This window comes from Pogona vitticeps, chromosome 1 (assembly GCF_051106095.1).
Source record: "Pogona vitticeps strain Pit_001003342236 chromosome 1, PviZW2.1, whole genome shotgun sequence".
Lineage (NCBI taxonomy): Eukaryota > Metazoa > Chordata > Lepidosauria > Squamata > Agamidae > Pogona > Pogona vitticeps.
In genome coordinates, this window is record NC_135783.1 from 313,074,641 (window position 1) to 313,201,816 (window position 127,176).

At 41.0% G+C, this 127,176-nt stretch overlaps 2 protein-coding genes across 4 annotated transcripts; both read right to left on the bottom strand.

Annotated features, from left to right (window-relative positions):
* Positions 1-3,387: 3,387 nt before the first annotated feature.
* Positions 3,388-100,486, bottom strand: HEATR5A (HEAT repeat containing 5A). Of its 2 annotated transcripts, XM_072986343.2 has the most exons (37): positions 100,324-100,486; positions 85,250-85,478; positions 84,723-84,934; positions 81,901-82,009; positions 80,896-81,045; positions 75,310-75,481; positions 73,052-73,212; positions 70,435-70,690; positions 69,462-69,617; positions 66,934-67,184; positions 63,927-64,038; positions 63,589-63,741; positions 62,122-62,221; positions 60,265-60,374; positions 57,415-57,578; positions 57,147-57,322; positions 56,660-56,765; positions 54,635-54,825; positions 53,877-54,036; positions 52,465-52,654; positions 50,799-50,968; positions 48,475-48,501; positions 45,479-45,617; positions 43,856-44,035; positions 42,359-42,598; positions 39,254-39,435; positions 38,586-38,654; positions 35,139-35,318; positions 26,604-26,835; positions 26,080-26,328; positions 24,357-24,484; positions 16,419-16,566; positions 12,479-12,751; positions 10,454-10,678; positions 8,268-8,419; positions 7,246-7,459; positions 3,388-5,596 (listed from the first exon to the last, which is right to left on the bottom strand). In XM_072986343.2, exons 2-37 carry the CDS (start codon positions 85,373-85,375, stop codon positions 5,292-5,294), a joined length of 6,168 nt encoding a protein of 2,055 aa, XP_072842444.2. In that variant the 5' UTR covers positions 85,376-85,478; positions 100,324-100,486; the 3' UTR covers positions 3,388-5,291. The 2 variants fall into 2 exon arrangements, with proteins under 2 accessions (XP_072842444.2, XP_072842445.2); XM_072986344.2 differs by lacking the exon at positions 48,475-48,501.
* Positions 100,487-111,513: 11,027 nt separating this feature from the next.
* DTD2 (D-aminoacyl-tRNA deacylase 2) lies at positions 111,514-115,552 on the bottom strand. Of its 2 annotated transcripts, none has more exons than XM_020788408.3 (3): positions 114,990-115,552; positions 113,488-113,557; positions 111,514-111,980 (listed from the first exon to the last, which is right to left on the bottom strand). In XM_020788408.3, the coding sequence occupies exons 1-3, from the start codon at positions 115,281-115,283 to the stop codon at positions 111,655-111,657; spliced, it is 690 nt and encodes a 229-aa protein (XP_020644067.3). In that variant the 5' UTR covers positions 115,284-115,552; the 3' UTR covers positions 111,514-111,654. The 2 variants fall into 2 exon arrangements, with proteins under 2 accessions (XP_020644067.3, XP_020644066.3); XM_020788407.3 differs by having other exon boundaries at positions 114,948-115,552.
* Positions 115,553-127,176: the final 11,624 nt, after the last annotated feature.

Sequence of the window (127,176 nt, forward strand, 5' to 3'; positions counted from 1 at the left end):
CATTGGGTTTTCCAGAGTCCCTGGGTTTAAGGTGGTGATTTATTGAATTCCATATAATTATCTGTTATGTATATCCATCAACAAGATTATCCATCTATATTTATTGCCTTATTTTATAGCTTAGGTTAATTTATAAAACATTAAAATATTTTTTAAAAGGTAAGTGTTACAATATATATTAACTTTGGTTCAGAGAACACCTCAACTTTTTTTGTTATGACAATTTGTCTGATTACTGGTCAACTTATGAGCATAAACTAGAATGCTATGATTTGTATATTACATGGGATGCAGCTAATTAATTACAGTGGTGCCTCGCTTAACAATGTTAATTGGTTCCATAAAAAAAAATCGTTATGTGAAAACATCGTTAAGTAAAACACCATTTCCCATAGGAATGCATTGAAAACCGGTTAATTCATTCCAATTGGAACAGATTAATGCTTGCAATCATTAGCCCACCTCCTGAAACCTACGCAAACTTAATTTGGCGTTGTTCTGAGTCGTCGTTAATTTTTGGTGATTTTTTTCCTCTCTCATTGAAAAGCATTGGACCGTCCGTCCAATGCTTTTCAATGAGAGAGAGAAAAAATCACCAAAAATTAACGAAGACTCAGAACAACGCCAAATTAAGTTTGCGTAGGTTTCAGGAGGTGGGCTAACGATTGCAAGCATTTAAAACAGGCTTCAAACAGTTTAAGACACTTTTACAGGAGCGAGAAAGGGACATCGTTAAGTGAAATTCCCCCATATAGAACATCGTTAAACGATGGGGGAAATTCCTCAAAGAAACCCATCGCTGTGTGAATTCATCGTTGTATGAAGCAATCGTTGTGCGAGGCACCACTGTATGTTCATTATAGTGGTGGCTCGCTTTATGATTGCACAGTTTAACGACGAAACCGCATTACGATGAAGTTTTTGCGATCGCAAAATAATGTTTCCTATGGGGGAATTTCGCTTTGTGATGATCGGTTCCCTGCTTCGGGAACCGATTCTTCGCAAAACAACAATTTTCCAACAGCTGATCGGCTGTTTCAAAATGGCCACTGGGTAAACAAAATGCCCCCCTGCTGTTTTCTGGGACGGATTCCTCACAAGACAGCCACCGAAAATGGCTGCCCTATGGAGGATCTTCGCTGGACGGTGAGTTTACAGCCCTTTGGAACGCATTAAATGGGTTTTAATCCGTTTCAATGGGTTTTTTCTTTTCGCATTACGTTTTCGTTCTACAGCGGTTTCGCTGGAACGAATTAACGTCGTAATGCGAGGCACCACTGTAATTCTTTTGCATGAATTCTTTTGCATGTATTCAGAATATATCATACAGAAAGCCAAATTAGATTCAGATGAAAAAGGAGTCAAAATTGGGAAGAAACATACTGTAAATAATTTAAGATATGCAGATGACACAAAGAAAGCAGCAATGGCTTGAAATGGCTTTTAGTGAAACTGAAAGTATCAAAGTAGACTTCAGCTGAACATTAAAAAGACAAAACTCATGACTACAGAAGAACTAATTTTAACACTGAAAATGAAGAAATTGAAATAGTTAAAAGAGATTTGTATACCTTGATTCAACCATCAATACAAACAGAGTGCAGTCAAGAAGACTAAGACTCAGAGGGGCAGCAATGAGGGAACCAAATTAAGGATGTGTCACTGGAGACGAAGACCATCCACACTATTTTATTTCCAGTCATCATGTATGGCTTTGAAAGCTGCATGGTCAAGAAAGCTGACAGGAAAAAAATGAATTCATTTGAAATGTGGTGCTGGAGGAGAGCTTTCTGAATACCATGGACTTCCAGAAAGATGAATAGGTGGGTTTTAGATCAGATCAAGCCTGAACCATCCGTGGAAGCAAAAATGATGAAACTGATGCTGTCCTACTTTGAGCATGAGGTAAGACAGGTTTCTCCGGAAAATACCATAATTCTGGAAAAGGTTGAAGGCTGCAGGAGAAGAATATTAAATATGAGATGGATTGACACCCTAAAAGAAGCCCTGGGAGTTTGCAAATTCTGAGCAGGGCTATTGAGGACAGGACATTCTGGAAGACTTTCATTCATAGGGTCAGTATAAGTCAGAAGAGACTTGACAGCACAAAATATCAAAATTCTTTTGCAAAGAAATTGTCCTATGCGTAGTGCAAAGGAGCAGTGATCGAAAAGGATGGCGTAGATCAGTGGTTCTTAACGTGGGTGATAATGCCCCCCAGGGGGCGATTTCATTTTTCAGGGGGGCGGTGTGGGGGCGGTGGAACAGAAGGAGGGCGGTAGGGGGGCGCTGCAGCAAGCCAAACCTGTGAAGATGGCTGCAGCCTTTTTACAATGTGCATGAATATATATTTTCCTCCAATCTTAATTTAGTTTCAGAGTTTTCGTCTTGAAATTTTTAGTTCCTGCATTGCGGTTTGTTTTATATATTTCTTTTTGCATCTTAAAATTCGCTTGCAACTAAATCATTAAATGTTACTTTTGGGGGGCATTTCATTTTCTTGGAATTGAATTTTGTTTTCAGGGGTCATTGGATTTAAGTGTCTTAAATAAATAAATAAATAAATAAATAAATAAATAAATAAATAAATAAATAAATAAATAAATAAATAAATAAATAAATAAATAAATAAATAAATAAAAAGATCTCATCACCGTGGGGAGGGGGGCGCTAATAACTTCCTCAATGGCTCAAGGGGGCGTTTCTTTCAAAAAGGTTAAGAACCACTGGCGTAGATCACATTAGCAGCGGAACAAATAAACAGTCCCTAATGTTGTGTGTGGCATAGTTGGGGCCTGTAATTGTGTTGCCAGAGTAGATGTGGAGACAGAGCTGATTATCTGTGTTTCTAGCATGATGTAGTCTGGGAGGCAGGTGGCTGTGGTCAGTAAATAGTTCCTCTTTATGCTGTTGGGATACTTCTTCCTCATGTGCTAGAGAGTGACACAGCTTGTATGTTGTTGTCCTGGCTGTTGTCAAATTGTGGAAGTAATCTTTGAGTCATCATCTGCAGAAAAAAGCCTCCAGGTCACCACAGAGCTGTATCATCTGTGCAGGTTTGCTGGGAGAAAAGGACATGCCCCATGACAGGACAGAGACGTCTGCTTGGTTCATCGTGTGGCTGGATAGATCTTTGTCGTTATTGTGTAAGCTGAGATATATTACAGATATGGGACTCATTGTCAAGCAGTTGCGAAAGGCTACCAACAGTTATAGTAAACTTAGCAAGACAGAATATGTCATAACTAACTCAAAGAATGTTTCATTAACAGTGTTTTCAATTACAGCTACAACAGTAGAAAGCGAATGCAAGTTGAATGCAATATAGGAAAGAGAAGTAATGCTTAGGATGACTAGGCAGTGAAATAAATGTACTTAACAGAAGGGTTGCAGTTTAGAAAAAAATTGCAAGTTTTATTAATAAAATAGCAAGCACACAGATTTAAGTGAAGAAAATTAGATTTATGTAAATTAGAAAAATGACTTGTTAGAATTTTGCTCTGGTGGCTAATTCTGTACAATTTACAACAGTATGTACAAAATTTATAATAAAATACAATACCCTCTTCCTGAGAATCAGTTCTATATATTTTTTAATTTTTCAGCTAATTGTTAGATAGCAATACTATAATTGTCTGAGCACTTGCTTCAGGTAATACTGCCATTTAAAAGGTTTGTTGAAATATTAAAGTAGGAGTTGAAGCAATCAAAAGCTACTGTACATTTCTATATATTACAACATGATTCACTGCTTAGAATGTACCCTTTTGTTCCATATGATTCAACAACTGAAGATAATCCAAGCCCAGTTCAGTAACTCTTGCCTTGCCCTTGGATCAGGATATATATTGTACATTGTCTATGCATCCATCAGTTTCCAAGTCAATCTCATGAAATGGATCAGGATACAAAATGAGATACTTTATGTAGAGGCACAGTGTGTCAAAACAGTCCATATATTCTGAGCAAGAGATGTAAGCTTCAATAAAAACTGATATGTAAGCTTTAATTGTTTACTTGGCAATGAAAGATTTATTTACTGACTATGTGGAGTTTTGCAAGGAGCATAAGGCCTCAATATTGTAAATCAGTCACAATATGTGCTTCATTTGGTAAATACAGATCCTCCAAACAGTTTCCTGAGTGGAGTTGTATCATAAAGCTGTTAATAGCTTTATGTTTTTATGAATTCTAAGGATATCAGTTGTATCTTAAAGGTAGATTCAAGATACTCAGTAATAATTACACTATGGACTGCAAAAACATCTATTATTTTTACTGTATGATCTCACTTGCTATACTAGCAGTTAGAACATTACTGAGTTATAAGAAATTCATGGATTAAAATTACAATTAAGTTGTGATGGCATTACAATGTTTTTAACAACGACTCACAGCTTAATGTGAAATCTAAATGGCATCCCACATTTATGTATTCATGCCTAGATTCCCATTTTACATTCCAGCCTGCAACTGTAGTACATCCACTGAATGAATGCCCGACCACATTTGTTACCACAATGAACTAGTCATCCATTTTGTGCCATTAACTCTAGCAAATGAGAGAATTTGCCCTCCTAAGATTCACCGTACTCCATGGGAGCCACACATGAGAACGTACTGAGTGATTTTTAAGGTTTTTCTTCTGAAGCAGCTCACAATACTTAATTTGCAAACAACTTGGAGCATTCAAAGTTGTACAGTATTTTAAAACATTTGATTGTGCAACACTGTGAGGTTGCTGCACCAGAACAAACAAACATAAATACAGGTGCATAGATACATCTGGCATGTGTGCATTGAAAAATTGGGCATTAGTTCATTCTCATGTATTTGTGCTCATAGCAGAATGTGAAACAACTATGTGGAAACATTAATGGAAGCATATGAAGATTCAAACATACGTTATGAAATCAGTATGTTTTACTTAGAATGCTGCTATGCGTTTAGAAAGAAACAATGCAAATAGTAACACTACTTAAAAAATTATAAAGTAAGCACTCAAATTGAGCAAAAGGGTGTCCCTTCTGAAATGGGAATTGTATATGCAAATAGATACAACATACTGTACTAGGTTCCTGTTTCACACCCAGAAGCCAAGGCTTTCCTGCTACAGTCTTACTGGTAAAGAGGTATATGCATGCTAGCCTCTGGAAGTGGGTTTTAATGTGCTTTCAAAGTTCCACAAAAACTAAACTGATAATAAACACCCTTTATCATGATGAAAACTACTAGAAGGAAACAAAACTTTCTGCAGTATCATCAAAGTGCTTAAGATTTCAAATATAATTTCACAGAAAATTGGTCTTTAGTTGAATACTTGAGCTTTTCCCTGGGTTCTTTGAATGCCTAGGTGTTGTTTTGTCCTTGATACTTTCCTGATTGCCCTTCACAGCTGATTCAAGCCTTGCTTTCATAGATGGAGATGAAGCCATTAGTTTTTTAAAGACTGAGGAATACTGAGGACCAATCTGCATCAGATATTGCAAAGCAAACTCATGTAGACACTTTGCGGAACTTGTAGCTGATCCTAGGGCATTCTCATCCAAAAGAAAAGAAATGAGGATGGGTAGGAAGGAAGCCACTAGCTGAGTTCCTGTAAAGTAAAGAACAACCACCAAGTTTCTCAATACATACAAATACTAGTAATTCCACAAAAAAACTTCAACCTTGAATGCACTTACTAGAGGGTAAGTCCCACTGATTTATTTGCTTCTGAGTAAATACACACAAGACTGCGCTATCACATTCCTCTCTATTAGTTATTCAGACGATTATTACACTGCTGTTTCTTTCCAGGGCCAGCCTTGTTATGAGTCTGTACAGAAATCTTGAATCTCAACTCTATGAGAACTCCCCACCCTCAGAGAGATTGCTGTTCCCCAAATTAGCAAAGTTATTGGTGGCATCACTCTGCTTGGAGGAGCCTCATGGCACAGTGGTTAAAAACTGCTAAACTGCAGCCTAACTCTGCTCACAATCTGGGGTTCAATCTCACGTAGCCAGCTCAAGGGTCACTTAGCCTTCCATCCTTCTGAGGTTTGTAACAGGAGTACTCAGCTTGCGGGGGGGGGGCTGAATTGTAGCCTGCATAATTAATTTATAAACCGCCCAGAGGGTGATTTAGGCAATATGGGACGGTATATAAGCAGCACCCTTTGCAGTCTGCAGCCTACTTAGCCTGATATACAATATCTAAGTGATCTCTCTGATTTCACTGGAACCAAACTAATTAGAACTGATACAACATGAGCAGAACAAACTCTTGCACCTCAAATTAAAATTCTGCATTGAGATTTATAACCCATGTTGCTTACAGTTCAAAGCCTGAATGGATTGATTGTTAAATAGATGGTTAAATCCAGGTCCTGCAAGGTTTCTTTCTCTGAAAAACTACTTCTTCCATACATTTTTTTTCTTCCAGGAAGGCTGCCATGTTAATCTGTTTCAGCATATATAACCAAAACAAAAGCAAAAGAATTGTAGCACCAAGCTGACAATGAAATAAACCTGTCCTGTACACAGTGTCAGTGCGCGTGAATGAGGCATGCCTATGCAAAACAAGACAGGCTCCACAAGAGCAGAAATGGCATCCTCCTCATACTCAAATCAAAAAGCTGTCACTGCAGCTTTTAAACAACCTTGCTCCCTCGGCTGTGGTGGGGAGCTTGGCAGCTGAGGAGCCTTCCTAGTAGATGGTGAATAACTTCTGATTCTCAAAATGGAGACAACATAAAACTCATAGTCCAGGCCAGAAGCTATGGACGCAGCGGTGCGCTTCGCTAGTAGCTAGATATGTTTTCTCCCTCCTATATGGCATACTATCTAGAAGCGTGATCATGTGTAAAAGCCTACAACTGCCTTTGCTAGACTAAGTAATCTGTTAAATTAATCAAAACATAAATCTTTTTATTCAGGTAAACTTCTGGAACTGAACTGGCAGCTTTTAACAGACTGGTGTTGCACTTATTAAACAATGTGTTTTTGCAGTGATTTTTTTAAAACTATAGGGTTTTAATATTGTAAAAATTCATAAGTAAATCAAATATGCAAGTAATTAAATGTTAAGTGCTGTTCCTCAATTTTCAAACAAATGAAAAGCATTAACTGCAAAAATGTCACAGAATATCATTTGTGATCTACACTTATACTGTCAGAATCGAAGGTGCAATATTGCATTTCCATTGCAATCTGTAATTCTTTTTTGTTCATTAAATTTCTTGGGCTTAAAAAAAGGGCACTTACGATGTTCTTCCTCAGAAAGGGCTATAACAGCAGCCACAACCTTTATCCCTTCCTGAATAACTTGAAGTTCAGCTGAATTTTCAGGCTTAGCTTTCTCTGTTGCCTGCAGTTTGCCGACAACTGATGGGGCTAATGAATTAATATAAGGATATGACACCACACGGTTTGGATACTGAAAAATAGTAAGCAGCAGCTGGTAGCATTTAAGTTGCACCTAGATGAGAATTAAGAAAATTCAAAGTTAAAAACTAAACATTAATATTAGACTCACACAATAACCTGCATCTGTGAAGCGGTCATGTGTCCTACTACAATTACAAGAAACGAAGGACTGCCCCAAAGTCAGTAAAATGACCTAATCTGGGACCCAGAAGGAGAGCAGAAAATGCAAGAGAAGGAACAAGGAAAATTAATAGAAATATTGAAATTAATATGTGCTACTGTTGAATTCAAGATTTTTTTGACTAAATCACCAGGTGTGATGGCACTGACTTCAGTGTACATGTGGAATTCAATTACAAATGGCTGATCTAGTGCTTGTCACAAACAGAGGATGTAGGATGAATGAAATGAAACCAGTGAAATAAAACCTTTCACTTTTCCTAGTGGCAATGTAAAATGCATTAAAAAATCTGGAAATAGCTAACAAATAACAAATTTCTACACAGGATGTTCTTAATATCACACAACTGGCTCCTAATTCTTGCCACCTTTTTAGAACTTCAAAATGTAAAAGATTTGATGTAAAATAACCATTTAAATTCAGTAATTATTTTACATACTTCCATACTGTTCTTCAATTCATATTTTCAAGGGCACAAAAGAATCACGATAGGGAAATAGATCTTTAGATAAAAAAACTGGAAAGGTGAGATTACACCACACAATGCACCACAGTTCAGAAGCCTTTTCCCTCTATATTAACCTGCCTATTTCAGATGGAAGGAATACCCACTGTTCAGTACGATATGTAACAAGGATAGCAGATTTTTTAAAGAAGTTAAGCAGTATGCATGACTTACAATAGGATCTTTAGATTCCATTGCTGATTTAAACTTCTCAATGCAACTCGACTGAAGGTATTCCATGGTGGTAACTTCGGGACTTGTAGACAAAATAAATACTGTGATTGCACCCAGAAGACTTCCTTCATCTAACTCTTGGTGAGCACCATCTATCAATGATAAAACATGAAAGTTATGTATTCTGAAACCAGATTTATTTATTTTTAAATTGAACCTATATAAAGCTGCTAAGATCAAATCTACAATGTGAATATGATGTTGGGTCAGAGTAAAAGTTAATATATATAGCTTTTCAGGGAGGCATTCAGAAACATCCCCTCCCTATGATTTATCTCACTGTCCCATATGAATGTATTTATATTAGTTTGTCATTAGTTTGCCTTTGAGGGTTTCTTTTCCCCCCCCCAATCTTTTATGAATTGGGTGTTTCCTGTTGTTAGGTGGGTGCATAGGTGTTATTAGCCACACACAGCGGCTTGCCATTAGATGGGCTGGATAAAAATGAATGAATGAATGAATGAATGAATATTTAAGGTTCTTCTATTACAATGTACTTCCCATAAACTGCTACTGGGGAGAATTTGATGCTTCCTATAGAGTAACACTTTTGAATCTGCATAGACTTGTTAGTAGTACCCTTCACAAAAATACCATAAGGACAAAGTTAGGGAGGAAACAGCAAGACAGAGAATGTGGAGGGACAAAAAACAGCTCACTGAAGGTGAGGTTCAACAGAAATGGAAGAACAGCAATGAAAGATTCCTCCAAGAGAGAATGAAACTGATGGAACAGGGACCTGTCCTACATAGACAAGAATGAAACTGGGAGTGCATGATACATATGAAAGATCATAGCCCCATGATCCCTGTTTTTCTGAATAATGAAGAAGACAGCCCATCCTTCCAGATGTACCAATAATGTGATAATTAGCACCAAAATTATTGTTCTTGTATGGGTCACTTTATTGGTTACCCCTGATATTTCCTGCTTCCAGCTTAAAGACAAATATTTTTTGTTAAAAATATGTTTGCTCAAACTGTGGGCTGTCCCTTTGTGAAGCAAACTACATTCATGCAGACACACACAAAGGAAATATTAAAAAACTCTTGCCGGTTTATCAAATACAGTAGTCTCAAAGAAACCACTTAATGCTTTTAATTTTTAGATGTATGTGCAACAAGTCAGCGACTATTGCAATTCAGGTATGCAATCTGCACAATTTGAATGATTTTTTCAAAAAAGGATTCTTCCAAATGTGAAAACAAGTACCCGTATTTTTCGCACCATAAGACGCACCTTTCCATAAGACGCACCAATTTTTAAGAGAAGAAAACAGGAAAATATAATCTGTTTTCTTCGCTCCATAAGACACACAGACTTTCCACCCCCCCTGTTTTGTGGGAAAAAAGTGCGTCTTATGGTGCAAAAAATACGGTATCTTACTGACTCAAAGGCAAGACAATGATTTCCACCCCTATCTAGCACAGAACGGAAACCACTTACGTTCACCTTATATTGAAACTCAAACAGGGAAGAAAGCAGAAATATTTTTAAACAGATGGACAAGGAAACTATCTGGAAACTAAATGAAGACCGGAACAAATGCAAAACCTCATGGGACAAGGGAAAAGGATTCTTGTAAATATAAATATATTCTAATTCCCTTACCTTGCAACCTCAGGTTCACAGACTAGCAGGATATCAGATTAACTTTGTCCATCATGTCACTGACTAAAATAATGTTTGTTTGTTTGTTTAAATCACCTCAATTAGTGACTCCCACTACTCTGAGCAATTTACAAATAGAACTCTCACCATCATCACATTACAAATCCAAACAATACAGCCATGATGACTAACTTAAAAAAATATCCCCCTAAATTAAAACATTAAAAATCCACAATAGCAGGGGATATGTTTTCAAAGGCCACTTTATAAAGTTCTGTCTTCAGTAATTTCCTAAAAGTCATGAGGGACAGAGCCTGGTGCATCTCAGATGGCAAACAGTAAAAAAAAGGCGAAAGGATAAGAAACTCCGGTCTAAACAATTTCTTGTTGGACTGTATTACACATTATTTTTGAAGCATCATTAGTTTGGTATAGTGTATATATATCCAATTGCCAGAGAACCATCTTTTCCTTATATTGAGTTACATTCAAACACATTCTTCAACTTCATGTACCTTGATCCCAAAAATTAAGAATAGTGACCAAAGCACTACGAAGCAATTCGTTCCAAGCAGTTCGGCTCTTCTCTGCCCGAGCCATGGGAGAAGATAGCACTCCTTTAAGAGCTTGTAAGGATGCAGCAGCAGTCAAAGGTAGTTGGCCAGTAGGTAGTTTGACAGCAGTTTCTCGGAGGACTCCAATAATCAGATACAAGATAGTGGGAAGAACAGCAATGCTTCCTGCAGGAGAAAGTTGTGGCATAAATGCCATTCTTAATTTAATAAAATAAAATACACATGGTGCACATTGGGGGATATCCAGTGTGGTGTAGATTGGCTAGGACTCAGTGGAGGCCAAGGTTTGAATTCCTGCTCAGCCATGGAAGTTTACTAGGGGTGTGGAACTGGTAAGACTACTTAAACATCTCATTTAATTTGAAAGAACTATTGGGCCTGCTATAAGTCAGTTCAGACTTGATGGCATATAATGTAAGTGCACATTGAACCAATGAAAGATTCTATTATGCATTCACTGAACCAACACAATCCAGACTCAACATTCTACTTAGCAGGACTACATATGAAGAACAATGATCATATTTTACATCCATTTACTACTGACAATTATCTCATGACAAAATAATCTAGGGAAAATGCCACAACATTAATGAGATGGCCAGACCCACATTGCTATTAAATTAATGCTTGTTCATCTACTGATCAGTGAGGATTTTTTGTAGCTAGTCTGTGGTACAGAAGTAGGTGCAGTTTCCTGCTACTGGCAAGGAGCTTTCTTCTACCTTTCTATCACAAAAGCAATGTGTAACACCTTTCTGGGATTGGTGGAGTATTGCTTCACACAGATACTCACTACACCACAAACCTGAGAGACCTGGTCCCCATCAGATGTACAAAGGCTTTTTCTTGTATAATACTTTAATTTTTATTCCACTGAAAAACAGCTTAGGTCTTTGGCCTTTGCTCTTACTGCTAGGTTTTAATGCTATCTCACACCAGAAATGCTATCAAACATGTAGCCTTCCAAGCATGGCATGGTCATCATGAGAGAGAATATTTCTAATCAGTTTATGTGCATGTGAATTAGTTATCAGTGCCTAGAAATTGGAAAAGGTGAGGCATTGCATCTAATTGAGTGATAGACCCTGGAACCCATGAAAAATTACTGGTGTGTGACACACACCAAATTCTTGACTAGAGGTTATTGAAATTTACACCACTGGACGTAATGCTGGAGGGTGCAATCAATAAGATTCTGGCCACTGCTTAATCATTGTATTACAAAAAACATGACAAAAGAAATCTATTGTTTACTATATGAATAGATGAATTCCAGATACAGAAATATTTATAATAAAATACATATAGTATTGCATTTTTTCTGTATTATACAACATTTATTGTACTGTATGGTGACTACAGCTTAAAATTTTTATAGCTATACAGAAATGCTACAAGAACATAATTCTGTCCAAATGCTTACAATCTAACAAGCACAATCAGAAACAGAAGATAGAAAGAAATAAACGGAAATACTGATTTTAATTAATACTGGCTCTGACAATATGCTACCAAATAACCTGTCTGGAAAAAGAAATTCACTGGGTTATTTACACCAGTAGATTACAGAAGAGCTGTGACCTCTTTGCACCACTTCTACAAGTAGATTGTTCAAGGGTTGTGTTGTTTTAAAGCATGTTGTTTCAAAGCATGTCTGCTTGCATATTTTCTAAACTGTTAATCTTCTCTTGGATCAATTATTCATTCATTCATTTATACACTGCTGACTTCGTGTACAACACTTCTCTTTATGTACACATAAAAGCAATAACCGAAAACATCAACACATATAATAACTAAATAATTATGTTCAAGCCCTCAGTAAGTCAAATTACAGATTTTTTCTTGGTGTAGATCTTGTATCGAAATATGGTCTAAAAGTATCACAAGAGACACTTCTTTCTTCAGATTGCCTATTTATTTCTCTCGACAATAAAATAGTATCTGGGGAGTTCATCCTACCTTCTGGTGAACAGACTGCTGGAACATCAGAGAGGATTCCTAATGCTGCTGATACCAGGCTACTTCCATTCTCTGATAACAGCTGAGGTTTTCTAGCTGTAATACCAGGGCTACATGTTATCTTTGGGTTCAGCTGAGGCAACTGCCTTACAAGGATACACATACACATCTCTAGTGTTGCAAAGACCAAGGACTTCCCAGGTATGAGTCCTCCTGTATCTTTGCCTTCCCCAAATTCAGGTAATGTTTCCTTTTCTTCAGCCCCATCATCAACTAAAATGAAAAAAAAGGAGATACATAAATGGTCAAACTCCTGTTGTTGTTTTTTTGGGGGGGGAGGAGCTCCTTGAAGCTTTATAAACAACAAATGATTTCACTGTTTTAATTTCAGTTTATACATGAACCGAATGAAACCGATTGTAATCTCCAATGTGTGAAGAGAAATTCATACACAGAAAATGGACTTTGGTGGAAACATTTCCTTTCCCATAAATAGCAAAAAGAGGATAATGCCTTTAATCTAGCACACAGGACCCGTTTGTTTGTTTGTTTGTTTGTTTGTTTGTTTGTTTGTATGTATGTATGTATGTATGTATGTATGTATGTATGTATGTATGTATGTATGTATGTATGTATGTATGTATGTATGTATGTATATGTACTGCCCAACTTAGTACAAAGTACTACTCAGGGCAGTTAACAACTATATCAAAACTCACATCCACATTCCCAACAGTAAGATATATTAAAGGGAAAAAACCCTGACAAAAATAAAATTATAAGACATGACATTTCTGTATTAGTGGAGTGTTATTGGAGAAGTACTATGCACTGTCTGAACTAAGAGCAATGATAATAATATTCATAGACAAATTCAGAGGAAATTGAACTGTTGTTGTATGTACACTTCCTATATATAGGATATATAGGGTGGTGGCCGATCAGCTCCAGGCCTACCTGGACGAAACAGATGCCCTGGATCTGTTTCAGTCGGGCTTCAGGCCGCGCCATGGTACAGAAACGGCATTGGTCGCCCTGTGTGATGACCTATTGAGGGAGGCCGGCAGGGGGAAAGTGTCCCTGCTGGTCCTCCTCGATATCTCAGCGGCCTTTGATACCATTGACCACGGTATCATCCTGGGGAGGCTCTCTGAGTTGGGAATAGGCGGCCTGGCTTTGGCCTGGCTCCGTTCCTTCTTGGAGGACCGCCCCCAGAGAGTACAGCTTGGGGAGAGTTTCTCGGCCCCGTGTAGTCTCAATTGTGAGGTTCCACAGGGGTCGATTATCTCCCCAATGCTGTTTAACATCTACATGAGGCCGCTGGGAGGGGTCATCCGGGGGTGTGGAGCTCGATGTCATCAGTATGCTGATGATACTCAGCTCTACATCTCCTTTCCACCTTCTGCAGGAGATGCCGTCCTGTCCCTCCAGCGCTGCCTGGCGACTGTACTGGAATGGATGCAGGAGAACGGGCTGAGGCTGAACCCGGACAAGACGGAGGTGCTGAGGGTGGGTGTCCCCACACCGGGGGGTTTGGGAAACTCCCTCTCTTTTGTGGGGGGGTGACCCTTCCTGCCAAGGATGGGGTACGCAGTTTGGGGATCCATCTGGACCCGGCACTCACTATGGAATCCCAGGTGGCGTCCGTGGTCCGATCCGCCTTTTTCCACCTTAGGGGGGATAGCCCAGCTGCGTCCCTATCTTGACGTGGGGGCCCTCACTACCTTGGTGCATGCGCTCGTAATCTCAAGATTAGACTACTGCAATGCGCTCTACGTGGGGCTGCCTTTGAGGCTGCTGCGGAAACTACAGGTGGTGCAGAATGCTGCGGCCAGACTTCTCAGTGGTGTGAAAAAATATCAACATATTTCACCCACTCTGGCTGCACTGCATTGACTGCCCATCCGATTCCGCATCGACTTCAAAGTGTTAATGCTTACGTACAAAGCCCTAAACGGCTTGGGGCCTCGTTACTTGGCGGAACGCCTACTTCCACCTAGTTCTACCCGTGTCACTCGCGCGAGTCGGGAGGTGAGGCTGAGGAGCCTAACGCCGAGGGAGGCCCGGAAGGAAAAGACAAGAAATAGCGCCTTCTTGGCAGTGGCTCCTCGCCTCTGGAATAACCTTCCCCCTGACATTCGCGCGGCTCCCTCACTGGGTACTTTTAAAAATCAATTAAAAACACTGATGTTCCGGCAGGCCTTCCCCTCAGCCAATCCCTGACCTTTCCTATTGTGTTGTTGTTGTTTTTTGTTTTTTTCCCTCTCCTTATTTTCGTTTCACTTTTTCTAAGTTTTTCCCTTTACTTAAAATTGTTTTAATTATATTGTATTATCCTTGCTGTAAGCTGCCTAGAGTGGCCTTAAGTGGCTAGATAGGTGGGATATAAATAAATAAATAAATAAATAAATAAATAAATAAATAAATAAATAAATAAATAAATAAATAAATAAATAAATTTATTTATTTATTTATTTATTTATTTATTTATTTATTTATATCCCACCTATCTAGCCACTTAAGGCCACTCTAGGCAGCTTACAGCAAGGATAATACAATATAATTAAAACAATTTTATTTATTTTATTATTTATTTTATTATTTATTATATTTATTTTATTTATAAATTTATTGATAAATTTATTTATTTATTAGATTTCTATCTTGCACATGTAGACCAAGGGTCTACTCTGAGTGATTAACACACCTGTCTATGCAGGATAGAACTCTGAAGCTTTTTTTTTTTTTAACAAAAAGGAAGATTATTTATTTATTTATTTATTTATTTATTTTATTTATATCCCGCCTATCTAATCAACCAAGATTACTCTAGGCGGCTTACAACAATAAACAACAACAATACGGTTAAATAAATCATACAAAGGAAAAATTACAACAAGATGAGAGGAAGCTAAGGAAGAAAAGGAAGGGTAATCAGGAATTAATATTATTCAAGCAAGCCATATCCATGTCATAACTATAGATTTAGTAATATAATAGACTGGACAGGAATAGATTAGGAACTATTAAATAGCATTGTTTGGGAGGCTTAAATCCAAATGTTAATCCTAGCTACAGTAGAGCTGTTCCAAACCTTGCATAAGGTACCATATTTTTCTGTGTATAAGACACCCCCATTATAAGATCCCCCCTTTTCTAACCCCAAATTTCTTTCTTCACAAGACAGTGGAGGGGGAAGGCAGAAATCATCAAAGCGCTTTGATAATTCCTGTTTTCCTCCTCTACTTTTTGTGAAGAAAGTGGATGGGAAAAGCACTTTCCTCGCAAGAAAGTGGAGGGGAAAATCAGGAATCAAAGCACTTTAATGATTCCTGCTTTCCCCCTCCACTTTCTTCCGAAATCCTGTTGCATAATTCCATCCACATAATCGGAATAATGTCACTGTCAGCAGCAGATTGCTACCGACTAAAAACTTCTATAAATATCTTGGAATGTGCATTTTTCACAACCAATTAGATGAAGTTCCGAGTATCTGGAAACTCAAAAAGAAAGAAAGAAATCAGGGCAATAATCTGCTGCAGCTACGAAGTCATTTCTGTTGCACAGGCAGAAATCACCTATCAGGATTTTGGCCATATTATTCAGAGAAAGAAAATAAGTGCACTACATATATATTGATTTTATCAGGCATGTACTATATTTGATGGAGATGCTGATCATGAAAAAGAAGAATAATTTAAATTAAAACTAACTAAGGGACGTTCCATATTGACCCACACTATGAGGAAAAACACCTCAAAGCATTTTTCAATACAGCACAAATGTTCAATTGAATCAAGAATGCAGATTCAAAGTATATTGCATGTAAGTTGAATGAATGAATAAAATATTGTTAATATAGTGCCACTAATGAGGAGAAACCCAGCATTTTTTTCACTAACAATGGAATTGTGACCTTAGCACACTTGACCAAGTCTACCTTCTGCACTCCTTCGTTTTTCCTTGACGTGCTCCTGTGCTGCAAAAAGAATCTGTCGTACAACTCCCAGAGCAGCAAGCTGAATGTCAGGAGATTCCCGAGTTAGTATAAGTCGATGTAAAACATTCAGCAGCTCTACACTCAGTTCCTGTACATAAAGAGAAATAGAACAAGACCTTTTAAACTGTTAACATATCATGATTGATCCTTAGAGTAATTTTAACAATAGATTGGTGGTGTTTCTTATAGGAACAATGCAAAATGAAATTGCCCAGTCCTGGAAATATGCTCAAGATCTCTCCTTGCAAAGAAAACTGAACAGAATACGGGCAGTTACGCTGATGAAATAAATTGACCAATCAGGTTAGACTATGGGGTTTCTGATACAGAAACAAAAAACAGAGTAAGCAAAATGCACAATGGGCTGGACTGCTGGTTAGTTTAAGTGATGTAAGCCAGGTATAGAAATTCGATAATAAGCCGTGGAAGATACTGAGGCAGATAAGGAGATAATGTTAATACTGTACATACAGATATGAATGTATGATGTTGTTTAGTCACTAAGTTGTGTCCGACTCTTTGTGACCCCATGGACCACAGCACGCCAGGCCCTCCTATCTTCCACTGCCTCCCAGAGTTGGGTCAAATTCATGCTGGTAGTTTCAGTGACAATGTCCAACCATCTCATCCTCTGTCATCCCCTTTTCCTCTTGCCTTCACACTTTCCCAACATCAGGGTCTTTTTCAGGGAGTTTTCTCTTCTCATGAAATGGCCAAAGTATTGGAGCCTCAGCTTCAAGATCTGTCCTTCCAGTGAGCACTCAGGGTTGATTTCCTTTAGAATGGATAGGTTTGTTCTTCTTGCAGTCCAGGGGAGTCTCAAGTATCCTCCAGCATCACAATTCAAAAGCATCAGTTATGAATATATAAGAGTCTACAAATGATGCTTACTATGATTGTATTATAATTCATATAGTTCTGTTATTTTGAATGGATTGTCAAAGTTTTTTTAAATTCTTGTTTAGAATAATTTTCTGCTGTTGATTGCAGTGCCCACTCATGTGTCTTGCTCTTAGGTAAATGTGATGCAAGATGCACCACTTCCGAAGTTCCATGATCAAAAATAGAAGAAACATTAAATGTGTTCCTTCCTTCTTCTTCAAGTAGTACATTGCTGTTGTATCTTGCAACTTGGAAAACAATATCAACAGAATTAGAAATGCTTTCAGTGCCTTGAATATAATGGAAGCTCTAAGTAATTTATGTGTCTTTTCTTCTTTGAAGGGAGCAAAAAGCTTTAGCAGTGCTGCCTAAGCTATGAGCCCCCTGATCCATTATACTTGTATATGTCATAACTAATGTTGTGGGTTGTAACTGCTTGAGTGGAATTGAGAATAGGGTGTGGACAACCATCTTTTTGGTATTGTAAAATAAAAGGAATTATAGCTATTTTGAATGTGCCTGAGATACAGGTTCATAGAATCACAGAATCATAGAAAAATGAAGTTGTAAGGGGCCTACAAGGCCATCAAGTCCAACCCCCTGCTCAGTGTAGGAATACAATTAAAGCATATCTGACAGGTGATTATCTAAGTTTTTCTTGAATGCCTCCAGTGTTGGAGCACGCACCAAGGTAACTGGTTCCACTGTCGTACTGCTCTAACAGTTAAGAAGTTCTTCCTGATATTCAACTAAAATCTGGCTTCCTTTAACTTGAGCCCATTGTTGTGTGTCCTACACTCTAGGATGATCGAGAACAGATCCTGCCCTTACACTGTATGACAGTCTTTCAAATATTTGAAAAGTGCTATCATATCACCCCTCAGTCTTCTTTTCTCAAGGCTAAACATGCCCAGTTCTTTCAGTCTTTACTCATAAGGCTTGAGTTCCAGCCTCCTGATCATCCTTGTTGTCCTCCTCTGAACTTGTTCCAATTTGTTAGCATCCTTCTTGAAGTGTGGTGTCCAGAACTGGACACAATATTCAAGGTGAGGCTTAACCAGTGCTGAATAGAGGGGGACTAGCATCTCACAGGATTTGGACACTATACTTCTATTAATGCAGCCTAAAATACCATTTGCGTTTTTGTAGCCACAGGTTGTATTGTCCCTTTAAATTGTAACTTCTTCCTCTAGGATTTGAGACAAAGCAGTAGTATGAATATGGCTAGTTGGAGGATGTCTTATGAACTCAGTGGTGTGATCATAGATGACTATGGACAGCACCAAGGAATCTGAGGTACAGTAATTATATGCCATATATCAACGTGAGATGCCAGTGGTTTTTTCTGGTGTTGAAAGAAGGGAAATTATAAACAGGAGATGTCTGTTGTATCAATCTCAACATGCAAGGAGTCAAAGATGCTGTTTGTTCTTTTTGTCTGGTTTTTAGATGATGATAAAGACCTGTACTTTGAATATCTAGATTTGTGCCACAGAGTAGGACCCCTGTATCTACAGGATCTGTATCCATAGTTTCACTTATCCAGTTTGCCACAACCCTATATTTATTTATTTATGTATTTATGTATTTATGTATTTATGTATTTATTTATTCCATTTATACCCCGTCTACCTGTTCGTCGCGAACACTCTAGGCAGCTTACAACATAACATATAAAACAAGCATATATATATATATATATAAAACATAATTAGAAAAAAGAAAGAAAGAATTTTTTTTCTCCATGATGGCGAAAAAACAAGATAAATTATAATAGATAAAAAGGGAAGAAAAATTAGGAATTAACTGGAAGGGGGGAAGGCCTGCCTAAACATCCATGTTTTCAGTTGTTTCTTAAAACTACCCAGCGAGGTAGCCGCACGAATCTCAGGAGGTAAGTTGTTCCAGAGGCGAGGAGCCACCGCCAAGAAGGCCCAGTTTCTTTTTTTTCCTTCCGGGCCTCCCTCGGCATCAGGCTCCTCAGCCTCACCACCTGGCTTGCACGTGTGACACGGGTAGAACTGGGTGGGAGTAAGCGTTCCGCCAAGTATCGAGGTCCTAAACCGTTTAGGGCTTTAAACATAAGCATCAAAACTTTGAAATCAATGCAGAACCGAATGGGCAGCCAATGCAACGTGGCCAGGATAGGAGAAATGTGATGGTGTTTTCTCGCTCCACTAAGGAGTCTGGCCGGCATTCTGCACCACTTGGAGTTTCCACGTTAGCCTCAAAGGTAGCCCCACGTAGAGTGTGTTACAGTGGTCTAATCTCGAGATTACGAGCGAAGGTAGTGAGCGCCCCCACATCAAGATAGGGTCGCAGCTGGGCTATCCGCCAAAGATGAAAAAAGGCGGTGCGGACCACCGACGCCACCTGTGTCTCCATGGTGAGCGCTGGGTCCAGATGGATCTCCAGGCTGCGAACCCCACTCTTTGCAGCAAGGGTCACCCCCCCAAACGAGAGGGAGTCACCCAAGCCACCGACAGTGGGGGCACCCACCCAAGCCGCCGACAGTGGGGGCACCGTTTCTGTACCGTGGCGCGGCCTGAAGCCCGACTGAAATGGGTCCAGGGCATCTGTTTCCTCCAAGAGAGCCTGAACCTGGTCAGCCACCACCCTCTCCACCACTTTGCTCATGAAAGAAACATTGGCGACGGGCCTATACTTGCCAATTTTGTCTGCCGCCAAGTTCGGTTTCTTTCTGATGGGCCTAATGAGTGTCTCCTTGAGGGCAGATGGAAACCTGCCCTCAAGGAAAGACCCATTTATTATTGCAGTGGCCCATTCTGTTGTTTTTGGCCTGGCTGCTTTGATTAGCCAGGCCGGGCAAGGGTACAAGGAGCAGGTGGTGGCTCGACAGTGGTCAAGCACCTTGGCCACAGAATCAGGTGTGACAGGCTGAAAGGTGTTGAAAGTTACTGGGCAAGACGGAGCGCTGGACATCTCTGCTCGACTCACTGTGTTCAAAAAAGGAGAGAGGTCCCGGCGGATGGCCTCCACTTTAGATTTAAAAAAAGCTGCAAACTGGTCAGGTGAAAAACTAGGGGGAGGCCTATCACCCGGACCAGTTCCAGATAGGTCGCGCACTATACGGAATAACTCTGCCTGTTGGTTGGATGCTTCGCTTATCCGGTTAGCGAAACAAATTCGACAAGCAGCCTTTACCTTAGACAGGTAAAGACAGGTACATCATATAAAGATGCCACCTTGTCGTCTTTGTTCCATTCCCTTTTATGTTATATATATCAGTGGTCCCCAGTCTTTTTCAGTCCACAGAACGGCTGGGGAAGGTGGGCACCCCCACGCTCACCCGCATGCGCGAACAATATATATCTCTCTCATGCTCGTGCACATGCGCAAATGGCAGCACTCGCATGGGTGTGCTGGAGCGGACACGCAGCCGCAAACGGGCTGTGCAGGGGTGAGTGCAGGGGGGGGCAGGAGGTGTATCTCAGCGGCCCAGTCCAGCTCAGGCCACGGTTGGGGACCCCATATATATATGATTGTCTTGGATATGATGTGCTACCTAGGAGCAAACTTTTTGTTGAAAAGATGCCACCAAACATCTTTTGTTCTCAGGTAGACATGCTGTTAGAAGCTCGAATTTATCCCAAATACATAGATTGTATGCAGCCACAGTGACTTGGTAATTAAAAAGTCTCATGTCTAGTCCTGCTATAGAGTAGATTTTACTACCCAAAGGATCTAATTTGTGGCCCTCTCTTTTAACTGGAGTAGTGCGAGAGCACTCTCTAGCCTTCATTTGTGAAGTCTCTACAATTATAGCATTTTGGAAAGTGTGCTTGAGAAAGAAATTGACCCCTTCTTCTTCCATTCTGAATACATTTTCAACGTGTCTCGCAGTTGGGGCTTTTGAAGAATGCTACTGTCATGACTGGCCAATGAATTCTTCAACATATGGAACATAAGCAAAGGAACACTAGCAGTAGACATCACTCTGTTAAAAACTGGGTCAGAGACTTCTAGTTCTGGCTTCATTAATGGAAGTTCTAAAGAGTTAGCCATCTTCCTCATTAAATCAGAGTAGGTACATATATCCTCCACATCAGATGAGGAGACAAGCAGAGAAGGTGAAGCAGATGATGCCTCATTGTCACCATCCAAATCATTAGAGTCATCATAACCAACAGGTGGAGAAGTGGTCTGCCGTACGGCCTCTATGGATGTTCACCGAGAAACCTATGTGTGTTTCAGTATCTGTGATGGGCAGCCTCATTCATTGTCAGCAAAGAGAAGCTGCTTGGCCGGGGCTGAGCTAATTACAACTTGCTAGGTGGGTTCAAGGGAAGAAAAAAGGAGTTGGAGAGTTTTCAGTTGAGAGAGAGTTAACAGTCAAAGAGGGCTAGAAGGAGGTTGATACATAGTTTGCTATGTGGGTTTCCAAAACAGAATTGCCTATTATAGTTAAGGTAAAGGTTCCCCTTGACATTTAGTCCAGTCGTGTTCGACTCTAGGGCATGATGCTCATCCCCGTCTCCAAGCCATAGAGCCAGTGTTTGTCTGTAGACAGCGTTTGTCCGTAGACAGTTTCCATGGTCAAGTGGCCAGTGCAACCAGACATGGAATGCCATTACCTTCCCACCGAGGTGGTACCTATTTATCTACTCGCATTTACTGTATATGCATTCAAATTGCTAGGTTGGCAGGAGCTGGGACAAGCAATAGGAGCTCAGTCCATCACGTGGATTCGATCTTACGACTGCTGGTCTTCCGACCTTGCAACACAGAGGCTTCTGCGGTTTAACCCGCCACATAACCATTACACTTCATAAAATAAAATATATTATTGTTTATTTTACAAATGAATCCATTCGGCTCTTATATTTCGGGCTCAAGGATAGCTCAGCAAAAAGGACTAGAGAGTTGGAAAAGTGATTAGCCAGGCGGCATGGTCACGGTATCATTGAAATTGAAGCAGAATGTGTCAATTGTAAAACAGCTGGGTTTGCTGGAGGTAGCAAATGAATATCAGAAGACTCAATTACTTTGTGACGTAACTGTTATGTTGTGCCTTGAAGAGCTCAAGCTCAACCTCATTCTGGGAACTGACATTGTAGGCACTGGGCATGGCAGAGAAATCTTGGTTATCTCTGGTATCACAGTTTGAGATGATTCACTCCTTGGCTTCCCTTCAAAAGCAGACCCTGCACCAGTTATATCACCTATATGTCCAATTGTCTGAGCAGAGGCAGGGCAAATCACTACCAATGACATTTGTAGTTTCAAATGGGTCCCACCAACATAAAAAAACATGTGATGCACCATATCCTTAGGTTTTGTAGGTGCTGAAGTCAGGTTTGAAGATTAAGCTGTCATGTCTGAGCCTGATGGAATAGAAATCAAAGCAACAATGGATTGGTCTTGCCTTGAAAGGGTAGATTGAGGTAAGCTAACATCTGTTTAGCGGTTGAAACAGAGTCCATATGTGGTTGAGAGTCCATTGATATAGAATGTACTGCTTTCAGTGAGTTCTCCCAACAGCTTTAGTCAGGACTACAGCTGTCAAGTGCTATTTTTGTAAATCCTTTACAGACAGAACAGGTCTCCACTAAATGATCCTCACCAAGGAAGTAGAGACATTTAGAATGCACATCAGCTTGAGGGATTTTTACTCCATAGTGAAGACACTTTTTCATTAAGTCTGAAACCATAAAAAAGCACTGTGTATGTGGGAAAAAGCACTGAGGAGAATGAAAGGGGGGTTGTTGTTGTTTAGTTGTTAAATCGTGTCCGACTCTTCGTGACCCCATGGACCACAGCACGCCAGGCCCTCCTGTCTTCCACTGCCTCACGGAGTTGGGTCAAATTCATGTTGGTAGCTTCGGTGACACTGTCCAACCATCTCATCCTCTGTCGTCCCCTTCTCCTCCTGCCTTCACACTTTCCCAACATCAGGGTCTTTTCCAGGGAGTTTTCTCTTCTCATGAGATGGCCAAAGTATTGGAGCCTTAGCTTCAGGATCTGTCCTTCCAGTGAGCACTCATGAAAAGGGGGGGGGGGAATTTAAATGACAAAAAAAAACTCTTTTTCTTTTTTGGAAATAAAAGGAGAAAGGGTAAAGAGAAAATAAGTAATGAAGAAACAACTAGAACTAGGTGTAGAATAGTAATTTAGAGCAGACTCTAGGCTGCAAGGTGTTGTTGTCATGGTGGACAGAAACCGACGGGAGGTGATGGGGATGGGCATGCGCACTAGGAATGGGAGAAGGAGAAAGCTTGGGGCTTGCAGGCTGTAGAAGATTCGAATAGTGCAGGTGCGCTAATGCAGGTTTGTGAAGCCTCTTCCTGGAAGAGAAGGTTTCACACCATTTTCATCTCTTATTTACCTGAAAAATACAGTAATCCTTAAAAATAAAGTTCGGATTCGTTTGGATTTCCCATCCAAATCTTATAATGTTCCCAATATATGGTCCTGTTTAGTTCTACAGAATGGGAGAATGTGTGGATTTTGCTGTGAAGAAGAAGACAAAGTCTGACCCTCAAAAAAAAGACAAGGCAAGGAGTTTCTCCGCACACCTTGCTTAGGAAAACTAGCAATTAAGAAGGGGGAGCTATTAAAATAAACAGAACCATCAAATAGTAGAAACATGTAGTATAACACAGTAAAACCACATATATATCCACTGTGTTTCCCAGGAATGAAAACAGATTAAACATGCATAATGGTGCTCTGCAAATAACCTCAGGGGACCTCATATTCTGAGCAAATAAGGGAAATAAACAGTTTCCTAGAACTGCCAGGCAAAAGCAATAATTACAACAACTACTGGTGAATATCCTGTGATGATTTACATGTCCATATGTTCAACTACATATTTCACTATAGTGATCTATCTCTAACTATCAAGGCACCATATAAGGTGTGAACACAACTGCACATCAGGCACGTGCCTGGCTTAGTGGTGGCTTGCTGCAGAAAGTTAATGCAATTTAACTTCTAGCAAATCAAATTCAAAATTTCCAGATTCATTGTTACCTGATCACTACCAATCTTTGACCTTGGCCAAGGAACATCAAGCAGTGAGTGGAGAGCATGTAGACAAGCAGTAATATTCTCCATTGCAGCATCTGACCGTGGAGAACAAAGGAATTCCACACTAATGCCTATGGAAAAAAATGGAAGAACCACCCTTAATTGTGAAAACTAAATTCTATATACAGAACCAAAGTGAAATTAAGCGCTGGATAAAATCCAGTGCTCCTGGTCAATCAAAAGGCAGATCAAGGAATAGGGGTGCAGCCTCTACTGGATGGGGTTACATTCCCCCTGAAAACACAGGTGCACAGCTTGGGGGTGCTCCTGGATTCGTCTCTAAGCCTGGATGCCCATGTTTCAGGGGTAGCCAGGAGTCTATCTGCACCATTAAAACTATTATGCCAGCAAAGTCTGTTTCTGTAAAGATCTGACCTGGTCACTGTCATACACACCCTAGTTACTTTCCTGCTGGATTATTGTAACTCGCTCTATATGGGGCTGCCAATGGAATGTGTCAGGATATTTCAGCAGGTCCAAAATGCACTAGACAGATTGGTAACTGGGACTGGTTACAGGGATCACATACCCCATTACAGCAGTTTCACTGGCTGTCGATCAGTTTCTGGACACAATCCAAACTGATGTTTTTAACCTATAAAGCCCTAAATGGCCAAGCTATCTCAAAGACCATGTCACCCGCTATGAGCTGGCTCAGATGTTAAGATCATCAGGTGAGGCCTTTCTCTTGGTGCCACTACCTTCACAGGTATGTCTGATGGGGACATGGGGAGAAGGCTTTCTCTGTTGCTACTCCCAGACTTTGGAGCTCCCTCCCACAAGAGGCCATGCAGGTCCCATCTTTGCTATCGTTCCACAAGCAGGCAAAGATCTTTCCCTTCAGGCCAGCTTTATCTCAGCTTACATGAGCGACTGTCTACACTGGTGACTACAAAAGTGACTTTTAGATGGATTGTTATACATTATTGCTGTGACTGGGTCTTTAGCACTACTTGTGTTTACCATCTCTAAGAGTGGTGTTTGGTCCTTTTAAGTATTTGCATAGTTATTGTTTTAGCTTTAAATATTATCTTTTAATTATGTAAACAACTGTTGTATATTCATTGTTTTTCAGCTTTAAATATTGTATTTCAAGGATGGAAGCCTCCTTGGGTCCTTCTTAAGGAGAAAGGCAGGGTAAAATATTTTAAATGATAGATAGATAGATAGATAGATAGATAGATAGATAGATAGATAGATAGATAGATAGATAGATAGATAGATAGATAGATAGATAGATAGATAGATAGATAGATAGATAGATAGAGAGATAGAGAGATAGAGAGATAGAGATAGATAGAGAGAGAGAGAGAGAGAGAGAGAGAGAGAGAGACAGACAGACAGACAGACAGACAGACAGACAGACAGACAGATATTATAAAAGCAATTTAAATAACAGCAATGGACCATAAACCCTGGAGAATAGAAGCACTGGGTTTCAGACTATCACTGGGCTTTAAATGTTCTCTACTCAGATGGTCCACTGGCCTAATTCAGAATAATAAAATGATATTCTATACTTATCCTGTACAAAAATGCTGTTTACCATGCATGGTATATTAATCATTGAGACATATACCTAACAACCCAAACTGGCATTTCCAAAGACACTACCCAAAACCAATATTTGACAATAGCAACAAGAAACATCTTAATGCTCACTAACCCAAAACAAGATGAAATCTATCCGTGTTTACATCCTCTGGTGATTTTACAGGACCCCTAGATGTAGAATCTTGACACATAGTAGTTGGAGTGACAGGTCGAGAAAGATTGGTTAAGCCTTCATCTGAATCACCAGCAAGGAAACCTGTGCTAGTAAGCCACAGCGCTGTAGCATGGAGGATCAGAGCCCATGCATTTTGGTAGTGTGGTCTTGCACTTTCAACTGTCTCTGCAGTATAGAAAGCACCACCTGGAAAGAAATACACATTCATACTTCCAAACATATTGTTTCAATTACATTTCTTCCTTGCAAAATTATAAGAATGATCTAGCAAATTATTCTTTTAGAATAATACTATTCATAACATTTCAAACACAACCAAGCTTATTTGGCTTTCTTTTGCAGTCTTACCAGCATCTTATTTCTATATCCACAAAATAGTAGTCCATTTATCTGCTGGCAGAACATTAACATGTCCAAAGAAACTCTTTTTCTTTTCTTTTTTTCCTTATCTGGCCTCCTACCTTCAGCAGGAAGTTGAGAGCTGTATTCCAGGGGCAAAGTTAAGAGAGCAAAATCCTGAAGTGCAGCAAGCCAGAGTTTGCTCAGATTCCCCAAGTCTGGCTGAACTAGCTCCAGAAGTTCATCGGCTGAAGAGGGCTGATCTCTAAAGCTCTCCTCTATTATGTTTATGACAAAAGGTTGTCTACTGATGTTGCTTTGTTTTCTCTGTCTTTGAACTGCAGCTATATAAACCTGTGTAAAACAGCAAGAGTGAATGGACAGTCATGGCCGTAGCTCACTGAATAAGAATTTGGATAAAACATGTCAAACATCAGTTATAGCTCTCAACTTCCCAAAGCCATACAGACATTTAACACCATCATACCATTACTTAAATTTTCAGTACTATTTTTGATGCATGTGGATAATGCCTATTATTTGTGGCATATTAATGGGAATATATTCTACTGTACGAGAAATGGTACATCAGGTTAGTCCTTATGAACAGCAGTCACACTTAAAACTACTTTAAAAGTTGTGTAATAGGACTTGTGGATAATAATAATTTGTGCAGGTGATTAATTAATCCCCCATGCATACTTGTATCAGACAAATCACCTTTTACTTAAATCTGAGTAGCAGCAGCTAATAATATACATAGACTATAGTAATCTTAAACTTTAAGAAGTGGAGCATAATTAATGTGAGTTACTTCACATAACAATTTTTTAATTCTGCTGACCCAAGATATATAAAATGTCTTAAAGTCTTTAAAGAAAAATTAGATAAATTACTAAAGGCAGGTTCATCACTCTTAGCCAGAATGGCTCGTGCTGGACCTCCATGTTGTGAGATAATCTGTTTTTGACTATATTACTAGTAGAATTAGGGGGGAAAGTGGGAGAGAATATTACTTTCAAGTTTCATTTCTGGGTTTCCTTGAGATATCCCCACTTTGGATTAATGTTAAAGCTTTGTTGTTGTTGTTGTTTAGTCGTTTAGTTGTGTCCGACTCTTCGTGACCCCATGGACCAGAGCACGCCAGGCTCTCTTATCTTCCACTGCTTCCCGTAGTTGTGTCAATTTCATGTTGGTTGCTTCACAGACACTGTCCAGCCATCTCATCCTCTGTCGTCCCCTTCTCCTCTTGCCGTCACACTTTCCTAACATCAAGGTCTTTTCCAAGGAGTCTTCTCATGAGATGGCCAAAGTACTGGAGCCTCAGCTTCAGGATCTGTCCTTCCAGTGAGCACTCAGGGTTGATTTCCTTTAGAATGGATAGATCTGTTCTCCTTGCAGTCCAGGGGACTCTCAAGAGCCTCCTCCAGCATCCCAATTCAAAAGCATCAATTCTTTGGCAGTCAGCTTTCTTTATGGTCCAGCTCTCACTTCCATACATCACTACAGGCAAAACCATATCTTTGATAATGCGGACTTTTGTGGGCAAGGTGATGTCTCTGATTTTTAAGATGTTGTTGAGTTTTGTCATCGCTTTCATCCTAAAAAGCAGGCATCACTTAATTTCGTGGCTGCTGCCACCATCTGCAGTGATCATGGAGCCCAAGAAAGTAAAATCTGTCACTGCCTCCATATCTTCCCCTTCTATTTGCCAGGAGCTGATGGGACCAGTGGTCATGATCTTAGTTTTTTTGATGTTGAGTTTCAGACCGTTTTTTGCACTCTCCTCATTAAGAGGTTCTTTAATTCCTCCTCACTTTCTGCCATCAGAGTGTTATCATCTGCATATTGGAGGTTGTTGATATATCTTCCGCCAATCTTAATTCCGGTTTGGGATTCCTCCAGTCCGGACTTTTGCATGATGTATTCCGCATATAAGTTAAATAAGCAGGGGGACAATATACAGCCTTGTCGTACTCCTTTCCCAATTTTGAACCAATCAGTTGTTCCATATGCAGTTCTAACCATTGCTTCCTGTCCCACATATAGGTTTCTCAGGAGATAGATAAGGTCAGGCACTCCCATTTCTTTAAGAACTTGCCATAGTTTACTGTGGTCCACACAGTCAAAGGCTTTTGCATAGTCAATGAAGCAGAAGTAGATGTTTTTCCAGAACTCTCTGGCTTTCTCCATAATCCAGTGCAATTTGGTCTCGAGTTCCTCTGCCCCTTCAAAATCCAGCTTGTATTTTTGGGAGTTCTTGGTCCACAAACTGCTGAAGCCTACATTGGAGGATTTTGAGCATAACCTTGCTAGCGTGTCAAATGAGTGCAATTGTACGGGTAGTTGGAGGATTCTTTGGCACTACCCTTCTTTGGGACTGGGATGTAGACTGTTCTTTTCCAGTCCTCTGGCCACTGTTGAGTTTTTCAAACTTGCTGACATATTGAATATAGCACCTTAACAGTGTCATCTTTTAAGGTTTTAAATAGTTCAACTGGAATGCCATCACCTCCACTGGCCTTGTTAGCCAAGCTTTCTAAGGCCCACCTGATGTCACTCTCCAGGCTGTCTGGCTCAAGGCCAGCAACCACACTATCTGGGTTGTCTGGGATATCCAAATCTTTCTGGTATAATTCCTCTGTGTATTCTTGCCACCTCTTCTTGATGTCTTCTGCCCTGTTAGGTCCCTCCCATTTTTGTCCTTTATCATGTCCATCTTTGCACAAAATGGTCCTTTAATATTTCCAATTCTCCTGAACCGATCTCTGGTTTTTCCTTTTCTATTATTTTTCTCTATTTCTTTGCATTGTTCATTTACGAAGGCCCTCTTGTCTCTCCTTGCTATTCTTTGGAAGTCTGCATTCAATTGTAACTTTCCCTATCTCCCTTGGATATTGTTTCCCTTCTCTTCTCTGCTACAGTGGTGCCTCGCTTAGCGATCGCTCCATTGAGCGACGAAATTGCTTAGCTACGGGGTTTTGGCCATTGCAAAAGTGATCGCTTTGTGATGGTCCCTATGGGGAAAAATCGCTTTGCGATGATTGTGGGGAAGCGATCATGGCAAAGTGACTCTTTTTAAACAGCTGATCGGCGGTTTCAAAATAACCACCGGAAAAACAAAATGGCCACCCGCTGTGTGTCCTTGCTTTAGAGGCACCGAAAATGGCCGCCCCTATGGAGGATCTTCGCATAAGGTTAGTTTTGAAGCCCATAGGGATGCATTAAACACGTTTTAATGCGTTTCTATGGGCTTTTAAAATTCGCTTAGCGATGAAATTGCTTAGGAACGTTTTTCCGGGAGCAGATTAACGTCCCTATGCGAGGAACCACTGTATTTGGAATGCCTCATTGGACAGATACTTTGCTTTCTTGCATTTCTTTTTCTTTGGGATGGTATTTGTTGCTGCCTCCTGGACAATGTTACGAGCCTCTATCCAAAGTTCTTTAGGCACTCTGTCCACCAAATCGAGTTCCTTAAATCTGTTCTTCACTTCCACTGTGTATTCATAAGGAATTTGGTTTAGATTCTACCTGATTAGCCCATTGCTTTTTCCTACTCTCTTCAGTTTAAGCTTGAATTTTGCTATGAGAAGCTGATGATCAGAGCCACAATCAACTCAGGTCTTGTTTCTGCTCACTGTATAGAGCTTCTCCATCTTTGGCTGCATAGAATATAATCAATCTGATTTCGCTATTGCCCATCTGGTGCTGTCCATGTGTAGAGTTGCCTCTTGTGTTGTTGGAAAAGAGTGTTTGTGGTGACCAGCTTGTTCTCTTGACAAAACTCTATTAGCCTTTGCCCTGCTTCATTTTGAATCCCAAGGCCAAACTTACCTGTTGTTCCTTTTATCTCTTGACTCCCTACTTTAGCATTCCAATCCCCTATAATGAAAAGAGCATCTTTCTTTGGTGTCAGTTCTAGAAGGTGTAAGTTTTCATAGAATTGATCAATTTCAGTCTCCTCAGCATTGGTGGTTGGTGCATAAACTTGGATTATTGTGATGCTGAAAGGTCTGCCTTGGATTCATATTGAAATCATTCTATCATTTTTGAGATTACAGTGGTGCCTCGCATAGCGAGGTTAATTGGTTCCAAAAAAAACATCGCTATGGGAAAACATCGTTAAGTGAAACGTGTTTTCCCATAGAGATGCATTGAAAACCGGATAATCCGTTCCAATAGGAATGGATTATCCGGTTTTCTCCCCCACTATCGGGCGCAGCCCTTTGGGAGAAGCCTCGGGGGAGGGGGGGAAGACGGCATCGGCTCCTGCCTTCTCCCCCACCACCTGGCTTCTCCCAAAGGGCTGCCCCGACTGTGCTTGCAGCAGCGGAAGAGGTGCCCGGTGGAGGAGAAGGCAGGAGCCGATCTGTCATTTCTCCTCCACCGGGCACCTGCTGCTGCAAGCACAGTCGGGGCAGTCCTTTGGGAGAAGCCGGGCTGCTCCGAAGAAAGGCAGAAGCCCATCCGATCTCCCCTCGCAACCATCGGGAGCAGCGGGAGAAGCTGCCCGGTGTGGAGGGGGGGGAGATCGGATGGGCTTCTGCCTTTCTTCGGAGCAGCCCGGCTCCTCCCAAAGGGCTGCCCCGAAGTTGCTTGCAGCAGCGGAAGAGGTGCCCGGTGGAGGAGAAGGCAGGAGCCGATCTGTCATTTCTCCTCCACCGGGCACCTCTTCTGCTGCTGCAAGCACAGTCGGGGCAGTCCTTTGGGAGAAGCCGGGCTGCTCCGAAGAAAGGCAGAAGCCCATCCGATCTCCCCTCGCAACCATCGGGAGCAGCGGGAGAAGCTGCCCGGTGTGGAGGGGGGGGAGATCGGATGGGCTTCTGCCTTTCTTCGGAGCAGCCCGGCTCCTCCCAAAGGGCTGCCCCGAAGTTGCTTGCAGCAGCGGAAGAGGTGCCCGGTGGAGGAGAAGGCAGGAGCCGATCTGTCATTTCTCCTCCACCGGGCACCTCTTCTGCTGCTGCAAGCACAGTCGGGGCAGTCCTTTGGGAGAAGCCGGGCTGCTCCGAAGAAAGGCAGAAGCCCATCCGATCTCCCCTCGCAACCATCGGGAGCAGCGGGAGAAGCTGCCCGGTGTGGAGGGGGGGGAGATCGGATGGGCTTCTGCCTTTCTTCGGAGCAGCCCGGCTTCTCCCAAAGGACTGCCCCGACTGTGCTTGCAGCAGCAGAAGAGGTGCCCGGTGGAGGAGAAATGACAGATCGGCTCCTGCCTTCTCCTCCACAGGGCACCTCTTCCGCTGCTGCAAGCACAGTCGGCCATGCCTCCCACCCTTCTCAAGCCGCAGGAGGTGGGTGGTGGGTGGGAGGCATAGCCGGACTCCTCGGCAGGCACCGCGGCTCCGATCCGATCTGAGCCGCGGTGCCTGCCAAGGAGTCCGGCTATGCTTCCCACCCCCACCCCCACCTCCTTCGGCTTGAGAAGGGGGAGGCATGGCCGGACTCCTCGCCAGGCACCGCGGCTCCGATCCGATCGGAGCCGCGGTGCCTGCCAAGGAGTCCGGCTATGCTTCCCACCCCCACCCCCACCTCCTTCGGCTTGAGAAGGGGGAGGCATGGCCGGACTCCTCGCCAGGCACCGCGGCTCCGATCCGATCTGAGCCACGGTGCCTGCCAAGGAGTCCGGCTATGCTTCCCACCCCCAACCCCACCTCCTCCGGCTTGAGAGGGGTGGGAGGCATGGCTGGACTCCTCGATCTGAGCCGCGGTGCCTGGCGAGGAGTCCGGCCATGCCTCCCCCTTCTCAAGCCGAAGGAGGTGGGGGTGGGTGGGAGGCATGGCCGGTCTCCTTGGCAGGCACCGCGGCTCCGATCGGATCGGAGCCGCGGTGCCTGGCGAGGAGTCCGGCCATGCCTCCCCCTTCTCAAGCCGAAGGAGGTGGGGGTGGGGGTGGGAAGCATAGCCGGACTCCTTGGCAGGCACCGCGGCTCCGATCCGATCTGAGCCGCGGTGCCTGGCGAGGAGTCCGGCCATGCCTCCCCCTTCTCAAGCCGAAGGAGGTGGGGGTGGGGGTGGGAAGCATAGCCGGACTCCTTGGCAGGCACCGCGGCTCCGATCCGATCTGAGCCGCGGTGCCTGGCGAGGAGTCCGGCCATGCCTCCCCCTTCTCAAGCCGCAGGAGGTGGGGGTGGGTGGGAGGCATGGCCGGTCTCCTTGGCAGGCACCGCGGCTCAGATCGGATCGGAGCCGCGGTGCCTGGCGAGGAGTCCGGCCATGCCTCCCACCCTTCTCAAGCCGCAGGAGGTGGGGGTGGGGTGGGAAGCATAGCCGGACTCCTTGGCAGGCACCGCGGCTCAGATCGGATCGGAGCCGCGGTGCCTGGCGAGGAGTCCGGCCATGCCTCCCACCCTCCTCAGGCCATGGGGGGAGGGTGGTGGGATCCATCCGGATCCCCCCACCCTCTCCCCGCGGCTTGGATCCCACCCGCGGCAGGCTACCCCATGCATGGTCGGACTCCTGAAAGTCCGACCATGGCCGGGGAAGCCAGCCGCGGGGAAGGGGAATCCCAGCGGTGGCCTCGGAAGGACCCTTTGGAAGGGTCCTTCCGAGGCCACCGCAGGCATTTTCCCCCAGCTGAGCTGCGGGAGCACTCCTTCGGAGGCTCCCGCCGCTCAGCTGGGGGAAAATGGTGCCTATGGGGAAAACATCGCAAAGCGATTTTTCCCCATAGGCAACATCGTTATACGATCGCAAAAGCGATGGCAAAAATGCCATCGCTATGCGAATTCATCGTTAAACGGGGCACTCGTTATACGAGGCACCACTGTATATCCCATTACAGCTTTCCCCACTCTTTTGCTGACTATGAGGGCTACTCCATTCCTTCTACGGGAATCTTACCCACAATAGTAGATATAGTAGTGGTGTTGTCCAGTTCTACCTTGGGGAAGAGCACCTCATTTCGTTGCACCCACTTGTGAGTGCAATGACAAATAAATTTCTTATGTCTTATGTCTTACATCTTATAATAGTCTGAATTGAATTCGCCCATTCCTGTCCATTTTAGTCCACTGATGCCCAGGTTATCAATGTTTATTCTTGCCATCTCCTGTTTGACCACATCCAGCTTACCATGGTTCATAGATCTTACATTCCAGGTTCCTATGCAATATTTTTCTTTGCAGCATCAGACTTTCCTTTCACTTCCAGGCATGTCTGCAGCTGAGCATCCTTTTGGCTTTGGCCCAACCACTTCATTAGCTCTGGAGCTACTTGCACTTGTCCTCCTCTCTTCCTCAGTAGCATGCTGGAGGCCTTCCAACCTGAGGGACTCATCTTCCAGCGTCATATCTTGCAGCCTTTTGTTTCTGTCCATGGAGTTTTCTTGACAAAGATACTGGAGTGGCATTGCCAATTCCTGCTCCAGGTGGATCGTGTTTAGTCAGAACTCTCCACTATGACCTGTCCATCTTGGGTGTCCCTGCACGGCATAGCCCATAACTTCTCTGAGTTACTCAAGCCCCTTCACCACAACAAGGCAGCAATCCATGAAGGGGGCAATCCACAAAGGGGTATGTTAAAGCTGGTATAGCCCAAACAAGAAGCAAATGTTCTAAAAGGTTGCTCCTGAAGAAGGCCACCACTGAAACATACTGAGACTGATTTTTAGATAAGAATAAAATCTGCATTGCCCACATTTTTATACATCTTCAGACTCAGTCACCAGTGGATGTACCAGATCCCTCTGCTTTGCTTCAAACATGAATACCTGAAGGATGAGCCAGGCTTAATATATATTTTAAAGCCATCTGTGCTAGAATTATCAAGTCATGGTTGGATAGTGTATAGTTCTGAGCACTTCTGATAAGTTCTGTAGTAATATGTATTCATGTGTCCAACATGACAACTAATGACGCGGAACTTCAGATCTCAACACATGCACAATAAAAGAGAAGAAAGGGCCAAGGTGGGAAAGGAAGCAAACCTATTTGTCCAGAAAAAGCTATCTAGAACACATACTTAATCTTAGAATTTCAGAAAAACAGAGATGGAATAGACCCTATGGATCATCATGTCCAGAGCCTGTCAAGGAAGCATAGTGGGGAATCAAATCCCCAACTTCTGGCTCCATAGCCAGAGACCAAAACCACTGTGCTATGCAGCAGTAATGAAAGAAAAGTTACTATTCAATATATAGAGGTAATATTTCTAGGAAGAAAGATGTTATGTGCTGTCAAGTTAGAACTGACTTATAGTAACCCTAATAGGGTTTTCAAGGTAAGAGATATTTAAGGAGTGGTTTTACCAGTTCCATTCCCCAGTTACCTTCCATGGCAGAGCTTGGGGATCAAATCCACGTCTCCTGAGTCCTAGTCTATTACTCTATCTACTACATGACAATGAGTATCACATAGGAGAATATCACATACAATTCAAGAAAAAAAATCTCTTGCTAAGATTCTTACTATAAATTGCTCTGTTTAAAAAAATCCTTCTAAACAGCAAAGCTTTCCAGCTTGGATTTGTAGAATGCTTAGACCATCTGATTGAAATAAATTAGATCCTTATTCTTAAAACACCACTACCCAAGAATTTAACAAAATTCTTAAAACATCATACCCTATAAGGTCCTAATTATAAGGACAATAACCTTAATTTTTAAATTCAAATCACTGATCCAGAATAATAATTCAAAAACACAAGTGCAACTGAAGTACCTCTGCCCAAGCTTTTAGCACAGCCAGTATCTCCATAGTTGTTGTGCCTTCATTATAAAGTTGATTTTGCGCTTCTTTTCCAGCCTGTACTTTAGTCAAGGATGTTACAAGCAGCTGATGAACTCTCTGAAGGTCATGAAGGTCACTTACTACACCACTTGCTATCCAGGCACTGCAAACCTAGTATAAGAGTGAAGAGTATATATCTGTGAAGATTCTCAGTCATCCACGTGAGGTTATCTAGAAGTTGAGTCATGGCAAATTGACTTCTTTCTTATTAGGTTGAAACGTTTCACTACTCATCCAAGTAGCTTCTTCAGTCTGATGAGAGTTGGTAGGAGACCCCTGATATATCCTCCACGTTGGTTTCACTTCCCCCTGGTCTGAATACAGTAGACTCGTTAGATTGTCCATCTAATAAGAAAGAAGTCCAGTTGCCATGATTCAATTTCCAGATAAGAGTGAACAATGTGAAAAAAATTTAAATACTGCAAAGGTTTTTCCCAAGAGAAAGACAAACAACTATATTTGCACACAGTGATTTATGCGCTTAAATTAAGTTTTTAGGTTGTCTAACAACAAAAATCCTTTAGGTAGCTACAACAAAAGGAAAAAAAATACAAATCATAGTTGTGAAAAAAAATACAATAAAGGCAACAGATAAAATGCAAGTGAAAATCAAAATCCATGGTTTAAACACAGAGAACCTAGAAGTACAAATGTTGTTATGTGCCATCAAGTCGTTTCTGACTTATGGCATGCCTAACAGGGTCTTCAATATGTGAGGTATTCAAAGAGTAGTTTGCCATTACTACACTGTTTCCACAGCCAAGCCAGGACTACATGTAAGAAAGATCTTGAACATGAACTCAATATGAGCCAACAGTGTGATGAAGCTGCAAAAAAGGATACAGTGGTGCCTCGCTTAACGATTGCTTTGTTAAACAACAAAACAGTTATATGATGACTGTTTTGCGATCGCTTTTGCGATCACAAAACAATGTTTTAATAGGCAAAACCCACTTTGCGACGATTGGTTCCCTGCTTCGGGAACCGATTCTTCGCATTACGACGATTTTAAAACAGCTAATCTGCGGCTTCAAAATGGCCAACCACTGTGTAAAATGGCTCCCCGCTGTGTTTTTGGATGGATTCCTCGCTATACAGGCACCGAAAATGGCCGCCCCTATAGAGGATCTTCGCTGGACAGCGAGTTTTCAGCCCATTGGAACACATTGAACGGGTTTTCAATGCATTTCAATGGGATTTTTAATTTCACCTAACGAGGATTTCGCTCTACAGCGATTTCGCTGGAACGGATTATCCTTGTTAAGCGAGACACCACTGTATTTTAGACTGCATTAACAGAAGTATAGTCTCCAAATTACGTGACGTACTAGTTCCACTCTATTCGGTACTAGTAAGGCCTCATCTTCAGCACACTGTCCAGTTCTGGACACTGAACCTTAAGAAGGACGGCAACAAACTGGAACAAGTGCAGAGTAAGGCAACAAGAATGATTGGGGAACTGGAAACCAACTCCTGTGTGGAAAGACTGAAAGATCTGGGAATATTTCACCTTGAGAAAAGAAAACTGAAAGGAGATTAAGACAGCACTTTTCAAATACTTAAAACGTTCTCATACAGAAGAGGTGCAGGATCCTCTCAGTCATTCCAGAGGGCAAGACACATAATAATGGACTCAAGTTGGAAGCAGATTTTGGCTGAGTATCAGGAAAAAGGTCCTAACTGTTAGAGCAGTATGAAAATGGAACCAATTACCATGAGGGGTGGAGAGCTTTCCAACACTGGAAGCATTTGAGAGAAAACAAGACAGTAATCTGTCAGACAAGATTTAACTTGGATTCTTGCATTGAGCAGGGGGTCAACAAATGCACAGGCCCCTTCTAACACCATTATTCTATGATCCTTTGACTTTGCTTTCTTGAATCTGTCTCTGTCTCAGTGGTTCCCAACCTTGGGTTCCCAGATGTTCTTGGACAACAGCTCCAGCATAGCTGGTAGCGAAGGCTTCTGAGAGTTTTAGTTCAAGAACACCCGAGTACTTGTGGTTTGGAGCCACTGTCTATACCACATAGACTGTCCGTAAATATAAACACCCACCATTAAACTAGCTCAGTACAGAATGGAAGAGAAAAATCCATTGAGCTATACCAATCTCAGAACTAGAATTTAATGGAAAAGACCTGGAAAAATAAACAGGTCTTTGCCTGCCACCAAAGTAATAGTAACACATATGTTAGATGGGCTTTTCATCTTGATACAGGTGAAGACTGGGGGTAAGGGGTATTAATGACTCTTGTTTCTGCTGGATAGCTCAAAGGTTTATGTATCTGGCGGCAGAACCAGAGGTTGGGGATGCTCACTGTGGTTTGTTAAGGTCGAAAGGACCCACCCACAGATCAACAGGGCTTTTACTGAACTGAGATTTCAGGCAATGCAATCTCCTTATCTAGAAGGAAGGTTTACCTAAATGACAAAGAATCTATGCTTATGGTTATAATCAGGTAAGGATATTGGCCTGAACTCCCCATTATATATAGGAACCAAATATTTAATTTCTTTTTTATATTATTGCCCAGTATACTAACAAGTTGCCCAAGAACGAAGGATCACAGTTCTGTGATTTTCAGATCATAAACTATCTCCAGACTTAAGCCCCTAAATTAGCAATTAACATTTAAGCTTTCGTAGAGCAAAAGACATAATCCTTTACAATCAGCAATCAAGATTTAAGGAAGAGAAATCCTGAAGAAACATCTGGGAAGTAGATGATAATGCAAGGTGAATATCCACTCACAGTATTCCTGCAATCTGTCAAGCTAACAGGGGTTCAACAGAAGTGTCACTTGTACCAGTACAAAAATGGCCCAGACACTTTGGGAACATATTACGATTATATTGCTATCCATGAGAAAACCATTCTAATTGCTTTTCCCATGTCTTCAGAGGAGCAAAGTTACTGTCACTATAAATGTCAACAAGAAGTTATCTAAGCACACGATCCATAAGAAATCATTTATAAAGAAATGTTATAAACAAAGATATGAAAGTATATCAAGAACATTCAGGCAGCCTGCTGTTCACATGCTTCACTCAGAGGTGTAGCATTCTCAATATTAATTAGTAAAAGACTGCACAAATATATCAATCTATATTCAGTGTCACATTCAAAGGCCAGAGTGCAAGAACTTACCACCGCTGTCCCACATATCTAAAAACCATATCCAAAATGTGCCCCAGGCTTTCAGAGATTTGGGTTATACACTACGGCTGTAGTAAAAAAGAACCACTCTCCTGCCAGTTCTGCTGGTGGATGGTATTCTATCAATAGAAGTAGCCATCACTGTTTACTTTATCTAGTTTTACCTGTGGTTGGTCAAGATCTGACTGAACGTGAATTCTAGACATTGAAAAACAAATTACCTGACATGCTTTTGCAGTTACATCAGGGGGTGTTTCTGGGGTAAAGGCTGGTCTAAGTGCTGCACCAACCTAAAAGAAAAAAAAATGATAAAGATTATCAAGAAGAGTAACTCCCTAAAGAAAATGATTTGATACATTGCAAACTAAGCCAATATCCTTAATTTACAGTTAATGTATTTTAATCAATGGATATTGTCATTGAGTATGATGCCTTTTGGAACATTCCAATAAAGAGTGGTCGCAAGACCAGATAGGCGGGATATAAGTAGAATAAATAAATATATATATAAATAAAATTAAATATGAATCTCTGCAACAATTGACAGGATACAAGATAATTTCCTAACAATTTTCCAAATTGTTGGATGTCTCGGAGCCATGATACACATTTCAGAAGCCACATATGCCATTTAAAAAAAATACTGAGCATGGTGAGCTGCTAATGTATAGTAGCTTTTCATAAAGAGCATGATTTTTACTATAAAATTATGATGGTAATGGATATTATATTTTACAACTTGTGTAATAAATATATCAGTTTGTACCAATTATTAACTTTTTTAAAACTAAGACTATGCAGGTAAAATACCAATAATGTATTATTTCATAATGTTGCCTTCTAGATAATCATTTCCCCCCAATTATTTTAGAATCAAAAGGTTACTTACATTTGCTTGATACTGCTCCAAAATTAGGTGACCCGGGAACTCTGGTTCTGGTACAGCAGCAAACTTTTGAACAAGAACAAGTAACATCTGGAGGCCAGAAAGACGAAGCTGATCGCTGTGATCAGTGGCAGCCATAAATGCCATGCGGATCAAGTCAGCTAAATGCAGTACTAGGAAATCATCTGAGTAGGACAGACAGGAAAACATACGTTTGTTATAATATTGATAGAAAGATACAGAGATTATAAAAAGAAAGCGAGGAAGCATTTTTAACATTGACTGAAATCTTGTTGCTTTAACTCAGGTTGTGCAAGGCCTAGCTGGGCTCACTTGGGAGTGGGGACTGGGACAGGAGTTTTTAATTTTCAAAAATCTTTGCCAGTGGTTTTAACTATGATGGTCATGTTTCAAAATTAAAAACCTTCCCCATCCCCCAACCTCTTCCCCAGGATGAAAGGGATCCCAAGAAAGCCTTTGGACTTGGGGGGGAGTGCGGGATCAGAAATGTTAATTTTCAAAGAATTGCTATGGTCCTCATCAGTTTTACATGGCATAAGATGTACAACAGGATTTCAGCTATTGATGGTTACCTCAGCAGCTTTGCCTTTTTTTCCTCACCCCTCTTCTTTTCTTTCATTCAAAAATACTTTTATACCCACATTAGAGTTACTTCAAACTGAGGTGACAAACTGTTCTGAATTTATAACTCCCATCAGCACTAATCCGCATAACCAATGCAGAGAGATTATGGGAGGGTCACAGCTGCCCTATCAAGACGTCATAAATAACAACAATGGAGTGGCAGCATTTTGTGTAAAACCAACAACTTCCAGCTTATGTCTTGCATAGTAACATCTTGAAAAGTGTGCCTCAGTTGCATTAATTCCCAGAAAATCAGCCGTGTCAGTCTACGTAAGCATAAGCCAAGAAAAGATTTGATGGAACTTCAAGACCAAGGCCAGAATTCTGTTCCATTCAGAATGTTTGCAGAAGACTGCACAAGTTGAATATTAGCACCACCAGATGGGCATCCATTTATGTACGACCATGCTTTCATATGCAAGTTCAGAAAAGTCCCACTACTTGTCTCAATGAAATGCAGTGCAAGCAGAATGGCCCAACATATTTATTACAGCATAAACTTGAAGGATTACAGTTCAGCAGATGCAAGAAATGTTATGCTCAGTTGTCTGGTGCATGGATGTGTGTATGCATGCACATATACAAACACATGTATGAATGAGTGAGGGACAGAGAAAATAAATGAAAGGATGCGTGTAAACACCGAGAGAGGTCCAGAAGGAAAGTAGGAGGAACCGGACCTTCTTGGCAGTGGCCCCTTGCCTCTGGAACAACCTGCCTGTTGAGATTCGCCTGGCTCCCTCTCTGGGTGTTTTCAGGGGTAAAATTAAGACCTGGCTATTTTGGCAGGCTTTCTATCCTGCTGTATCTTAAATTTTGACATTTTTGCCACCTTGGATTCATAGTATATGTTTATTGGTTTTACTGTTTTAAAAATTTGTAATGCCGCCTAGAGTAGACATTTGATTTAGATGGGTGGGGTAGAAGTTTAATAAATAAATAAAACGAATAATAAACAGTGTATTCAAATAATAATGAAATAGAAATCCCAAGCCAGAGTGCTGCTTAGGAATTGTACTGTCTGATTAAAAAGAGCACCTGTTCAAATTAATGAGGCTTCTGCTTTCACAAAGAGTTACTGGATACCTCTTCACGCTGACTCCTCAGCTTTGTGCAAGCAAAACAATGGAAGCCGATCAGAGACCCATACTGTAGCAATTCAGACTTTAATGTAAGGAGATAAAGGATAGTGGGGGGAACTATCCTTTCTGGATACATCTGGAAACACCCCAGATTTTCTATGTCAGTTAGCACAGATGGGAAACAGGATGGGAAACACAAATTTAGGTGGTTTAAAAATATTATACTTATACATGATGATCATTTGGACCTATGTTAAATTTCAAGTCCCTTTTCCTATGTATTTCATCTATTTTTATATATCTGGCCACTGAGGATAACTGTCCATGCATCCCTTACAAAGGATTAAAGAACGCAAAAGTCATAATAAACAAATAAACAAATGTCTTTATTCCTCAACAGTATTGATTTGTTTCTATTACAAATACACACATCCACCCAAACCTATACAGAGGGTGATGTAAGTGATCTGTACGTGAATGTGTACAAGATTAACATGTGCTACAGTAGTTATTGATGGCATAAAGTGAGGAGGAATTAAAGAACCTTGTAATGAGGGTGAAAGAGGAGAGTGCAAAAAACGGCCTGAAACTCAACATCAAAAAAACTAAGATCATGGCCACTGGTCCCATCACCTCCTGGGAAATTGAAGGGGAAGATATGGAGGCAGTGACAGATTTTACTTTCTTGGGCTCCATGATCACTGCAGATGGAGACAGCAGCCACGGAATTAAAAGACGCCTGCTTCTTGGGAGGAAAGCGATGACAAACCTCGACAGCATCTTAAAAAGCAGCGACATCACCTTGCCAACAAAAGTCTGCATAGTCAAAGCTATGGTTTTTCCTGTTGTGATGTATGGTAGTGAGAGCTGGACCATAAAGAAAGCAGACTGCCGAAGAATTGATGCCTTTGAATTGTGGTGCTGGAGGAGGCTCTTGAGAGTCCCCTGGACTGCAAGGAGAACAAACCTATCACTTCTAAAGGAAATCAACCCTGAGTGCTCACTGGAAGGACAGATCCTGAAGCTGAGGCTCCAGTACTTTGGCCATCTCATGAGAAGACTCCTTGGAAAAGACCTTGATGTTAGGAAAGTGTGACGGCAAGAGGAGAAGGGGACGACAGAGGATGAGATGGCTGGACAGTGTCTGCGAAGCAACCAACATGAAACTGACACAACTACGGGAAGCAGTGGAAGATAGGAGGGCCTGGCGTGCTCTGGTCCATGGGGTCACGAAGAGTCGGACACAACTAAATGACTAAACGACGACAACAGTAGTTATGAAGAGACTCTACTCAATTCTGTTAAGATACTATTTGTCAAAATTAAAATTGGTTGCATTGGAAAAATGTCTTGCTCTCTCGGTGTCAACACCAGCACGTACCTCTTGAATCTCTTTGCTTCATTTCCTGTGCAAGAGCTAGATCAAAGTGAGTGTTGTCTGCATTCTCACATTGATTGATAATTTTACAAACACACTCGGCAGCAAAAACTCTAGTAGACCACCGAGGGTGGGGAAAGGGGTGCAAACTTTCATCATTTTCCAAACCAAATGCCAATTCATCATCTGCTTGAGCACCCTCTTCTTCTTGGGTTGTATCCACGGAAGCCACTGTTAAGATATCTACATTAAGACAAAGATACAAATCATTTTCTGAGTTGTCAACATGGATCACAGTGATGCTGGAAATGTTATCTACCACATTCTCAACATCCCTAAGAGAGCATAAGTGGAAGGAAGTATATGCCAGGGAGGAGTAACTGACAAAGGGACTGAAAGAAAAAGGAGCTGGGTATGAGGTATGAATAACTATTACTTGTATTTTAAACCATCTATCAATATAAATATTATCAGGTCAGCTGGAAATGGTAAATGATGATGATGATAAACAAACAACTTAGAACTGTAGAGCTGGAAGGGACCCTATGGCTCATCAAGTCCAGCCCCTGTCACGGAGGCACAGTGGGGAATCAAACTCCCATCCATAACTAAAAGTCAGCAGAGAGAAAATGGCAGCAATAATAAAAAGAAATCACTTCACCAGCTAAAACCCAGCAATAATAAAAAGAAATCACCAGAAAAAAACATTATCCTGGTGCTTGAAATATAGCGAAATACTAGCACCTTTCAGAAGCCTCCCCATGGCATCACCACTGAGAAGACCCGCTTGCCACTGATGTCACTTGTGACAGGACGGAGGTACATGTGGAGGAGGGCTTGTGATAATGACTAGAGATTAGGTTAGTTGTATTTGTATATGAATATGAATACCCCCTGCACAGATGGACTTAACAAGGGCTCGGCCTACAGGCCCAGATCATCCGCTCATGCGTCCGGCAGCGGCGGCAGCCTTCCAATCGCTCCCGGAGTGCCGCTCTCTTTCCGCTCATCTAGCCAACCCCAGGCAGGGACAGGGAGGACGAGTCTCCCTGCATGGCTGCTGAGTGGCTAGATGAGCGGAAAGAGAGCGGCGCTCCGGGAGTGACTGGAAGGCTGACCAAGGCTGCCACCACCAGCAGACACATGAGTGGACAGTCGGGCCCTAGAGGCCAAACCCTTGTTAAGTCCAGCTGTGTGTGGGGGGTATGCGTATATGAATACCCCCCTCTCTAATAAAGACCTAAGCAGTCTCTCTCTCTCTCTCTCTCTCTCTCTCTCTCTCTCTGTGTGTGTGTGTGTGTGTGAGAGAGAGAGAGAGAGAGAGAGAGAGGGAGGGGGAAAGCCTTTCCTTTAATAAATTTGGTCCCAACCATGAAGGCCTATTTCACCCCCGTTATTTTCAAAAAAACTTAAACCTCCTAATATAATTAGAGGATTCTTCCTTGATAAGACAATATGTACATACGTACAGTCTTCCATGAACATGATCTCAGCACATACCAACAGAGGCAACTAGGACATCCTTGCAGAGTTTCAACCAGAAAGAGAGTTTTTCCACAGCCATTGATAGAAGCATATGGCTCAGGGTCTCTCTGATATCTTGGCACAGTTTTGGATCCAGTTCTTTGTCTAATAAGCTTAACAATGCACCTTCAAGGCCTACTTCTCTTATGTTAATGCCTGTGAAAAACAAAGCAAGTAACACACAACAGGATCTGAGTGTTTTTATGTATGAATTACTGTGTATCATCACACATGAAACTTTCCAATAGCAGCGTACAACAGCAGTGTGCTTTAAGACAAAATGTTAACCCTGAATGTTAAAGGCCTGATTTCACCTCTCTCATATCTATCCAAGATAAAGCCAAACAAATAAATATAGTGACTCCAAAGTTTCCTCAATATTCCAGAAACTTAGGAGATTTTTTTGGGGGGGGGGGACATATGACTTTGCAACATCTTTTCTTTTAAAAACATTCATTTTAGTGCCAAATAATATTCCATACTGATTTATTTTGCATTAGCATTTGATTGTCTCTTTAATCCATTCCTTTTATAAGCTGGTTTTTACATACAGTATATATAAGGACTAAATCAAAAGGAACTTTAACACCACTGATATAATGCATATAGTTCAGAATCACAGTCAAAATAATGGAACACAAGGAATGGATGCAGCTGGTACATCATCAACTATGGCCATTACTGAAGCTTGTGCATACAAGCTCCAAATTGAGTCCATGAGCACACTCAAACTGTGAACCTGACTTTTCAGGTGGACTGTAACCCCACCCTGGAAAAGTTGAATCCCTATCTCTTGATTTACCTTTTAACTGATCAGGAACACCTCTTTCTTATCAGGATTAAGTTTATCAGCCCTCTTCCAGTCTATTACTAACAACAGGCATTGGCCCTAGATACAAAACAGCTTCCTTGGAAAGAGGAATACTTTTATACAACCTCAGAATTTATTCCACATTTGCAGTTTCTTTCCATTTCCCCCCACACTCACACCTTTATTTTTGTTTTTTTATTTCCCTAGCACAAAAGGAAGTAGATATGTTGTTTCAATATAAGAGTTGCATGTCAAGTTAGACTCTGAAACTGCAAATATACTACTTCAAACCACTCTTGAGTTTCAAATTATGCAACAAAATGAAAATATTCTAAACTAGTATATGCCAGAGAAGATTGTGCAGTAAAGTTTGTGAAGCGGCACCAAAGCCTACAGGAAGAGGGAGGGAGGGATTGGCACGCTTCTCACTCCCATGCCAGTTTGTATAAAAACAGAGGTTTTGATGTGGCACATGCTGAGACTGTTTCCAGATGAGGCTTTTGTTGTGCAAACATCATGCTTCAATCCTGATGGATTTTACAAGAGGGGGAGGAGCTAACATTTTAGTTTATAGCTTCTTCTACCTTTTTTCTTTTCAGAAAAAAAAATCTAGTCATAAGGTATCCATTGTGCAACACAAGAGTCTGAAATTCTACATGACTGTGCAATATAGAATTCTGCATTCCAAGGTAAAGCCTCCATATAAGCTAATGTTTCTTTAGGAAGGAAAAACATGACAGCTTTATTAATTTCGCAAAGGTTTGCATTTTAATAAGGCTCAACATTACCTGGAGTAAAGTCTTCCCTACTGTCTTTAGCAAGGGCCACAGCATGTTCAGATACTTCAGCTGCCTCTCTCTGCACAAGCTGATGTAAACAAGCAAGCACTGCTCGCCTCAACAACAGATACGAACTAGAAAGATTCACCTGAAATGCACAGAGAAAGGATATGGACTGGGTTATGGTTTTATAGATGGTAACTTAAAGGTAGGTACCTAAAGCTCTCCAAGCAATACCTCTTAAACAAAATTAAAAGTCAGTTAGAAAAGACGGGGGGGGGGGGGAACCAGACAAAAATTATTTCAGATAAGTATTGGAAATGGTTGTGTACAATATTTCACATGAACAAAATGATCTGAGCTGATTCAACGGCTGAGCCAATCTCTATCATCTTGATTACCAATATGATGTATTTTTCATCTGTTAAATCTTGCTCTTGCCATCTACTTTGAATAAATATAAAAGAAAACTGGAAAACTGATTTTTTAAAAAGAAATAAACAGCAGAAAGATTTCAACTATGTTAATCTGAACTAAGTTAAATCCTTGTAAAATTTCAAAGAATGGGTTGGGATCTAAAGACTAAAGCTTTTTTTTGGTTAAACTGCAGTACTGAAGTCAAAACTCTGCTCATGACCTGCATTCAATCCCAGTAGGTTCAGGTAGCCAGCTCAAAGTGACTCAGCCTTCCCTCCTTCCAAGACCAGTAAATTAAGCATCCAGCTTGCTGGGGATGACGGCAGTATGTTGCCTGCATAATTAAATTGTAAACCACCAAGAAAGTGGTTTATTCGCTAGGGGGAAGTATATAAGCAGTATGCTTTTCTTTTCTTTTTAAGCTAAGGCTCTTGTTGACAGAAGAAATCAGAATTCAGACTCCCTGCTGGAGGAAGGGGATGGCATGACAAAGTTTAGCAATTTCTCCTTCATACAGTAACCCACCCTCACATTGTATATATTATTCTAGAAATTTGAACAACTCAACTAAGCAGTTTTCAGTAGCACAGGGTGACTGCAAGGGGATGGGAGCAGAATTAATGGAAAAAATTTCCACCCTTCTGTCCATGAGAACATTCCAGAGTTCCACACCGACACTAAGGAGCCAGCCCCAGACTTTGGTTTTGGTTAAGCATTCCGCATGATCAAATTATAACTCTATTCACATCACAACCAAATAAGAATAGAATATTAAGAAGATAAGTAAAGAAATATGGTAGAAAAGAACATTCTACACAGAAAGCTTCTGACTTCTATTAAGTTAGACCACTGGTCTGTTTAGTTAAGTACTGTTTAGTCTAACTACCAGTGGTTTTCAATGGTTTCAACTCAAGGCACTTTCAAAACCCTACCTGGAGATGCTGGGGATTACCCAAAATCTGTGCAAGGAAGTGAAGTAAAGGTGATACATTGCTGACAAAGGTGAATAAATTGTTATAATGCAAATGTGAAACTCAAAGAAAATATGTTTTTTACAGTCTGATCACTTAATATTTCAGGGCCTTAAAATTAAAAGACCCATAGAGTTACACTAATAGCTGCTCAAAGCTACTAATGGATGCTTAATACCTGACAAGGTATATTGTGTATGACAGGGGTGGGCAATTAATTTCTATAGGGGGGCCACATGAAAAATCTGAACTGTGTTCAGGGGCCGTCCAAACTTTACTTAAAAATAATATGAAACAGTGGTCTTATGATAGTTTTTATTTTAAACTTGTTAATCTTCAAAAATACTAAAAAGGTTTTTTGCGGTATGTTAAAGATAAGCAACTGATCAACTTTAGACAAAAAGCTATAAATGGTTTTGATGTCTGGTGGGCTGGAAAGGAGCAGCTCGCACTTTGCCCAGGTCTGGTATATGACAAACATCTACTACAGCAAAAAGTATACTGTTCTCTTATACTGGTTTCCAAAACATTGCTATTTCAACATTACTGTTGAAGAATTTGGTAATCTTATTTTACTAATGTCCAAATCAACATTAATAATTTGGTACAATTCACTAACAGTTCCTCCTCATCTCTAATTTTTGGACTATTTCTAGAACAAATCCACAGTAATATGAAACTTGCTACCTTACACAGCAAGTTATGAGAATGTATATTTATATCCTGGGATTGTAAAAATGATAAGAGAAGGAACTACTAAATGAGCAGAAAATTGTACAGAAAGTTAACAAACTTCTGTATAATTTTGTTTTTCGTTATTATTATTTACTTTCTTGTATTCCTAAGAGCCAAACATTAGAAACCTGAAAGATGAGGCAGAGCAGAGTGGCTAGTGCAAAGAAATCATCTACCTCATTTGGCAATGAGAAGTAAGGATGAAAAGGGATAAAAAATGGTACCATGGAATCACAGTTCTAAAACCAGGTCTGTATGCAATATTTTTATATGTTGCTGCATGCACACTAAATTATAGAAATAACTTAATGCATATAAACAGTATGACTTGAACATTTTTAAGAAATCAAAATAAGTTGATGCCCAATTTTTTTTAAAAAAATTAAAGTACAGAAATGTCAACTTTATGCACCCAGGATGATCTCACATTGTCTTGAGATTTAGGCATGCTTACAATTTTTTTCCAGTCCTATTTGTTATATGAAAAAGCCAAAACACACAAGCTTAACAGCAAAGCAAAACAAAATGCACATTTCTGACCTCTGTCAGTCTTCCATATTTTAAAAGGAAGAGGAAAATGGCAGAAATGAACACAGGAAGTGCAAGCAAAACATAAAAACAATACACATCCTAAAAGGTGGTCTCCTTTGTGCACTTAAAATGTTTTACATTAAACTGACGCAAAAAGAAAATATGCATAACCAAATCTGAATGCCAGCGATAAAGATGTTAAAAGACAATTTGGTTAGGCTGAAATAAAACATCACTCAACATGCTAAACATATTTTACTTGACATTAAGGGTTAAATACAAAAAAAGAGAAATTAAAACAAAGACACACACTGAAAATTGCTGAAATTTGAACAATGCACAGAGACCTACCAACACAGAATTTTCCAACAAGATCTCCTGCACAAAAAACAAATGATAATCCAAGTCATGACAAAAGGCAGGAAACAGAACCTGCAGTGATCCTGAATCCAACAATACAAAATAAATTCACTGCATGGTTACATTGCCAAAAGATCGCTTTTACAAATATATGCTTATTACAATTTTGTTGCTTAAAATTAAAATTAGTTGTCCAGTGATGCTCAATGCCACCAATGAATTTTTAATCTAAAATAACATTAAAACAAATACAAATTTAAAGTTATACCAGTGGGTTTATTTCTTTAAACAAAATAAATGTTATGGTTAGTTGACAGTTCATGGAAGCCTGCATTCACAAAATTCAATGCACTACGGGGTGCAACTGGCTTTGAATCTTGACCGTAATGGTTAGGAACAATTCAGAATTACAGCTGTAAAATCAGAAGATGGATTCACCATCATTATGGCTGGCTATTACCGTTTTTTTAGATCCTAGTATTTGCTGACAGAGCAAAGCTAGTCATCATGGAGTGTGATATAAAGCTGTTTGAGCCAGATCTCCAAATGAGAAGTCCCAAAAGTAGTTGTGGAAAGAATTTCTTGGTTTATAACACTACTAAAGTTTATACATTCCCATGGCTCACTCATGCAAAGCCATGTTTTAACATTAAAAATAGATTACAATTTCAGTGTTTTAGAAATGAGCACAGGCAAAAGCAAACACCATTTTTTATGCTGTTTTATCTGTTCAGAGGAAACCATTCAAGGGGTAATTGACTTGCTCATATTCCAGTTCCAACATATCACATAAAAGCCACCGCCTACCAACAATACCCTTTTGCTGTCCACATAAGACAAAGAGGTCAGTGTCTACATGAAAGAACAAACATAAACTGGATATCAAATGCCAATTTCCAGAAACCAGTAAGAGAGATCATTTCAGTCTCCCAGGAGCTCTGTGAGTGAAATGAAGCCCAACATACTTTCAAAAAAAGAAAACATACCAAGGGAGAATCCAGCATGAAATTGATGAATTATTCATGACTACATTTCAAAAGCTGAACCATTTACATGACTGTGAAGAGACTCTTATTTTGCATACATTTGAGTTTTCTACAGCAATAGTTTGTATTTCTTCATCTTCTACCTCTACATTTTTTCTTTACTGGGGGTGTTGCAAAATGCCTTCTTCAGTTTGCAGCCTCTTGTGCAGGGGCTGAATTGGAGGAATTCATGTCACCAAGTTTTTTTGGGGAATGGGGCACAAATGTATGGGTTGTTATAGGAAGACTTTGAAAATGAAGACTTTGAGGGGGTGCTTTAAAATGTAGCATTGGGAAGGAACTCCTTCCTTTTCCCCTTCGTTTCCTGTCTCTGTGTCAGAGCAAGCAAGAACTATGAAGCCAGCCAAAAACCAGATGGTCAGATAATCGGGGAACAGGATCTGCTGCAGGCTGACTACTTGCCAGGTTACTTGATCACCACCGCCAGAAGAGCATCTCTGCTGTACAATAATATAGCTAGAGAACTTGTTGAAAAACGCTTACTTCAGATACCAGGCAATGAGAGTGGAGGTGAGCAGACAAAGAAACAACGAGTCACTCTGCCGTACTTTTCTTCTTACCCCCTAATAATTTGCTAACTCAATCCCCACCCCTACCCTTATCTGTGATTCTTTCTGCGCTTAACCAGGAAACAATCCTTGTGTACATGTACCGTCTCACGTTTGATAAAGTTCTAATATATGAAAAATTATACTACGATAAATCTGTTCATCTCTGAACCAAGCAGTACACTCACTGAGGCATTTCATGTTATTGAAATATAGCAATTCTACACGTCAAAATATTTTATTATATTTGATCCAAAGTCTGATTTTCATCAGATTTTTGAAAGCACCATTCCATACTGTTCTGGTTCCAAAATATACATTTATTTATTTATTTATTTAACTTATATGCTGCCCACTCTACCCAAAGGTCTCTGGGCGGCTTACAACAATTAAATTCAATTAAAATACATTAAAAGATAAAATGATTAAAATACAATCAAAATTGCCATCAGGACCCACAGTTGATGTTATTTCAATTAAAAACCTTCTGGAACAGGAAGGTTTTGACCTGGCGCCGAAATGTCATCAATGTCGGCGCCAGACGAATCTCAGTTGGGAGGGCATTCCATAGTCCGGGGGCAGCTGCCGAAAAGGCCCTTTGTCTACAAACCGTCCCTCTTACCTCCTTGAGGGACAGCTCTTTCAAAAGGGCCCCCTGGCTAGATCTTAACTACCGGGTAGGCTCACATGTATAGAAATATACACACATACAAATACTTACACAAAGGCACCTTACGAGGCTGGATAAGTTCACATGACGTGGAGCAAACATATGAAGCTGCTGAAGGCAAGAGATGGCTTGAGCTTGGACAAGGCAATCAGGATTATCCTGCATCACTGCACAGCCCAGGAGACAAGAAGCCCTTAAGGCTGAGATTGTAGAGCTACTGCCTTAAAAATGGAAGAAAGGAGGGAAAAACATATTTCACCAGTCTCTTTATTAATCTAATAGCACTGAACACATCTGGCACTAAACTACAGCAAAGAACATGTTCATCCTATTATGAAGAAGATGTTAAGGGTCCTAGCTTATGAAAAAAATAATTCATTTCAATAGTAGGGACTTGAAGGGATAACCCACAGCTTCTATGCTTGCTTAAAAATGCATCTGTTTATATGGCCCCTTCAATGCCAGGCAGATTGCTCCCCGTATTTATGCATACAAATCTTGCACAGAGCACAATGCAAATCCCAAAAAGAAAAAGGCACACTCATCTTTTGACTTAATCATACAGAGGATTACTTTAGTTAGATCTTTTAGGTCTGCAGACCAAGAAACAGGCACCTGCATCACATAGACAGATTATTATTTTTTTGGAATACACTTCCCAGAACACCACAGGCAGCATGCCTATTCTAGGAATTATAGTCCAAAAAGAGGTCTCTTTTCCAAGTTCTGCCTCTATTAATTTGGAGGATATAATGCCAGGGGAAAAAACGCTAGGAATTCTGATTAGAGATGGGGGCACAATCTGTGCTTCAGCACTTTGACGTGGTTTGGTGGATCAGGCCCACAGGTGTTACACAGGTGCCCGAGATTCCCCACCTTGCCTTCTCCTGCAGGCATCCACTCAGAGGCAGCAGCCCAGGATTCCCTGCCCCGCCCCTCCTCTGAGTGACAGGGAATCTGGGGCACACATGCAACACCAGTGGGCCTGATCCACAAACAGCGCCAAAGTGTGGATTGTGCTAAGTTCTAATTGATGCCAGGGGAAACAAGCCAATGGTTTCTTTGAACCATTCAGAAAAAGTCATATGCAAATCACCACTCATTTCACCACCCTTTGAAGGTGCAAAACTATCCAAGGCAAGGCTCTGGATGTGTAAATATATAACATTCAAAAATCTGGCCGGAATTATTTTGCTTAATCTGCCTGCACAACACTTCATTTCACACAGCAGCACTCTACCAGAGGTTTTGCACTGATGTGCCCAGCACCCCCTACACAAACATAAGACCTGTGATTTCTGGAGATGGCAGGAACAGGATTTTGGCCTTTTTAGTTAATTCTTTCAGTCCTCTGTTCACATGATGATAGCAAATAGTACCATGCTTCCCTGAAAATAAGACAGGGTCTTATATTAATTTTTGCTCCAAAAAACACATTAGGGCTTATTTTCAGGGGATGATTTATTTTTTTCATGTACAACAATCTACATTTATTCAAATATAGTCATGTCGTCGTCTTCTGGTTGCTGCACAATGGTGGAGGGCGGGGTTTCACTTAACTGGGGCTTCTTTTTGGGGTAAAGCTTATATTACGAGCATCCTGAAAAATCATACTAGGGCTCATTTTCAGATTAGGTCTTATTTTCGGGGAAACATGGTATCTCCAGGATTTCTAGTGTTTCTTTTAAGTCTCACCATGATGCAAATATGTGCATACCTTGCAACTCGGGACCCAAACTGGCGATAAGAGAATTTAAACAGCAACCAAGGCTTTGATGTACTTCAGCATAAGCAGGAGGCACAGTAAGCAACAACATGAGAACAAGAGAAAGGGTAGGTTCCACATGCACATGATACAAAGGGCCAGCAGAATCAATGACCAGGGACAGGGAGTGCAGTGCCCACGTCTGTAAAACACCAAAAAATGTAATGTGGTGTCACTCTCTCACACACATACATATGAACATGAATTAACTTCACAAACTGTGCTCCAAAATAAAATTGCAGTGTAATAGGAATGTACTTTTGGTGGGATGGTGAACAATAATGCAGCAGTGTAATAAGCTGACTGGAAACTGCAAGTTTAACATTAATGCTCTCAAAATGTGCAATTGTTCCTCCTAACCGAACTGTGAAAGAGAAAAGACAATAGCTACAGTTCTGGACACACAGATGCACTTATGGACACACCATGCGATAAAAATGATGGGATTTTTTTAAGAATAAATAGTAGTATAAAACATTTGAAATAAAAAGATCCATGTAATCTTGCTTGCTTTGCTTAACCATAAGAGTGGCTAACTTGCTCACACTTGAAAGGAAGACGAGATGGATGAAAATAATAAAGGAATTAGGTGTAATGTGTGAGCCTCCCCCCAGCTCCGTACATTCAGAGTCAACAGAGTACATCTCTGCCAAAGAACTTGGGGACTGACAAGGAAACTGATCTTGAGTTCTACATTCATTCTCATTTTGCTAACTATAAGTCCAGGAAGGAAACTGTCCACTGCTCCTCTGTGTTCCTGTTTGGGACATGGAGGGGACAGGGTGATAGTAACTAGCAGAACTGTACGTAGGAAGGACGCATGCCTAGAAACAGTTAATATGCATGGCATAATGCAGCTCTTTTCTCTCACCAATAATGATGAGGATATAAACAGCAGCAACAACAAAAATCTCCCCACTGTTAAAAAGCTTGTACTGTAGATTGTTTTTAAAATGGATTGTACTCTAGAGAAAGAAACATACTTTTCTATTATTGTTCTGCAAAATAAATGCACATTAATACTTAAAGAACAACCAGTATCCTGTTGTGCAGCTCCACGTGTGCAAAGAGCAATTACATCAAAATGAGCAGCAGCAGACTGTGATTAATTAAAGAGAACTTTTTATTTTAGGGTGTGCACCACTCTCATACAATGAGATGGGAATCATGTGTAAAATCAAGAAAGGAACTCTTTAATTAGCGGTAATCTGCTTCTGCTTCTGATATCATTCATGTCGTGCAGGCAGAGCTACATAACAAGATACTGACCAACGCATTTTTATTTCTTCATCTTCACAGCTTCTTACTCCCAAAAGATGTCAAGATCACTCATAGAATCAAAAAGGATAACATCCAATACACACCTGGACTTCAGGTGAAGTACTATCCTGAGACAATGTGTAAAGTATTCCAACACATGCATTCAGGTGCTGAGTAGAGCTTATTCCACCCAGGTATCTATACAGAGATCCAAGAGCCAAGGAATGCCCTGTTCTTGATATCACATCTCTAGCAGATTTTAGCCTAAGAATGATTAAAAATATATACTTCAAAATGTACAGGAAAACGATAGAGAAGCAAAGAACAATATTCTCAACTTTCAGTTCTCAAATAAACAAAATGAAAAAGGATGTGCGGAAAGCTGTCACAATACATTTCTAGCACTGACCTCAAATGAATGGCTACAGAAACAATATGATTGCTTCCTCTACAGTTATACCAGTGAGGTTGACTTAATAGTTTTTATTAAGTGGAGAATCCCTTCTGCCTTTATGCCACTAGAATATATTAATCAATTTTATATTTCAGATGCAAAAGTATGTGTTTCGGATGCAAATGTGTGTGTGTGTACTCTGACACACAATACAGAATTTCCATAAAAGCAGCCAACTAAACATGGAGTAAAGAATATGTTACTAGCTGAACTTTTAATCACTTTGCACAGAACATTAAATCCTATACATATTTTACTCAGAAATTAATCCCACGACTCCCTTGTAAATACATCCAGAATTACTGCAGGCATATTCTCCAGGCACAAACTACACAGAAGACATAATGACGATAATGATAGAAATGACAACGGTGTAATGTAATATAAACCACATGAGAAGTAGCTTACTTGTCAAAGCTGATTTGTGCCAATCCAGCAGTGAAGGTGCTGTCTGCAACTACCTGTGCAAGCCTTGCTAGGGAGTCAGCAGCAGAACATCTCAGAAGGGGATTACTGCTTTCCAAGGCACTCAGCACTAAGGTCAGGGCACAGCTTCGGACTTCCTCAGAACCTAAATTTCCCTTGCAGCTAGACAAATGCTAGAATCAATAAAAATACCAATTTTTAAAACAGCCATGATTTTCTTTTACATTACTATATTGGTTGAAGACACAGTATTGTATCACTAAATGAAAATCAAGAAATGTAATGTTTATATTTTATATGGATAAATGTTACCCGTTGTCTCTCTAACAAGGGAAGGTCAAAATATAAAACCATTTTGAGGTGTATTATCCTCATAAGGCTATAGCAGAAGAATGGTTTCTTCAGCCATTATTGGGCACCTGAGATCAAGAGGATTTTGCCCATATGGGATCAAACTGCCTGATGCTTCCAGTTGCATAGGAGGAATTATTATGCTGCCAACATGGGCAGAAACCTACAGCTATAAAAGTGCTACTTTCATCAGACCAGGAATACATAATCTGCAGCGTGGGGGCTGTATACAGCTCCTGGGGAGTCTTAATTGCTCCTCCTTATTGATGTCCAAATTCCTCTTACCACTCAGTACACTGTAATGGCTCTTTATCCCCTCCTTCATTAATCATAACATCAAATTCTTATTCCACTGTCCTCAGTGGTGAAAGAACAGTGATTTGTATCAGGATTGGTGGTGCATGTAGGTGTACCTACATAATGAAGTTTGTGGCCTTTGACCTTTAAACTGACAATGTGGTCCTCAATGCTGAAAAGCCTGTGAATCCCTGGAAAGGGTTAGTAATAGAAATCAGCATCTTACATTACCACAGGTTTTATGTATGTCGGTAAGGCACAATAAGACACATTAAGCCAGGGGTCCCCAACCCCCGGTCTGTGACCCGGTAGCAGTCCACGGCCTAGGCAGGACCAGGCCGAAGACACAGATCTCCTGCCCCCCCAACGAGCAGCCACCCCCTGCGAGCGCCGCTGCACTCATGTGCGCAAGCGCGCTCTGCCCCCTGCGAGCGGGCCACATGCATGCATGCAAGCAGCCCCCACAAGCATGCTCCACTCCCCTGTGGGTGCGCCACATCCCCACAAGCATGCCACGCCCCACAAGCGGTTCACGTTGGGAACCATTGCAACAATGTAGCAGGAAAAACTACATACAGAAATACATGGGCTTGTGCTCCCTATCCCTGATGACTGGGAAGAGATTTTGGAAGCTTTCACTCTCACTCGTGGTCAACCACATTTTATTGTGCCAATGAGTGAAATCAATTTTGTTAGAGCTAACTGGGGATGTTGGCAAGCCTTTGGGTCTGAGTCTCTAGTCCAAGCCAGAGTCCTTGGTACGAAGTCCTGAGTTCCACACCCCAATTAAAAATAAACATTTTTTCTCCAGAAAAAAAAGGGAGGTGAGTGGATTCTGAATTGCAAGTCGAGTCTGAGTCACTGAAAAAACACTCCATCCTGTGTTGACTTAAGTCTGACTTAACAAAGAGTTCTGTGACTCAAGTCCCCATCCCTGGTGCTAATTACAACGAACCTTCACTCCCTCTGTCTTTCCTCCTTCCTTTCCAACACATTTGAAGTATGCTATATTTTTACTGGTTTTGTGTCCCATGCACCAAACTGAATAGAAATTTTGTTGAACTATCACAATGACAGAGTTTGCTTTTTAAATGTTTATGATTCTAACAGAAACCACACAAAGGTTATTAATAAAAATGTTAATTTCATAACATGTCACTACAAATCACAAGTTCTGAAGTTGCTCTGTTGTAATGATTCACAGTGTTAACCACATTTCCTGGTTCAGGCAATACACAACACAATGGTTTCCTACAACAGAAATTTCCAAACGTCTTCTTAAATTGTGCAGGTAGAGGAAACAATCAACATTTGGCCAAAGAACTAAACATTTTAAGAAAAAGAGGGAAAGATTCTCACCTTCAGAACATTAGAAAATGCCAACATAACATTTTGTTGTACAATGTTCTGCCGTGATCCCTTTGTTTGTTTTACAGATGTCAGTAACTGTTCTAATATCTGATGCCTTAAATCAACAAAATAAAGAGGAAAAAATTGGATAAAGTTATCATGTAGTTTATTCCACTAAAGTGTGAGATATGGGGTTAATTACATTAGGCATATTATGCTTTCTATCTCAGCCCAGATTTTACTTCCTAACAACAGTATATATAAAATACTCATCTAACAGTTACAAAGAACATACACATACTATTGCCATACTCTCATATAGTATTCTACCAAGTTTCATGTGCCAATTAAAACAGGCACAACTTTTATTATGCTTCCACAGGTCACATGTCAGAGGTGTGACAGAGAATGTTCAGAGCTGATTATTAATAGGCCACTTTCTATATTGTGTCAGTAATCTGATGAGAACGAATTCTGTGTCATTAATTTTGTTTACCTTTGGGACTCTGCAACATGAGGAAATACTACACCAAAGAGACGGGTTGCTGCACTGATAATGGATAAATTTGGCGGTAAGGGCTTAGGCACTGAATCGCCTTCTGCAGACTTTTCACAAACTGAATATGGATCATACTCTAGACTCCCACCAGCCATACTGTTAACTAAGAGCAACTGCAAAGATAAAAGAAATGCAAATATTAATCAAAGCGCTCTAGCTTTTCTTTTCTGAGTATGTGAGTAGAGACTAAAACATAAGTATATACCTGCTCTTCAATGAATCTGTGTTCTGTCTCCTGCAGTATGGGGCCAAGTAAGGCAAGTTCATTCTGGTGTGGGAAAGATGGAAGATAACCAACAGAGGTTGCTATCTGGCTATCAGGTTGAGTCAAATCAAGCACCAGTTCTTTGAGAACTGCAGAAAAGCTTTCTGTAAATTGTGGGGATAGAAAAATAAGTTTTATACACAATGTGTATCAAAAAATATTTTAGCAAACATTTTAAAAAGCAAACTTATCGTTATTTAATATTGTGACACTAAATTCTCACATGAAAGATTTTCAGCAATGAAAAGATAATATTTTTTAAAAATCCCACAATTTAAAAAGCTTCATAGAATTACAATGGGTGAGTTTAAAGAATGGTACAAGGACAAAAATAAATGCTAAGCTCTCCACTTTACTCTATATCTAAAACATATCAATATGACAAGCTATTGCTGTAAACAGAAAACATAGTTCAGGCACTGCAAAATTTAATGAAGAAGGTTCTTTCTGCTTGTGTATGTTGCTTTGCTACAATATACATTTTATTCTATTAATTACAGAAGTAATTTCAGTTGTCTAATAATCATCATCATCAAGTGCCATCTAGTCAATTCTGGGTTTTCTTTGGGTTTTCTGGGTAGAGAGAGTACTTAGAAGTGGTTTAGCATTCCCTCCTTCTAGGGGCTCCTTGGAATGTACAGCTTGCTCAAGGCTGGCTCAATTCACTGGAGGCCCAGTGGGGGAATCAAACTCCCAATCTCTGGCTCCTCAGCCAGATACCTAATCCACTGACCTAATTATCTATGTGCTGCAAATTTCAAACTAAAATTTCATTAGAATTCAGTTGGGATAACTGCTTTCCAGTGCTGATAATAATAACAACAATAATGACTAATGTACTATAAGCAAATTTGGCCAGACATGAAATTTAAGGTTAGACAAGCGTATGTGACTTATGACTTCAGAAATGATGATGAATAATAATAATGGATGTTTTGTTTCTAAGGCATGTATATGGAAATATCAAATATGTGTGAACTATAAGAGTGATTATGCTGACAAGATTACACATAGAGTTTTCTGTTTATAAGAATGGAGATCATTGAGGAATGAACAGGCCTGTGTGTATATTATGGTGGATAAGTAATTTTAAAGAGGAAATGAGGAATGTTCATGATGAGAGTTAGATGGATGGAAATGCAGATGAGAGAATTTACAAAATTTATTATAAATTTAGGATGTTAGATACTTAATTAGATATACAAAATAGGGATGTGTAATATAACATGTGTAGATGCACACGGATATATTATTTCTGTAGTCAGAATTTATATAATAGATAAGCTGGTATGGGAAATACCTCCCCGCCTGTATGTTTTGTTAGTCTTATATGTTTTGTTAGTTTTATGTGTTATTGTTTTGTAGGTATTTCTTTTTTTATTTTGTAGGTATGTATGTTATAAAAATAATAAAATGTTTAAACAACAACAACAACAACAACAACAACAACAACAACAACAACAAAAGGTGGTAACAATTATAGTTCCTTGTGGTTGCAGCCTTGAAAACAACGTTCCTCTGTCATGTTAAGAGGTGGAAAGGCATGCAATGGAATCCATGGCTATTTTGAAGAGAAAACATCAATCATGAAAAGTCACAAAAATTGTGCCTGCTGAAACAAGGAAGCTGACTGAGAAACCATTTGTTACCCAACTACTCCATTATCTCCTTTACAAGAGTCACTGCTATGGACAAATGATGTGATTCTCCCAGGTTACTAGAAAGTATGCTCTCCTCTTGGACCACTTGAGACCTTCAGAGAGTACTTCTATGCTATGGTGAAAGGTACTACTAATTAAACCTGCAGATGCTTTTACTTTTTAAACTTGCAGATGACTGGAAATCAAGAGTCAGGTGTATCATCAGGATTTCTAGAGCAGTGGTTCCCAACCTTAGGTAACCCAGGTTTTCTTGGACTGCAGCTCCCAGCAATCCCAGCCAGCACAACTGGTGGTGAAGGCTTCTGGGAACTGCAGTTCAAGAACAACTAGGTTACCCAAAGTCGGGAACCACTCATGTAGAGGATTAGTATTCCCTTTTGCCAACTACCTTCCTTGTACGGTCTACAACAGAAAGGCTGGGAATTACAAAACCATACAGAATGGCAACAGTTGTAATTCTGTGGCAAGCCTTTCTGATTTTGCCAGGGAACAAAATCAGGGAGTCTGGCATCTGAATACAGTATTTCCCTAAGCGCCCCATAGAATTGCATAGACCTTGGGGGAATGGACAGAAGCCATGTTCATTGCAGCTGGTATTTGTCCCATAAAGGTTAACCCCATAATGAACCAGAATATTGTGCACCCTATACAATTTGCTGCCTTCTTCTGAATATTTTTTAAAGTTCTTTGACCTATGCAAGGCAGATAAACTGAATATAAAAGAAAATCTTTAATTTTCTTTTTATTGAACAGGCACATGCAAGCAAATATAGATGTATTATACTGTCGTCTATCTATTGACTATCCAAATTTTTTTAACTTTAAACAGAAAACTCAGATTTGAGATATTTAAAGAGTGGTTTTATCAGTTGCACATCCCCAGTGAGTTTCCAGGCTGAGTGGGGACTCAAACCTAGGCCAGTTTGTCACTCTATTTTTGTCATATACACTGAAACAAACTAATATGGCTATCTCTTTGAAAAATGTTTCTGGCAGTTTCATGAACACAAATCAATAATATTTTGTATACATGTAAGATCTGGTAGGCCATCTACCAATAAAATACAATGGGTAAAAAGAAAAAAAATTAGGAGATGTTTAGACAAATAATGCTTGAAGAAATACATACCTTCATATGTCTTTGGAGGTAATAAACTAAGCAACTCATAAAGTCTTTTTCTATATGTCATTGATGCTGATTTTAGAGGATTGCCATAGGTTTTATTTAGTGAAGGAAGCCTTTAAAACATACAAGAATATAACTTGATGTTAAAAAAAATTATATCCAACAAATGTTGGCAAGCATTTTGCTTTGCCCCTTACCAGAAATTTATTATTTGGAAAACTACACCAGATTCAAACCAACACCAAGCAATACAGTGGTGCCCCGCATAGCGACGTTAATCCGTTCCGGATTAATCGTCACTATGCAGAAACATTGTTAAACGGAACGGAAAAAGCCATAGGAATGCATTAAACTTCGTTTAATGCGTTCCTATGGCTCCCAAACTCACCGTTGAGCAAAGTTCCTCCATAGTGCCGCCATTTTCACGCCCTGGTAAGTGAGGGCGGGGTGCAAAAACACTTGCGGCGGCCATTTTAGGCACCCGGTGGCCATTTTGGAACCGCGGCCAGCTGTTTAAAAAAACATCGCAATGCGAAGATTGGTAAGCGAAATGCTTACTGATCATAACAATGCGATGTTTTACCCATTAAAACATCGCAATGCAATCGCACTGCGGATTCGTCGTTAAACGGTGCACTCGTTATGCGAGGCACCACTGTATATATGTACACATATTTTCAAAACTTCACGTGCTCTGGTACTGAACTCAGGTGGTTATCAATGACAGAAATGGAGGTATCTACGTCATCTGGGAACCATCTCCCCAATACAAAACCTCCGCCGAGCGTGGATTGCAAATGGTAGTAAGCCAAAGAATACTGAGTGTTGGTGGCAGAATTTGCAGAAGTTACTTTTCTGGATTATAACTCTCAGATGCTGGTATCTGTAGTCCAAATAGTAACTCTTTCATAATCTATCAAAAAGCAAACCAAACATATTGGCCAAAGTGCTGTCTTTAAACTCTTGACACATCTTATACTGTACCAGAAGAGGGAATGGTTGCCTGGCTGAACTCCAGAACAGAAGCATACTTAGGAGGAAGTGTGTTGATTGTAACATGTTATTGTCCGACCCCCTCTTAAATCAATGTAGAAAAATTGTGACAGAGATTAATCTTCAGAAAAGGAAGAAATATTGTTTGGTTTACAGAGAAGACATCCAGGGCTGTCTGAGGATGTTAGCTGCCATCGTTCCCAAAATGCTACTAGGCAAGGGAGAGGGACAAGAAGGACTTATCCTTCCCTCCTGCATTGCTTTCAGAGACCAGGACTCTCAGGGCACCCTGTGGCTTTAACAGGGGGACACTTTTGAAAGGATATTCCCTGGGGTTAGTGCTGGAAACTCAACCCCCCAGGAAGCTCCCAGAGGATGAAAAGGACAGAGCTCCTCTTTCTGTTGGTTCCTTAGTTGCAATAAAATCTAGTCTTATTCTTTCGCTCAATAGATTATGGAGCGCACTCACTCTCAGTTCTGCAACTATTGTTGTATGAGTGGAATAACCAAATAGTCAGTTTGAAACACAAGTATGTTAAACAGCTCCTATATCAGATATAACCTTGCACTGTCTGAATAATGGTTTCCTAATTTATAAATTCTTCATTTCTCTATGCATAAAATGCCCCTGAAGCATTCTGAAACCCTGCACGGGACAGCTGAAAACCTTCAAGAGGATGTTACTGTTGCTGCTAGAGACATCTGTTGGTGGGAAGGAGCCAAAAATCCTGAAGTCCCTGTAAATGTTATGCTGGATGTCAGCGTATGAAATCGCAGTTCCAAATTTACATTTTAGTTACTTAACTGGGATTAACAGACCTCCCAAGTCAGCAAATCAGATACTTTTAAAAATAGTACTGTACTTACTGTGTCAATAAGTCTACAGCACATGGGACAGGAGGAAGGAGTCTCTGAATAACTTCATCTGTTAGGAGTCCCCCACAATGGAGAATGAAACTTTTGATAGCTAATAATAATAATAATAATAATAATAATAATAATAATAATAATAATAATAATAATAATAATAATAATAATAATAATAATAATAATAATAACAACAACAACGACAACGACAACAACGACAACGACAACAACAACAATAACAATAATAATAAAGTAAGCTGACTATAATAAATAGAGCTCTTCATTTTTTATGTCTGAACAACTGGATTTGGATCCACAGAAGATCACCCCACAAAACGCTTGTTTCTTTAAAGTGGTATTTTGCCCTTGTTTTTTCTTTCTTTTCTCACCTTTAATTTTGCCAGCTTTACTTTTTATTACACTTATAGACTTACAACAAAAAAGCCTTAATAGAATTGTTTTACATATATTAACAATTTTTAACATGATCAGAAGTTTAAAAAAAAATAATAAAGAGCAGAATGCAACTTATTTCTTTCGTGTTTAACTGGTAATATTTAATTCTCAGAAGGCTCAACAGAGTGATCAACCTGCATTGGTAGGTTCATAAGGGCACCCAGACTAATTTCAAAAGCCAGTGTGTAGTCAGTTTCGACCTTTGGCAACTTTATGAGCAGAAAATTGAGTGAAAAATAGAGGAAGGAACGAATAGCAGAGGGGCCACAATCCTGTTGACCATCAACAGACTACAATATTCTGTCCTAATTTCCACCTAACCTCAGTTGTGCAAGCAGAAATTATAGAATGCACCCACACTCAGTTCTGCAACTGCTGTTGCATGAGTGGAATGACAAAAAGTATTCTGCCCCAAGTCCCTGAAAGATTATCCCTGAGGAAATGCAGCCAGTCAGAAAGAAAATTTTCCCCATTCCAATGCTTATGACAGACTTCCCATTGTTTTACTCTAGTATGTTAATACCACATTTCATGTATTTTCTATGTAGATTTATTACATTTAGATATAAGGAAGGAAACAGTGCAGCACATAGAAATCTTCAGTATCTGGCTACTGAATTATATAAAGAGCTCTCTTCTGTATTTATATAGTACCATCAAGGTTTTGGAGCACCACATTATCTCCAGTGTAGATAAATAAATGCATAATAGTTAAATGACTGAAACACATACATTCCATATTGAGAATGAAAGAGAAATCTGGCCAAAAACTGGATGTCAGCATAGATAATTTAAGGTAATTAATCTTAGTCTTATAGGACTTCATCTACTTGTCAAATGTACTGTCATATATAATGTAGCAAGAAACAATATCCTGTACTCACAATCTTGTAAACTATTGGTTTTGCACTGAATACAATACAACATTCACATTTTAGGTTTCAGAATTATGTATGTGGTTTTTTAAAGTTCAAAAAGACGTACAAAATAACAATGACAAATTCTACCTACCACAGAGAGCACCTGCTCGGCTTTCCAACGTCACTTGCCACGTAAATGAATCACCTCGGTTCTTCTCAGTTTCTAAATCTTTAGGTGATATGGGGAATGCACACTTCCAGAGCAGAAGCATTCTTGGAAGATGGTGCTGGACAACTGCAGGACCTATTATTTTTAAGATTGGAAATGTTCTTATATGATTAATATGAACTGGAATCCTCAGGACAGAAGCAAGAAATGTTTAATTTCCAAAGCACAAGGAAGTGTAGTCAATGTCTTTTTATTTAGTATAAATAAACATAGAATGATAAATAGTCTTACCATAAACATAGGATGATAAATAGTCTTACCCAATGTCATTAGGGCAGCTATCAAAAGCCATCCAGATTGCATTCTTTGTACCGAAATGCGACTATTTTGAGAAGCAGTACGTAATAAATCCTCAGCGACTGTCATGATGATCTAAGCAAAGATAAACAATCACTATAAGAACAATTAAAATATAACACAATGGATTGAAAATGAAACATATTATATATATACTCATGTGTGCGTGCACACACACATGCATACATTAAAAGCCTAAATAAAAAAATTCTCATGTAGAAAAGGCATATTACATGATTTTAAAAAGGAATGAGGTATCTGATTTCACCACATAGAATTCTAAGTCTTGTCACTGTGTGTTGGCAAGAAAGTCTTGCAAAATCTTGGAAATGTAACAAAAATCAAATGTATCACAGCACTAAAGCATGGAGGCTAAATTCCACTTTGTAAATTACTACAGATAGGCCACCAGCAGTTGATCATTGTTGTTCTTATATGCCCTCAAGTTGCCCCCAACATATGGTGACCCTATGATCCCCTAAATGTTATATCCTCAACTGCTCTGCTCAACTCTTGCAAACTGAAGCCTGTGGTTCTTTTAGGGCATCAGTACATTTGGTATTCCTCTTTTCCTACTGCCTTCAACCTTTTCCTCTTGTCTTCTTATATGTACTCAAAGTAGGACAGCTTCAGTTTCAACATTTTTGCCTCTAGAGAAAGTTCTGGCTTGATTTAATCTGGGTCCCACTTGTTTGTCTTCCTGGCACTCCAAGGTGTCCATAAAGCTGTCCTCCAGCACCGCATTTCAAACAAATCAATTTTTTTTCTGCCAGCTTTCTTTACTGTCCAGCTTTCACACTCATACATGGTGATCAGAAATACAAGAGTGTGGATGATCTTGGTCTTGGTCTCCAATGACAAATCCTTACACCTGATGATCTTTTCCAGTCCCTTCATTTACGCTCTTCTGAGTCTCTGTCTTCTGATTTGCAGTTGACAAATGCACAATGATTTATATACATTTATTTAAGATAAATATTTATATCACCTATCTATAACTTTACCAATAAACAGATACATAGGTAAATATTGTCTTACAAACTGCTAGCTGATAATTTCTTTGTTAGGCAATAGCATTTTGTTTTATGTATTCATTTTATTTTTACTGTAACTTATTATTTTAGCTTGTTTGTACCTTTTTTTGCACACTATGAACGTCGTGGCGCAGTGGTTAAACCGCTGTACTGCAGCCAAAACTGTGCTCACAACCTGGGGTTCAATTCCAGGTATCCGGCTCAAGGTTGACTCAGCCTTCTATCCTTCCGAGGTCGGTAAAATGAGTACCCAGCTTGCTGGGATGGGGGAATGTGCAGCCTGCATAATTAACTTGTAAACTGCCCAGAGAGCGCTTGAAGCGGTATACTGTATAAGCAGCACGCTTTTTACCTAAAGAATGTCCATTATATGGTAGCTCAAGAAATAGTGAGTCATGTATGTTTGCCTCCCTGTCATTATTTGCCATAAATAAATTGCTGGTTGACAGGCGCAGAATGGTAACCTCAGGGAGAACAGGCTTGGATAGATATTAGGGAATTTGTCACTTAATACTGTATATAATTCCTTTTATCTGTCCATTTAGCTTCAGTGCCTGATTCTGGGTTCTAGTAACACAGGAGAGGGAGAAAAACTTATCTCTGTCCACTTTTCCCTTAACATGTTTGATTTTACTCCTAATCATGTCTGACTCTACTTATTTGTTTAGTTTTACAGCTTACCCTACACTGCAGGCACTGAACACATATTCCCATTTTAGACCTAGTGCAGAGCAGTATCATGTTAGTCCCAGACACATGTGGAATAGTCTATCCTGCATCAGTTTGTCTCTACCCACTACTTCTGTAAGAGGGAATCCACCAATCCCTTACACAAGTGGAAAACACCCTTTACAGCAGTGAGACTATCTATAAAGAGAAACAAATGCAGAACACTCTGACCATAGCTGCAAACATCTGCAAATAGCAGATGGCATCCAAAGAAAGTATCAGGCATGCAAGTTATTCACTCCAGATCTAGGGAGGATGTACTGAAAACACAACAGATTCTGGCCTGAAGGCTCTCTGTTTCCATCGCAGATATGCAGTTGATCTGTGGATGTACTCCTAATTAGGCATTTAAAAAGAAAATCTTTTCCTTGGCAAAGCTAAATAGATTTCACTTCCATTGTCCAGGAACACAGACACAGATTTTTCTCTGCCACTGACAAAGTTGTGATGTCTGTGGGAAAGTTGTGAGCTATGGAAATGGACTAGTTTCAGCTAATAACAAGAATCTTTCAAAAATAATTTGTTGCTTAAAATTTCAGAGTAACTTTATCGGTTCCAAAGCATAAAGAAACACCTGGAGATAAGAATTTTCTCATCACTCGCAATTATGTTTCCATTATTTAAAAACTGGTACTGTTTTTTTTTTCACTTTTCTTTTATGATTTTCTATGAACAACAATGAATATCTATAACTATGGAACCATATACTCTTTACTTCATTATGCCTTTGAGGATATTTGTAACTCAGTTTAGTAATGAACGCACCCTTGCAACAAGAATTTGCCTGGAAATTAATGCACAAAATTCCAAATGTAGTCCATACTATAAACAGGACTGGGCTGCCCTGCTAATTATATATGCAGCTTAGGCTCTGAGCTATATAAATAGTGATACACAAATATAGACAAATGATATACAGAAGGAATAATAAATTTAAAAGAGATATGTTCAGTTAAAAAAACCTAATGGCTGTGTTTCAATGGATCCATGAACTTGTTGACTTAGATGTGGACAAATGTCAGCTGCTCCCTGCAGAACTTGATGGGATATTAAAAAATGAGTCACATAAATATGCAATGAATAAGTAGTTTTCTTGCCAAACCACTAGCAACAGCACTGCATTCAAGTACTCAAGTTCTGTGAAGCAATATCAAGCACAGCTAACAAGCATAGTTTTGATGCAGCAATGAATATGAAAGATAACTACCTTTCCTTTGCAATGTGGAATTCCTAGAGGACATTGTCTGACAGCTCCCAATAAAGCTGCAATAGCAAAGCTATACCCAGTCACTGCTTCAGGGGAGGATTTCAGCGCGGTGAGTCGCTCAATACAGCGATCCAGAAGTGGGGAGAGGAAACAGGGTAACGCTACAGCAATGCAGCGTAAGCACCATGCTGCTGCAAGCTGAACTGCAAGGCTTGGGTGAAGGATGACGGAGATGACTACATCCAAAAGCCCTGGAAAGTTATGGAAATGTTGTATCATGACAAACAATTTTTTCAGGTCAGTTACAGAGAAGTATTCTATCTATACCAAGAAACAGGAACATTAAGTAATGTTAAGAAGTAAGCCACATTAACATTTTATCCTGCCCTTCCTCTTGGGAAAAATAGTATTTCTGCTCTTGTTCAAAATCTTGAAATGCTTCTCATTAATCTTTTCTCTGTATATCCATGGTCTTTCCAGGCTCTCCCATTTTTACAACAACAATATATTTAGAAGCCTTTTCTTTCCACAAACATTTACAAATGGCGTATGTTACATTTTACTAGTCTTCTTTAAGCTCCCGCCCACCTAATTTGTGTGTGTGTGTGTATACGTCCTTGTCCCACGCTTTCACTTTTATCTTCTTTCTCATCTTTCCTCTAAGCTTCTTCTATTTACCTTTAAATTTCTCCACAGTCTATATCTTTTTTCATTATACCATGGCAGGTGTGCATAACACACAGCCCACCTACGGCCTTTGTTTGCATGCTGTGTGCCCTCACCAACTTTCATCTGCAGCCCAGCTGATTTGCTGGTCTACAGGAAAGAAGACCACTGCTGAAATGACCCAGATAAGGGTCCTCTTGGGCAGGGAATGCTTATCTCCAATCAAAGCAGGAATAGAAGTGATTCAAAGGTATTTAAATGGTTTCCTTTTCTTAAAACATCTGTACATTTTAAAAGTATAGTGGTGCCTTGACAAACAAACTTGCGACCAATTTGAGTTACGACCAGCTCCGGTTGCAAAATTTTGCTTTGACTTGTGACCAGCGCTTTGAGATACAACCAGAAAAAGGCCTCTTTTCCCCATTGTTCCCTTCCTCCCCCTCCCTCCTTTCCTGCCCATTTTTTAACCTTAGAGGTAATCTTAGGTTAAAAAAAAGTATCCCCCTAGTGGATGGATTAACCGCTTTTGCATTAGTTCCTTTGGTAACTAATGCTTAGAGATACAACCAGAGCCTTGAGACACGACCAAAAAACGGCCCGAACGGATTAATCACATTTCAGTGTATTCCTATGGGAAATGGTGCTTTGAGTTACAACTAACTTGAGTTAAAACCATCATCCTGGAATGAATTAAGTTTGCAATTCAAGGCACCACTGTATTTGAAGAGCAGAGTGTTTAAATGTATTCGCGAAGGCGAGTGTTTAAATTTCAAATGCAAATAGTTCTGTTTACTATCTCCAAAGCCTAGTGCAGCAGTTCTCAGTTTTGAGTAGGAAAGCATGGATTTAAGCTGTGCTTACTGGAAATATTCAGATTGGCAACAATTACCTTTATACATGTGTCCCGATTCCCAGCCATAATGGCTGTGATCCACAGGTCTACTGGTACTGATCTCCAGATACATGCAATCTGGGTTTATTTACTCAACAGTTATTTTATACCAAAAATCTCTTTCATCATGGAATAGAATACCATACAGCATGGGGGTCTCAAGTGTATTGGGACTTTCTGCAGTATTAAACATCTGTACAGCTGCTTAGTTTCAACAAGCTGACTGCATCATGTGTCCTTATCAGACTATGCTCATCTACTTGATGCCCTACTTTCCTCTTCTTTATTATTACATTTAAACACCACAGTTTTTACCTTGGCCTTCCGGACTGCCTCTTCATCTCCATTTACTCTCTTTTCCTTTCCACCTAATCATGCCTTTTCTTTGATTAATTTTAGCACTAGATAAAACTCAGATTATTTTTAGTTAGAAGCATTTTCGTTCCATAAAAGAGTGATGAACCAAAAACATTGTGCTCAAAAACATAGAATCTCGTTGGTGGAACATAATTATACAGAGCATAGTAATGTAGGCTCTCTCACTTGTACAAGCTTTGGTCTTAGGAAGCTGGAGATCCCCATTACAAACAATCAATTTTAGCTTGTTTAAGGTGATCCTGGATACCTCCTAGTGCAGGCTATGTAAAAATTAATCTGCTTATCACTACTATGTCCTTTGACTGAATGGATCCTAGAAACTGATTTTTTCTTCAGCACTATGAAAACATATACTAAAATGCTATTTACTAAATATTCTGCACAATTCTTTGACTCAGTAAAAAAAAACCTTCCTAAAATAGGTAAATTCATAAGAAACCTCCAATAGGGCAACTTGAATCTTTTGCTGTTGATAAACACACCTCCAGCATTAATTCTGTAGCGCATGGATCGGTCTAATGTACACTATCATCCCAAAGGCTGAAAGATACTTCCACCACCCACCATTCATATAACCGTGAAGAATGCTTACCTGTACTTGCATCCTGCATTACTGGTGCAGCAGTAGTACCTAAGCTATATATGAGGTTTCCAAGCTCTTCCAGGGCACATATAAGCATATGTTGGCTTCCTACTACAGCTGTTTTACCAACATGGGTTTCCATATTAGAATCACTTGTTGCAGCATCTAGTGATACAACAGAAGATACTATGCTAAGTAAAACAAAGGGGTGAAATAGGGTTGAAAGGGAACAGATTGACACGTACTGTATCCAGTACAATTCTGCATTGAAAGTAAGGTTTAATGAGGGAAGATGAAAACGCTAAGAGTTCAAAAGCTAACACTGAAGTAGTTAAGGATAAAATAATGAAATATATGTGGACATATTCTTTGTGTTTTCAACAATTGCAGTAGAAAATGAATAGCTTTCAAGGCATACTTATAGATTGGCCCTAGAGTACAGCAAGTTAATTCTTATTTAGCTGTCTAGTTGTATACTGTTTTCTATACATTCCTGCATAAACATCACCCAAGATTCTGAATCACTTAACTGGGGTCTAAAATGACCTTGTAGCCAATGCACATCTTTAAGAGTCAATTATTAGACCTAATTCTAAATTCCCAGCTAGAATAGATGCATTCATTCAACGGAGTACTGTATACGTAAGTGCTAAGTTGCCAAATTCCCATTCATTCAATGGGTCTACTATATTTGGACTAAAAAATGGATTTAGACCCTAAGCTCTGCAGTTATCTAAACAAAACACATATGACTGGGTGAATATTTAGGAATATTTTATATTAAGATAATAATGGGGTGCTTTAATTATTATTCTATTTAAAAAAAATCCAAAGGAGAAATGAGAAGTGTTCTAGAATGACAGTACAACAGTGTCAGAAACACGAATACACAGACTTCACAAGCAGATTAAGAAATGATATAAAGTCCTAGTGAAAAGGAGTGGGGAGGGAGAGATAGCAAATAATCTTGTTAGTTCCATACCCATAACTTTCTTCAGCTTCCAGATGGCTTGACAAATCTCCTTAGCAGTTGCAATTTGAGCTTTTTCCCCAAGAAGGCCTCCTACTGTAGCTTGGAGGATAAATGAAATACAACGGCGGCAGCAGATAGCGTCCATCTGAGTCTGAATAGCTTTAGGGTGAGACTGAGAGACAAGGTCCAGAACATGGGAAAGCAAGGCAGAGAAATTCTTTTCAAGCCACTGCCCTCCTAGAGTGGAGATAAATACCACATACGCCTGAAAAACATTTGATTAAATATTTATTTATTTATTGTATTAAATCCTTTTTAAAAAACAGCACACATTCTTATAACAACTTCAGTCGCATCATGCTGGCAGTAATTACTTAAGATAGCGCAGAAACAACAAACCTATTTCTTTGAGATATTTAAAAAGCAACATATTTACTGTTTCCCAGCATAAACAGAGAGATAAAACAGCCAGGCTTACATTTGTACAATGCACCTCATTAGTTAAATTTACGTATCGCACTGGGGGAAACCTTAATTTCAATTAACACAGTAGCAATACTGAGAGTGGATTAATTTCCTCTCTGTCTAATTCCAGAGCAAGAGAAAGGGGCTAATACTTGTTATGTAAAAGACTGAATCTGTCCTCACTGAAAAAGAGCTTCAGCTACTTAAGATTCTTTATGTAGAACCCACATTTAGAATTCATCTTAAAAATTATTAAATTACCACACAGACAGCCTTGTGAGCAACTGGGCATTTTCACTCCCACTGTCCAGGTTTCAATCAGAAAACATTTGAAATGATTAAAACGGTTCTAATTGCAAATTAATTTTAATTGTTTTATAGGTACAGGAATCATTCCCGGAAACAGAACACAGAACTATTTAACAAGTATATTCAGCAAGTCATTCCTCTTTCAGCAAATTAAAACCACCACCACCATGAAGTAATGAATACGTTTTCTTCATAAATACTACATGATAGATGAACAGTCACAATGGGGAGTGTACACACCAAGTTGTGCCCTAGTTATGAAGAGAACGAAACATGTTGTGGCCGAGTATCTATTTTTGAAAATCTAAAATTAGTTTCTAAATAATGTTATATTAAAATAGGGGGTGAAATGATCCTAATTAGACAATATTTTGTCCTTACATACATGAACCAGAAAGCATATTATTTACTATACTCTCTCTCCCCGATATTAACAAAACAAGCAGCTCTAATGATTTTTTTTCTCAGTAACCAGGTCCTAGGATCTTGTTTACACAAATCTCTTTGACACAAAAGAAAATATAATATATTAATTTTTTTGTAGTTGTGATGCTGCTGAAGAAATGGGATGTTGTACAGCAAGGTCACCTATTTCAGGCAGCACTTTAAGAAGGCAGAAACTGGTGTTACAATGGAGCAAGCAAGACTTTTGAGACAAGTCTTGACACTAGTAGGAGGATGACACCATTTTGACCCTGCTTTGGGCAGCAAAGTAGTGGCATTGTCTGAAAGATATTAGCATGTGACTTATTCTGCCCTGAAATGCAAGATTTTCTCTTTGCCTCAAAAGTAATGCCATACACTCACAACTGACATATAACACAACAGATTCAAATGTTTTCTTGCAAAACATGAACATCTCTATGGGAACAGTTATTTCTTCTTTTTTCCGGTGATAACCTCCTGAACAGTTATGCAATTGTCCCTGCCAGTCACTGAATGGGGAAAAATGTTTTGCCATGGGCCTAACAAGTGCTTACATTTGTGCTTAATCAAGGAGCAAGTTCTTTCAGACATCAGCTGAGAAAAAGTAAATGTTCTGAAGGAGAAGAGCCCTTTCGGCTACTTTTGTGATCCTGAAAAGGGCATAATAGTGCAAGACAATGAACATCACAGCAGCTGGGATTTGGTTACTTAAGATAATAGCCAGGATCCAGAATGTAAACTGAAATTATGGAACTGGTACCTGTGATCATTCTAGCTATCTGTCATATTCACAGTCATATCTGGATCATGCACTCAGTTGGACACTCAGTAATGCAACCAAGTCCATGACAGATGACCAGAAAATTGCATAAACTCCTTGCATGATTCCTTTTACATGTATGGTATTCTGCAACAAGATTTTGGCCGATGGATTTTTTTAAAACTTGAAATTTTAAAATCTACTTGTAAAAGGAAATTTATATGTCTTATAATATCATGATGGACAGTGATAAATAAACATCTAAGAGACAGACCGGAACACTCATGTCCACATAACATTTGAGTAATTTACCACAGTTATCAGGTAAGGTGCAGTTGAGCTCATAAGGCCTCATTATGAGCTCAACTGCAGAAGTGCAAATTGCCCAGCATCTTTCAATTAGCTTAAATTAACTATGGAAAGTTTTGTAAACCTTATATGAACACCATATTCTTATCAGTAGTTTTTGAAACAGAATATTAGGAAATATTAGAAGCAAGTCATGAGTTTTTACTATAAAATACTATAAAAGCTCCTAGTAAATTCAAGTTCTAAGCTATTATACATTATTATGCAATAACCATTCATAAAATTATGGAAAAGAAAACCACAAAACATTAAATCCTACTTTTGTTTTGGTTTTTAATTCTGTAATATAAACCCAACCTGTGTGACTCCAACTCTAACATCCCTGCTGACTGAACTGGTCCCCTTCAGGATATCACCACTGGCTCGGAGAAATCCAGAGCTGCCGCGAAGGAAACCTGTTGCCAGGAGTTCCAAACCTTCTTCAAATGAAATTTTACGAACATTTTGTCTTGCAGATGCTTTCTCATTGGGAAAAAAAACACATATGGTATTTTTAATAAAACACACACATACAGACACACACCAGTAGCATTTCATTTCCTGTTATGCCTCAATAAGATCTTTTTGGTAGCATGTCTGAAACCAAATATTGATCTGAAGTCCATTCAGCCTAATGCTTTGTATATTGCCTAAGAATAAATTTAAATTTGCTGGACATAATGCTATGTAAGTATTGTTATTACATGCTGCCAAGTCGGAACCATCTTATAGAGACCCTAATAGGGCTTTCACTGTGAGATATTTATGCAGTGTTTTTTTTTACACTACAAGCAGCTTCCATGACTGAGCCTAGTCCTGAGTACTAGTCTGTCACTATTCACTACACCAGTGGTTTCCAACCTTTTCCAAACCACGGACTGTTTGTGGGGATTCTGTGCGTGGGGCCACCCCCGTGTTCTTGGGTGGGCGGGGTGTGCACACATGCACGCGTGGGTGGGTGCTTGTGGGAGGGTGGGGCGCACACGTGCACACGTGCAGATGGGGGTGTGCGCATGTCAATAGGCAGGGCGCCCTCACGCATGCACGGATGGGTGGGTTGCATGCAGGGATAGGCGGGGCACCCATGCGCGCATATGCAGTGGTCAGGTCACGCATGCATGCGGGGGGGCGGGCTGAACCTGTGGGTGGGTGGGTGGGTGGGGAACCCCTGCACTACACCACACTGGCTATTCTCCAGGTAAGTATACATAACATTATAAAAATCCTCTGCTTAAATCCAATTAATATTCCTAACCAGAGTAGACAAATCGAATCAACAGGACCTTGTAAAGTTACTCATATGTAGCTCCCATTGATTCAGCTTGCATATTCTAGTTGGGGTGAACAACTGGATTTATTCCTGAGAATCAGAACCAGTGGAGAGTGTTCATTTTTAATCCTCATTTTATTTATGCAGTGAAGATAAAAGTAATAAGATCCTTATTGGAATCATTAGATGAAGGTACTTATGGGTCCAGCCACTTATATATCACCAAATAAGGTATTCGGCAAGAGGTGGTGTTTATGCTACGTAGCTTCTGCTAACATTAGAGATATCACTATGCCAGACTTAGAACAACACTGTAATAGCACTGCTAGCACAAGCACTCAAAGAAATGTTTAGGTTTGGTTTCCTGAAAAAGGAAGTTGTGTTAGCACTTTCCATCTGCATTACATAGCACAATCTATAAATAGCATGATTCCTGATACAGGCAAATAACTTTTTTTTACCATAGTGCATTAAGCAAGCAAATTTTATAAGTACTCCCAACCTAGCAAATACTATTAATACCAATTGTATTTAGAAACGGTTTAGATATAGAGCAGGAGTGGGCGACATGTGGCCCTCCAGATGTCAGACTGCCACTCTGATCATCCCTCACTACTAGCTGGTAGTGTTTGGTGAAGTTGCCACCCAGCCCTTGGAGGCTTACTCACTGGCCAACCTTTACATAGGGCATTAATATCATGAAATCTTCCAGTTGTCAGCAACATGAGAGCTAATCACACTAAACAACCATAGGTCTTGTAGTTGGCACAAGAAGAAGCTGAAGAGTGCTCTGACTGGGGAGAGAGACTGGGGAGAGAGACATGCTCCCAATAAAATTCTCCTCAAGTAGCAACTAGCATTTCTGCTCCTGCCTCATGTTGCTCCTTGCTTGCTTTCTTCAGATGATTTCTAATACTTCTGATTGCTCTCTCTTTGCCCTTTCGCCACTGCTGAATTCTTTCCATTAAAGAAAGAATTAGAAAACTATTTTGTCCTATGAGAAATGTACAGTAAGCACGAAGGCCTGGTTCACATATTATGGACTATATTCAGTTATTAGTCTCAGCACTTACATAAACCCTATTGATCCAATGGGTCTAATCTATCTGGAAGTGAGAACTGGGTTTAGTGCTACGTTTTCTCATATATGGCATAGCTTTGAAGTGATGTAGGACAAAAAAAATATAAACACCATTGTACAGTATATTCTAATATGTTTAAATCACACTATTAAGGTTTGGAAATAGTGATGTTCTTTATTTTTCCCACTGCATCAATACAGACAAAAATCATTAATAAAACCAACCTGTGCCTTGTTTAGATGTTACAGCACTGACTAACACACAGCCTAACAGCTTAGAAACAGCCATTCGCACATCATAATTGGATCCTTCAAAAGACTTGAAGCACAGAGTCACAATGCTATCCAAGTCTGTACTCCATATAAAGGTTGCTTCACTCTGAAGTTCAAGAAGACACTAAACAGAAGAGGAGAAGAGAGCAGGAAGAACAGGCAAATGAAACATTCTTGTGTCTGTAAACACCATGTAAAGCGAAATACGGTACCTAAAAACTAATGCTCTATCTATATCCAGTGTTGTCTGACTACGAACAGAAGAAACAAAGCTGGTGGAACAGTCTCCTTCACTGTTCTGTGCCCCCCCCCCCCTTCCCGATCTATTCTGAACAAGTGGAATAAATCTGGGGGACATGCAGGTTGTTGCAGAAAGGCATAGGGAAATACAAGTTGAAGTTCAATTGTGGAACACTTGTGTGGCACAAGCAGAAGGTTATTTATGTAACACTGGATATAGCTTAATGTCATCAGGGTTCCAATTCTATACTCATTTACCTGGCATTAAGTTCCATTATGCTGAACAGAATATATCTGAGCAAGACTGTACTGCACAGGATTGCACTATAAGTCTGAAAGTAGGTCTAACACATTAACGTAAGACTTGTAAGTATAAGAACATAAGAAGAGCCCTGCTGGTTCAGACCAAGGGCCCATCTAGTCTAGCTTCCTGTGTCTTATGGTGGTTCCACCAGATGCCTCTGGGAGAACACGAGTCAACTAGATACCTGTCTCCTGATACCCCTGGAAGGCAGCCCATCTAGGAGAAGGAAAACTCCGATTTCAAACCTCCACTGCCTTGTGGCTATATCCACTCATGGAAAAGGCTTCAGGAGTTAACCTAGAGGCAAAATCCGGAGCTGGAGTCCCGAAGGCAGCTCGTGTCGTTCTGCCAACTCCTGTGATGTTGCTGGAACCAGTCGTATTGGCTCTTGCCTTTCCATTGGACCATTTCAGCAATGTGGAGAGGAGAGATCTGCTGCTTGGGTAACAGCTTATCCTCCATATTACTTTACCCGGGCTTCATGCTCTGGAGAGGACACTCCTCGATTCAGAGCATGTTACGATAGTCTCTCTAGACTGAAGGATGCCTATACTATGATACCCCTCCCCTGCATCTGGCATTCTGAGGTACCTTCCTTTTAAGCCTGGAGATTGTACATCCCCATCATGGCTTGTGATGGACATTTCTTCCAGAAATCTGTCCAATCCCCTTTTAAAGGCATCTAGGCAGATGCCATCACCACATCCGGTGGCAAGGAGTTCCACAGACTAACAACACACTAGGTGAGAAATATTTTCTTTTGTCTGTTCTCCCTCCCCCAACACTTAATTGGAGTGGATGTCCCCTGGTTCTAGTATTGTGTAAGATGGAAAAGAGCTTCTCTCCATCCACTTGATCCATTCTCTGCATAATTTTATAAATCTCAATCATGTCCCTCCTCAGGCACCTTTTCTCTAGCCTAAAGAGCCCCAAACGCTGTAGCTTTTCCTCATAAGGAAGGTGTCCCAGCCCAGTCATCATTTTAGTCACTCTCTTCTGCACCTTTTCCAGTTCCACTATGTCTTTTTTGAGATGTGGCAACCAGGTATGGCTTTACCAGCATTTTGTACAATGGCATTATAATGTTTGCTGTTTTATTTTCCATCCTCCTTTTAATGATACCTAGCATGGAATTGGCCTTCTTCACTGCTGCCGCACACTGGGTTGACAATTTCATTGAGCTGTCAACCAGCACACCAAGATCTCTTTCCTGATCTATCACAGACAGGTCACAAACCCTTAACTAAAGTTTTTGCCCCAATGTGCCTTACTTTACAATTTCTCATACTGAAACGTATTTGCCATTTTGTCGCCCATTCTCCCAGTTTGGAGAGATCCTTCTGGAGCTCTTCACAATCCCTTTTGGTCTTCACTACCCAGAAAAATGTTGTGTCATCTGCAAACTTGGCCACCTCATTGCTTATCCCTGTCTCCAAGTCATTTATGAATAGGTTGAAAAGCACTGGTCCCAGGACAGATCCTTGGGGCACACCGCTCTTCATCTCTCTCCATTGTGAAAACTGCCCATTGACACTCACTCTCTGTTTCCTGGTTCTCAACCAGTTCTCAATCCATAAGAGGACCTGCCCTCATATCCCCTAACTGTGGAGTTTTCTCAGCAGCCTTTGGTGAGGGACCATGTCCAATGCCTTCTGAAAATCGAGATAGGCAATATCCACTGGTTCAACCGCATCCACCTGCCTGTTGACCTTTTCAAAGAATTCTAAAAGGTTTGTGAGGCAGGACTTACCCTTATAGAAGCCATGCTGATTTTGCCTCAGGAAGGCTTGTTCTTCTATGTGTTTTAAATATTTTATCTTGGATGAGGCTTTTCACCATCTTCCCTGGAACAGACATTAGGCTAACCAGCCTGTAGTTTCCCAGGCCGCCCCCCTTCACTTTTTAAAGATTGGCGTGACATGTCCTCTGTCACTGTGACCATTTTAAGGAACAAGTTGTATAATTTAGTTAAGAGATCAGCAACTTCATTCCTCAGTTCCTTCATAACTCTTGGGTGGATGCCATCTGGGCTCAATGACTTTTGATCTTCAATTTATCAGTTAGGTCTAAAACATCCTCTCTTTTAACCTGTATCTAATTAATTAGTCACAAGGGGCCATTTGGGCACCAGAATCTGCCCAAAGTCTTCTGTTGTGAACATAGATGCAAAGAACTAATTTCCCCTTTACCTCCCTCACCACCCACAGGGCCAACCATTTCTCTGGCAGGTTTCCTGCTTCTAAAATATTTACAGCAGGTTTTATTATTCCCCTTTATATTGCTGGCCATACGTTCCTCAAAGTCCTTCTTTGCCTTCCGCATCATCTTCTTACATTTCTTTTGCCAGAGTTTGTGTTACTTTTTATTTTCCTTATTTGGGAAGGATTTACATTTATGGAAGGACCCCTCCTTGCCCTTTAAAGACTCCCCAACTCCGCTCATTAACCATGCCGGCACCCTCTTGGACTTAGTTGAGCCTTTCTTTCTTTGCGGTATACACTTCCGCTGGGTCTCTATTACCATTGTTTTAAACAGACTCCATGCACTCTGGAGAAACTGGATTCTTTTTACTTTCCCTTTCAACTTCTTTCTAACTACAGTGGACCCTCGACTTACAGACGGCTCGACTTACAGACTTTTCGAGTTACAGACTTCTCTGGCCGCAAAATTTAGGTTCGACTTGCAGCCGGAGACCAGAAAAAACCCAAAATGGAACAAAAACAGCAGGTTACGGGATTAATCGGTTTTCAATGCATTGTAGGTCAATGGAGACTCGACCTACAGCCACCATTTCAGTACGGATTAATTCCGTAAGTAGAGGGTCCACTGTAGTTTCCTCATCTGAGGAAGTCTGCCCTTTGGAAATCAAGGATTTTTGTGTCAGATTTGCTTGACACTCTCCCCCCAACATGCATGACAAAAGAGATTGCAGCATGGTCACTATTCCCTGACATTCACGTCCCTAACCAGGTCCTGAGTACCACACAATATTAAATCCAGAGTCACCAGTCCTCTGGTGGGCTCCAGAGGACAGTATTACTATGGTCTAGCAAATACACTCAGAACAATCAAACTTTAGGTTAAGAAATATCTTATTTGGCAGGGAAAGAAAGAACATTTCAGGAAGTTTGTTATTCCAACTTATGGATGCTATTTTATAGTCTGGATAGAATGCCCAAACTACCGTATTTTTTGCTCTATAAGACGCACTTTTTCTCCCCCAAAAAGTGGGGTAGAAAGCCTGTGCGTCTTATGGAGCGAAGGCGGTGGTTTTGCCCCCCCAGCCCCGTGGGGGGGGGGAGCATCGGAAGGGTCCCAGTGAGCCTTCCAGGACCCTTCCGACGCTCCTCCCCACCCCCCACGGGTCCAGCGGGGGCGAAATCGGGAGCTTCCAGGACCTTTCCTGAGCCTGGAAAGGTTCAGAAAAGGTCCTAGAAGCTGCCTATTTCGCCGGCCCCGTGGGGGATGGGGTGGGGGTGGGAGCGTCGGAAGGGTCCCAGTGAGCCTTCCAGGACCCTTCCGACGCTCCCCCCCACCCCCCATGGGGCCAGCGGGGGCAAAATCGGGAGCTTCCAGGACCTTTTCTGAGCCTGGAAAGGTTCAGAAAAGGTCCTGGAAGCTGCCTATTTCGCCGGCCCTGTGGGGGGTGGGGTGGGGGGGAGCGTCGGAAGGGTCCCAGTGAACCTTCCAGGACCCTTCCAACACTCCCCCCCACCCCCCACGGGTCCAGCGGGGGCGAAATCGGGAGCTTCTAGGACCTTTTCTGAGCCTGGAAAGGTTAAGAAAAGGTCCTGGAAGCTGCCTATTTCGCTGGCCCCATGGGGGGGTGGGGTGGGGCGGAGCGTCGGAAGGGTCCCAGTGAACCTTCCAGGACCCTTCTGACGCTCCCCCCCCACCCCCCACGGGTCCAGCGGGCGCAAAATCAGGAGCTTCCAGGACCTTTTCTGAGCCTAGAAAGGTTCAGAAAAGGTCCTGGAAGCTGCTTATTTCGCCGGCCCCGTGGGGGGTGGGGTGGGGGGGAGCGTCGGAAGGGTCCCAGTGAGCCTTCCAGGACCCTTCCGACGCTCCCCCCCACCCCCCACGGGTCCAGCGGGGGCGAAATCGCCACCTTTTGGGGCTCTTCTGAGGCTTGAGAAGCTTCAGAAGAGCCCCAAAAGGTGGCGATTTTGCCCCCTCTGGCCCCCGGGGGAGGCAGGGTGAGTCTCCAAAGGGTCCTGGAACACACCCTAGGACCCTTTGAAGACTGACCGTGCCTCCCCTGGGGGCCAGAGAGGGCGAAATCGCCACCTTTTGGGGCTCTTCTGAGGCTTGGGAAGCTTCAGAAGAGTCCCAGAAGGTGGCGATTTCACCCCCTTTGGCCCCCGGGGAGGCAGGAGGAGTCTCCAAAGGGTCCTGGAACACACCCTAGGACCCTAGAACCCTAGGGTGTGTTCCATAAGATGGACCTCTCCATAAGGCTCACCAAATTTTAGGAGAAGAAAGCAGATTATTTTTTTTCCTGTTTTCTTGTCCTAAAAATTTGGTGCGTCTTATGGAAAGGTGCGTCTTATGGAGCGAAAAATACGGTAGTTTCCAGTATATAGAAAAGGCTAGTGATCTCAAATGGTACAAATACAATAATTTAAGAAAAAAATCTGTGCTTGTAAGTACTGTACTATAGATGTTTACTTGCAAATCATTTAGAGATCGGCCACAAAGAGAGAATGTGACCTGTTTATTCTTATATATGCAACCTACTGTAGTCAGGGTTCCTTTATAGATAAAACCATATATTTTGATGATGGACGGAAGTGCAACAATACTGAATGTACAGATGACTAATTTTTTAAAAAAGCATTTCTGCCTATGATGAAAAAACTTCCTAGCAAGGACATATAGAATGATACACTGGCTTTATCTTTGTCACAAGGAAGAGAAAATACTTCTTGTATTCAGAATATTTCAACTATATTCAGGAAGATTAACTATTCAAAACAATTAATATGACATTTTACCTTTGCAGCAGCACATCGAACTGCCATTGATCTATCCATTAAGCAGGAACGGGCAGCTTTGTAAATATCTCTGTGACATGGAATAGCAGCAGCTCCCAGCCCTTTCAAAATATTTTGCAAACTTAGCATGATCTCATACCGCCCTTGAGACTGACAAGAGAAAAGGTCATCTCATTTTGCAACTCAAGTATTATTTTATTTATTCATTTGTTACATTTTTAGCTCATTCTTCCTATAGTGCACTCAGACCAACATACATCATTACAATCATGTACATTAAGTAAGGCTAAGAGATATTGCCCAGGGTCCCCCAGCTAACTTCATGGCACAGTTGGGATTGGAAGCCGATTCTGCAATCAAGTCTTAGCATTTTGGACCCTGCAACATTCAAGATTCCAAAATCAGAAGACTATGAAGAGAGATTTCTAATCTTAAAATGGCACTCACAGTTAAAGCTTTGACTACTAAAAATATCATTTTTAAAAAAAATCATTCAAAATATTTTTATACGCAAAGCCTTCCAGAATAAGGATTTTCAGTTTTTTAAAAAATATGAGCTTTTTAAAAAATCTGAGGTTTCAGACCAGATACCTGTGACATACAGCCTGAAAGATGCAGCTTAAAAAATGAACGTGAGGAGAAAATAAGAAAAAGGTGGTTCTCATAACAATCAGACAGAATTAATCAGGGGTAGGGGAGGAAAAACCAGACCTTAACATTAGTTGATAAATATCTCCGTTTCTTATCTGAACCCCACCCTCAGCATTCCTGACAAAAAGAAATTTTAATTAATTAATGGGATAATAGCACAAGAAGTATATTATGCACCAAGAGATGGTAACTCTCAAGCCTCGTAGTCTCACAGAATTGTGAAAAATTCCTCTGCTCTACCCTACTAAATATAATATTTTGCCAATCAGTTTTCTGGGCTTAGTTTTTAAAAATGATAAACCATTCATCAATACATTTTGTTCAAACTTTTGTTTTGAATGCCTAAGTCCTTACCTCTGCATTCTTCATTGCTTTAAGGATATTTCCCACAGTATCTATAAAGCTGTTGCCCAAAATTCTTCCCAGCTTTTTGTATAAATAGCCCAAACAAACCACTGCAGCACTTAGAAAAAGAAAAGAAATTTTAAAAATGGTGCTTAATTCATGTATAATAAAATATGCTTAGTAAGCTTCTAATGTACGAATTTTACTATAGATAACCGAAGATCTTAATTACAAATACGAACTAGTCATTATTATATGATATAAAGAGTTAACACTTAAAAAAGCTTCCTATCTGATGTGACGTTTGCTAAATTAGAAGGGGGGAACATGTCAGAGGGACATTAAATCCATAATCATGCTTTCTGGGATGTTACATGGGCCAATGAATAAATACCCTCATAAATAAAAAGGTAACAGATTGACTGGCATGGGCTTTTTAAGCGAAGTATGTTTGATGAATAGGCTCTTCCCCTAATTTGACATTCGTGGTAAACACAAGACCTATTCAGGCACCTATTTCCTCAACACACTGAGAAGGGGTATCTTCATCACTGCTTTCTTTACATAGGGTTGCCAGATACATGGGTACCAAAAGGAGGACATAGAAAGACAAAAAATAAGGACAGAGGAGGACGTCTTGAATGTTTCGTCTGATTTGTTCCAGATTAAACCTGCAATCAATACAATTTTATTACAATAGCTGCCAATAAATGTTTTTTAGTGAACCAATCAAGAAAAAGTCATGTTAAAAAATAAGCATAAATTCAATGAAGGGTATTTTTCAAAATACCAAAAAACATTACTTGAACAGCCAATTGTACCCAAACCCACCCCGGCCTGGCTGTGGGATCCCCTGGCTGCTCGCACTCTGCACAGGTTTAGAGACAACCTTGCTAATCTGGACGCCCAAACAGGGCTCTGGCACAGGCAGAGGGAAAGTGGCACCGGGCAAAACCGAACGAGGCAGACTCCCCTCCCCTGAGGGTCATAAGTTCAAGGCTGGGGAGTGTGGGAGCTGGAGTCCCTGAAAGTGACTTTGAACACACATAGTCCAGGCGCTCACTTTCCCATCGATGAGCTCAGGCTCTGCTTGCTCCTGTCTGGCTCGGCGGCCAGCACTCCGCTCGCGCTGCCTTTGTAGTCCTCACGTGGGCTGGGCGGGCACGGCGGATCGCTGAGCAGCAGCAGCCTCCATGAGAGGAGGCGAGAACTGCGCTACAGTGCCGGTGGCAGGTAATGGCAGGCAGGCGGGTGGGGGGCGGGGAAAGACAGGGGGAGGGGGTCCTTCCACCTTTCCCCCTCCCATCCAAAATTATGACATAAAATATACAAAAGCCTGACATTTTAAAGGTTTTTATCTTTGCCTGGCGGACGGAGGACATTAGGTTAAAAAGGAGGACATGTCCTCCTTTTGCCTGACATGGAGGCTCCTGCATAGGTAGATACACTTCATGTGAGCAAGAAATCTTGGAAAATCTGGATTCTTAATCTTCTGGAAAGTTTCCACACAAGCAGGAGACAGTCCTCTTCAGACTCCTAAAACATCTCATAAATGGCAGTAACGGGCTGGCTAAAAAGTATACCTCAAACATGATATCCCTCTTATAATTAAGCATCGGTCAAGGTCCATAACTTATAAGGACTCAACAGCAAATGGAGCCCAGTTGTAATTGGGGGGGGGTATCATCTGAAATTGCTGCTACTCAAGTACTTACATGTTTTCTTGCCTTCCCTTTGAGTGCCTGAATTGTACCAAGAAAGGAGTGTAAATAAACTGTGAGCCCACTAATGACTGTAAGCTGAGTGGCAGAAGTGTATGTATGAATTACAGCACACGTTCCCTAACATGCTAAGCTTTAGTTCTGTGGTACTCAGCTAAGTTCTAAAGGAATCCTTCTTCCTCCTGCTATTTAAAAAATTCCACGGCAATGCATGCCTCATTCTCATCTCCCAAATCTCATGGAACGTTCATGCCCTATGTGACTATATTCCTATACACCCAGCAATAGTGACTGCAGCTGCTCCAGTCTTGAAAAGAAGTCCTAAAATTTATTAGCCTGACATTTATTTTTTACTCGCTTACTGGAGATATAGACATGGAGTGGAGAGCTTCATTTCTATGCAGGGATCAGAAGGGAAGATTTATCTCATTATTCTGCCTAGTTTCTGTGCTAGGCACAGAAGAATTCAGAAGTACAGTACTCAATTTCTCCATCAAACGGCATATTTGACCTTGTGAAATTCCCTGTCACCTATGGTAAGATCTCAGCTGGTATTTAAGTATAAGATTGGATTACTTACCACGACATTTTCCACCAAGGTAACAGGATCCTGTTGTAGCTATTGTGTCAATCCAGTATCTCCAGCTGTACATCTAATCATTGCCTTGTGGGTATGATTTTGGACTAAGACATGGTGTGAGCATTAACTCCCTCAAAAAATATTGTGTCTGTGTGTGCTCAATCATGAACCTTCTAATCTCTGGATTAAGGTAGTGGACCACCCTGGTTCATCACCTGATTCTACACTCAGCCCCATTCAAGGATGCAAGCAAAGGAAAGGATAAGAGGAAAGAAACAGCCTTTATGTAGTGCAGTGTACAGCAAGTGGAAAGTACATGGGAAAACGCAGAAGTGGGAGGAGGAACTCTGTCCCTCTTGCCTAGGCTAAAAAAGAAATCTGGAGTCAGTCCTGGTCTCACTTACAAAATTAATGCTATAATTAATTAATTAGTTGGTATTCAATTTGTTTCCTGCAGACTTCGCTGCTGTTTATAATGAAGAAACATAACACTGACATTATCTCATTGATGAAGAGGCTCATAGACTTACAGCTTTGTAGGAAGATAGCTTGGTGAATCATCTTTACTACGAATAAGTTCATTGCATTTGTCAATTGTTTGATGAACAGAAAAGATGTCTCCAGAGCTATACAGTACAGCAAGGTTTTTGGCAATGAGCTGCCTGGCAGGAGGCCCTGGTGAGCTGGTTAACAAAAATACAAGTTGTTGAACAAGCTTGCTCTGCTTTTCCTTTATATCAGCCTGGAAAGATGAAAGAGGAAGCAGTTAAAACTTAATAATGGGACAAATTTCAAATCATGATAAAGTTTGGACAATATATTCTGTCTGATTAAAACACACTGACTCATTTTGAGCTGGGCTCAGATACCATCAACTTGGCGTGTGGATGAAAAACATTTTTAACAGTATTAGCCAAACATCTATCTCTGGTGAAAGAAAAACATCTCCCCAATCCACACTAGCTCTTGGAACTGCTACCCATTTAAGAAGGAAAAACACTTTAAAAAATGAGTTGACTTAAAATGTTTTACTCCATACCAGTTGTGGAATACTTACTCTATTAGTAGTTGGTAGAAGTTTTTCCAAAAACCTTAGCCATTCAAAAGCGAACTCTGCTTTCTGAGATTCACCCTGCTGGTTATAGGCCTCTTCATTAAGTAACAAGCTGTGAGCCAACTCCATTCTTTAAAACGTTTCTTTCTCACTATCTGAAAGCCAGTCATGAAGACACCAAAGATTGTAGCTAAATGGTGTCAGTATCCAGTGGCGGAATTAAGTGGAAAACCTGAAAGAAAAAGCCCCAAACATATTAGAGATACAAAGAGAGGTCAAAGAGTTCTTGAAATTCCAGTACTGTATCTTATGGGATGACTCATCAGCAAATGATCAGGATGAACTAAAGTGGCTCAAATACAAATTGAATATCAGTACCACAACATGGAACACCACCACCTGTGATAGTTCATCCATATCAAGAGACAGAATAGAAAAACTGTGCACAAATGAAGCTATAAAGAGCAACAGTTTCCACATTGTGTCAAGCATAATACCAAAACACTGCACAAGCTGTTAGAAGGGACATGGCTATTCTCTCTTCAAAGCTACTACTTTTTCCAAAATTCCATAGTACACTTATTTTTGATAATTTACTAAAAATACAAGGCATGTCAAATCATTAAAAATGAGGAAAACCTTCACTAAATCATACTCAGAAGCTGCAGCTACTGACTGCCTCTACCCAATTTTCAACTATTTTGCTCCTTATGAGTGTGATATGCCATTTTATGAACAGCCATTTATACACTAGTTCGCTGTCCTGTATAAATGTATAAACAAAACTAGAAGCTACAGCTATAAACTACACATGGGGAAAAGAAGCAAAGCATGTAAACTGAAGGGTATAGTAGTTCATTTTCATAGCAAACTATACTGTGTTTTTTATGTAAATGTCACTATTATGCACCAAGTATCACACTAATTTAGCTTCATTACTTCATTTAATTTCATTTTTAAAATTCGTATCATGGTTTTTTGGTGGAAACAGTAAAATAGCCAACAACAACCAAACACAGATCAAAATAATCACTGATATAGTTTATAAATCTACTAAATTAATGTGGATTTATAAAAATTATTAAGTAATGAAATCCCAATATGTCGACAACACATCTGTTGTTTCACCAACATATTTTATTACAAAAGTTTATTCCTCCGCTCACCCATCGTAATTCCCAGTTTAGTGAACTTCCAGCATAAGAAATGCCAGAATAATCAGAACCAGCCAGTTTAAAGGAAGGTGACCATATCTCTTAACACACAGCTACTGTGATCAAGAGGCACCAGTGTGCGTGTGTGCAACGAAAGCTTGTTCATTCCTTTGAAATGGAACAGAGGAGGTGAATAAAACACCACAGAGCTCTGCACCGAACAACTCAACTGCAAGAAACTAGCATTTGAAAATTGCTAGTTTACACAATGCTTAAAATGAAACATTTTCTGTCACGATCTTATATTTAAAATTTAGGGTTTATTTCTTTTGATGGGAAAAAATAAGGAAAAACGTAGAGGAAAGAATGAATAAAAGACAGTGCTGCTTTTGAAAGGGAAACCCAATCTCCTTCTGATTACGTCCTTTAAACTAACTTTCACTTCAGAACTAGTAGGCAGTCCAAGCATAGAACGAGTATGAATAAATTCTTTGATTCAGTTATAGGCTGCACCTCAATCATTGTGTCTATTTTAATGAACATATGCAAAGTACTAAATGTATAAATCAGAAGTAGGAAGGAATTTCTGGTGCTGAAGAAATGGACAAACAGGAATGCTGCTGAATAACCATTCAATGACGTCTGATTATCTGATGTGGCTCCAGAGAATGGGTCTTATTAATTATTTATGGTATTATGATAGCTGATTTCTACACAGAAACTCCTCTAGTGTACAATTTAAGTTCACTACAATTCAAACTTAGGTTGTGATTCTTCTAAAGCTACTTACTAGGAAGTACATTTTATTCCAAATAACAACCTTCCTTCCAGGCAAATGTGATCACCACTACTCAGTTATATTTAACAGACTGTTAAATATAACTGCACAAATATAACTGCTCAAATATGACTGCACAAATTGTTTCATTATAGTGTATAAAAATTATGGGCTGGATTGAAGGATCAAACATCAAACATATGGAACTAAACTGGAATAAGTTGGCCATGTCAAATTTAACATGAATGGGAGGGACCTAACAGAAGCAGAAGACGTCAAGAAGAGGTGGCAAGAATTCACAGAGGAATTATATCAGAAAGATTTGGATATCCCGGACAACCCAGACAATGTAGTTGCTGACCTTGAGCCAGACATCCTGGAGAGCGAAGTCAAGTGGGCCTTAGAAAGCCTGGCTAACAACAAGGCCAGTGGAGGTGATGGCATTCCAGTGGAACTATTTAAAATCTTGAAAGATGATGCTGTTAAGGTGCTACATTCAATATGCCAGCAAGTTTGGAAAACTCAACAGTGGCCAGAGGATTGGAAAAGATCAGTCTACATCCCAATCCCAAAGAAAGGCAGTGCCAAAGAATGCTCCAACTACCGTACAATTGCACTCATTTCGCACGCTAGCAAGGTTATGCTCAAAATCCTACAAGGTAGGCTTCAGCAGTATGTGGACCGAGAACTCCCAGAAGTACAAGCTGGATTCCGAAGAGGCAGAGGAACTCGAGACCAAATTGCTAACTTGCGCTGGATTATGGAGAAAGCCAGAGAGTTCCAGAAAAATATCTACTTCTGCTTCATTGACTATGCGAAAGCCTTTGACTGTGTGGACCACAGCAAACTATGGCAAGTTCTTAAAGAAATGGGAGTGCCTGACCACTTTATCTGTCTCCTGAGAAACCTATATGTGGGACAGGAAGCAACAGTTAGAACTGGTCATGGAACAACTGAGTGGTTCAAAATTGGGAAAGGAGTACGGCAAGGCTGTATATTGTCCCCCAGCTTATTTAACTTATATGCAGAATACATCATGCGGAAGGCTGGACTGGAAGAAACCCAAGCCGGAATTAAGATTGCCGGAAGAAATATCAACAACCTCCGATATGCAGATGATACCACTCTGATGGCAGAAAGTGAGGAGGAATTAAAGAACCTTGTAATGAGAGTGAAAGAGGAGAGTGCAAAAACGGTCTGAAACTCAACATCAAAAAAACTAAGATCATGGCCACTGGTCCCATCACCTCCTGGGAAATAGAAGGGGAAGATATGGAGGCAGTGTCAAATTTTATCTTCCTGGGCTCCATGATCACTGCAGATGGAGACAGCAGCCCTGAAATTAAAAGGCGCCTTCTTCTTGGGAGGAAAGCGATGACAAATCTTGACAGCATCTTGAAAAGCAGAGACATCACCTTGCCAACAAAAGTCCGAATAGTCAAAGCTATGGTTTTTCCTGTCATGATGTATGGAAGTGAGAGCTGGACCATAAAGAAAGCAGACCGCCGAAGAATTGATGCCTTTGAATTGTGGTGCTGGAGGAGGCTCTTGAGAATCCCCTGGACTGCAAGGAGAACAAACCTATCAGTTCTAAAGGAAATCAACCCTGAATGCTCACTTGAAGGACAGATCCTGAAGCTGAGGCTCCAGTACTTTGGCCATCTCATGAGAAGAAAAGAGTCCTTGGAAAAAACCTTGATGTTAGGAAGGTGTGATGGCAAGAGGAGAAGGGGACGACCGAGGATGAGATGGCTGGACAGTGTCTGCGAAGCAACCAACATGAACCTGACACAACTCCGGGAGGCAGTAGAAGACAGGAGGGCCTGGCGTGCTCTGGTCCATGGGGTCACGAAGAGTCGGACACGACTAAACGACTAAACACACACACACACAATCCTGCTACTGTAAAATAATGTAATGTAATCTGGATCTGGCATCAATAATATTTAATATAAATTAACTGAAAGCTTCCTATCCCCCTTCTTCAGGTAACCAAGCTTCCTTAGGCCTTTCTTTGCCCTGAAGAAGCCTTTAATAGTCAAAAATCATCACTGGATCACCACTGAAATTCTGAGTCCCAGGAGAGGAATTTGATGGCGATTTTTGATTACTAAAAACTTCCTTCTTGTGTCCTAAGGCTCCCCAGGACAAAAAAAAAGTCATAGGGAACCACAAAACTTGAAGGAGAAGATGGGAAGCTTTCAATTACAGTAATTTAAACTAAATATTACTGGGCCAAACCCAGTTTACATGGCATAACTTTATGCAACAGGATTCTGCCCAGTTTGAAGTGTCCCATTGATGCTTATGGATTTTTAGTAATATTAAAATGACTAAATCTGGATCCAGGCACACATAACTTTTCAAGGCAATGTAGTAAAGCAAACACATGTATGAACTATGGGTATCTTGTTACACTTGCTCTACTCTTTGGAGTCATTTTCCATCATAAATTAACTAACAAACTAACTTGCCATATATGAGAAAAATAAAAACAAGGGATTTGTGATATCTTAAAAGATTAACAGATTTACTTCTATGGCTGAAATACAGTACAGTCAAACCTCAACTTACGAACGTCCCTGCTTGCAAACGTTTCGACTTACAAACCACTCCAATAGAAAAATATTGCTTCGACTTGCGCACAGAGCTTCCACGTAAGAACAGAAACAGGCAGGGGGAAAAGGCGGGCAATTCAACTTTCTAACTATAGGTGGCGCCGAGGCTGCTTCTTTGTGTTGCAGCTCTGCCAGGCATTATAGGGTGTGTCCCAGTTGAGAGAGCTCCTGCTTTCTGAGTGAGCCTGTGTGTGTGTCTGCAGGGAGGTAAGCTGTTGTTTACTTCTTTTAAAAAACTTCTGGGTGGGTTTTGGCTGGGGCGGATATGTGTCCATGCTGTTTTGTTGGTGGCTTTTTTTCCCCTTAATGCCTCAGCAAGGGAGCTGAGTTTACTGTTTGTTGTTGGACGTTTTTACCCTTCTTAAAGCCTCAATAAGGGAGGTTGTTTTACTGTTTGTTGTGGAGGTTTTCCCCTCTTCTTAAAGCCTCAGTCCCTTCCGTTTCTTTGGCTGGAACGGATTAACTGGTTTTCAGTGCATTCCTATGGGAAATGGTGCTTCGACCTACGAACATTTCGACCTATGAACACCCTTCCAGAACGGATTAAGTTCGTAGGTTGAGGTTTGACTGCAGTAAATTCTATAGTAGGCTAACTGAATCACTGGTGAGTCAATCACTCTCTAAGTCCAATTCATTCAATGGGCCTACTCTAGCTGTGACATTCTACTGGGTTTCAGCCTGTGTCAGCCGTCATGGATTACAATTACCGTATTTGCCAAGATGACTTTTTGGCCCTGAAAAACATGTCTCCAAGTGGGGAGTCATCTTGTACACTGGGTGCATGTCCAGCAAACCCTCCCTCTCTCTCAGTGAAGTCACTTACCTGGTAGTAAGACCGAGTAGAGCCCCACTCCTAGCCTGGGAACAGCCCGACTCTAGCGCCAAACAGCTGACTGTCGGGAACAGCAGAGAGGAGGCAGCCATTTTGAGATGCAACCACATGGCTGCTGCCTCTCAAAATGGCTGCCCCCTCTCCAAAATGGCTGCCGCCTCTCTGCTGTTCCTTCTTCCAGCAAACCCTGGCTCTCTCCGAAAAGGAACCAAAAGGGGCAAAAGGAACTCTCCCCATGATGCAGCCAAAACAGAATCACGCATGCGGAAGAGGGGGCAGTCTTATACAGCAAGTATATAACAAACTCTACATTCTGAGAGCGAATGTTCAGGGGTCGTCTTCTACACCCAGTCGCCTTATACACCGGCAAATACGGTAGAAATGGGCTGTTTGTATTTGTATCCCTGGGAATACAAATATGAATCATGGCAAGCCTCTTCCCTCCCATCAGAACCAAACGGTCCACTTACCAGTCGCTGCATGGCACTCAGGTCCTTTATCATCATTGTCATACCAATCTGAAAAGGAGCCTGGCCAGCACTTCCCCACATCCCTGCGCAGGCAACCACTCACCAGGTGAGCAGGTAGACTCTCCCATCCTGCCTCCTCACTGGAGTGGTCAGCTGCATGGGGAGGCAGGGAAGCATTAACTGAGCTCCTCCTGGATTGGTGTGACAACAACAACAATGAAGGACTCAAGCACTGTGCAGAGACTGATAAGTAGACTAGCTGGTTCTGGGGGCAGGGAATAGGCCTCCATGGCATCTGTGGTGCCACAATTCATATTTGTAGCCCATGTCTAATTGCAATACACTTTCTCAGGAAAATATTTATTTGAGCCAGGCCTTTTGTAGGCTGCAATTCTTCACACATGTGGAGTACAGGATTTGAGCCAAAGATTTATATACATAGGACAGAAACCTACTGATGTTTGTGTAAGGTTTGCATTAACTTGCTGCATGAAACTGCAGCTGTATGATAAGGTTCTGGTTTATGTCTCCATTGCACACAGTCATAGGAATCCAGATTCCAGCTGAATATCAAGAAAAATGTCTTAACAGAGCAGTACAATAATGGAGCCAACTACCTCGGGATGTGGTGAGGCATTCAAGAGAAAATTGGACAACCATCTATCAGATCTGCTTTGATTTGGATTCCTGTAATGAGCAGAGGATTGGACCCGATGGTCTTATAGGCCCTTCCAAACCCATTAGTCTACGAGTCTATGCCTGATTGCAGCCCAACATCTTGTCAATTAACTGCAATTAGTTGCAGCAACCTATACAACCAATATGCAAACAGTGACAGGATTCCAAGCATAGCGTACACAGTTGTGGGATGGGGCAGATAGGGAAAGCAATAATTCTAGATGGCAGGGAGAGGTCAGTTCTTTTACTAACACTGTCAATGAACCTTCCAAGTGCTGATTATATAACTATCCTAACAAGAAGTAGGATAATTAGCTAATGCTGAATGCCTGAGACTAAAACTCAGTTTTTAGTCTTTCCTCTTTGAAGTGTTGAAGTAATGAGTTCAGCTCCCAAGAAACAGTGATTCATGCTTAGACCAGGGTCTTTGTGAAAAAGAAAAGTCTGTAGTCCACAAAAGCTCACAGTGAAAAAACACATTCTCCAGTAGCAAAGCGTACTGCATAATATATTTTATTCATGAATTTGTTCAACATCTTTCTTAGCAAAACTCACAGAGGTATCAAAAAGAAAAATGATCCAAAACATACATATACAGAAATGCAAGCTCCTCCAATCTACTCCTCTTTTTTGTCTGATGTAAGATATAAAATCACATGCCTTCTAAACTTTTTATTAAGTAGGCTTCAAGAAGGGAATGGAATCTAAGATGTATGTGTGAGTACATCTCACACATACAGCCATGCAAAAATACACTGCTTAAATGTTATTATGTTCTGCAAAAGTGCAAGGAATTATTTATCTAGGAAAAGTTCTATATTCATTGCAATATTACCACATTACTTTTATTACTTTTAAGAAAGAAACATACACACATGGCCAGATTTCTCCTAAACAGCACTAAATCTGAGCCAAAATACTACAAAAATTGGTAAGTAGAATAATTAATTAAGGGCTCATCTGCACTCTGGTGTTGCCTTCAGTCATTCTGGGGCAGCTCTGGGTTGTTCAAGTATTTTCTGTTGCAGATTTGAATAGAGCAGCCATTCCCAACCTTTTTTTGACCATGGCCATAAACACAATATGAAATAAATATTGGCTAAATTAGGACAGTATAAGTCATGCAACAAACAGTATAAGTCGTGCAACAAACAAAGGTGGTGTGTAGCCGCCTAGAGTGGTCCATTGGTCCAGATAGGCGGGGTACAAATCACATAAATAAATAAAATAAATAAAAATAAGGATGCAAATGCTATGAAAGTACAGCTCTTAAACACTCCCCTTCTATGGAATATTTACAAATCAGAATTTTTTAAAATACAGAAACATTTAAACCAGGTTATTGTTCTGATTATAACCACCATACAGAATGATTTTGAAAAGAATTTCCTCAGTTACTCAGGCAGCAGTTAGCTCTGAGTAGATGTGAATGCAAGCTCTAACCGACTGAAATTCGTCTGGCGCCAATGTTGATGACATTTCGGTGCCAGGTCAAAACCTTCCAGTTCCAGAAGGCTTTTAATTGAAATAACATCAACTGTGGGTCCTGATGGCAATTATAATTGTATTTTAATTGTATTTTAATCATTTTATCTTTTGTTGTATCTTGATTGAATTTTAAAAGTTGCAAGCCACCCAGAGACCTCTGGGTAGAGTGGGCTGCATATAAATTAAATAAATAAATAAATAAATAAATAAATAAATAAATAAATAAATAAATAAATAACCACACTGGAATTTCCATCTTGTAATGTATGAATGGGATTCCTTAAATTAGACCACAGTGGTCTAACATCTCAGTGGATGGGATCCTACTTATCTGAAATCTCACTGTAGCAGGATAAGAGCCTCGTGGCGCAGTGGTTAAAACGCTGTACTGCAGCTAAAACTGTGCTCACGACCTGGGGTTCAAATCCCAGGTAGCCGGCTCAAGGTTGACTCAGCCTTCCATCCTTCCGAGGTCGGTAAAATGAGTACCCAGCTTGCTGGGGGGGCAATGTGTAGCCTTTATAATTAAAATTGTAAACCGCCCGGAGAGTGCTTGTAGCGCTATGGGGCGGTATATAAGTCCAATAAATAAATAAATAAATAAATAAATAAATAAATAAATTTATTTCTGTGTAAATGTGATCACACAGCTTGCAGCAGGCATAATGAGTTTCCATCACAGTCCAATATAAGTTTAATCTGCCATGTATACATTCAACACAGAAAACAAAAATATATATCCAAAATGGGCTCAGTGTAATTCAATCCTGAGGATGCAATTCCATACCTGTTTACCTGGGAGTAAGCTCTTACTTCAGACATGAAATGAATAGGATTATCTTGTCAGCTAGTCTTCTTACATTCCAGCAAGAGTAAAGGACATAGAAGTGGGTGTGAGTGCAATTTCCCTTTCTCCTCATGTAAAGAAAAATCTCCTATCCACAATAAATATATTAACACACATCAGTGAATGAATGGACTTTCATACTACAGTACAATATAACCATAACAACAAAGTAGATTCAATACATAAAGTAATCTCAATTTTTTCCCTTCAAGGACAATTACTGATAGTAGGATAGGTCAAACTCCTCACAAGTGGCACAGGTTAGAAAAATCCAACACATGATTTCCCCCTTTACTCTATTCTTAATTATAGCAGATTATGTCTTTCTACATTTTGATGAAATTGTATCTATATGTTTCTTCCATCTCTAAAAAAAAAAACCCTAACCTACAATTATTAACACTTCCAATCAATTAAGAAGCATGGCTTTTTAAAAATTTAATGAGGTTGTCTTATCTTCTTAGCTGATGTAGGATAAGGCAATGTCCTCATCTTAAATGAAATATGAGTCTCATCCAAATGAGAATTGCAGTTGTCTTTGATAACCTATTTGTACTTTTAAGGAAGAAACATACACACATGGCCAGATTTCTCCTAAACATCACTAAATCTGAGCCAAAATACTACAAAAATTGGTAAGTAGAATAATTAATTAAGGGCTCATCTGCACTCTGGTGTTGCCTTCAGTCATTCTGGGGCAGCTCTGGGTTGTTCAAGGTGGTGTGTAAATAATTGTTTCCAGTCTGTGCCCCCCCTCAAATGTGCCAAGGCCCCCAGGGTGCCATATATCCTCTGTTGAGAATGGCTGGAATACACTATACCAATATTCATGTCCACACGTGGGGACAGTACTTGTTACTACATGTACTGGGATGCATTGGACTGCCCAGTACCGCCTATCCACACACTTCTAGAATTACTAGGAACAATGGGTATTTTCTCTGCTCTTTCCCTGTCTGTTTTACTCTCTCCCCCCTCATTTTTCCTGTCCACTCTTCTCAACCCTTCATAGTGCCTTCTAGTAGTTTTTTTCAAAATTTGTTTTCACTTTTGTGCTATGGTTCAATATGGATGTCATTTTTGAAAAAAATCAACAAATTAGCCAAATGCAGAAACAGCTGATATCCTAAAAAGATTAAAAAGAAGCATCAGTAAGGCATGGTGGGGTGGAGACTGACCAGCAGAAACATGCCCAAAAGGAAATGGCACCACAGGACAAATATCCACAAATGCACAGAGGCATGCATCAGTATGGCACTGAAATCCACAAGAACAGATGATGCACAACTCTATTCCTTCAAGTCCTGCCCTCTGGAGATGGAGAGCATCAGCTTGTTTCATCTTCCACATGGCCGCCCTTAAAGCATTTGAAGAATATTTCACATCATCTCTCAGTCTCCTCTTCTCTAGAGTAGATTAAGACTAAGCACGAGCAGTTCCTTCAACTGATCTCTATAGACTTGGCTTCCAAACCTTTTGTCATGCTGTCTACCCTCCTCTGGACACGTTCAAGCTTTTCAACATCCTTCTTATTAAAGACCAGGTGAGATTTGACCAAAGCAGAGTGGTACTATTACTTCTCTCTCTCTCTGGAAATCATACTTTTACTGATGCAGCCTAATACAGCATGGGCTTTTTTCACTGCTGCATCACACTACTGATTTATTTTCAACTTGTGGTCTACTAAACCTAGATCCTTTTCACATATACAATTGTCAAGCCAGCTGCATCCCACTCTGTATTTGTACACTTCATTTTTCCACCCAAGTGCAGGGTTTTACTTTCTTCCTTATTAAAATTCACACTCAGGAACCATGGAATGCTCACAATTGTTGGGGAAAAGGCGAGAAATCCTGAGCAGGAGAGGGACAAGAATGGAGTATCCTTAAGAGGGCATGGATGACTGATAGCTGCCTTGAGCACTATCTTTTAGTGGGAAAAGGGTACAAATATAAGGAAGGAAGGAATATAAATACTGTATAAGGAAGAAAATCCTGAAGGGCAACATTGCTAAAGTTTGTTACAAACCCCACTACACTTATCCTCATTTTGTTATAGACAAGAACTTGTGCCTAGTCTGCATTTGTTTAAAATAAAGAAAAAGTTATGGAAAGTGATACAAGATTCCACTGGTAAAAGTAATTGTAACATAGATCCACATACTGTATTTCCAAAAAGGTTTATCCAGATCTAAATGCCAAGAACTTCTTTGTCTTTCTCTAATTACCCAAGCCATCCCCCTCCCCTGCTTGCTACTAGTTCTGAAGAAATGGAAAAATTAAGGTACATCTCTTAACATCCAAACAATTATAACATAGCAAAACTAACAGGAAACAGGAGTTTTTAATCCAAAAGGTCATTCTTTTCAATGTGCTTTATGTCCCATAGATTTCTTTTCTACAGCTAAACTATGCTCCTTTTTAAATGCAATAACTTCTAGCTTGGCTCAGATCAAACACTGGGTTGTTCTAAGGATGCAGTGGAGTGGGCAGAAGAAGGCATGTGCACTTGCTGGAGGATAATAAATACAACTCTAAGTCTACACAGCAATCTCAGTGGCTACAAACTGCTGCTGTAGCTTGATGAGCTGTTGGCATAGAGTTGTGATTTCTTCTCTCCCCATTATTTCACAAATAAATACTGAAATATTGTCCACACTGCCACTCAAGTAACACAGATAATGGCATCAAGTTTTCTTGCTCATGTTAAGGAAAGGTATTGAACATCAATATATGTAACCGCATTGGATGTTTGGGTAAAAAAATAGTTTTAAACTGGTTTTTCTTCCTGCTTAAGGGAGTCAATCATAAGTTATGTACAGACACAAAGTCATAGACCAAACATTAGCATCAAACACAAGAGTCAGTGCTTGTCTACATGTTATGAAAGGAGTGGGTTGGATTGCAAAAAAATAGGGTTGCTATGAGATCTTATATGCCAGTGTGATCCTTGTATCCAAATAAAATATGGACCTCAAGTGACTCCATTTGGTTTGCCAATATTGAATTGGGCAGACTGGACCTTTAAAAAAAAAGCAAACAAAAGCTTCTGGAGGAAGATTTCCACTTGTCCTTTCCTTTTTTTAAAGTAGTGTAGTCATATTCACTACCCTAATACACACTTAATTCCCCCCCTCTTCCTCAGCCCCTCATGGAGTGGAAAAAGTTATTAATTTGTCAATTTCCTGAAGTGGTTGTCCCTTCACAATACCGTACAGTGGTGCCTTGACTTATGAATATCCCAACATACAGTACGTACAAGCATTTCAAGTTACGACCAACTCCAGCCACAAAATTGTGCTTCGACTTGCAGCCGAAGTTCAAGTTATAACCAGAACTTTTTCAAGTTATAACCAGAAAAAGGCAGGGGGAAAAGGCGCGGAATTCAAATTGCTAACCATTGGTGGCGAAGAGGCTGCTTCTTTGTAGCTCTTTCGCCCCAGGGGTTAGAGTGTGTGATCAGAGAGGAGGCTTTGGACTGCCTGGTAAGGTAAGGTGCTGCTTTCTACCTTTTAAAAGTTGTTCTGGGTGGGATTTGTAGCATGGTTTTAGGCTGGGTGGTAGGATTATGTTTCTATGCTGTGATAGGTCTTGCATGATTTGTTTGTTTTGGGGTTTTTTCACCCGTTTCTGATGGGTCTTGTGGGGTTTGTTTGCTTTTTGCTTTGCTTTTTTGCATTTCCGATGGGTCTGTGGGGTTTGTTTGCTTTCCGCTTTGCTTTTCCCCCATTTCTGATGGGTCTTGCACGGTTTGTTTGCTTTCTGCTTTGCTTTTTTTGCATTTCCGATGGGTCTTGCACAGTTTGTTTGCTTTCTGCTTTGTTTTTTTTTTTTTTTGCATTTCTGAAGGGTCTTGCACAGTTTGTTTGCTTTTCTTTTTTTTTCCCCTTCGGCCGGAACGGATTGATTGTGTTTCCGATGGGTCTTGCAGTGTTTTTGTTTGTTTGTTTTTTGTTTTGGTGATTTTTTTTCTTCGACCGGAGTAGATTAATTGCATTTCAATGCATTCCTGTAGGAAATGGTGCTTCGACTTATGACCATTTCGAGTTATGACCTGAGTTCCGGAACCAATTAAGTTTGTAAGTCAAGGCACCACTGTATTGCCAACAAGCAGAGGAAAAGTGTTTTTTTTTTTTTGTCTGCTTGCAGTGATCACACATGCTGGAAATGGACAAAAGCAGAGCAATGCCATCTGCACCAAAACAGTAGCAGCCCTTCAGAGGGGCTCAGAAAGGTGCAAACAGGACTACTCTGCATGTGGGTTGGTTCATCAAATATTGGGATCACATCTTGCTAATGCTGAAACACCAGCACCGACGCAATTCTATTTCTGACTTTAATTCAAAGCACTGATGCTTAACTTTAAACCCTTTGAAGTCTGAAAGAATGTCTATCTGCTGGACTACGTACATTTTCTGTACCAGCATTGAAAGCTGGCCTCCAAATGGCCCATCCTATAAGACAAAACAGGTGGCAACTTGGAAGAAGCCTTCTCCATTCCAGTGACCCATCTTTGGAATGTTCTTCCTAGAAGCTCAAGAGTGTATCTTCATTACACCTTTACAGCACTCCCACTTTAACTGCCATAGCTCTATCTTTCGGAAAGCTGAGTCCTTTAGTTCAGGCAATATGCCTACAACTTTCTGCATCAAACTACAAATCCCAACACTCCATAGGATGGAGCACGGTAATCAGAGCAGAATCGAACTAATGCAAATACACTGTCACCTACTTTAAATCATTTCTGCACTCAGCTTTTTTTCTTCCTAAGCTTTTAAAAGAGACAATGTATAACCTAATGTGCCGTATTTTAATTTATTATGGTTAGTCTGTTGTTTGCGGTTTTATTGATTCCATCCAGTATTTATATTGTTTTCTACTACTCTGGTGTAAACAACTCTGTGATGGAGTTGGTAACAAATATAGTAACTACCTAAATAGTCATGTATATAAAATCAGCATCTAAGGTACAATTCAAGTAAGGGTCTAACAGTATAGTTAAAAAGCAAGCTTTTCCAGAATGTTCAATCTTTATTTATGCATGTTTATAGTTCTTATCCTGTCATACTGTAAATGAGTACAGATTACAAGGAATGGGATTTACTCTAAACTAACTGATCAGAAGGTCGAAAAGAGGGATGAGAACAAAGAGCTTGTCTCAGATGCCCTTTTAAATTTGGAATCTTAACAGTACCCTTTTACGCTATGACTCAACAGGATGCTGGGTACCCAGATTCCCAAGATGACTACAGTACTGTATTGTATATCCTTTGTTCCTTATGAGATTGCATTTATTCCACAATTCCCAAAATTACATATTTGTCAACTGCATTAGCAATTCAATGTCACCATCCACTGCATACTCAGAATCAGTAAGGAATAAAGGACTACTCCATTTTCACACAAAAGTACTGTATATTCAAACAGAGGGGGGAACAGAGCCGCTCACCAATCACCAAGTCCACCCTATCCCAGTCTGAGGAGTAAATCATCATCCTTAAGGAATCTTGAATGTGTGCTTAGTTCTGCAAGCAGGAACTGGTATCTGTTTCAGTCACTCCGAGAGCCAAGCATACTTTGACCTCCAGCTACACTTTCTCCGGGGAAATAAACGCGCTTTCCTTAGTTTGGACACTTAGAGAAAGGGGTCTCCCCCCCCCTCATAAATTAAAAAAAAATCCCTCCCTGCCTTCACAGAGGATTTCTGACAGGTTCTCCCCCAAAGCTTTATATTTCATTTCTCCCCTGTCTCTTTCTTCGAAAACTTGGTAAGATGACCCCCCTTGTCCAAAAACAAACAACCCCACAACTTTGAAGCGAATGCCTCCCCAAGTCAGATGAACTGCTCACCAGATGAATTCTCAGGAGCAAGTCCGAGGCGCCCTCCTTCCCTCAGCAGCATCATCATCAGTCCTCTTATTTCTGGTTTGTAACAATGTCTGAAGTCGCCTCTCCCCTCCAGGTCAGGGGAAGGACTTGTCCCGGAGCTCATGCCCCCTCAGGACGCTCTTGGGGGCCAGCTGAGGAATTCCCCCCCAAAGGACGCCCTCCTCTCGCAGACTCCCGACGGCTGCCTTCCCCCAAAGGGGGCACTCCAAGCCCTCCCCCGGAGGCGGGTGGCCCCTATCCCGCCCGTCCCCAAGGAAGAGAAAGCCCGAGGCAGCGCTCCCCTTTCTTTCTTTCCCTCCCTCTCCCCTCGCTCCCTCAGCTTACCTGCTGGCCTGCAGGCAGCTTGCTCTCCGAGAAAGGCTCGCTTTGCTCGGCGCAGGGTGGGGTCCTGCGCAGGCGGCGGCGGCGGCGACTTGCTGCTGCTGCCGCCACCGCGGAGTTGGGATTCACAGGCTGGCGCTCCCTCCGCCTGCTTCTTGCCTGACTCAGGGAAGCCCATTCCCTCCCTTCGGCCAGCAGGAGGAGGAGGAGGAGCCGCTGCCTCCCTCCTCCTCGTTCCCGCTTGGGTAGCCCGTCAGGGCCGCCTAATCGGTCCCGGAGCCATCGAGCGGCCGCGGTGGCGAAAGGCAGGCCTCGTCGACTAGGGGAGCCGCCGCGGAGACGCCGCCGAAGCTGCTCGCTGTCTCTGTCGCCGCTCGCCTGAAGAAGAGCAAAATTCCAACAACAAAAAAAAAACCTCGCTCCTTTCTCGCTCTCGACCGCCAGCCTCCTGCGCCCACTTACACCAGCTCTTCTAGGCTGCCTCCAAGGCCCCGGTGACCCATTCACGTTTGTGGGATAATATGTGAGAGTCAAGACCCTCACAAGGGTGGAGAAACGGGGGCTTCGCCCCAGAGCACGGGACTCTGGAGGCGAATCTCCTGGTTGGCGTGAGGGCCGTAAATGGCGACGCCTCCCATCCCTACTCGCTTTCCTTCCTCTCTCTCTTTTTAAAAACATTTTATCATCTTTGTGTGGGGCATATCGCCGTCTTCTTTTTTAGCAACAGGCGCATGCCTGCGCCTCATGGCTAGGACGGGATGCCACTTGCGTGGGTTGCCAGAATGGCCAGCGAAAGCGTGTGTTTTTACTCACATTTTGAATGCAAAAGGAGTGGGGTGAGGATGAGAAAGGTTGGGTTCTGCACTGACTGCCCAGTCATACCGACAGAAACATCTATCAGTTTCTCCTTTCCCCTTAATGTTCTCACTTAGTTTCCTCCCCGCCAGGATTGAAAAGACATTGACAGCCTGGTGAGCTCATTTGAAATGGGTCCAGTCTCTGGCCACAGCCAAATAAATTACACCCCAGGTCTGAGTCGATCTTTTATATGGAGACCTGGGTCATCCCAGAAAGCTCGGTTTCCTTCTTAGCAACTGAAAAACATGACCTGGCAAGGAGTCATTTCTTTCTGCCTACACGGGTTTCCTCGGTTCCCTCCCTCTTTATTTTAAGAGAAACTTCCTTGAAGCATTTCCTCCTTTTAAAACCTCTGTTTCCATTTTGCAGTGTACAACAGTTCATTCTTTTCTTCTTTGCTCTGGAGTGAAATGCAGCCGTACACAAGATTAAATTAAGAAGCCACTTGCGGCCAAAAATGCTTAGTTGTTCAGACTTGGATGCCAGTCGGAGTGAGCTCAGTGTGAAATTTCTTGGTAAACAAGCTTTGTGAGTGCTTTCCTCAACCATCATTTAATTCCAACAGAATTGTTTCACATAAAATGTAGATCTAGCACTGGGATTAATCTTTGTGTCTGAGGAAAATATATAGGAGAAGAGGAATGGAAGGACAGAGCAGAAACATGGGTTGCATGAGAAAGGCATGTTAGCTACCTCGAATCCATGCAGTGTTTCTAACCACTTTTGGAATTGTGCTGTCTGCTGGTCCTTCTCTATAAAACATTTGAGGCAGTGCCGTTTATTTTCGAAACTTTGCATAGATACAATTCCTCCACTTTCTAAAACAAGCATGCCAGTACACAGAAGGTAATTCTTCTGCAAGCCCTGTCCAGTCAACCGTATCTGAGATTAAATAGTAAATTGCAATTGGAGGTCTTGAAGATCTGCCTTTAAATGCCACCTCAGAGAGGCTTACCGGTTGGCCCCTTGTATTTTTTGTTGCCTGACCTTACCACCTTGAACAAGTTCAGATCTCCAGGGCTGGATGAACTGCATATGAGAGTACTGACGGAACTGGCTGAAGAACTCTCAGAACCGCTATCCGTTATTTTCTTGAAATCATGGGAAATGGGGGAGGTGTCAGAGGATTGGAGGAGGGCCAATGTTGTGCCTATTTTCAAAAGGGCAAAAGAAGAGGAACCTGCAAACTACAGGCCAGTCAGCCTGACATCAATCCCAGGCAAAATTCTGGAACAGATCATAAAGCGGTCATTGAGCAAGCACCTAGAAAACAATGCAGTAATAACTAGAAGCCAACACGGATTTGTCAAGAACAAATCCTGCCAAACTAATTTGATCTCATTTTTTGATCAGGTCACATCACTGATAGCGGGAATGCTATAGATGTAGTATACCTTGACTTCAGCAAAGCTTTTGACAAAGTGCCCCATGATATCCTGATCAGCAAGCTAACTAGGTGTGGGCTGAATAGATCAAGTGTCGGATACATAATTGGCTACAGACTCATACTCAGAGGGTGATGATTAATAGGTCCTTCTCTAACTAGGAGGAGGTAACTAGTGGGGTACCCCAAGGCTCAGTCCTGGGCTTGGTGCTCCGCAATATTTTTATTCGTAAATGAGGGAGCGCAGGGAATGCTTGTCAAATTTCCAAATGATACCAAATTGGACAGAATAGCTAATGCCTTAGAACAGCAGTCCCCAACATTTTTAGCCTCACGGACTGGCTAAGGAAGGTGGGGCATCTTCCTGCGCTCATGCGCATGTACAAAGGGCAGCACAGTGTTCTTGCGGGCACGCACACACTCACATGCAGGCACAAACAGGATAGGGGGGAATGCGTGCAGGGGTGGGGGGAGGTCTCTCTCCACGGCCCAGTCCAGCTCAGGCCATGGACCAGTAATGGGCCGCAGACCGGGGGTTGGGGACTTTTGCCCTAGAAGACAGAAACGAGATTCAAAATGACCTTGATAGGATGGAGCACTGGACCAAAAGCAATAGAATGAAATTCAACAATGGGCTCTAGTTAAAGGAAGCCAGATTTCGGTTTAATATCAGGAAAACTTCTTAACTGTTAGAGCAGTACAACAGTGGAACCAGCTACTTTGTGAGTTGGTGAGTGCTCCAACACTGGAGGCATTCAAGAAAAATTTAGATAATCACCTGGCAGATATGCTTTGATTGTACAGTATTTCTGCATTGAGCAGGGGGTTGGACTTGATGGTTTTGTAGGCCCATTCCAACTTAACTTTTCTATGATTTCTATAATTGAAAGGAATTGGAGGAGTTATACACTAGCAGCAGCTGTTCCCAATTGTCTTACCTCAGATGTCCAAATAGACAACTCTGATGCTGTTAATGAAAAGATACCCAAATGCTCTCTGTGGCTTTTCTATATCATACTGAAAACTGTACTCTGTACCCCTTTGTTCTCCTTTATAGACCTAGATTACATATTTCTTACCTAGGACTAGTAGAGTGACAGACATACCTCTTTCTTCTCTGGTGTTTTATCACATGACTTGTGAAAGATTAATCTGTTCAGCACAAGCCAATCTCCTCCCAAAAAAGATGTAACTGGCAACTCTATCAGGACTGTTCAGGGAATTTCAGCAGTTTCATTAACTCATACCTTAATCCAAGTCCTAATTATTTTCTTAGACCATTAAAACTGGCTGGTCTTCTCTTCCATAATTCTATTTTTGCAAAACTCTATAACTGTACTTTTTATTATTTTGTTTTATTGACTAATTACCTGTTCTGGCATCATAGGGATCATAATGCACCATCAAGTAAATTCTGACTTATAGTGAACCTTTTCAGGGTTTTCCAGGTAGAGAATACTCAGAAGTGAAGTAAAAATATAATAACTTAAATAAATGAATGAAATAAAATAGTTAAATTTTAAGTTGAGTGGGGAGAAGTAAGGGTGTGTTATTCCTTTTTGATGAGGGTGTCTTCTGATTGCTTTGAAAATAAATTGTTTAAATTATGTATTCTCGAAGCCTTCACAGCCAGGATCCGAAGGTTCTTGTGGGCTTTCCAGGCTGTTTGGCCGTGTTCTTAAGGTTTTTCTTCCTAACATTTCACCAGTCTCTGTGGCCAGTATCTTCAGAGGACAGAAGTCAGAACTATGTCTGCTCTGTTGCAGTTTGTTGGACAGTTGAGTTTTTATACCTGTGGGATCAGCTTTTGTCTGATGAAGAACATGAGAGACACTGCAGACTAAAACAACTCGAAAAATCAGCAGTAGTTGAACATTTTATTTATTTATTTATTTTAATTGTTTTTGATATTCTGTAAGCTGCCCAGAGTGGTAGAATATACCAGATGGCCGGGATATAAATCGAATAAATAAATAAATAAATAAATAATGCCCTAAAACAAGCTGGACATGAAATTCTATTTCGAAATACTGAAGTACTGGACAACACCAGCAAACATTATGTTAGACTGCACAGGGAAGCCATTGAAATCCACAAACACCAGCAGAACTTCAACAAAAAAGAAAGTCTAAAACTCAACAAAGCCTGGCTCCCAGCACTGAAAAATACAGCCTGCAAAAGGTCAAGTAACTCTATCCAGCCACACGGACCAGTGATCACTGCGCACAAAAGATCAGCTAACGACACCCATCGGTCACAGTGACAGATCATCTCTCCCCCTTATCACAACACGCCCACAACAAAAACACACTGATCACCATAATTACCCAATCACCTGAAAAGGACAAAAGCTGATCCCACCACTATAAATACTCAACTATCCAACAAACTGCAACAGAGCATGGACAGAGTTCTGACTCCTGTCCTCTGAAGATGCCGGCCACAGAGACTGGTGAAACGTTAGGAAGAAAAACCTTAAGAACATGGCCAAACAGCCTGGAAAACCCACAACAACCATGTTTAAATTATATTTGAAAAGGACATAAGCCAATCAAGAGGTACACATTTTATGGGTAATACTAGAGACACAACTTTAATAAGGATGGCTGAAACAAATCTCTTTTTATCCTCATCTAAACTATTTCTTCAGATTTGGTAGAAGCAGCACTATCTTTGTTCTGAGTGGCACCCTGAGGCCAAAGTCTCTGCAAGCTGTATAATAATGATTTTTACTGAACCCCATCCAAGAAATGGGAAACATTCACTGACTTAATTCAGTCTGAAGTTATTACTCATAATGATTGAAGACGTTACTGACTAATGTGAAGCAGTTTTTTACCATTAGATGCATCAGTGGAGAACATGGCACAGGATAATTCTAAAGAGGATGTGCTCCAGCAATAAAGCATTAGCTTTTTAAAAGTGTAATTATTCACATAATGAATAATAACTGCAGTGTGACTAATACTGCCCTATTTATTTAATGATGTACTACAGCATTTTATAAATCTAGCTACATCAATGAAGTCTGCACATGAGAAATACTTGCTTTCCCCCCTCATTTTTAAGAGGAATTACATTTTGGACTACAAATCCCAGAAGTGGCCATTCTCGCTGTGGGATTCTAAAAGTTATTGTCTAAGAAAGTAATTTCCCCCCCCCCCCATTGGTGCAAAGGAGTAGAGTCCTTGTGTGGGTTGATACACATGCAAACAGTCATCAGATAACCTACCCCATATCCATGTAGGACCTTAAATGTTATTACCAGCATTTTCAATAAGGTCCAGAAATAACAACCAGTGCACAGATCACATAACTCCCAAAAGCAGAGGTTTTGGAGGCCTCTTTAGAAGTATGTACAGTTTCAGTACTGAATTTTTACATGCCCCCACCTCCAAATTTTGTCAACATTAATACTGACTAGAATGAACACAGCATATGGTGATCTATAAAGCTCCCCTCCAACACCACATTCCAAAATAGCTGTGTTTTTTTTCACTAAGAAGACTATGGCATGGATGGTCTTGGACTTGGTTGACTCTAACACATCTCACTTAAAATCCTTTCAAATTCTTCCAAAGCTGCCTTTCCCAGTCTCAATGCCACAACTGCACTGGCAAGCCAAATGGCTCAGATTTAGCTTTGCTACAATTTAATTTTTTCCAGCCTATATTATGGCTGAATTTGCAGCTATTGATTGTACAGGTACTTCAGATTGATTTGGGAGTTCAGTGTTCACACTAACGTGATGCAATGCACATTTCATCCCACAGCCTCCTTTCTTTTCTTCCTTTCTCTAGTCCTGCCTCTGCCAATCCTTTTATGGTTCACTGGCAAGCTGCTTAGTTTTGAAAAGGTTTTCTCGAAGGCTTTCATGGCCGAGATCCAATGGTTGTTGTGGGGTTTCCGGGCTGTTTGGCCGTGTTCTTAAGGTTTTTCTTCCTAATGTTTTTTCAATCTCTGTGGCCGGCATCTTCAGAGGACCTCTGAAGATGCTGGCCACAGAAACTGGCAAAATATTAGGAAGAACAACCTTCACAATACGGCCAAACAGCCCGGAAAACCCACAACAACCATTTGAAAAGGTTGTTTCAGAAAATGTGGCAGCTTTCCAAAGTTCTTAAGTACAGAAATACCACATACCACTAGACCCTCTTTTATTTTGTCTTGGTTCTTTCTGTTTTGTGTGTAATTTTAATGCTTTTCCTTCATCTAGAAGCGATCTAGCACTAAACTAGTACTGTACAGTGGGGTCTCTACTTAAGAACGTCCCTACTTAAGAACAATTCCACTTAAGAACAGCTCCATTTGCTAAATTTTGCTTCTACTTGAGAACAAAAATCCAGATAAGAACAGGAAAAAAAAACTTTCCTGCTCTTTTTTTAACCTTAGGTCATCTTAGGTTAAAAAAAAGTTCTCCCCCTAGTGGTACGTATTAACCAGCTTTGCATTAGTTCCTATGGGAACTAATGCTTCAATGTACGAACGCACCTCTACATAAAAAAAAAAACAGCCAGAACGGATTAATTGGTTTTCAGTCCATTGCTTCAAAATTAGCTTCGTCAGAAGTGCTTTTAACACTGTTCCCTGACCTAAGGGAAAAAAAAGAAAAAAAACCCCTCTAGTGGTAGAAGGCGGAATAGCAGCTTCCCATTAGTTTCTATGGACGGAAAAGAGCAGATACGGATTAAATGGTTTTCAATGCATTCCTATGGGAAATGCAGATTCTACATAAGAACTTTTCCACTTGAGAACCACCTTCCAATACGGATTAAGTTCTTAAGTAGAGACCCCACTGTATATCAGTGCTAGTCAACTAGCACTAATCACATTGAAAAAAAGATGACTGGTGGGAAATAATGAGGGGGTGGGTGTTTCCATGGTCCTGAATACCATACCCCAACTCCCTACATCACCAAAACATAACCCACAGACATGCCTTCGGTCTTTGCAAGAACAAATCAGCTGATCACAGAGAAAAAGTATGTGAAACATTATGAATGGAAAAACGTAGAAGCTCTCAGCACAGGAAGAAAGCTGTGGTGTGAGCCAAAAAGGCTGGACCGATTTGTGTTGTGTGATCAGAAAATAACCTACTTTGAATCAACCTGTACAGTTATATGGGATGTGTAGCACTGGACTCACCTTTTTCATCTGTGCATATCACCAACTGGATGTCCATTTGTGACATTAGCAACAGTGCTATTAACATTTGTCCTTTGATCTTCCCCAATAGCTGACTGCCTTCTGACCTGGAAGTCTCATCTCCCAGCACCATCTATTGTTTTGTTATGACTTTTCTTTTCGAGATATAAAATATACAGAAGTGGTTTCCCATTGCTGCCTCCAGCACAGTACTAACAAGTTACCTTCAGTTTAAGTGCTACAGTCTGTATAAGAGCTTCTGCCGGTGCCACCTTACATGACTGCTGCTGCTCAGTAGCTGTCCCCCAAGAAATTCTCAGCAAACATCTCCTTTGGAACTACCAACTATCTTCTGCTGATGCAATTCGTATTGGGTGAAGATAATGGATGCATCTTAGTCCGGTGTCTCAGCTTTGACAACTCCGCCTTGGGTGACTCTGCTATGTCTAGACTCCTAACAGAGTTTAGCCTCCTGACACCATAGCTTTCTTAACAAATTCAAACCCTTATATCATGTCAAGGTGTCAATCTAGGAAGGAGTTCTGTGCAACAGCATTTTAAAATCATCTTAAATCATTGCATCTGGTTTACAAGGAGAATCAAATGATTAACTATCATTTGCAAGATGCCAAGGTTATATCTGCAATGGACCACACTGATTCATAAACCTACAAAAATGTTTTTGAACATCTTTAATAGCTCCAATATTATTTCGACAAGAACTATAAAGAACTTTATAATCTGAAATTAAGGTGTGAAATTACCCTTATTTACCATTTTCAGTTAAGTGATGAAAGGAATTGCATTGTAGCTCTAATAGATAGAGTTTTCACTGATATCAAATAATTCAATTACCTCTTCTGTTACCTCAATTATTTTAATTTCTGACTACTTTAAAAATAAATGATTCTAACAGAAATAGGCAAGCTTTAACTGTGTAGATGTCAGCTATATAATTATTATGGTCTCCACAGTACCATTCTCCTCCATCATCTGTAATCCAAAACATGTTGCAATCTACTTTTGAACACAACATATATTAACATCCTTTCTTCATAGGGTTTGGTTTCCATTCCCTTGATTATTCTTGTTGCCCTCCTCTGAACATGTTTGCTTGCTGGCATCATTCTAAAAGTGCAGTGTCCAGAACCGAACACAGTACTCTAAATGAGTACTAATAAGTGCCAAATAGAGGGGGACTAATATCACATGAGATTTGGAGACTATACTTCTGTTAATGCATCCTAAAATATAATTTGCCTTTTTTGTGGCCACATTGCACTGTTGGGTCATATTTAGCTTGTTACCTACAGTTCCAAGATACTTCTCACTTGTAGTATTGCTGAGCCAAGTATCCTCATCTTGTAACTGTGCATCTGGTCCCCACCCACCCCCAGGTGTAGATGTGCAGATTTACACTGTTAGTTCAGGACTTCACCCTACTTGCTTTTGAGTTTTGCTTTTATTTATTATTTATTTATTTTAGCCGTGCCATTACCAAAGGTCTCTGAGTGGCATACAGCAATATTAAAACTTTAGAACAACATTGACCACATCGCCACTCAGAGACCATTGGTAATGGTGCGACTAATTTGTTTTTGTAAATAAATAAATAAATAACTTAAAAACTTTAAAATAATATCCAGTACTGTATTATAATAATACCCAATATTAAAACAGTCAATTTATCATTAATAAATCCTGCTGCTCTTACGGCCAGCTAAAGGATACTATTTACAGCGGTACCTCGCTTTATGAAAGCTTTGCTTTATGTTATTTCCAGTTTACAAAGCAAAATCCATAGAAAATAATGTCCCGTTTATGTTCTTTTTCTCTTTTTTCCCCATTGTACGAAAAGATTTTCCCCAGGACACATTGCGCCTGGAGGTTTCTAGCGCTACCCCCATTCCTAGTGAAATCCGCATATTGGTTTATGAAATTTCTGCATGACATAACATCCTGGAGGACGCATTAACTTCGTAAACCAAGGTACGCCTGTAATTAAAATGCTGGCTAAACAGAAAAGTCTTTGCCTGGTGCCGAAAAGCCTAAAGTGTCAGAGCCAGGCAGATCTCTATAGGGAGGGTATTCCAAAGTTGGGGGGGAGCAACAGTCGAGAAGGTCCTATTTCAACATGCTATCCCCCTCACCTCTTTCAGAAGGGCCTCCTGGCCTGATCTTAGAAAATGGGCAGGCTCGTATGGAAGACAGTTGTCCTTTAGGTACCCAGGTCCTAAGCCGTTTAGGGCTTTAAATGTCAAGGTAAGCACTTTGAATTGGGCCTGAGCAGCAACTGGCAGCTAGTGTAAATTTTTCAGAACTGGCGTGATATGAATCCACGTGGCAGCTCCACTTACCAGCCACACAGCCCGGTTCTGTGCCAGTTGCAGTTGCTGGACCGTCCTCAAAGGCTGCCCCACATATAGTGCATTGCAATGGTCCAGTCTGGTTGTTACCAATGAATGTGTGATTTTTGCCAGGCTCCACTCATCCAGGTAAAGGCAAAGTTGATATATTCTCTGCAGCTATAAGAAGGCACCCCTGGACACTGAGTCCACCTGGGCTTCCAAGGTCAAGGAGCACCACCAGGCTGAGGACCCTGTCCTTTGGGGGAGTGCAACCCCGTCTAGGGCAGGGAAATGGCCCTTTAACCTATCTGGCGGAGCACCTACCAGCAGCACTTCTGCACGATGGGCGTGTCATGTGCAAGTGCGACTCCCCCGTGCATGGAGCTCACTCCCCGCAACCAGTCCATGGCCCCAAATATGTTGGGGATCGCTACCCTAGAGCATTCAGGAATCCTTCAGGATCCATAAGTCTCTGGGGTGGATCATTTTAATTGATTAATAGATTTTAGAAGAACACCACAGTGCAAAGGGGGGAAAGGCAATCCTGAAATTGCCCAAATATTAATTAATTCATTTTATATCCTGGCTTTCTCCAATATATTAATTGTAATTACACCATCATCAAGCAGAATACAAGTCTCTCTAATGGTAAAAAACAAAGGATGTGATCCAGTGGTGTCATTCTGCTTATAGAATTACTAGCATCAGTGGAATCATGTATGATGGGGACTATCTATAGGCTGGAAGCATCTGAGATACAGTGAGCTGGGAGAGGAAATGGAGTCACATAGAAAGCAAAAGGTGATCACCCACAGTGGTTTTCTGTAAACTCCTCACTAACACTGCTCATTTATCTTCAGTCTGTTGTGCCTGGTAGACTGAAGGTGCTAAAGAAGCCCTTGTCTCCACCCTATTGCACCTTAGTTCAAAGACACTCTGCTTCAGTTAAACAAGCTATAAGGTCAAAGTCTGCTGTTAACAAGTAAGGGCAGGTACATGTTTTGAAGAGCCACCCAATGGTGGAGGCTCCGATCTGCCACAACTGTCTCTGCAATTCTATCAATCCTTTTTATACTTGGTGTCCCATTTCCAGTAACGTTAGAATGTGACAAACACAGAACAATATTCATGGTTCATAAATTTTGCTAACTTTTCATTTTCACCTTCAGTTCATTGCTTGCTAGAAACAGTCATATGTATCCATTCTGGATTCCCCACAATTGTATTATATATCAACTTTAGAAAGCTAAAGTTTGACATGTAGGATGTGGATTGTTTTTGAAATGATCATGACTCAAAACCCTCAGTCTTGATGGCATGGATGATGATGGCGCAACCAGAGGGGATAAAATGTCCAGGTTAGGAGCCTGGCTGAAAAGATTATAATGTTGTCAGTGGACCTCCTTTCACTGAAAGCCTGCAATTGATTACACAAAAGAGAATGACTATTCGAGATCATTTACATTTAAATAATTCAATATATTTAGCTGGGTCTTTTTCTCTCAAACATTAAGCTCAAATTAAATTTTACATTATGTACTGGCACTATAGTTTAATATTTGTTGGACTCAGTAAATCAGTCTCAAAATCACTTATTTTTCAGAACTCAATCATATGAGTGAAAGGTCCATTTGTATCCACTTTCAATACCTGCCGGTTTCCATATGTTCCATGTCTGACAACAGCACCAGCCTCAAAACATTTGGCGTTAGCAGCCAGTTCTCTTTCACAGTGGAGCACAAACTGCGAATAGAGCTCCAGCCCAATGTCTTTTTCAATGTTGGCATGATATTGCATGCTTCTTCCCTTCAGTTTACCACCCAAGGTGGCCTGAGGTATTATTAATAGGCTGCCTGGCAAGTCCAAAACAGAAACATATTTGCCGTCTTCGTTTTCACTTAACTTCACATTCATGAGTGTGTTGACTGCAAAGACAGAGGGAGGGGAATGTATTAGTAGGTATTAGCACAGCTATCAATGCAGCATGTTAAACTCTGCCTGTTTATTTAAAATATTTATGCTCTGCACTTCAGCTAGAAAAACACAGAGAGTAGCTTACCTCAATTAAAAACAGAACAAAACAGTGCCTATTCTCAGGTTTAGCAGCTGGAAATACACATTATAAAAGGAAAAAAGTATGGAAGGGAAAGGATAATGAGGGAACACAGACATCAATTCGTAGCATGATAAGATTGTCCAATGCTGTACACACTGCAAGGTAGAGATCTATATGCACACACTACCTGAATTCTGAAGTAGCTCAGAATAAATTTACCTGTACATTAGCTCCCTCTACTGGCTACCTGTTATACCTATTTTCCTAACAATTTCTCAAGCAGTAGCTGTGCTGTTCAAGTCCATTGTTGCCAGTAAACAAATAAATAAATAATCAATCCTGGGGTGTGTTAAAGAATAACTAATTTATTAAGGCATGACCTTTTGTGGATTAAGTGAGCTATACAATTTCTTCTTCTTAATCTGAAAATATTGGTAATCCAACCAAGTTCTTTCTAAATGACTTAGATGGGGGCATGGAGGAAATGCTTATTACATCTGCAGAGGATACTGAATTTCAGGTGTGCCTAATACTTCAGAAGAAAGAACTGGGATTCAATATGACCATAACTGATTATGGAGCTCAGCCAAATCAAACAAACTGAATTTCAAGAGAGAAAAGGTGAAGTTGTATATTTAGGCAGGAAAAATCAGACTATATGATGGATGACAGCTGCTTGACAATAGTACATGACAAAAGGATCTAGAAGCTACAAACTATGCTATACTCGGCTGTATCACGTATTCGGGTTTTGAATTTGTGGCTCCCCATTTGTTGATGAACTGCTATTCCTATCATCCATTGCCAAGATGGCAGGGATTGATGGAACCTGGATGCCAATACATGATGGGCCACAGGTTCTCCAGTTCTCTTTTAGAAACGCCTTCTGCTCATGAAGTGGAAGCTGCAAAAGCATAGCGTTTTCTCTTGCTGTGAAGGCAAAATCAGAATCTCTTCCTAGCACAGATATATTGATACAGTACTCATATTGTACCCTTAACCAATTTATTTCCAAAAACTATGAATGCAGAGAAGTAAAAAAAAATACAAAATGATACAGATATTACCAACTTAGGTTATACTTTAATAGAGCCTCAGGTCTAGAGCAAAATAGTCACTATATTAATAATACACGGTGCCTTGGGAAGCTTAACACATATAAATTAATTTTAAAAGCTCATTGTATGATGTGTAACATAACTTGGAAGTGGAACACTTGCTCAAAATAGCCTTCCCCAGAGAGCAGTTTTCATTATTTTAGTACAAAGCCTGATTAAATAAGTCCTTATTATTCAATGCTGTTGGCATTACTCACATACTTTGAATGCTACTGTTTCCAACTGCCTGCTTTCAGAACATTTTGCCTAAAAACATACCCATTTTTGGAATAATTTCTTCACTGGCCCCCTTGAAGAAGCACACATAGATTATAAGTCCTCGCTGAATCTATATGAAATAACAAAGATATATGCTTACACACTGCACATTTTGCTGTAACTAAACATATACATTATATTTTTGCATGAAATCATTAAGTGCAACATGATATACAAGTCTGCCACATTTTGTTGGCAGAATTACTTCATTTTAACAGACACTGGCTGTAAGGTATATATTTGTATACTAAAAGCAGTTTCCTATGTTGTGTTATTTCTTTGGCATACACAAGTGAGTCTCTGCTAAATATTTCCAAAACAATAGCATTCAACTTGAGAGTAAGGCAAAACGAGGTGGCAGTCAAGTAGAGATGTAAAATTTCCATTTTTTCCAGAAAAAAAATTGAAAAATGGGGGTGTCCAGAAAAAATGGAATTTAAAAAAATTACATCAGGGAGGTCAAGTGGGGACAAACATCAGCCCCACCTACACTCTACTCAGAAGCCTGTTGTAAGCAGGCTTGTAGTTGAGCTCAACAACTATAAGCATCAATTCAGACCTTTGTGTTGAATGTGCAAACATGCTTAAGAACATGGGTTCTTAAGCATGTTTACTTGCAAGGAAGCCCCACCGAGTTCCACTGGGCTCATGGTCAGTGTGTATATTATAGAGTTCCAGTATTCCCTCTCTATGTTTTTTCTCAGTGCAGAAGAGGCATTTGTAATGTACAGTAGTGAGTAATGGCAAGTGCATATTTCAGAGTGATATTCCAGACCTTGAATATGTGAAAATATTGTGTGAAAATATCTTAAGAAATATTTTTGCCATGTGTGAAAATATCTCAGAAACCAGGACCGTGGAAGTTATGGCTCTTCTGTTGTTATCAGACCAGAAAAACAACAACCCTCTATCATCCTTGACCTTTGGCTGGGGGCAGCATAGGGCTGACACTATAAACCATTGGGTCTTACGAGTCAGAAGTGCCTCCTGTACACTTCTGCACACGCACTGAGGTGATCCGAGGGTGGTCACGAGAATAATGTACTTCCGGCAATATGAAAAGCATTCTCAGGGATTATAATAATCTGCATTAGAAGATTCTGATTATTTTAGGAAGCCGGCTGATCACGTATAACCTGAAGATCAAAGCCGGGATGGCGCTGGGAGGGAGACGACGGAACATCCTCTCAACCCGGATTTATCTGGGGGGATTTTCCTCTCACTCACAGACGAGACAGGAGGAGAAAGCGATGAGCGGTGTTAGACCTTTCGAGAACCGCCCAAAACCCGCCAGATGTTTCTGGCCTGCCTTCAACTCCCATCTTCCCTCACCATTAGCTACGTAGGCTGCCTCTGGGGGGGGGGGAGGAGGATAGGCATTGCAGTCCGAAGAGATCAAGAGAAGATTCCCACCCCTGTGCCCCTAAATAGGAAAACGACTGGGACTCTGAAGATGTTACCTCCACCCACTGGGCTTCGGCGCCCGGCTCGGGGGGCTTCACCTGCAGCCTGGCGTGCAGACATTGCTGCAAGATGGCCCGGGCGAGCGGACCCCGGCTCGAGTCGGCCATGACTCCGCACCCGGACACGGACACGGCCAGGAAATAAAAATGCCTCCCGCCTCCAAGCCCGTTCCTCTTCCAGGATGAGGCCCGACTGACTCCGCCCGGCTCTGTGGGTGATGATGGAGGTGACGGTAGAGAACGGATATAGAGTGACAAGGCTACTGTCAGGAGGCGGAGCTTTCTGGTTTCTTTCCTAAAAGTCAGAAAATTCAAAAACCTTGTCGCGCTCATACTTTATTTCTTGGTGTTTCCGTTTCAACAGAAAGGCAGTGGGATGAACGCACACTCGCTACAGGCTCTGCTTTAATGGGGGAAAAAAGTTTACCTCCTCCGAAGTGAAATCTGACACCAGCAGACCCCTTAAACTAATCTTTCAGGTTTGCAGACTCCAGCCCCATCGCCTGAAACTGTGGATAAAGGATGATCTATAACATTGTTCACGCATGATTTTTCTGCAAAAGTCCTATACTGTACTGTATAACATGCACATAGGTGTAGCAACCCCCCCCCCCTTAACTGTATATTTACTCAATTTGTAAACACTTTTAGATTAGGCATCCTTCAGTCTCAAGAGATTATGTAACGTGCGCAAGAATAGGAGGTTGTTCATGACATTGTGTACCTCGGCTCAACGATCTCTGACACTCTGTCCCTAGATGTTGAGCTGGATAAACGCATTGGCAAAGCAGCTACCATGTTCTCTAGACTCACGAAGACAGTATGGCTGAATAAGAAGCTGACAGCATATACCAAGATCCAGGTCTATAGAGCCTGTGTCCTGAGCACACTCCTGTACTGCAGTGAGTCCTGGACCCTTTGTGCATGGCAGAAGAGGAAGCTGAACATGTTCCATATGCATTGTCCCCAACACATTTTTGATATCACCTGGCAGGACGAAGTTCCAAATACAGTAGCCCTAGATTGAGCTGGAATTTTTAGCATGTATACATTACTGAAACAGCGACGTCTATGTTGGCTTGGGCATGTCGTGAGAATGGCTGATGGTCGGATTCCAAAAGATGTCCTGTATGGAGAATTAGTGCAGGGAAATCGCCCCAGACCACAGCTGTGATACAAGGATATCTGCAAGTGGGATCTGAAGGCCTTAGGAATGGACCTCAACAGATGGAAAACCTTGACATCGGAGCGTTCATCCTGGAGGTAGGCGGTACATCATGGCCTCTCCCAATTTGAAGAGACCCTTGTCCAGCAGGCCGAGGCAAAGAGGCAATCCCGGAAGCAGCAAAATCAGGGAACTGGACAGGGGAAAGATTGTATTTGTCCTCATTGTGGAAGGGATTGTCACTCTCGAATTGGCCTTCTCAGCCACACTAAATGGTGTTCCAAGTCCTCAATACAGAGCATGTTACCATAGTCTCTCAAGACTGAAGGATGCCTAACTGGTAACGTGCTCTGAATGGAGGACTTGGAACAGCAGGTTTACCTTAGGACTGGAGTCAAAACAACTGTTTTTCACTGACCTGGAGTGAAAACAATACTGTACCCTCAATAAATATTGTACATCTAACAGGAAAATCATAAATACATATTGGTGAGAAAACTAATGATTTAAACTTTCTTGTAAGAAAATGTTGTTATTGTTACGTGCTGGCAAGTAACCTCTTATTTATGTCAACCCTAAACATGCATGATCTCCAGAATATCCTGCTGGAACAGCTCAGCTCAGCTCTTATAAGCTCAAAGCTGTGGCTTCGTCTTTGGAGCCAATCCATCTTATTTTTGGTCTTCCTGTTTTCCTGTGCCTTCAACTTTTCCTAGCATCATTGCCTTTTCTAGTAAGGTAAAGGTAAAGGTAAAGGTTCCCCTTGACAATTTTTGTCCAGTCGTGTCCGACTCTAGGGGGCGGTGCTCATCCCGCTCTTCAAGCCATAGAGCCAGCGTTTTGTCCGAAGACAATCTTTCCATGGTCACATGGCCAGTGTGATTTAGACACGGAACGCTGTTTACCTTCCCACCGAGATGGTACCTATTTATCCACTCGTATTTGCATGCTTTCGAACCGCTAGGTTGGCGGGAGCTGGGACAAGCAACGGGCGCTCACTCCGTCGCGTGGATTCGATCTTACGACTGCTTGGTCTTCTGACCCTGCAGCACAGGCCTCTGCGGTTTAGCCCACAGCGCCACTTTGATTTGTCCAAAGTATGACAGCCTCAACTTCGTCTTTTCTGCTTTGAGACAAAGTTCAGGATTAATTTCATTATATCTCTCTAGTAGTCCAGAGCTCCTGAAAAGCTGTCCTCCAGCATCGTATTTCAAACTAGTCACACCTTAACATGGTAACAGGGTTTGAATGTGTCAGGTAAGTTGACGGTAATGCCTCAGGAAGCTAGACTCCATTGTGAATCTGGCTTCCTGGCAGGGGCACCCAGGGCAGAATGTTCACAGCTAGGGCAGTAGACTAAGATGCATCCACACGTGGCCACATCAGCAGAAGAGAATGGATAGTTCCAATGATGATGGGGCAGAGAAATAGTTAGATGGCAGCTACTGGACAGCAGCAGTAGCTGAAAGTGACACTGGAAGTTTTATAGACAACAGCAGTGACACTCAAGGTAACCTTTATAAGTACTGTACAGAAGAAGGCAACTGTAAATCAGTAGCTGAATCTTTCTTGCCTTTAAACCCTGTGATAAGACAATCTGAACCAAAATACATGCAGGGAATTAAGGGTCAAATGACACACTGCTCTTCACTGTCTTCTTTAAACTGTGCAATACTTTTATTATGCTATTGTGTTACTATTATTACTGGATGTTACTGGCTGGAGTGCCAGTGTGGTGCAGTCTGAGTTGTATTTCCTGGAAGATATGGGTTCTACTCTCCATCAGCCATGAAACTCGCTGAATGATACCGGGGTGTCATTTTCTCTCAGTCTGACCTATGTAGGCCTAACCAATTTGTTTGGCTGTAAGTGGGCATTCATTTTTGCTGTGACCTTAAAATATTAAATATGTATGGTCAGGACTCTGCTGGTTTGCCCAACTATGTTGGCACAGTTGATTTTATGTCTAATTTGCTGTTTATGGAAGTGGGAAGTAAAAAAGATACAAGAAACACTGAATATATGAATCAATTGTATAATGTGGTCAAGAAACATGGAAAGGGTTAAAATTACTGTCTCCACATGTGCTGGCTTGCCCATTTTACTGCTTTATTTATCCAAGGAGCAAAGATTTTATCTGTTACACCAAACTAATATGTATTATATTGCTGCAATTAGTTAATTTTCTACAGAATTCCAGTTTTTCCATATGAACCTATCCGGCAGTTAGGAACCTATCCAGCAGTTAAGATCTTTTGAAAGAGCCGTCTATCAAGGAGGTAAGATGGATGGCTTGTAGACAAAGGGCGTTTTCAGCAGCTGCCCCTAGACTATGGAACGCCCTCCTGACTGAGATTCGTCTGGCACCAACGCTGATGACATTTCGGCACCAGGTCAAAACCTTCCTGTTCCAGAAGGCTTTTAATTGAATTAATATCAACTGTGGGTCCTGATGGCAACTTAGAGTATATATTTAATTTTATTTTAATTGTTTTATTTTTTTTTACTGTAGTTCAATTGTTGTAAGCCGCCCAGAAACCTTTGGGTAGAATGGGCGGCATATAAGTCAAATAAACAAACAAACAAACAAACAAACAAATTTGTTGTAAGAGATGGGCATAAATCATGGTGATGAATGAACATTCAAGCATCTTCCAGGTTATCTATTGCATATACAGAATAAAATGAGTATGCATATATGTTACGTTAATTAATTTTAGGTGCCAGATCAACAGCTTTGACACCAAATGTAAATTGCCATTGTTAGATTATCAACATACAGGAGCCTAAACTGGCACAATCATAACTATTTCCTCTATTTTTTCTTACTATGTTGACAAATTGTCTCTCCCACAAGTATGGAATGTACGATCAAACATTATAAAGCTTTTCCTGTTGTGTTGGAGCACTGCTACTGTGTGAGAGTCTAATTTTATGCATCTCTGGAGCATTTGGGAGAAAAATACATTACTGCATTAAAAACAGATTATTGTTTAGTGTTTCTGACATTTGCATGCATATGTTGAATTAGGGTAATCAAAACTTAATTACATTTCAGAGTAAAATAATAGCAGTTTTGATGTCTCCATTACAGATCTCTTGAAAGATAAACACCTTGTCCCAGAATTGTTCAGCAAAGCTTGCTATGTAAAAATACAGATATTTTCTTTGCAGCAGAAAGCTGGAAATGAAAACATTTAATCATATCCTGTTCCTTCTGCAATTATCATGTTTATTAAGCTTAGATTGCTAACCTGCTATAATTTGTACCTTCAAGATTTTATTTGATATTATTAAATAGGTTTTACTGTATATGCCAAGCTATTGGTGAGTGGTTAAACCGCTGTACTGCAGCCAAAACTGTGCTCACGACCTGGGGTTCAATCCCAGGTAGCGGCTCAAGGCTGACTCAGCCTTCTATCCTTCCGAGGTCAGTAAAATGAGTACCCAGCTTCTGGGGGGGGGCAATGTGTAGCCTGCATAATTAACTTGTAAACCGCCCAGAGAGTGCTTGAAGCGCTATGGGGCGGTATATAAGCAGCATGCTTTAGTTTTCTGTATTAACTTCCCACTACTACTGCTGAGAAACAAGAGTTGTGGACAATGTAATACAGTGGGTTAAGACATGGTTTTGGTTGATGGATGGAACCTGGTTTGTCAAAGGAGGAAACTGGTGCAGTTTTCCCTGCTTGGTTGCCACTAGGGAAATCCATTACCACAATCCTGTTACTTACACTTCTCTTCTATTTTATGGAAGAATTCTCAGCTTTGCCACATAGCACATGACAGGAGAGAACAGACATTTAAGTATACAGTGGTGCCTGTATGTGGAGAAATAGGATGGGACAAGACATGGTAGTGGAACAGCTGAAATAATCAGTAGGAGTTGCCCACTTAAAAGTAAGCTTTGCACTTACTGCTTTGATATTGTGTGTAAATCCACTTGGATGACTCTTGTGATATAGTCTTGCAATGTTTATCTGGCCTAGTATTTTACTGCAATTAAAGTGTTCAGCTTTCTATCAGTATTAAGATAAATGCTAAACTGGAGGCACACAGGATAATGTTTGTTCTCCAACATTGCTCCTGTGTCATTAACAGATGCATGTTGCGATGGGAAACATTGCGCATCACATATATCAAGTAAAGCCCCAAAGCAGTGCTAGAATAAAATGCAGCATTGACCTTAAAAAGGTAGCATGTAATTAGCTGTTATTATTCATTACATATAAAAAAGAATCAGAGTGCAATGTACTTTACAGAGCAATGCAAGTCAGTAAGACAAGTCTTTGCTTTGCACAAATTATGGAGGGAACATAGAGAAGAAGTAAGAAGCAGTAGTATTCTATTCTCTCAGTGCTTCCAGCATATCTGTTACTTTTCTAATTACTTGGAGACTTCAGCTGTGTGTCAATGTAAAAGGGACCATGCTCCTCTGATTTTAATTGGACTGACCTCTGAGCAGATGTGTATAGAATTGCACTGTTATATTTATTCATTTTCTTAATTTCTTCTACACATAAGGGGCAAAAGGAGGATTAGGGATACCACATTTGCCAAACTATTATAAATCATTACAAATAAATCAAATTATTATTATTTATTTGATTTATATACCACCCATCTGGCAGCTAGGGCCCCTCTGGGTGGTTCACAGCAGATAAACAAACAACAGAGTAACAAAATAATACATATACAAAATAATAATAATAATAATAATAATAATAATAATAATAATAATAATAATAATAATAATAATAATAATAATAATAATAATAATAATAATAATAATAATAATAATAATAATACAATTGGGGCATAAATAAAATATCATAAAGTGCAGTAAAACAAGTACAATACAAAAATTACAATTAAAATCATAAAATATCAAAGTCAAGAAGCATGACATTGTGATGGATGATATATGGATGATATTTTAGCAAATACTGTTGTTAACATACAGTTTTTTGTTTAGGGAAGGCCTGCTTAAATAGCCAGGTTTTAAACAGTTTCCTAAATGTGCCCAGTGAAGAGGCCAGGCGGACTTCAGGCAGAAGAGAAATTACTGAATTTATACAGACAGAAGAAATTCAATAAATCCTTGACTGGGTTGAAATGGAGGGTGATGAAAAATGGATGCAGTGGTGCTCAGTTTGCAAAAAGTCTGCCACTGTCAGAAAGGTAGATAGAGACTACTACATGATGGACAGAGGGGAGGACGGGCAGGACGTGTGGATTCACAGAGGACCACTCGAAGAACTATGGTTACAGGTAAGTAACCTCTCTTTCTCCTTCATGGTCACTGTGAATGCACATGAATGGATGACTAGCAAGTTCACTTACCTACTGGTTGGTGGGACGTCACATTAAAAAGGAGGCAAGAACAGCCCTGCCGAAGCCAGCTTCATTCTTGGCTCTGACATCCATCCAATAGTGAGTCACAAATGTCAAGGGTGTAGACCAGGCGGCAGCTCGACAGATCAGTCAATAGATACATCAATACCGCGAAAAAGGTGGTAGAGGTAGAAACAGCCCTGGTGGAGTGGGCTCTAACAGTTTCTGGTGGCATTTTTCCTGTTAGTTCATGATTAGGCATCCTTTAGTCTCGAGAGACTAAGGTAATATGTTCTACTATGGTTGAGAAGGCCAATTCGAGAGTGACAATCCCACACTGAAGACAAATACAATCTGTTCCCTGTTCAGCTCCCTGGTTTTGCTGCTTTCGGGACTGCCTCAACCTGCTGGACAAGGGTCTCTTCAAATTGGGAGAGGCCGTGATGCACCGCCTGTCTCCAGGCTGAATGCTCAGATGTCAAGGTTTCCTATCTGTTGAGGTCCATTCCTAAGGCTTTCAGATCCCGCTTGCAGATATCCTTGTATCACAGCTGTGGTCTCCTCTGGGGTGATTTCCATGCACCAATTCTCCATATAAGAGATCTTTTGGAATCCGACCATCAGCCATTCTCACAACATGCCCAAGCCAATGTAGACGTCACTGTTTCAGTAATGCATACATGCTAAAAATTCCAGCTCGTTCTAGGAGTACTCTATTTGGAACTTTGTCCTGCCAGGTGATACCAAAAATCCGTCGGAGGCAACGCATATGGAAGGTGTTCAGCTTCCTCTCCTGCCATGCACAAAGGGTCCAGGACTCGCTGCAGTACAGAGGTGTGCTCAGGACACAGGCTCTATAGACCTGGATGTTGGTATATGCTGTCAGCTTCTTATTAAACCATACTCTCTTTGTGAGTCTATAGAACATGGTAGCTGCTTTGCCAATGTGTTTATCCAGCTCGACATCTAGGGAGAGAGTGTCAGAGATTGTTGAGCCAAGGTACACAAATTGATGAACAACCTCCAATCCTTGCGTGGAGATGGTAATAGAAGGAGGTGAGTCCACGCCGTAGCCCGTGACTTGTGTTTTCTTCAGGCTGATTGTTACTCCAAAGTTTTGGCAGGCCTTGCTAAAACAATTCATGTGTTGCTGGAGGTCTTTAGCAGAGTGGGCAACAATGGCTGCATCATCAGTGAAGAGGAAGTCCCACATGAATTTCAGAGAGGAGAGGAATGATGATATCGAGAGTGACTCGTCTGAAGAGTTTGGACTGGATGCATGCATTGAGATGTCTGAGATCGAGGATGGGACGGAGGCCTCTGTCTTGCTTTGGAACTGTGAAGTATCGGGAACAGGAACTGGTGTGAAGATCCTGGTCGGCAACTCTGAGGACAGTATTTTTTCTGGAGGAGAAGCGTGACTTCATCTCGAAGAGCAGGTGAGTATGGTGTGTGTTTGACATGTCTGATGGGTGGAAGCTCCATGAATTTGAGAAGATAACCGTGACAAATGATGGACAGTACCCAGTGGTCTTTTGTAATGCAAGACCAACAGTGGAAAAAGGGACAAAGATGGGTGTGAAAACAAGTATGAAAGCTGACCTCGGGCTGAAGGGAGTCAAAGAAATTGTTTGCCCTTCTTTTGAGGGCGGTGAAAGTGCTGGCGACATTGAGCCTGGGCCTGGGGTCGGAAGGTGGAGGATGTGGAAGTGGAAAGTCCTGTAAAAGGCCTGTCTGAACTTTGAGGCTTATATTGAGGTCCCTTGTACTGTAAGTGGTGGTGACTTGAAGGGATAAAGTGTGCACCTGGGAAAGGGTAGCACTAGGTTGGAAAGAGAAGTAGAAGCCAGTAACAGAGATGTGCAAGAACATTTAGAAATGGGTTGATTGGCTGAACGTGTGGAGGTGCGTTTAAGAGCTGGCCTGGAAAGCAGAGGAACTGCCAGCATGGGTTGAGGCTTGGGTATATGAGCTTGATGTCGATGTTGGGGTGGTGACAGTGACGGTGAGGGTTTGGGTAAGCAGGCAAATGCATATTGAACTCTCTTTGGGTCATCATAATACAGTACAGTGATCCATCATGCGGGTCGATATCAGCTCTGCGATGCCAGTGCCACCATAATAAGGGTCTCGACAATCTGACAGGAGCTGATATCAAGAAGGCTCTTGGAAATAATAGAACTTCCGATGTGGAGGATCTTTGAAGTCAGGTGAAATGTGACATCTGTTTGATACATGTTTGCAAGGAGGAGACTGGTGAGGAGAAGGCTCCAAATTAGAAAATTGAACCATTGTTCAACATGCAAGGCTATAATGTTGAAGATGAAGGGCTAGAATGGGCCGAGGCCAGGCTGGAGAAAACATCAGCCACTGAAGGGCCAAGACTAGGTAAAAGAAACATGAGCCTGGCCCGGAGGTAGCAGGAGTAGCTCTTCCATCTTCTACAAAGAGTCTGGAACCCCTCTCGAAGACTCCTCCAGAATCGCTGAAGGAAGGTCTGGTGGAGGTTGAGCCAGTTGAGTAGGCTTGGATGATTTCTTAGCCTTTTTTGATCAACCCTGGTCCTTCATTTTAGGTGACTGGCCATGAGATCGTGTCGAAGAGGACTTCAATGCCTATGCCCCCCTCAAACTTGATGAAGATTTATTTATTTATTTATTTACAAGATTTTTTAGCTGTGCCATTACCAATGGTCTCTGAGCGGCGTACAACAATATTTAAATGTTAAAAACATTAAACCTATTAAAATAAGCAATATTATAATAATACCTTATATTAAAAACAGTCATTAGAACATTAATATTAATAAATCCTGCTGCTCATATGGCCAGCTAAAGAATACTATTTAACTAAAATGCTGGCTAAACAGAAAGGTCTTTGCCTGGCACCAAAAAGCCAAAAGTGTTGGAGCTAGGCGGATCTCTATAGGGAGGGCGTCCCAAAGTTGGAGGGCAACAGCCGAGAAGGCCCTATTTCGACATGCCATCCCCCTCACCTATTTCAGGGATGGCACCTTCATAAGGGCCTCCTGGCCTGATCTTAGAGGACAGGCAGGCTCATATGGAAGAAGGCGGTCCTTTAGGTCAGAGGTCATCAACCCCCAGTCCGTGGCCCGCTACCAGTCCGTGGCCTGAGCTGGACTGGGCTGCAGAGACAGACCTCCTGCCCCCCACATGCACTCCCCTCCCCACAGCTGCTTTGCGCACATGTGTCAGCACCAGTGTGAGCACTCCCATGTGGTTGAGCGAAGGCGTGGGTGGGCGGGTGCTTCTGCGCATGCATGAAGTGGTGTGCATGCACTCCACCACTTTGCGCATGCACCTGAGAACGTGTGTGCTCCTGCCTGAGTGCACGGGGGGTGCCCCACCATCCTCAGAGGCTCAGCCGGTCCACCGTCCCAAAAAGGTTGGGGACCGCTGCTTTAGGTAAACAGGTACTAAGCCATTTAGGGCTTTATATGTCAAAGTAAGCACTTTGAATTGGGCCTGAGCAGCAACTGGCAGCCAGTGTAAATTTTTCAGAAGTGGTGTGATATGAGTCTGTGTGGTGGCACCACTTACCAGTTGCACAGCCCAGTTCTGTGCCAGTTGCAGTCGCCAGACCATCTTCAAAGGCTGCCCCACATATAGCGCATTACATTAGTCAGTCTGGTTGTTACCAATGCATGTGCGACTGTTGCCAGGCTCTGCTGATCCAGGTAAGGGCAAAGTTGATATATTATCTGCAGCTAGAAGAAGGCACCCCTGGACAGCGAGTCCACCTGGGCTTCCAAGGTCAGACCCGGGTCAAGGAGCGCCCCCAAGCTGCACACCCTGTCTTTTAGGGGGAGTGCAGCCCCTGTCTAGGGCAGGGAAATGGCCCTTTAACCTATCTGGTGGAGCACCTACCAGCAGGACTTCCAGCTTCTCTGGATTGAGCCTCAGTTTATTGACCTTCATCCATTCCATTATTGAGTTGAGGCACAAGTTCAGAATGGCGACTGCCATACCTGGATTGGTAGAGAATGAGAGGGAGAGCTGGGTGTTATCAGCATATTGCTGACTCCTCAGCCCAAACCTCCTTTGGGTTGGGAGATGGCGTGGTTGGGCTCAACACGGACCGATGCAATTCTTGTCTAGGGATAAGAGTCGAGGTAGGCTCAATGGAATTGGCTGAGTGGGGCTGCTCCTTCACTTCTGCCTCCTTCCGTGTATAAAATGACCCTCAATTTTTCCTCTAATGATTTTCGGAAAAAGTGTTTTATACACAGAAAAATACAGTAGTTAATTCCAATATCTGTTTGTAATGTGATAGATTGTATAAAATAAAGTTTTGTTATTCACTTTTACGTCTTCAGCATTTATGGTTTAGGAATATATCACAATAATCAGTATTAGGACATTTTTTTAAAAAAATCTTCATATAATACCTACCTATAATTATATAGGTATACACCTATATGCACTTGAGAATTCTTTTCAAATATTGCAGTATGATTTTTTCATTTGTCATAACTGCTAGACTAGGATTTTCCATTAGGGGGAGTGTTGCGCTATATCTCAGTTAAAAAGAACTGTATGTAAAATGAAAAAGTTTATGTCCATGAATTCAAGTTCTTATTCTCATAACAAAAGTATAGGTACCAAACTTATTGTTTGTAAGTAAGAAAGGAAAAAGTCAACCACTCCCACCCCTTGTTTGGAGTGGTGGGGAGGGTCTCTTCGATTATGGGCTCCAAGACTTCAAGACTCTCATTGTTGCTCAAACTAGTCTTTATTAAGGTGGGAGGTAGGATAAGAAAGTTGTTCAGTTGCCTGACTCCTCCTGTCCTTACTGCTCAAAGATAGGCTTAGTTGTCTCCAATAGATCTCACCCCCCCCCCCGGCAGTCTTCTGTCCTCAGCCAGGCCCGAATTTCAGCCACTGGGTTGGCATTGTCTAGAGTTCACAGCGGGGCTCTACTTTTCTGCACTGACCCTTTTAAGGAGGGCATGTAATGCTGGGTTGGCACAGATCTCCATGTTCCCAAGCATTATTCTGCCTCTAGACAGTCTGCTGCAGGCATGCTTTATGCTTCTTCCTCCACCAGCGCCTCCTCTGGGTTAGGGTGGGGCTGAGGGCTCAGCATGGCATCTTTGTCTCAATGGAGCAGGTCTCAGAGGAATGAGCAACAGCATGCTTCCCATGCATTCACATCTTCTAGCTGTACAGAATTGGACCCATTCTCCAGTGCAAAGGTCCTGCATCGCCAGTGAGCTATCTTCTCTGAAGGCACAGAAAATGGGAGGGGAATTCTCCAAGGCCTTTGCCCTGTCCTCCCCCTCCCAGACTGTCAAGGGCAACAAGCTCCCTTCCTCTTGCCCCCCTTCTCCCTCCTCCTTTAAGCCTGGGTTCTGCCAACCTGGCTCAGCCTCCACCCCAAGCCTCAGGTACAGCGCACCTCGGGCCTTATATTCTCTCCCTGTGCCCTTACGCCTCTGTGTCACCAGGACACAGAGTCCCCCCCATGGACTGTGAAGTCCACGGGGGGGGGAGGCCATGGGTCTAAGGCAGACAGCCCACCAGGGACAGCCAGAGCATTTCCCTTACAGGCCCCATCTGGCAAATGGCCCGTTGTCTCTTCATCTTCCTTTACTCAAGGAACCTGCTGAGAGAAATGATCCACATTAACATGTGTTTTCTGCTTCCTATACTGTACTCTCAAATCAAAGGATTGTAGAGCTAGGTATCAAAGTGTTAAGTGACTGTA

Excerpts from the sequence above, each read along its gene's own strand:
- HEATR5A (XM_072986343.2), bottom strand. The coding sequence starts at position 85,375 with ATGGAGTTGGCTCACAGCTTGTTACTTAATGAAGAGGCCTATAACCAG. Across the intron at positions 26,836-35,138 it reads TGCTAAAAGCTTGGGCAGAG|GTTTATATAGCTGCAGTTCA; the intron begins GTACTTCAGTTG and ends TGTTTTACACAG. Across the intron at positions 5,597-7,245 it reads CCTTTCTGAGGAAGAACATC|GAACTCAGCTAGTGGCTTCC; the intron begins GTAAGTGCCCTT and ends TTTACTTTACAG.
- DTD2 (XM_020788407.3), bottom strand. The coding sequence starts at position 115,283 with ATGAGCGCGACAAGGTTTTTGAATTTTCTGACTTTTAGGAAAGAAACC. Across the intron at positions 113,558-114,947 it reads CCGAAGCCCAGTGGGTGGAG|ATTCAGCGAGGACTTATAAT; the intron begins GTAACATCTTCA and ends TATTTCATATAG. Across the intron at positions 111,981-113,487 it reads AGAAATTATTCCAAAAATGG|TCAACACACTCATGAATGTG; the intron begins GTATGTTTTTAG and ends CTGTCTTTGCAG.